Raw genomic sequence first — 140,867 nt, 5'->3', positions numbered from 1 at the left:
GTATGAGCTCAGGAGTTCAAGGCCAGTCTGGGCAACACAGTGAGACCCCATCTCAAATTAGACAAAAAATAGGGAGCAGACCAGAAGTGACTTGGGGGTTAGGATGAGAGTGGCAGGAAGAGGTGAGGAACTGATTTGAGCCAGGTTTGATAGTGAGCTTTGCCCACCCTCAGGACTTGGAGGTATCATGGTGCGGAGAGGGGAGGGTGGCCCGGGAGTCGGCTTGAACCTCCGTGCAGGAGGCTGATGAAGGCGACCTGGGACCCTGACCTGTTACCCTCCCGCGGCCTCAGTGGCACCAGCCGGCCCTGGCCGAGCCTGAGGCCGGTGCTGTCCTCCACTGAGCAATGACCGAGTGCCATGTGTGCCAGGCCCAGTTTGGAGCACTTCCTGTGTGTCTGTGTGCCCTGTCCTCTGCAGCCCTGGGTACAGGACTCGACTCTCGGAACCCACACGCTGGTCCCCCCAGGATCCTTGGAGGTTGATTAGACCCCAGGGCCTTTCATGTCTAGGGCCCACCTAGTACTTTTTTTTGGAGAGAGTTGCTCTGTAATCCAGGATGGCCTCAGATCCATGGTGATCCTGCTGCTTCAGCCTCCTGAGTGCTGGGATGGCAGGTGTGTGCCACTATACCCACCTAGTACATCCTTGTAACAGGAAAATGTAAACAAGGTGGAGAAGGCATGAATTCCACTTCAGGTGTTCTGTAGTCTCAAAAATTGGTCTGGTGAGGCAGCGGTGGTCTCAGGTGCAAGGCTCTGGAATTCCCAGTGCTACCTGCCACACTTGGAGACTAGACCCAGCTAGGACTGTGGAGGGGCCCAAGAGGGAGACCTCATTGTCGAGTTTTGCTGTGCAGGTGGTGGGGAGGACTGGAGGCCTGACCCCCGTGGGGTCTGTGCCCTGGGGTGCTAAGGAGGGGGCAGCTGTGGAGGGGACATGTTAGATGAGGTGGGCCAGGGTGAGATCTGTGGTCCTCACAGCTCTTGGACAGCTGGCTTGGCAGTCTCCACCCCATTGTGCAAGGAGTGGGCCAGCAGGGGGTGGTGCTGGCCCAGGACACTGAGCTTTTGAAGGCAGGGAGATGGCGACGGCCAGCTGGACTAAAGTCGGGGACAAGGGCACTGATGGGAGCGGGGCAGTTAGGGGTCTCGGCTTGTGGACACCTCTGAGCCACACAGCAGCGTCTGGGCTGTGGTCAGGGGTTTTCAGGGCCTGGCTCTGGATCTGCTGCTCCTAGGATCAGGAGTTAGGATCCAAGTGAGGCCATCAGGGGCTGTCAGGACCTTATGTTGAACCAGTGTCCAGTGAATCATCCAGGGAGTCCGAGGTGGCAGGTGACCCACACGTGGCCAGCTGCTCGCACACCCAGGCATCCAGCCAGTTGTGGCAGAAAGCATCGTTCCACTTCCCCGAGCTCAGCATCATCACGCAGTTCTCGCCCTGGTCCGCGTTGTTGGGCTCCCCCGGCTGCCAGTTGCTGCAGTGAAAGTTTTGAGTCACAGGAGCTCGGGGGCGGGGGTGGGGATAGGGGCAGGAGCCCATCCCCTGGAACTCGGACGCCCCGCCCCCAGCCTGGACCCTCCTTACTTGGCCCCCCTTCTCATTACGGGTTGCACCTCAGGGTCCTATGTGGCCCACTACAATTCCATGTCCCCTTGTTCGGGAGCAGCCTCACTTCCTGCCTGCAGCCCGCAGAGGGCTCCCGACCCATCTAGGGAGTGCCCCCCCCTTCCATGGTGCCCCAGCCTGCTGGCCAGTTTGGGCTGGCCCGCCAGCCTGTCTCCAGTAGCCTGGTCTCACGTGTAGTCCAGGGGTTTCCCGTCCATCCAGGTAAACTCCCCCTCTATGTCCAGGTCCCGGAGCCCGATCCAGGCCTTCTCTTTGTTGGCACGTTTGGTCAGAAAGTCCTGGGGGGCGAGACGGGGCTGGAGGACCCGGCAGATCCCACTCTTGGGGTCTCCTGATCCCTTAGTACCCGTGGCTTGTGCAGGGGCTCAGGCTACCTGCTCCTCCTGGCTGTGGATGCTGACCAGCCGACCGTGCAAGTCCTCGCAGGCGTACCGGGCCTGGAGCCAGCGCTTGGGACTCTCACCAAAGTAATAGCACTTCTGCTGGAAACTGACCCACTGCGCAGGGCATGTGTTGCACGTGGAGCCTGCGGTTGCACACGGAGGACAGAGAGGGCAGGGTATGTGGTGGTCTCTCTCCTGGAGTCACTTGGTCTGGGCTAGAAGCAGACTCACCCAGAGCCTAGCATGATGCCACAGACTGCTTCCCTGGAACTCTCACGCTGCCTCCCCCTAGGACCAGCTGCACAGTGGGGCCATGTCAGCCACCAGCACCACTGCCAGACATGTAGGGGTTAGCAGAGTCACTACCAACACCGTCATACTGACACCTCAGGGTTACAGTACCTCAGCCACCATTTCCACCAGAAACGTCTCCAACACTGTTGTCACAGACACCTCAGTCACGCCAGTGCTGCAGACACCTTAATCACCACTACCATCACCATCACCACAAACACCTCAACCACCTCCATCACCACAAAGAGCTCCTATCATTATCACAACTACCTCAGCTGCCAGCACCATTGCCACGGATGCCTCCATGGTGAGCTGAAGATCAACACCAACTCCAGCACCAGCGTGGTCACCGCCTCAGGGATAGCAGCCCCTTACCTGTCACCAACATCATCGCACCCCTTGACTGTCAGGGCCGTCCCGCACATCCCTCCCTGCCTAGCATCCACTGCCAGTGGTATCCCCAGGGCTGCATCCACGGTCAGAAGCTCCTCCACTGTTGACACCATCACTGTCAAAAGCCCTGGCACCTCCATCATGATAGCAGACACATCCCTCCCCAGCAACACGAAGGCCTGGCCACCACTGCCACCACAGACGCCTCCAGCTGCCAGGGCCCGAGGCACGACATGGCCAACGGAGGCACATTCCATGGTAACGACACTTCCAGCGTATGTGCCGATACCCAGCAGGGAGGGCATCAAGCTCCTCCACCACTGTCACAGCGCCTCCTGGTTTACAGCACTTCGCCGGGTGCCAGCTGCACCATGACATCACCTCCTAGCCGGAAGCCTCACCCACTGACCTTGTGCCATACATAAACCTATGCTCCGCAATGGCTCAGCCACCAGCACTGTCACCACAGACATCTCCAAGGTCAGCATCACTTCCTCACCCAATGTTGCCCCTCGGGCTCTGGCTGCTGCCAGCAGTGAGTCGCTGCCGCCCACACTATAACCTGTCCTGTCCCTACCACCCACTGCAGCTGCGTCCAGTCACCAGGGCCACCAGCGGAGCTGGGGAGGGTAAAGGAGGCAGCAGGGATGGGCCCCTAAGTCCCCCACCCAGGGTCCAGCTTCGTCTCTGTCTCGCCTTTTCTCATGGGGGAAGCTCTCAGACCCTATAGTCACCAAGACTCCAAAGGTGGGAGGCTACACCCGCTGTGGCTGGATCAGTTTCCTTTGGCCTTAAAATGTTTCCTTTTGGGGCTGGGGATTTAGCTCAGCGGCATAAGCGCCTGCCTTGCAAGCAGGCGGTCATGAGTTCGATCCCCGGTAAAAGTTTGATAAAAGTTAAAAAAAAGTTTCTTTTTGAGGTGCTGGGGAAGGAAGTCAGGTCTCCCAGCATATCTGAGGCTAAGCATGCTAAGCAATGTCCTAACCCTGAGCTCAACAGGTCCTCAGCTTTGGATAAGTTCTTCAAGGAGCTCTGGGGTCCATGGCAGCATGAGCCCATGCCATGCTAACCAGCCTGGTACAAACACCTCATTAGCCTGGTACAGATGCAGCATTAGAACAGGAAGAGCCTCTGAAGGAAACTCTGAGGGCTGGATGGTGGCACGTGTCTGTAGAACCAGCTACTCTGGAGGCTGAGGCAGGGGGACCTCTGGAGTCCAGGAATTTACAAACTTTGAGCAATATTGAGATGATGATGATGATGATGATGTCATGCAGTCACCTAGAGGCAGCCCCAGAGCTGGGCTCAGACCTCAGGCCATGGGGCCAGATTTGGGAAGGGGTAGGAATGGGGGCATCTGTCAGGGTGAGCATGACCCAGTGCCCCCTTCCTCTTGCCTCCCCAGGAAAGCCCAGCGGGGTTTCTTGCTGGGATCCCCAAAGCTATGCTGTGTCTCTGGGGATGGAACGCTTTCCCACCCAGCAAAGCTGCTTCCTCTTTTACCTAGTTGGGGCAGCTGGGGCTTCCCAGAGGTGGATCAAGACCAGGTCAGCTCTGGGGTGGGGTGGAGTGGGTGGCAGGGCCCTGAATCCCTGGGTCACACCCCGCATGGAAGGCACAGTGATTTCTGCTCCCTCTGCCGCCTGCTGACCCCTCCACCTCTGCCACCCCTGGGAAGGGTGCCGTCACCCTCTTGGTCACAGAGAGTCCCCTCCTGAGACCCCCTGAATCGGGGGTCTCCCTCGGCGGCTGCAGCTGCGGGGACTCTGCTGATGGTGAACGTACTCACCAGCACGTCCCAGCACGCTCCAGCACGTACTCACCCTCAGACATCTGTATCTCCATCAGCAGCTTCGCCACCTCTTCCTTCAGCTTTCCCAGCGCGTCTGAGGCCATGTGTCTCTCGTTCAAGTCTTGAGGAGCCGGTGTGTGTTAGAGGAAGCTTCGCGCTCAGACCCTAGCCGCCGCCTCCACCCCTTGCCTTTTCCCGCCCCGCTCCCGGGCTCACTTTGGGACTTGACGCTGCTCAGATGCTCTTGGAGTCTGTCCAGGTTCCAGGAGAGCTCGGACTCTGGCGGGTGTGAGAGGGCGGGGCTGGGCTCAGGGCGTGCGCGCGGGGTGGGGGGTAGATACAAAGGGGCCCGAGGGTCACCCCAGCCTCACTGTCCCTTGTGGCTCTGGGCCGCTGTTTCCCGCCATTCTCTCACCCCGAGATTTCATCTGCGTCTGTTCCACTCGCAGCTCTTGCACAGTCTGCGACATCAGTTCCGCTGGTCACAGAGGAGGAAGGCGTCAGCCAGGCCCGAGCCTCCCGTCTCCTCCACCCACTCTGGTCCTTAGCGCTGCCCGCTCACCCTGAGTTCCCCGGTGTGGAGGGACACAGCTGCCCCGCCAGGCGTATCCCAGGGTCCTCGAGTTCCTGTCTCCTCCCCTGCAGCCCCCTACAGAGACTCACCCTTTTGTTTCTGGGCCATCTGGTTACTGTGATGTCTTTGCAGTTCCTCGGAGATTCGAGATACTGGAATGGTGGGAGAGAAGAGGTCTCCCCAGGAACCACAGCGGCAGGGCTGTGAGCCCCACCCCAGCCCCGGGGCCAGGGCACCCCTTCACACGGCGCCCCGCTGTGCCTTTCTGTGTGGCATATTTTGGCGAGGGTGGGAGATGGGCACATCCAGGCCGGTGCAGACAGAAGAGAAAGGCCTTGTGGCCTTTTCTCACCCGGGGTGAAATATGAAAACAGTGCACATTGTCGCAAGAAGCGTTTCCTGCAGTTTAGCTCCTGACCCCAAAATCACACCCCTTCATCAGAGGGGGAAACTGAGGCACGAGCGGGTTCCAGCGGCAGTGTTCGCACCCTGTGAGGGGCGTTCTGTCTCCCTGAGGTTTCCCTGTCTCCCGCGGGCGGGGGGGGGGGGAGAGCCTAGGTTGCTGGGTGGACACTGAGGCTTAGGAAGGGGTCAGTGACAGAAGAGGGACAGAGGCGTGTCCCGTTCACCCCCCTCGGTGCCCCTCCGTACCATTCTGGGCAGCGGCGGTTTCCAGCTGTTTAACGTTCTTCAGGGTGTCCCAATCTGGGGAGGAGAGGGACAGGGAAGGGGAGATGGGGTGCAGTGGGTGTCCCCACCCTCCACCCCCCTACATCCCACCCACAGTCGGGGATGCGGGCTTTGGGGGTAATCCAAGATGGGGACCCGGATTGCGGGGATGGGGCCGGCAGTGTCAGTCAAGGTGCGGGGCAAGGGGGGCGGGGGTGGGGTCCTCACGCCATAGGAGCAGCAGGGCCAGCAGCCCGGCCCAGAGCGCTGAGGTCAGCAGCCCGAGCAGCGCCAGCTGCAGCCCCCGCCGGCAGCGCCTCTTCCTGGGAGACTCGAAGAACTCTTCGGGGACTGGCGGGAAGGATGACGGGTGTAGGCGGAGAGGCCGGGCCCCGTCTCTCCCGTCTCCCCAACGCTCGGGTCCCGGGGCGCGGCCGTCCGGAGAGGGACCCCGGCTCGGTCCGTCCCTGGCGCGGTGTCTGCGCGCAATGCAGCGGGCGGAGGAGCAGCTGGGTCCCGGTCCTTTCCGGAGACCCGCCCCGCCGGCCCTCAGCTAAATCGGAGCCTCGAGCGCCGGGCCCCGCCGCTTCACACCCTGGCACCCCGAAGCGCTCCCCGATGCCCGTGCGGGCCCTGGCGCGCCCCTCACCCGGGCCAGGAGCCGTCATCCTGCCCGCGCGCGCGCGCTCCGGGCTCCCGTTGCTCTTGGCCTCCGGCTCCATCACTCCCAGCTCCGGCCGGAGCCGGCGAGTTTTGTGCGGGGAGTTGAGTCACGAAAAGGAGGGGCCCCTGCTTCCCTCTCCCGCCAGGCCCCGGGCCAGGAGCTCCCTAGGTCCCGGTCACCTCCCCACTCAGCCCCCGGGGCTTTTTTTATTTTTCAGAAATTCATCCTGGCTAAGAGAAGGGCTGGGGAGCCCCCTCACTCATCTGTGTGTGCGCGCACAGAAGAGCCCTCTCACCTGAGTACTGGTTTTCATCCATGGCAGCCCTGCTTGGATTCTTCTGGGCACGGGGCGCTCACTACCTGTCCAAGTGGTATTTTCAGTCACACGTCTGGGCTCGGTGGGGACCTAGGTTTCAGCAAAACTTAAAATGAGGCAGCAAGCTCTGGGGGCCAGCCTCGGGGGCTCTGATGACTGTCTTCAGTTCCCAAGCCTGAGACCTAAGTAGGCCTCGCAGCAGCCCGGGGCAGGAACGTGAGCCTGGGAGGTCTGGGGCGAGCTGTAATCTCAGAGCATCCAGCCTCATCCGTAGATAGACAGCGATATTGGTAATTCTTATGCTGCTGGGAGGTCGGGGGATCAGGAGTGAAAAAGTGGACAGCAACCAAGCTACTGCCAGCTCCTTCTGGGACAGCCGGGCAGCCGCGGCTAGGGGGAGCCTCTCTCATTCTTATGGTTCCTTAGTGTTGATAGACCAGCACCGCATCCACCATGGTGCTGTGCGTGGTGCATCTGAATCGCTTCCTCCTCTGTCTCCCACTCTTTCATTTCCCTCGGTCCCCGGATCCTTTCCCTAGCTCCAAAATTTCTACCTCCCTGTTCCCTACCACCTCTCTTCTACTTCGCTCTTTAAACTTTTTGTACTTTAGGTTTCTCATAGAAGAGAAACCATGTAATATTTTTAAGCTCGTGTGCCTGATTTATTTCACGGAGCATTGTAGTCTCAAGGTACAGTTTTCCCATGAGCCACTCACTCTTCCTTCTTTATAGCAGGGTAGTACTCCGTGGTGTATGAACACTACATTTTCTTTATCCACCCATCTGTCGATGGGCATATAGGCTGCTTCCAAGATTTAGCTATTATGAATTTGTTTATAGTGGCTCAACCTTGTTGAACCTCTGTTTACTGCTCTGAAACATGGGTGAGAATGTAGCAGCTGACGCATAAGGTTGTGGCACAGTTGGATGACACACCAACACAGCTGAGGCTTTTGATGTTGTTATGGATTAAAAACTGGTGGTCAACTTAACACCAGTTGAATTAAATCAGCATGGTGCTGAGCGTAGATGTCCACCTGAGGAAAGTCGCCAGCATAAACAGAGACTTGGAGAAGGACAAGCTAGGCATTATGGGTTTCTTTAAGTGTTGCTGTTTGAGCCATTGGTTCTCCTGGAGGAGCTCGTCATGACTAGCTTCCCCAGTGTGAGTTCGACCACTGTTATCAGAGGAGCTTGGGACCTTGTTGGTGAGAGTGGCCGTGGTTCATTTTGGGGAAGCTCTGGTCTTTATATCAAGCATCGCTTCCTGGCTCCAGAGTGGAAGACATGTGCTGTTTAATCTCCAGGATGAGCTCGTCACGCTGGCTTCCTGGCATGAACTCAACTGTTCTGATTGCTAGAGGAGCCCAGGACCTCCGTGACTCTGAGGACGGCTCTGGTCTTTATTATGACTGTGACTTCTTGGCTCCAATGTAGAACACTCATCCCACCAGCACAGCTCCTTCTCCCTGCTGGCATGGACTTTTGGCTTTCACTGCTGACCTTTGGGCCTTCCCACCACGAATCCATAAAACGGACTGGCGTGAGTCCTTCTTGTGGGCTCTAGACCTCCATTGTCATGAGCTCTACATCTTCATCTGGACTCATGCGGGACATTGCTGTGGGATCCAGGCCCTTGGCTGAATATTCCAGGTCTTTAGTGTTGTGGACAGATTTCCTGCACTTTCTTGTGTTTAAGTCTAGGTGACCATCATAAAATAATATAAATTTTCTGTGTCCTGATTCTAATTGTTCCCCTCACAGCCCCTGACAGCAACAGATATTTATCAGGCCTCTACACCTGCTAAAAATGCAGAGACTGCTGCCTGCCCCTCAGTCTCCTCTACCTCCAGCGCACTCAGTGTCCTTTGGCATTAGAGCATTGTCTCAAAGGAGACCAGCCCGGGGTTGATCGCTGGCCGCCCCCCCGCCCCTTGCTGCATGACTGCGACAGGTGGCTCACCCTCTCTGAGCCCAGGGAAGTGGCAGGGTGAGGCAGCCAGGCTCTGATTGGTGGCAGCTCAAGCCCATTCTGCCATCCTTAGGGAGCACAGGGCTGTCACCGTCCCTTAGCCTGAGGTGGCCAGACCTGGGCTGGACTCCAGCTCCTCCCTGGGCAAGTGTCTGAGTTTATTCACTTGTAAGTGGAGCAAACAGCAGTGCTGATCCCACTGGCATGGAAAACACAAAGTAGGTACTCAAAAGTGGGGAGCTGGGGGGATACTCTAAGTCTGCACAGCCTCTCTTGGGGGAACTGAGGCACCCCGAAGGTAAATCATTCACCCACCTCACAGAATGAGGGGCACAGGGTTTGAACCTGGGATGTTTGAGCTGGAAGCCTGATCCCCCTCAGCCACCTGCAGCCGGAGCTGCTGTCAGGATCCTGGCCGCAGCTCCGCAGTGCACCTGTGACTCACGTTCTCTGCCTGGTCCTGCCAGATGGTTGGCTTTACTTTCTCTACTCTGGCACTGTGTGCCTGTCACTGCTGTCACTGTCACCCTACTCGCCCATCACCCACTTCTCTTGCTGAGCCCCCCTGGCCATCATCCTCCCAGGCTCAGCCGGGGCCATTTCTGCCAAGCTCCCCTCAATACCCAGAATCACACTCAACCCCATCCCTAGGCACACGCCGCATCCGTGGTCACCCAGGCCATGCACTCACGTGAGCTTGGAGCCTGTCCTGTCCTGCTGGTGGGCCAGTCACTGTGATCAGCAGGGCCAGAGGGATGCAAAGGCTTCAGCGGCAAAAAATACACTTCCTCCTGTACACCGGCAGCTTCTAGCTTTGCACACTTGATTGTGGGCCGCCTACCCGGAAAACCACAGTGCCCAGCTCTTCCTGAGGCTGCCACAGCTGGGGGAAGTCCGAGCTATTATTACCCCAGTTCTCAGGTAAGCCAGCTGAGTGGAACCCCGGCCGTGCTAACTATGTTCCTAAAGTGCTCCAGGAAGTGAGGGGTAAAGCCGAGATTAGAATCAGGGTCCCAACCAGTGCTAAATCACTGAGCCTCTGGGGAGGCGAGAAAGAGGGAGTGGGAGGAGGAGAAGGAGAGAGATGGACAGAAGGAGACTGGCTTAGCATTCAGGTCAGATATGACCATTGTGTGGTGTAGTGTAATTTAGAAGTGACTCAGGCTGGGAACAGTTAGTGTCCTGCGTGTACTGACAAGTCTGCTTTAAACGACCATTCTAGGAGCTTGACACTTTGCTTAGTAAAGCTGCCTATGAAGGAAGGAGTCAAACCCCAAAGAGGTAAATGAAGTTGCCCAGGACCACAGAGATGACAGAGCTGGGACCTGAACCCAGGCAGCACGGGCTGGGTGTCTGCAGCCCTAACCACTATGTTACCCAGCCTCCTACTGGGAACCTGCTCTTCTTCCCTTGGGGGACTGTTTCTGTAACCCCACTCCTGGGTGGGCCACCCCCTTGTCTGTTATTCTGAGAGGTGCTCACCTGTGTCCCCACGGCCCACTTCTCAACCAAGACTCAGCTGGGCTAGGCCATCCACTATCCACTCTGAGGTGGACAAGGACAGGTGGGATCATCCCTGGATGGTGCCCCTCCAAATAGCAGTGACCGGGCTATTCATTTGTTGCCTGGTGGTTGGCATGGGAGTGGGCAGAGGTGTGCTGCCCAGGGAGCAGTGGCTGAGGACTGCTGGTTGTGTTGGGTACCGTGGGGCTTTGGAGGAGCTCAGGGGAGCCGGGACCCACAGGAGACCATCCTCGGGGCCAGGATAGGTGGAGGCCAGAGAAGAGGCTGTTGAGGGACAAGGCTTCTAGGGCAGCCCCCAGGGGAGCTGTCATCTGGCCCGGGGAGGGGGACTGCAATTGAGGGGATGGAGGCCAGGGCGGCTTGGACAGTGATGAGCTCTTGTGGATGGGTGCAGGCGAGGGCGTGGGCAGTGCCGTGGCCAGATCTGGCCACCCTGAGTTTGTGGACAGTCAGCTCCCGCAGGGAGGAGGAAGAGGGATCTTGGGAGTGAGTTCCTGTCTGGGATGTGGTCAGGACACAGGATGGAGGGCCAATCCTGGTGGGTGGGAAGGAATCTGATCTTTTCCTCTCCCTATCCTTTCTTCCTCCTCCTCTCCCTCCTCCTTTTCTCCTTCCTCCCCTTCCTCCTCCCCCTCTTCCTCCTCCTCCTTTTTTCCCCTCACAGTAGTGGGGATTAAATCCAGGGTCATTGTCATTGTGCTAAGCTATATATATATATATATATATATATATATAGAGAGAGAGAGAGAGAGAGAGAGAGAGAGAGAGAGAGTTTTGCTAAGTCACTAAGTTGCCCATGCTGGGCTTTAACTTGTGACCCTCCTGCCTCAGCCTCCCAGAGCACTGAGATCACAGGTGTGCACCACCATGCCTGTCAGAGTGAGGTGCTTTTGAGCTTCTTGGGCTGCTGCAAGACCTGGTGTCCCAAATGCCCAGCTTCAGCCCACCCTGTGCTTAGCAGCCCCACGGGGTCCTTCCCAGATTGGACCACTGGGTCCCTGCTTGGACTTCATTCAGACTGGAGGATGCTTGTGGGGCCCCAGGAACTGAGCCACATGACCGGCCCCCTCACTTCCCCTCTGCACACTTGGGGAAAAACAGGATGTGGGCCCCGGACTCGAGACTGCTGGTTCTTCTTTCAGGTTTGGGATCGCCCAGGTAGAGCGGGGTCTTGTTCACCGATGTTCTGGATCTGAACCAGCAGGAGCTGGTGTGGGGGGGTCTGGACTGCAGGACCCTCAACAGTTCCCAGCTGGGATCCCAACCCGCCTCAGCCTTGACACCACCGATTTCAACAGCCCAGTTCAACACCCTGGACAGTCCATGGGACTCTGCAAAGGGACCCAGGAGTCCTGGGACCCTGATCCAGTCTCTGCTGGTGTTTCTTCTTCTTCTTCTTTTTTTATTTAAAGAGAAAAAAAGAGAAAGGAAATAAAATAAAAAAAAAACAAAGCAGTAAAAGGGTACAAATAATACAGAATTTCAAGGAAAAAATACTGTAAGATATCACTAGTTAATAGGTTACATATTGTCATCTTTGAAATAGTTGTCCAAATTATAAAATTAAAGCATATAAAGTGAACATTCATACAATGAGATTTCTGCTTGTGTTTCTAAGGGGAACAGAGAGGCATAGGAGGTGAAGGGCAGTAGACACCCCAAATCCAGGGGGGCTTTCAGGAGGAGGAGCTATTGTTTTTGTTTTGGTATTGAGACATTAGCCCAGGACCTTTGCATTAGCAACACCCTTAAATCCTCTCACTCCCTTCTGATTCCGAGAGAGGATTTCAAGAACCCACTACATTACCCACCCTGGGGTCATATTTGTGACCCCCTCCCCTCAGTCGCCCAGAGTGTTGACTTGTGGGGGTACACACCATACCAGGCTCAGGGGGAGTTGGCTTTTAGAGCTCACACTCTTGAGCTTAGGGATGATGAGTCCTTGTTTGGAGAACCCCTGTGCATTTGCAGGGTGTTGAGCACCATTGTTGGCATGTATCAATTAGAGCCCCGAAGGCTGAGGGTCAGTGCTCCCCACCCCCCGCTGACAACTGCTGCCCCTTCAAAGCATGGTTCATAGGCAGAGAGAAAGGTTTTCTCAGTTTGTTTGTTTTTTGAGACATGATCTTGCTAGGTAGTTCAGGCTGGCCTCAAACTCACTGTCATCCTCCGGCCTCAGCCTCCCAAGTGCTGGGATTATAGGTGTGTACCACCATGCTTGGCTCTTTGAGATTTTGTGTCAGTCATGGTGAAAGACACACAACATACCAACTATATCTAACTATACAATTTAGTGTATTCACTGTGATCACAGTGCTGCCCACAACGCTACACTGTTCTCCAGAACTTTCTCATCTCCCCAGGTGGAAATTCTGCCTGGGATCTCACTCCTAGAACCTCCCCAGCTCCATCTCCCACCTGCTTCCTGTCTCTGTGGATCTTGTGGATGGCTCCAGGGACCCCTGACAAGTGGAATCCTGACGCATGTGTCCTTCGGGGTCTGGTTTCTTTCACTGTCATGTCCTCAGTCCATCCGTGTTGTTGCATGAAGATAAAGATTTGCACTCATTTGTGTGCAAAATTGTGGGGCAGCTGTAGGGGCGGGGAGCAGGATGGGGGTTCTGGGGGAGGAGGTACAGACCTGGGTTGGGAGGTGATGTGCGTGAGTGGGTGGCGTGGGGAGAAGCAGACTATGACCCCAGTTCAGTCCAAATGCTTCCCTTCCTGAGGATCCATCCCTGGGCCCTAGCAGTGTCCCCTCCGCTGCCGGCCTGGGGAATTCATGCAAAATTCAGGGGCCCTGGGGATGCCCCAAGCTTGATGCCTCAAGCACAATGCGTGTCTTAAGTGATCCCTGTGTCCCTCATACCTCAATTTCCCCCAAAGAGGAAACCCCCTCCCCTAGACTCAGGTGTGCAGGGCAGCCCTGGAAGACTCGAAGCCCCCAAGGGACCCGAGGGCTATGGGGAAGTGGCGTTCTGAAGAATCAGAGTGGGGCCCGGATGAGGGCAGCTGGGATTCAGTGGGGCGAGAATCATGCAGTGTGGATCCCCCAATACACAGATGCACACACACCATCACCCACCCAGACACACACTCAACACATGCAGGCACCACACAGTACATACATGGCCACATACGGACACACACAGCACGTCCCAACCACAGCTTAGAAATGACATCTACACAGACACAGCCCACAGACATCCACACAACACACACACCAGGACAGGGACCACATAACATGATAGAACTGCAGATGTAACACCAGAGACATGCACAACACACACACACACACACACACACACACACACACACACACACAGAGTCATGGGGGTGGAGGCCAGCACAAAGAGCCACACACCCCACACGGAGCCACACACACCCCACATCCCACACCCCACACACTTGACAAAAATACATAGGTATAGGCTGCGGACGCCTACACAACCCACACAAAACACAATGCACAATGCAACCAAACCACAGGAACAGACCTACACACGGGCATCCACAGTGTCACCACAGACACGCATTAACACAAACACACAGGATACACAAACAGGTTAGTGCATAGAGACATACAGGACCATGGGATGCATGCATAGCACACGCTTAGAGGCAGATACCACATACACTTTGAATGCAGCACAGACACACTTAGTGTGTACACAAGATCACAGCAGTGTCCTTGCCCCATGGACCAGAGCCCTGAGTATCCTCCTGGCTCCTTTCTGATGCCACCTTCCATACCTCTCATCTCTGGATCTGTCTAATGTCTTCCTTCCTATGGCCCCTTCTCATCCTGGACCAGGAGACTCCTTCTCGGTCCCCTCCCTGCACCCATCTTCCCGCTGCACACAGCCTGCCATGGCTCCCTGGTGCTCACCTGAAGCTCACAGGGGGTGCCTGGAAGCCCCTCGCCTGTTGAGGCTGACCCAGGCCTCCTCGAGGAATCCCCTTCCCAGCCTCGAGCTGTGTCCCTCCCTGAAGGGGCTGGAGGATGGCCCTGATCTCCCCTTCATGCTCTTCCCTGGGGGTCCCCAGGCAGAGCAGGTCAAAAGGAAGAGGGAAGGGTGTGCAGATGAGAGGAGACTGGAGCTGCCTTCCTGGAGCCTTGGGGCAGAGCCCGGGGTTTCGTTTTGTCTCTGGGTCACTGGGGTGGGCTGGGGAGAGGCTGCAGGTGCTGCTCCTGGCCAGAGTCCTTGGGAGGGGACGAGGAAGTAAGCTGTTCACACCTGCCTCCTGCAGGCCCCAGGAAACCCACTCCTGGAGACTGGGTCAGCCCATCCGGGACTTTGAGGGCCACCCGGGGTGCGCCTGGGAGATCTGGGGATTTCTCAGGTCCTCTGAGAGGAGGGGATATTGTGTGGTGACTCCCAGCCCCCAGGGACCTAGAATTCCTAAAGCCGGGTTTTCCTCTCAGGGGCCCAGGTCCCTAACTTCCTAGAGATGCAGGAGGTGCCTCAAAGACCAGCCCTACCCCTCTAGTCAGGACCTCAGACTCCACCCTAGGGACCCTTAGGGGTTCAGCAACCAGGACCCAAATCCAACCTTAGAGACCCAGACCCCCAGGTCCTTAGGACCCAAAGACCCAGGCATACATCCTTGAGATCCAGGAAGCCAGAACCCAACCCCACTCAAAGGCACTCTAGGTCTAGCTCCTCCAATTTCAGTGTAGGAGAGTGAAAGGTTTTGTTGTTGTTGTTGATTGTTTCTTTTTTGAGACTGGATGTTTCACTATTCAGTTCAGGCTGGCCTTGAACTCGTTGTGTAGCCCAGGCAATCCTCCTGCCTCAGCCTCTTGAGTGCTAGGATCACAGCAGTGAGTGCCACTGTGCCTGGCTAGGGTTTTTTTTTTTTTTTCCTTTTTACATTTGTATTTGTATTAGTCCATGTTTGCAGTATACTGTGATTCATTTGTTTTAAGGAATCAGTGCCCACACCTAATGCTTCTTGATCCTGTTTAGGTCCCCATCCCTCCTCCCTCCCTCCTTTCCCTGATCTGGGCTCCCTGGACACCGATGGTGCTGCCCCTGCTGGACACATACAGTCACCACTCCCACTGAGCATCCTGCTGTGGATGTGTGCCGGCTGTGAGGTCCTAGCTCCACCATTTACCAGCAGAGCCTCAGTTTCCGGGTCTGTAAAGTGGGAATAAGCACAGCTCTCTCACATAGCTCTTGTGCCGTGAAATGCCCAGCCTAGTGCTGGAGGCCCTAACAGAGGGAGACATTTGCAGAGCTATTTCTGGAAGGATGGCTCTCTGGTAATTTTACTGAGAGCTCTTAGGGGGAAAAGCCCAACCTCCCTGAAGCCAGCAAGGACTGGTGCTTCTCTCCGGTGGCCTCACTGTGTGCTAGTTTATTAATCTGCTAAACTCCTACTCAGACAGGAGCTCTGGGGGCAGGGTGGTCTTTGTGGTCATCACTGTGTCCCCAGCCTGTGGCTCCATGTGTGACACACAGTGGTCACTTTCTAGACATCCAACCTGCATAGGTGGCTTGTACAAGCTGTGAGAAACTACCACCATTTTTTGTTTTGTTTTTCAAGGCAGGGTCTCACTATGTAGTCCAAACTGGCCTCAAACTCACTCTGTAGTCCAGGCTGGCCTTGAACTTGAGGTGATCCTCCTGCCTCAGCCTCCCAAGTGCTAGAACGACAGGAGTGCACCATCATGCCTGGCTACCACAATTTCAGTGGCTTAAAACAACACAGATTTGTGATCTGCTAAAATTTGTGACCCTCTACGGGCTTCCCTAGGCAAATGCAGGCACAGACTCCAGGGGAGAATCTGCCTGACTGTTTTAGCTCCTAGAGGCAAGCAACCAAACCCTCAGATCATGGCCCCGTCCTCCTCTTCAGGGTCAACAGGCAGCACGTCTGGTCTCTGCCTCTGACCCTCCCATCTCTCGCTTGTAAGGGCCCCGAGGTGATGTTGGATAGTCCAAGACCACCCTTTATCTCAAGGTCCTCCCCTCATCTCATCTGCAGAGTCCTTTTGCCACTGGCGCTCGTCCGTTAACAGATTTTGGGAAGCAGGAGGTGCCTGTGAGCTGCCTGCAGGCCTTGGGAGGCAGACACTGATGCCAAAACGGAGATATGATGGGCAGAGCCTGGGCCCAAGCTTACACAGTGAGCTGCTGGCAAGCACAGGCTTTCTCCTGCATCTGCAAGCCCGCCCAGTCAGGCCATCTGTGTCCAGCTCAGGGACATAGGAGACACAGTCGTCAGGGCCAGGAGGAGGGCACAGAGTACACTCCACAGGGAAGGAGCCACCCAGGGCTGGAGGGGAGCATGGCTGACTCTGCTTTGGAGAGGCCCCAGGGGCTTCCCCAGAGGCTCCAGCCTTCCCTCGAAGAAGATCTCGGGATCTGAGGGGGTTTCCTGGGATTAGGAGGAGGAAGGTGGAAGCCTGGCAAGGTCAGGCTGCTCTGTCTCAAGGCCATCTCCCTGGAAACCGGGGTGACAGCCAGGCTGGTGCATCCAGGAAACCCAGGCTGGGCTCCAAGTTCCCTGTGATTCGCTGACTCAGCCCAAGAGGGTGGTCATGGGGCCCCTTGGGGGCTGGTGGGGACACCCCTGCAAAAGATCAAGGGACAGCAGGAAAGAGGCTCTCTGGACCTCCAGCCCTTGTTCCCTAGCCTCTCTAAGGAAGACCTTACTTTCCCTTGCACCCCACTCTGAGGGAGTAGTGCAGGGGAGTTGAGCCCACCACATGGATGGGGGAGGGCAGCAGCCACAGCCTAAGCCCTAACATTTCATTAGCACAACTCTCAAGCATTCTGAAAAAGCCAGTTGTGGAATGAATAACCCATGCCCAGACACTTTAAAAATATGTTCTTATTAGCACCTATTAAATTCTACAGATGATTGGATTTTAGTGTGGTATTTTTATACATGCATACATTTTAATAATAGTGACTCCTCGGGCTGGGGATTTAGCTCAGTGGCTTAAGTACTTCCATGGTAAGCACAAGGTCATGGGTTCGATCCCTGGTACTTAAATAAATAATGTGATTTCTCCATTCCTTTTTTCTGGCCCACTAACAGTCTCTGATTCCACGTACTAAGGAAAATGTGTGGTGCTTACCTTTCTGAGTGTTTTACTTCGCTTCACACGATGACCTTTAGTTCGATCCACCTGCCTGCAAATGGCATAGCTTGGTTCTTTATGGTGGAATAATCCCATCGCACATGAATGCCCCATTTTCTTTTTTTAAAAAAAATTTTATTTAAGGAGAAAAAAGAAAAAAAAAACAGAAAAAGGGTACAAGTTATACAGAATTTCAGAAAAAATAAACAGTAGGAAATCACTAGTTAATTACGTATTGTCATCTTAGAAATAGTTGTTGAAGTTACAAAATTAAAGCATATAGAGGGGACTTTCAAACAGTAAGACTGCAACCAGTTTTGTTCAATGATCCAACAAAACAGTAATATGGTTATCTATCTTATACACTTAAATATATATATGCAGTTATATCTTTTAGAGAACTTTCTTTTCCTTTCTTTTGTACAATGACAATTACACATTTTGGGTTTTATTACTCCCACAGTTCTTATTACTTTTTTTTTGAAGAAAGTAAAACCAAATGTGACATACCAGGACAGAGTCAGTCAAATCAAAAGGATGGACATAATACATAATGTAAAACAAAATACAAGGTGATCAACAATGGTTACCATAATGCCTCTTGTTATCTTAAAAAGAATTGCCTATATCATCAGTTATAATAAAATTGAACAAAACAGTAAAGAACAATAAAACCAAAACATTGGAGACATTAGAGGACTTCAAAAGAAGATAATAGTCAACCAGAATGGGCATCACAATGAATCTTATTGTCTTCATAGTTGTTGCCTATACTTTCAAACTTGGTACTGTCTAGAATACAGGAAAATCAGTCAAAACAAGATGGTGAGGGCAATACAGAGTTTCAAATCAAGTTAATAGGAAATCAAAGTGGGTTACTATAATATATCCTGCTATTTTTTATTTATTTTTCCCTTAATTAAAAGGATAAAAATGAAAAAGTAGATAATAAAAAGGAGATTGAGATAAAAAAGAGGAATGCCCCATTGTCTTTAACCATTCCCCGCTGGATGGGCACACAGGCGGGACCTACATCTTGGCTATTGCAAATTGTGCCACAATAAAGAGGCATAAGCAGGTAACGCTAGAGAGCGATGGTGAAACCACTCTGGGAGAGCGTCTAGAAGCTTCTCTTAAAGTAAACATTCGTGTATTATATGACTCACTGCTATGTATTTACCAAAATGAAGTGAAAACTGATGAAATCCATGAGCTGTGGCTGGGTGGTGTTGCCTCAAAGTTCGCACAATGGAAACTTATTCTCCGAATCACATGGGGATGATGTTTGAAGGTGAGGACTTCCGTGGGAGGTGATGAGGATTCGATGCAGCCATGAGGAACCTTCCATGGTGGCTTTTTAACCAGAAGAAGGGAGGCTCCTGTTAGCATGCTTGTTCTGTCTCGTCATGCTGATACCTCCTGCATGTTACGACAGTGTTGTGGTCTGGATATGAGTTGAGCGTGTCCAGTGGAGATTCCTGTGCTAGAGGCTTGGTCCCTGGTGTGGAGACGGTAAGCAATGGAGGCCCTTTGAAGGGGTGGCCACCCAGTGGGAGTTTATTTCGGGTGCTGCCCTTGAAACAGGTTAAGCTGATTCACTTGAGACCCTGGTTAGATCCCAGTTCTCATAAGGGGGTTGCTATAAAAAAGCAAGATGGTGCACCCCCACCTTTTCTAGCTTCCTGTCTCATGTGATTCCCTCCTCTTCTAAACTCTTCCACCCTGATACGATGCAGCCAGGGAGCCTTGCAGGAGCCCCTGACATGCTATTTGGACTTTGAGCCTCCCAAACAGTAAACTAAATAAACCTCCTAATAAAGGACTCAGCCTCAGGCATTTTGTCTCAGCAATAAAAAGTTAACTAATTCCTACAGCGAGAAGTCCTTATCATAGTCCTTCACCATGTTCTTGGACTTCCCAGCCCCCAGAAACACAAGCAAACTAACCTTCTGTTCTTTATAAATTACCGACTTGTGGGTGTTTCGTTACAGCAACATAAACCTGACTAAGACATCATTACAAAGATTTGTATAGAAGCTCAACTCATAAGAGCTCACCTTAGGAACAATCCAAAGGGCATCAATAGGTTTTATGGTTTAGATCTAAAATGTCCCACAAATATCTCATCTGTTTGGAGGGTGATTAGCTCATGGGGGTGCAATAACTGGCTGGTTAGAAGGTTGATGCCTGGTTGGAAGTGGTCACAGGGGACATGGCACGGAAGGTGTATTCTTGTCCCCATTTCCTCTCTTCTCCTTCTGCTTCCTGGTTGCTGTGGGGTCAGCAGCTTTCTTCCGCTGTGCCCCTCTGCTGTCCTCTTTTCTACCTTGGACCACAGACTGAACTGTGAGCCAAAAACGAAGCTCTCCTTCGGTTGTGGATGTTTAGCACTGTGCTTCATGGCCAGGAAAGTGATCCAGAGAGCAGGGGAATGGACCAGTGAATTGTGGAATATGACTTGGTAATAAAAACGAGTAGATTACTGATTCATATGACATAGGGAAATGCTAAAAGTACCCTGTCCTGTATAATCCCATGTACATGGAACTCTGCAAAAGGCAAGTCCAGCTAACAGTGACTAGACACCACATTAGTGGGGTCTGGGGCAGGGACGGGGTTGGGGTTGGCTAGCATGGGCCCCACGTGTGGTTTTGAGGCAGGATGGACATGTTCTTTCTGCGTAGTGTTCTTTTTTCTTCCTGTTCTGTGCTGTCCTAGCCAGGTAGTCTGGGAGCTCAAGTAGCCTTTCATCCTGGAACTAAAATCTGCTGGCCTGGACCTTTCTCCTTGGAAATTCTCAGAGAGCCCCAGGCCCCCAGGATGCAAGCAGGAATCTTTGGGAGTGCAGGGTGAATTCAGATCAAAAGTCCCCAGTGTGAGAGCCAGGCTCCGTAAGACCTGAACCCCTATGTGAGTTCAGTCACATCATTCTCTGAGATGCATTCCCCATCTATGTTCCACCCAGTGGTCACCGGAAGTAGGTGGGTTGAAGGGCACTCCTCACCCAATCTGGGAAGCCCCCAGGGCTTTGTCTGGCTTCTCAAGACACGGGGCTAGTGCCACAGATCTCACCGGAGTCTCTTTCTAAAGACAAAGGTGGCTCCCACAAATGCCTGTGTGTCACTCCTTCATGCACTCCTTGTCAGATCTTTCTATGCCAGCTACTCATGAATGGAGGCGTCCCCAGTGTAAGGATTGGGTGGGGTCCATTCCTGTGTCCCCAGCCCACTTCGACTAAGCTGTGTTCTGGGATCCTGTCTTCAGACCCTCCTGGCCCAGTGGGCCTGGGCAGAGGGCATCATGGGACCACGTGGTTATCTACAGAGGTCATGAATCACTTCCGGGTAGTAAACCAGTCTCTAGCATAAAGCTAGCACATCTCTCCAGAGCCAGGAGCTTAATTTCTCAAACGTTTATTAATGGTTCAGAAATACAGGAATCAAACAGCCCATCCCTCAGTTTCCTGGCTGTGTCTAGGAAGAGAGGTGAGGTCGGACGACTCAGGTGTAGGAGCAGGCATTTTGGAACTTGTGAAAGTTAGGTTAAGATGGAATGTAGGGGGTATGGGTGAGGCTGGAGCAGGGGTCTGGGGGGCAGGCACTAGGCAGGGCTGGGTTGCACTGAGGGGTTCTCAGTAGCAGTGGATGGAAGTCTTGGCGAGCATTCTTGGAGCATGCGCAGATTCTAGGACTCCACCGGTGGTGGGTGTGGCCTGGAAGTGGGCGTGGCACGGAGGTGGGCGTGGCCGGCCTAGCAGCTGCTCCTCTTCTCACAGATCCAGCCATCTCGTTCGCTGCTACAAGGCGCGTCGTTCCACAGCCCTGAGTGAAGCATCATGACGCAGTCCTCCTTGCTCTGAGAGTCATTGGGCTCCCCCACGTTCCAGTGGCTGCGAGGATGGAACATGCAACGGGGGGGGGGGCTTGCTGGGTGTCTGGGCTGCGGTGGACCTGGGGTCCAGCCTTCCCTGCTAGGGTCTAGCCTGTTGATGGTTTGGCTCCACCCTGGACGCCCCGATGTCTAACGTGAGGGTGCATCTGGGAATGTATAATTTCCTTCCCATCAGCCCGTGTTTTCGGTGTGTTATGTTTATACTCCTCGAGGAGCTGGTGCGTCTCCATAACATGCCTGTCTCTCCCTGCCTCCCTTCCCCTCTGTCTCTTGATCTCCTTCCCTTTTGAGAAAGACTGATGCTCCTACGCCCAATTATTTCTTTTTATTTTGCTCTTTATTTGTATTTTGGGTTTCTCACAGAAGAGAAACTATGTGATATTTAAGTGTTTGTGTCTGATTCAATACATTTACTATTATGGTTTCAAGGTGCATCCGTTTTCCCACAAATGACTCGGGCTTACCCTCGCTTATGACAGAGTACTACTGCATTGTGTGTAACACATTTTCTTTATCCACTCATCTGTGGACAGGCATCAGGCTACTTCCCAGATTGAGCTATTGTGAATTGTGCTGCTATAAAACATGGGTGGGCGCAGATTACTGTACCTTTCTAAGGTTACCGCAAGACTTAGCTTTTCTAAGAATCTAGCCAGAGCCAAGGACTTTCCTGAAATGTGGCCCAAAGCGCTCCCACTGGGGTTTAACTTATCTACCTCCCACATCTCACCAGGAGCTCTTTCTTCACCTGAAGCTGATGGAAACTCCGTCCACCCACTGGTAGCCTTGGACCCGGCCTCCGCTGCGCACAGCCCTCAATCCCAGCCAGTATCCACGGCCACGCGTGTGTCGAGTCAGGAAGCCCTGAACCGGACAGAGACCTGAGTGAGCAGCAGAGGCAAGACCTCGCTGCGCCAGCTGGGCTGTGTTTGCGCAGGTGAGCCCTGCTGCCCTCCGCTCTGCCCCAGCGGCGCTCACCTGCTCATCCAGGTCACCGATGATCACCAGGTGCGCGGCGTTGCCCACGCAGTTGCGCTCCGCCTCTTGCCAAGTGGTTCGGGGCTCCGAGAAGTAATAGCAGGAGCCCCGGAAGGGCAGCCACGATGTGGGACACTGCCCGCAGGAACCTGCGGAGGAGGCGAGGATCCCACAGGTGTGCTTTCCCAGGGAGAATGGAGAAGAGAAGGGTTGGAGCCCCAGGTCAGGGGTGGGGGATCCCGGAGGCCTCCCCCAGGTAGGCCCCTCATGCTGCTCACCGTTCTGAAGCTTGGCGGCCTCCAGCGCCCGGAACAGCTCGTTGCGAATGTTCTCGCGGTCCCTGCCCGCTGTAGCCAAGTCTTGGGTCACTGCAGAGTCAGGGCAGGGGACACTTCAGCCACTTAGGATCAGAAGCAGAGTCACGCACGACTCGCTAAGGGTGAAATTCTAAGGCCTTGGTCAGCTCCCCTTTGATGTTTGGGGTCATGTAGGACACAAGGTCCGGACAGTTATAACCAGGTAGACTACTGCCATGACCGCGAATAGGAGTTGTGGACAAGATCAGAGTCCAGCGACCAGGAAGGGGTCACAGGGGTCAGGGGGCGGGGTCAGGCCTGGTTCGGTCCTCACCGCGCAGGCTCAGTTCTTCCAGGGCGCTTTTCTGCTGCATTAGTTTCACCTGCGCCTCCCGCATCTCCGCCAGAGCCGCCCGCACCTCTCTCTGCGTCGCGTTGCCTAAGAAGGGGTCGGGGATAGCGCGGCCTCAGGATGCATGCGTTTTCCTGCAGACGGCTCAACTTTCTCCTGTCTTAGGGCGGAAACCCAAAGCATAATTTACACAACAAAATAAAGGCTGGCGAATAGGAACTAGGAAGACAGAGCTTTTTTGCAAATTGAGAACGGGGATCGAGGGATGGGGGCAAATGAGGGGAAAAGGAGGGAAGGAAATGAATTAATGAATTAAATGAAAAAAGAATTAGCACACCAGCTCCCCATGAGACGCGTAATCCGTGTGTGCTGCAAACATAGACAAATACAAAGAGAAAGGAAGGAAGGGTGGGTGAGAAGGGGGGGACCCTGCCAGACCTCTGGCCGCGAGCCCCACCCACAAGCCACGCCCACGCCCAGCCGGGGTCTCACAGCAGCTCTGGCAGGCTCCGACCTCACCCTTCAAGGCGCCCAGCGCCGCCGTCTGCTTGGAAGCTGGAATGACAGCCCCGCGCGCAGCGCACAGGCTGGTCACGTAAGGGCCCTCAGGGGACGCCTTCCCCAGTTTGGGGTGGGGCGGCCCGGGGACTCAGCTGCGATCCCATGTGAGTCCCAAGCGCTCCTGCCCTACACGCCCCGGCGCCTCCCGTCCCCGCCCATCTCCCTGTCCCTTCTGCATTCACCGTTTGTTCTCAGCAGGTCCTGGTGAGCAAGCAGTGCCCCGCGCTCCGTGGAGGCTGCAGAGAGAAGGTCACGCGCCTCGGCCAGGGGAGGAGGGAGGTGGCTCGGGACCCCCCGCCCCCCGCCCAGGGGATGCTCCCGAGGCCACACCTCTCCCCAAGAAGGAGGCACTCACCCTTGGATGAGATGACGCTTAGAATGAGAGCCCACAGCACGGTGACTGCTAGGATGGCCAGGGCCAGGGAGAAAACCCATCGCCTGAGGTGTTCCCAGCGCCCCCAGTGCCCTAGAAGAACTCAGAGGGATCAGTGGCCTGTGTCTTGGGCTGAGGTCCAGAGAGGCTAAGTAACTTGCCTGCTACCACATAGCCTTCAACACCCCAGTCTACAAGGGTCCATCGCTGTGGCGTTTCTCCTGCCCGTATTTCTTGGGTGCTCTGCCTCTTCCTGTCCTCTTCCCTTTAAGACCCCAGACCCTTGGACCGAGGGACCCGAGGGGGTCAGAGAGGCAGCCCCATTGCTCACACCTCCGGGTACTTCCTCGGGGCTGCTGTCCCACTGGCTGTATCTGACAGTCTCCATGGTGCCTCAGGCACCCGGCTTGGGCAGGGCTGGACCTTTAGCTCTAGGGCCCACCCTGGCTCCACCCTCTTCCTTCCCTTTTCCTTCGCCTCCATGAATCCCAACAGGAACCTAGTCATTGACCAATCAGAGCGCTGGGCCCTTGCTGGGCTGAGAGTGCCAGGAGATGGGACAGTTCTAGTGTCCCCAGCCGGTGGGGCTTCCTCTTGGACTGAGGTGCTGGAATCTTCTCTTTGGAGCTCCATCCTGATCTCCCATGGGCTGAGAAGGATGCAAGGAGCCCAGCTGTTGTAGTCAGGGTACACCAGGTAATAGATTGAATGCAGGACACATAGGATTATTTTATACTGTTCATCCCAAAAGTCAAATGCAAAAGAGTGTGAGTGATCATCTGTCCATACACTAGAACTCAAAGAATCCAGCTGAGGGCCTGGATCCCATGACAATGTCTTGTACGAGTCCAGCTGAAGACCTAGAGTTCATAGCAATGTCTTGTGTAAACCTGTCAAGGATCTGCTCCGGGAATGCCGAAAGGTCAGTGGTGGAAGCTAGAAAGTCTGCACCAGAGGGTGAAGAACCTGTGCCAATAGGCTGAGGGGTCTGAACCAGAGCCAGGAAGTGATGTTCAAAGGATCAAAGCTCCCCCGAAGAGAACTGCAGGCATCCTTAGTGACAGTGAGGACCCGAGCTCCTCTGCCGACAACAGCTGAGTTCGTATTAGGAAAAGCAATGTGACAAGCTTCTCCTGGAGGATCAACAGTGCACTGTTTTCACCTGCAGCTTTATGCTGTGACAGCAATCTCAGCTGGGCCTTCCACACCCAGAACCACAATGATTCAGTTCAGCTGGGTTTTCCAACCACTAGTTAATCCACAGCACCAAGCAAATTAGGTGTGGCTTTTTCAGTTTCTCTGCAGGTGCTTTCCAGGAACGGTGTTTGGCTGTGACCTGAATTCAGTCATTGTTGGTCAGATGGGGGACAGGCAATTGTTAGGGTGGCCAACTTAGCTCCTGAATTCCGCTACAGGATGGTGGCTAGATGGGGCAGCATATGACTGCCAGAAGCTTCAGTCTTCTTCTATATATATACAGATAGGGCCTCCCTCAAAGAGACAGTGTAATAAAAAAAATGAGGTTATTTGCATCAAATCTAGCACCATCCGAGGCCCATACCCATCTCAGTTTCAGCTAGCCGGGAAGCTGAGGAAAGAAGATCACAAGAGCCCAGGAGTTTGGGGCCAGCCCAGGCAACGAAAGGAGATCCTATCTGAAAAGCAAAACTAACACACTGAGTGTTCATGCATTCTTTTTATTTTATTATTTATTTTGCATTGCTTCAGCAAATATTAGGCACAACATGCCAGGCATTGTTCTGGGATCTGGGGCTATATCACTGAGAAAAACACATTTCTTCCTCTTTGATACCAACATTATAGTGGGTGTGGTGGTGGACTAAATATAAACATAATAGATGTAATTTAAAAGACAAGTCTTCTTCTTTTTTATTTTTTTTTGAGACAGGGTCTCACTATGCAGTTCAGGCTGGCCTTGAGCTCATTTTGTAGCCCAGGCTGGTCTGGAACTCGCAACGATCCTCCTGCCTCAGCCTCCTGAGTGCTGGGATTGCAGGCATGAGCCACCATGCCCGGCAACAAGTCTTTTTTAAAATAGAATGGTTATCGACTGGAACAACTGTGATTCCCAGGGAATATTTGGCAATGCCTGAGGCTATGTTTAATATCCATCGTCAAAAGTTGGAAGGTGCTGTGCCACTGATCATTAGAGGGTAGAGGCATGGATGTTGCTCAACACCCTACAATACGTGGGCAGCCACCACAGCAGAGGATGGCCCAGTGTCAGCCTGCTCAGGAGGCCCAAGGGAGATTTTTGCAGGTGAGGTCCCAAGTTAAAGAACACATGTGTGCGAGACATCAGCAACAACACCAGGCAGCGTGGAGCAGAGCAGAGAGCCAGAGCATGAGCTGCCTGTGTCTTTACTGTATAATTCTTATACAGGTTGTTACTGTGTGTTTACATTCTTATATACTACTGTAACCAGCACATGCATGTTTACCTGTGCTAAGTCATGATTACATAACTATGTCCCATTGTGCACTTGCACTAGACAAATTAGGTTATGTCCACAGGTGTCCTTGGATGCCCCCGAGCTTTGAAGCAGTCTGAGTGGCTCCTCAAACCCAGCCCCAAATGTCCATCATGCTAACACATATAACTTTTTAACGCATTGAGTTGTATGAGCATAGGCTGAGTTGTATGAGCATACTACTCAATGCATTAAAAAGTTATATCTGTTAAGACCAAATTCAAAGGAATCTGAGAGTGAGACATGTAGAACCAAGTGCTTGTGTAATTCCCCAGAGAGAAAGCAGACTGATTATTTCTGCCACTGAGCTGAGGATAGCTGGTTTCATGGCCAGACGTCATTTTAGTAAAGTTAGGCTAGCCTCAGCTCTGAGCAAACAGCCATTCCCAGCAAACGCCATGCACAGTGCTGGGAAATTTGTAGCATGTCTTAAGTAGAAGTGGGTTTGAGTTTATGAAGAGAAGGAGCTCACAGTGGCCTTCAAGTGTTACCTGGGAGTCACGCCTCTCAGCCTCTTGATGTCTCTTCTCCTCCCTCCTCTCCCTCTCTGTTGCTCTGTCTCTGTCTTTCTGTCTGTCTCTCTCCATAGTAATCTCCAGTAACTGCGACATGCCTGGGGTTCGAAATAAACTTGCTCCTATAAACAGATGCACAGGCAACACAGAGTCAGCCATCTCAGACACACAGCTGTAACTATTTTTAGCCAGAAATGCTTCATGTATTTACTTTTATTCAGTTTTTATTTTTTAAAAGCAGCCTGCTTTGTTGAGTGATTATTCATGTACAAAAAGAACATATTTAAAGCATACAACTTAATTAGTTTACACATACACACATATAAACACACCCACACATGGTCCTGAAGTATCTCTAGACTCGGGCATATGCCTGTAGTCCCAGCACTTGGGAGGCTGAAGCAGGAGGATTGCCATGAATTTGAGGTCAGCCTGGGCTACACAGTAACACTCTTTTTGTAAAAAAAGGACAGAATATCTTCAGACTCCCTATTGTTTCATTAAACTAATAGCAGATCTCTGTGTGTGTGTGATGCAGATGTTGGAACCCAGCCTTACACATGCTAGGCAAGTACTCCATCTCTGAGCTGTACTTCAAGCCCTCAAAAATGTTTTTAAAAATGGTATTGTTACTGAGTAAGGACAGACTTTGGTCATTATTCCCTAAACAATGCAGTCTACTCACTGTGTGCACTGCATTTACATTGCATTAGGTGTTACAGGCACTCTACAAGGGATTCAAAATTATTTGGGAGATGCTGTGTAGGCTGTAGGCAGGCACTGCCTCAGTTTATGATACGGACCTGAGTCTCTGTAGAGTTTCCTCCTGGGGCCCATGCCCTGGAGCTCATCTCCCTTGGTTTCTGGGGATGACTGTAGGTATCCACGGAGCCACCCCCCCTTCATGACCCTCGCTCTCTTCCCTGATGTCCTTGCTACCTTACGTGGCAGCCACTAATCTTTCTGTTATTAAATCAACTTGCATTTTCTGGAAGTGACGGGCACAGTATCTTGCTTTTAGACTCTCGTCTTTCACTCAGTGCAATTATTTTACGATTCATTCATGTTACTCCCAGGATCAATAATTCATTCTTTTCAAATGCTGAGCAGTATTTTGTTATATGTCTGGACCACAGTTGCTTATACATTCACTTGTTGATAGATGTTTGGGTTGTTTCCATATTTTGGCTCTTAAAAATAAAGCTAAACTGGGCAGAGTGGTGCAATCCCAGCCTGTAATTCCAGCTCCTTAGAAGGCTGAGGAAGGAACATTGCAAGTTCCAGGCCAGCCTGGACAACTTAATGAGACTCTGACTCAAAATTTAAAAAGTGGAGGCTGTAGCTCAGTGATGAAGTGCCTGTGAGTTTGATCCCCAGTACCTCAAAAAAAGCAATTTTGAGCATTTTATTTATTTATTTATTTATTTATTTATTGGTACCATGAATTGAACTCATGACCTCACACTTGCCAGGCAGGTGCTGTTATGTACTTTTTAAAGGGTAAGTACCCACAAGTGTATAGATAGGTCCTATGAGTAGAGAAGTGTTCCATTGTTTAAGGAGCTGCCATGACTAATGTGGGACCCCCTAGGTTTGATCCTGAGTGCAAAAAAGTACAACAGAACTCCAGAACAAAACATCCAAAGGAATTCCTACTATTTTATTTTCTGCCTAACAAGGTCGAAGAGTTTCAGTGCTCCCACATCCTTGCCAATACTTGTTTGGGGTCAGAGCTGGACTTGAACATGCCTGTAATCCCAGCAGTCAGCTGAGGCAGGAAAGTCTCTGTGAGTGTAAGTGCAGCCTGGGCTATGAAATGAGTTCAAGGCTAGCTACACAGAGAGACCATGTAGTGAGACCCCGTCTAAGATAAACTCAAAAACCTTATTTGGGAGGAAATATAGCAAAATAGTACAGCAATTAGAATGACTGTAAGAAAATTGTAAGAATAATTGTGATATGTGTATTTCAATACCTTTTAAAGATCTGGAAGAAATAGAGAGTTTCCTAACAAAATGTAACCTAAGTTTGTAACGTAGAAGGTGTAGACAGCAGTGAGGAAGAGACTAGGAAGCGGGTTGATGAATTAGCTTGTGAAAGAGGTGCTGGGCCCAGGTGACAGTGTGGTCCCTCCTGACCCAGCAGTTCCTGGCTTTATACTGCTTTCTGTGGGAGTTAGGGTGGACTGTCGACTGTTTTAGCTTTTTGGTCTGTGCCAGAAGACTGGTGGAGCACACTCCCGGGTGTGGCTGGGTGCCCATGAGGCTGGGGCCTTGGGTCTGTGTCTGATCTCACTACTTCTCTGGCATTGTCCCTGCACTGTCCTTTCAGGCCACCATGAGCCAAGCAATCTGCTTCTTCACGTCCTTCTACCGTAATGTTTCTGCCTTGAATCCATCATGTACTGAATCCCCAGAAACCATGAGCTAAATTAAACCATTTCCTTCTTGAAGTTGTGGGTGTCAGATACTTGGTCCCAACATCAAGAAACCTGGCTCTTGAGTTTGAGTTAACATTTGCACTTTCTTGTTGGGTGTATCTTAATTTATTTCTCATCTTTTTCCTGTCTTTGTTTATGGCTCTGATTTCCCTGGACCTCACAAGTCTCCACCTCATGTGATGCTCAGTAGGCAAGCCCTGATTCTAACGATACTCACCCTTTGAGAGGGAGGCTGGATTCTCTCACTGTCTGCCTCCAGCCTGGATAATGAAATGAGATTTGAGTCAGAATCTGAGCTCTGGGGAGAAAAGAGGTAGACAAATACAAAAAGGAGAGGTAGAAAAGTACTAGAAAGGTAAGAAGGATCTATGAAGTCTACAGAGACACTGATGCCCTGAGGAAAACAGATTTTTAGGTAAAAATGGAAAAACTTCTCAATTGAGTGAAGGACCAAGTCAGAAAAGTGTCACTGTTGGTCATATCAAGGAGTTAATGAGTGACTCCACAATACCCTACTCAGAAGTTGGGGTTAATTCTAAGGAAGTAAAGACAAAGAAGTTCAGAAAACTGTCTTTCAGGATCAGAAACGTGATAGGACTTCTGTTACTGTGACTATTCATGGTTTATATCTAGATGGACCCCTAGAGCCATTCCCACCCCTCGACCTGCCCACACCTGGAAACTATCTCTGAGGCCCACGGGGACCAGGAGTCCATGTGCAACAACCTGCAGTCATCTGGGAGCCCTTAGTGAGGCCCATAGGGATTGCGAATCTGTACCCAGTGACCCACAGTCATCCAGGAACCCCTGATGAGGCCCACAGGGACTTGAAGTCTGTACTCAGTGACCTTTCCACACCCAGGAACCATAGGTGAGGTTCGTGGGGACTGGGAAGTTGCATCCAGTGAGCCCGCCCATGCTTAGGAACCATCTCTGAGGCCCTGGAGTCTGAACCCAGAGACCCACAGTCCATCAGCAACTCTCAGTTAGGCTAGAAAGTTTGCCAGTGCAGGAGGAAATGAGGACCTGACATCTGGCTGATTCTGAGGAGCACAAGAAAATGCAAAAATGAAAGAATAAAATTCAATCTCATACTTTCAGAACCATCCAGATAAAGTACAGGAGATAATCATATGGATAAAATTGGAGATCACACCCCTGATATTTATGAAATGATAGCAATGGAAGAAAGAAACAACTCCAGGAAGCTGTAAAGGAAATCAGATCAGAAATAATCTCTCAGGTAAAAACAGAAATGGTAAACACTGGGGAGTGCATGCAAAGTATATCCAGTATTGGTGAGTATATCCAAAGGAGATGTAGATTTAAAAAATAGAGGAGCATAAAAAAATGATGGAAACCTTGAATGAACAATATAGGAAACAATTAGAATACATGAAACAGATTCAAGGAGCTACCCAGGAAATAAAAATTCCATTGAAAGCTGGCAAAACTGCATAAATGAAATTATTATTATTATTATTGTTTTTTTGAGACAAGGTCTCACTATGCCGTTCAGGCTGGCCTGGAGCTCACTTTGTAGCCAAGGCTGGTCTCAAACTTGCAACGATCCTCCTGCCTCAGCCTCCCGAGTGCTGGGATTACAAGCATGAGCCATCACGCCTGGCTACATAAGTGAAATTAAAGACAGACTCTCAGACCTTGAAGACAGGATTGTGGCTAGTGATCATGAAAGATATTTCAGAAATAACAAGGAATCGGGAGATAACAATTCAACAACTGCAAGGTGATGCAAAGAGAAACAATATAAGACTGATAAGTATCAATAAAAATGGAGACAACATAAATGACATAAAAAGATTATTTGCAGAAGTAATATCAGAAAATTTCCCAAACATGGGAGCCTGACACACAGATAAGTAAGGTATATACAGTGCCAATTAGCCATAACCAAAATAAATCTACACCTCAATATATAATAATCAAGATCCCAAAACTTCAGCATAATAACAGAATATTAAAAGCTGCTAGAGAAAAGAAACAGATCACCTATAAAGGAAAGCCTATCAGAATATTAAAGACTTCTTAACACAAACCATCAAGTCAAGATCATGGAGTAAAGTATTTCATGTACTGAAAGAAAACAAATTCCAACCCAAACTGATGTATCATGCAAAACTTTCTTTCAAAATTAATGGAGACATAAGATACTTCCATGACAAAGAAAAACTGAAGGAATTCAACCAACCAACCCTACAAAGAATACTGAAAGACATTCTAGAAAGAGATAAAGATGACAATAATCCTAAGAACAACAGAAAGAAACCAATAAGTAGGACAAACAAACAGAGTAGAAAAGTAGACAACCAACAACAGAAAGATAACATGACAAAGATAAGTGTCTTAGTTACTTTTAATTCGTTGCTGAGGCAAAATTCCTGATGCCCAATGTTGGGAAAGGAAAAGTTTATTTCTTACAGTTTTTGGAGGTTTCAGTCCATACTTAGTTGGCTCCAAAGCAGGGTGGCATGGTGGGCCACAGTTCATGGCAGCTGCAAACAGCAAGGCAAAAACCGGCAGGAGCACAAGACACGCCTTCTTCCTGCCATTACACTGTATGCTGGTTCCACCCCTAAGTGTGTGTAGCACTGACACACCATCAATCCAAGCTAGACAATGAACCAATCTCAAATGCACAATGCAAACGTATGAGGCCTGGGGGACACCGACATAAACCAAGACAATAAGCCAGTGTATATCAGTTATAACCGTTAACACAAATGGCCTCAATTCACTAGTCAAAAGAAACAGACTGGCAGAGTGGATCAAAGAAACAAAATCTAATAATATGCTGTATACAGGGAACACTTTTCACTCAAAAGGAAATTCATAGACTGAAAGTCAAAGGACAGAAAACAATATTCCATGGGAAAGGAACCCAGAAAAAAAGCAAGGGTAGCTATTCTGTTTGCAGACAATGTGAACTTCACACCAAGAATTTTCAAAAGAGATAAGGTCACTATACAATTATTAGGGGAAAACTTCAGGAGGAAGAGATAACAATCATAAACATATATGCACCAAATATGGGAGCATGAACTATGTAAGACAAATATTAATAGACATGAAAAATCAAATAAGCAATAATATAATTATAAGGGCCCATAGCACCTCTTTGTCAAAGAGAAATATCAACTAGACAAAAAATCAGCAAAGAAATAACTGAATTAAACTTGTGAACAAAAGGACATAGTAGATGTGTACAGTGTTCCATCTAACAACATCAGAATACACATTCTTCTCAGCTGCACATGAGACATTATCTAAAACAGACCATACACTAGCCCATAGAACATTTCTAAGTAAATGCAGAGGCACTGAAATTATCCCACCTACATTACCTGAACATAATGCAGTGAAATTAGAAAGTAATGACAAAAGAAACTGCAAAAGCTCCACAAACACATGGAAATTAAATAGCACCCCACTGAACAACCAAAAGGTCACAGAGGAAATTAAAGAAGAAATTAAACTTTATATACAATAAAAATGCAAATACAACTTACCAGAACCTGTGGGATGCAATGAAAGCCATTCTCAGAGAGAAATTGATAGCAGCAAATTCTCATATCAGGAAAACAAAACAAGCATAAATAAATAATCTAATGCTGCACCTCAGATTTCTGGAAAAAGAGAACAAGTAAAGCCTGAAGAAGAGAGGAAATTATACAGAACAGAGCAGACATTAATGCAACTGAGACTAAGAAAACAATACAAAGAAATAATGAGTTGAAAAATTGGTTCTTGAAAGAATAAATAAAATTGATAAACCCCTAGCCAACTTTACCAAAAAAAGGAGATTAAAAACTCAAATTCATGCAATAAGGAGTGCAAAATGTAAAATCACTACAGATCCTGTAGAAATATGGAAGAGCATCAATACTTACTTTGAAAAGATTTACTCTCATAGACTAGAAAACACAGAAGAAGTGGACAGATTCCTAGAAACATATGAATTACCAAAGCAGGATCAAGAAGATATAAAACTTCTGAATAACCCAATATTAATTAATAAAATTGAAAATGTAATTAAAATCTTACCAACAAAAAAGAAAGCCCAGATCCTGGTGGATTTACAGCTGAACTCTACAAAATATTTAGAGATGATTTAATACCAATACTACTCAAGCTCTTTGATGAAATGGAAAGGGAAGAGATTCTTCCTAATTCATCCTGGGAGGCAAATAGTACCCTGATCCAAAACCAGAGAAAGACCCAACCCAAAAAGAAAATTATAGGTAAACTTCTGTAATGAACATAGATGCAAAAATCATTAATAAAATGCTAGCAAACAGAATGCAGCAAATCAAGTAGATTATGCACCATGACCAAGAGGGATTCATCCCAGGGATGCAGGAATGTTTTAACATCTGCAAATCAATAAATAAAATACACCACGTATTGTAGTCAGGGGTTGTGAGGAGAACAATTAGAATCAAGACACAGAATTTACAATATTATTTTATGATGGCCACCCAGAGTTGAACACAAGAAAGTGGAAGAAATCTGTCCACAACACTAAAGACACAGAATATTTAGCTAAGGGCCTAGATCCAACAGCAATGTCCTGCACAAGGCCAGATGAAGACACAGAGCTCATGACAATGCCTCCCACAAGTCCAGCTGGAGGTCTAGAGCCCACAAGAAGGACTCATGCCAGTCTGTTTTATGGATCTGTGCTGGGAAGGCCCAAAGGTCAGCAGTGAAAGCTAGAAAGTCTAGCCAGTGGGGTAAAGGAGCTGTGCTGGTTGGTTGTGCTGGTAAGCTGGGAAGTCACACTCATAATAAAGACCAGGGTGTCCTGAAAAGTCCTGCACCCATTCTCAGCTACACGGAGGTCCTAAGCTCCTCTGACGATGAGAACAGTCGAGTACATGCGGCAAGCCAGCGTGATGAGATTCTCCTGCAGATTAAGCAGCACACATCTTCCCCTCTGGCGCCAGGAAACGATGCACAAAGTAAGAAGCAGAGCTCCTCCAAAGTGAACCACAGCCACTCTCACCAACAAGGTCTGGAGCTCCTCTGATGACAGTGGCCGAACTCACACTGGGAAAGCTAATCATGACAAACTCCTCCACGAGAACCAACAGCTCAAGCAGCAACACTTAGAGAAACCCACAACGCCTAGCTTTTCCTTCTCCACATCTCTTTTCATGCTGGCAACTTTTCTTAGATGGAACATCTACACTCAGCACCATGCTGATTTAATTCAGCTGGTGTTAAGCCGACCACCAGTTTTTAATCTGTAACACCATGTTAACAGAGTGAAAGACAGAAATCACATCATCATCTCAACAGATGCAGAAACAGCTTCTGCTAAAGTTCAACACTCATTAATGGTAAAAACCATAGAAAAAATCATAATTAAGATCTTTATCTCAATCTGATAAAAGCCATCTTTGACATAACCAACAGCCGACCTCTTACTAAATGGACCAAAACTGAAAGCTTTCACTCCAAAATTAGGAACAAGACAAAGTTGTTTATTATCACCACTTCTATTCAGTATAGTGCTGGAAACATTAGCCAGAGCAATTAGACAAGAGAGAGAAATAAAAGGAAAGGAAGAAGTTAAATTATCATTATTCACAGATGACATGATACTCTATACAGACGACCCCAAAAACACCAACAGACTTCTAAATTTAAATAGCAAATTAATCAGCATAGCTGGGCACAAAGTCAATACTAAAAAGTCAATAGCAATCTTGTACACACACACACACACACACACAAATGCACATACACAACTCACTGAGAGAGAAATTAGGAAAACTACACCTTCACAATAACATAAAAAATGAAATACTTAGGAATCAATCTAACTAAGGTAGTAAAAGACATACATTGAAAAAAGAAATTGAAGAAGGAATTCAGGAAATGGAAAGACATCCCTTGTTCATGGATAAGAAGAACCAGCATTGTGAAAATGGCCATTCTTCCAAAACTGTTATACAGGTTTAATGCAATCCTAATCAAAATACCACTAGCATATCTCACAGATCTAGAGAAAACTTTCCTAAAATTCATGACACCATAAGCCACCTAGAATAGCAAAGGCAATCCTGGGTAACAAAGGCAAGGCAGGAGGCATCACAATCCCTGACTTGAAATTATACTACAAATCTACAGTGATAAAGTCAGCACAGTACTGGAATGAAAACAGACCTAAAGATCAATAGAATAGATTAGAAGATACAACCACAACTACAAACACAGTCACTTATCTTTGACAAAATGGCCAAACTTACGTTCACTGGAAGAAAGATAGCCTCTTTAAAAAGTGGTGCTGGAAAACTGGCTTTCCATATGCCGAAAGCTAAAACTACCCTCATGCCTATCGCTATGTACTAAACTAAAGTCAAAATGGATCAGAGATCTAAATATTAAGACAGAAACACTAAACCTACTGGAAGACAAAGTAGGCAGAAATCTTGAGGCCTTAGGGATAGGCTGAGTTCATAAACAAAACCAAAACTGCATAGGAATTATTTCCCACAATCAACAACTAGGATCTTGTCTCTTTTTTTGTCTTTTGTCTTTTTGAGTCAGGGTCTCGCTATGCAGTTCAGGCTTGCCTTGAGCTCACTTTGTAGCCCAGGCTGGTCTCAAACTTGCAAAGATGCTCCTGCCTCTGCCTCCCGAGTGCTGGGATTATAGGCGTGAGCTACCACGCCCTAGGATCTTGTCTTATTAAAAGTTTTTTGCACATAAAAAGAAATCACCAAAAGAGTGAAAAGAAAACCCAGATTATAAATAATTGAAAAAAATTAGGCCCCTCAAATTTAAAGACCAAATCCAAAAATGTGCATCTGAGATAAATACACAATTCTCAGATGAAAAAACACATATGACAAAAAAAATGAAAAAATGCTCAACTTCATTGATCATTCAAGAAATACAAGTTAAAACAACTCTGAGATATTATCTCACTCCAGAAAGAATAGCTAACATAAAGAAATTAACCAATAACAGATGCTGGCAGGGCTTTGGGGTAAAAAAGAATCCTTCTCCATTGTTGATGGGAGTGTAGACTAGTACATCCACTGTGGAAATCAGTGTGGAGATTCCTCAAAACATAGGACTAGAGGTTCCATTTAACCCAGCTATTCCCCTCCTGGGTATTTTTCCAGAAGAACCGAAAACATCATACTATAGCAATATATGTTCACCCATGGTTATAGCAGCACAATTTGTAATAGGTAAATCTTGGGAACAACTCAAATACCCATCAACTGAGGAATTGATATAAAACATGATAATTTTATTACTCAGCCATAAAAATTGACAAACTCAAGGATTTCATAGGCAAATAGATACAATTAGAAACCATGGGGCTGGGGATTTAGCTCAGCAACATAAGCACCTGCCTTGCAAGCAGGCGGTCGTGAGTTCGATCCCCGGTACCGATAAAAAAAAAAAGAAACCATACTCATAAGTGAAATAAATCAGACTTGCATATGTAAACACTGTATTGTCTCACTAGTGTAAAACACTGAAAGAGTAAATAAGAGCCAAACATTACAATAGACATAGTAAAAGGGAAAGAAACTGCTGAAAGGGAAATTTTATTGTTTGATCAATCTTGCATGCCTGTATGTGGTAGCCTGAGCAATTATTTTGAGGATAACCACATGCAGTCTAACAACAATTGTTAAATTCCTATCATCTTGTTTTGAAATCCTATATTGCCATTAATTTTTGTTGTTGTTATTGTCATTTTTCTGTTGTTGTTTTTAAATTGGTAGTCTATTTATTTAGAGGATAACAATATACAATATAGCACCTATGGGAGATTTTCTTCTGTCTTGTTCTTGAAATCTGATATTGTCCAAATTTATGTTGTGTTCCATTTTATTGTTTTGTTTTTTTCAATGTTCTGTTTTGGTTAGTTTCATCCTGTTTTGTTTTCTTAAAATTTAATTACATCTCACGGTGTGGAGAGCAATTTTTAAGATAATTACAGGCATTATGGTAACCATTGTTGATTCCTATTATCCTGTCCTGAAGTCCTGTATCACTTTCACTCTTTTGTTTTGGTTGGCTTTATTCTTGTTGGTTTGATTCTCTTTAAAACAAATTTCAAAAGTAAAGTCTCACCCTTCATAGATATGGCTTTTGTGAGGTGATCAGAGCAAAGAGGTGGAACAGACATCTTGCTTTAGGAAACGGGGTCTGGTGGGAAGAGGGAGGTCACTGGGGGCGTGATCTGCAAGCATCTTGCTCTTCCTTGCATCCTCTCTTTGCCCTTCATTTTCTGGCTGCCATGAGGTGAGCAGCTCTTCTCTGCCAGATCTTTCCTGCAGGACTCCCTGCCTTAGGGCCAGCTGACCACGAATGAGAGCCAAGATGAGTCTGTCTTGTAAGCTGAGGGTGTTGGGTGTTGTGTCCCAGCGATGAGGAAAGTGATCACAGCACTTTTAGCATCATATTTAAGGTCTTGTCAAAAAGCGTAAGACATGAAAAAGGCATAAAATCTTAGCCTATCTCCCTGGTCTTTGTAGTAATAGGAACTGAACCCAACGCCTTCACACTGAGCTACATCCCTGGCCATTTCTTCCTTTTTATTTTGAGACGGAGTCTCATCAAGTGTCTATTTTGTGTAGGCTGGCCCTGAATTCCTGCGTCAGCCTCTCTGAGTGCTGGAATTACTTCATTCTTTGTTGATAACAGCAAAATAACACAGACTGGGTAAGTGATAAAGGACAGAAGTTTATTTGGGTTCATGGCTCTGGTCCAAGATCAAGGAGCTACATCTGATGGAGTCCAGAGCTGGTACTCTATGTGCAGATGGGAGAAGCCTGAGAGACTTCACAAGACCCCATCTTGGGTTTCAGAGTGTGAGAGACATAAGAAAAAGGTATGAGAGTAAGTAAAGGTGATAAATACTGAAATCCAGGCAAAAGGAATGTATGATGGATTTTATTTTATCCAACCAAATCATGGGAATGAACAGCAAGGTTTAAACTGTGAGAACTCTTGGACAATGTATTTGACAGAAACAAACCATCTGCATACATGGAAAATTTTAAGTAGTGGAAGAAGGTATTGGTTTATTAAAAGACTTAAAAATATTTAAGCAATCTTATCATATAAAATTTATTCAGATTCTGATTCACTTTTAAAACTAAAGAGACTGAGATGATAAATATGTGAATGAGGGAGCACTCCTGACAGTCAAAAAAATAAGAAGAGCAACAGAATATCTGATATTATTATAGAATTTCTGTCAATTTGGGGACCATCATATGGTGCATCATAGCATGATATTATACTTCTATAACTATACCCTGAAATGTGTATATGTGATATCATATTAATGATATAAAATGTCTAGGATTTATTTAAAAATAATCAGGGATAAAGAGAATGAGAAGAATACTCAAAAATAAAATTGGTCATACACTAATTATTTGTGAAATTTAATGGTGGTTGCCTGGGGGCTCAATATATCATTTCTGTGCTTTTGAATATTTTGGAAATTTTTCTTAACAAATTTTGCAAGGATTAAGATTGCTGTATCTTATGTCCACTAGATTTTACTTTCTCCATGTTTCTTTAAAAATATGCACATATATTTTTGAGCTTAGTTTCTGTAGATATCTTTTTATAATCATCATCTATTAAAATCATCTACTAAAAAAAAACAAGACCCTGTGTCAAAACAATAAAAAAGTTCTGGGGATGTAGATCAGTGTGAAGGCCCTGGGTTCAATCTCCAGTAATGTACACAGGCACTACACGCAAAGGCATGTATACACATCTCTGTCAAGCCAAAGATATCATAGATAAAATGAGCAGATTGTTAACAGAATGGAGAGAGTTAATTAAATCTAAAGCTGAAAATCAATTCTGGGACATGCAAAAATTACTTCTGCAAATTAAAAAAAGACTTAAAAATCAGCAGAAAAGTGGGCCAAAAGCATGAAGATAGAATCTACTGAAGAAGAAGTGTGATTACCATGTGTTCGAGGAAAGCTTAAACTCATTAATAATTGTAGAAAATGCAATTTTGGTATTACTTTATATCAATTTGGGGGACACTGGAAATCAAACTTTGGGGGGTACTGGAAATCAAACCTCACACTTGCTAGGCAAACTTTATACCAATTAAAATGACAAACACTAAAAAGGTGGATAGCTTTATTTTTTGTACCAGGAATCGAACTCATGACCTCGCACTTGCCAGGCAGGTGCTTATGCTGCTAAGCTAAATCCCCAGCCCAAAAGGTGGATAGTTTTAAGGATTGATGGGGATGTGGGGAAATATAAAACCCTTAGATGCTGCCCATGGAAGTATAAAATTGGTGGCTTTGGAAAGCAATCTAGAAATATATAGTGAAATTAACATAACATATGGGCTCTGACATTGTGAAAATAGATACACTGTCAAGCTGGGTTGCTCCGGAGACACACTTATTTAGAAGGAGGCTCTTCTCAGGGTGGTTTATGGTGGCAGAGTTGAGGGTAAATCTCCTACCTCTAAATAGGCGATAAATAAGTAAAGCACTCTGGAAATCAGCACTACACCAATGTGCAGTCTTTCATCACTTTCCCATCGTCGAGACTCGGTGCCTGACATCCATAACTTAAAGAATGATTTATTTTGGCTCACGGTTTTAGTCCACGGACAGCTGGCTTCAAAGCAGCAACAGGACAGCAGAGAGATATGGTAGAGGCAATGTGCCAACCCATGGCAGCCAGGAGGCAGGGCAAGAAAGGAGGAATTCAGACAAGAACATACCCTGCAGGTCAAGCCTTCTGTGTTATGGCTCCACAGGGGAACAGAGTCAATATAAAACTTATGCATAATTGTGTAAGACAGTGATGGTGGACCTTTTAGAGCTTTCAGTCACAACAGATAGCCTGCTCTTGCAATGCTCCCTGAGCTCCCTACTGCTAATACTGATGATTTATGATGGAGCCTTACAGGATCAGAATTGGAAGGGTTCCAATGACTGTTTACCAAATCAAAGAAGCAAGAGACTGAGATATCTGCTGTTCACTGGGGAGCCGGAAGGCCGAGTAGCAGTTGAAGGTCAATGGCGTGGAAGCTCACTGCAGAGTCACCGATCCGAGCCTGTGTTAGGAAACTTAAGAGTCTGTGTTGGAAGACTGGCATCTGTTCTTGAAGATAGGAGAATAAGATCCGAAGGCAACATCAAAGGCCAGATGTCTCCTGAAAAAAATGGCAGACTTCTTTCTTCTTTCCCTTTATATTCCATTTAAGGCAGACATCTAATGATTGGTGCTGTGCACATTTGGGGTGGGTTTCTCCACCTACACGACAACCATCCACAAACACACCCAGAGACTTACTAATTTGCTAGGTGGTTCTCATTCAAGCCAAGTCAACACATCACAATTCATGGTCGAATCCTCCGTGACCCACCTCCACCCAAGCCCAGCCTCCTGACAGCATGTTAGATCTGAACTCATTAATGGATGAGTTGACTGAGGAGAGTAGCACCCCCATGATCCATTTACCTTGTAAAAAGAGGCTACTTTTGGAGTCATTCCAAATAGAAACCATAACATTCTGGTCCTGGTCCTCAAGTTCAATGTCATTATGCAAAATGCATTTAGTTTGTCTTTAAGAATCACCAAAGTCTTAACAGTTTCAGTATTGCTGAAATGTCCAAGTTCAAAGTCTCCTCTGAGACTCAAGGCAAACTCTTATCTGCAAGACCTTGCACAAATAAAAAGAAAGTTAAACACTTTGAATGTGTAATGACACAGGATAAACATTACCATTCCAAAGGAGAGAAACAGTGGGGTAAAAAGGAATCAAACCAAAGCAAGACCAAAACCCAGTAGATCAAACATTAAATCTCATAGCTGTGTCTGGCACTGGGCCGTGTTGTGGTGAGATGTGAACTCCAAAGGACTTGGACAGCCCTGCCCCTGCAGCATTGGCAGTTTCCGTCTATGTGACCTTTCTCTCAGGTTGGCTCTGCTGACTGCCTGCAGCGTTCGTAAGCAGACATTCCACATTTTGGCATTTTCACCTTCCTGGGGTCCCCACTGAACTTTTGGCATTATCCTCACTGGCTCATGCACTTTATTCTCAGAAACACACTGCCAAGTCTCCCAGTCCCAACCTAGGTGGAAGACTCCTTGACCCTATAGCTTACCTTCTGCATGCCTGTAAAATCTTTCTGCACCAGTGCTGTTAAGGTCTGCCACCAGTTTGCGCAGTAGCCTTGGACCATATCTGCAGAGGTAGACGAGTGCTTAGATGGCTGAGAACTGCAAAGGGAATTTCAGGGAGCCAACTCCCCAGGCAGAACTTCTGGAGCAGGAAACCCAGGGTTTCTTTCTCAAATGAAAACTTTACAGCTTTGTACCATTGAGCCTATGAAACGGGGGTCTTGCTAGTTCCTGAGATGCCTTCAAGCCATCTTTCTTTCTGTCCTGGTCCAAAGCACTTGACTTCTTTTTTAGTGCTAATCTTTTTAGCAACTGTGATGTTCTCTGCCTCAAGTTTGAACTTCTTTTTTACTGAAACTTCAAACTTTTCACATGGGAGTTTTGTTTCTGATTTTCACAGTAGCTCTGGATAAGAGCAGCTAGCAGTACCCATGCCTTAACCTAGTGTAGGGTTGCTTTGAAATTTCCCCTACCAGATTAGTTTCTTGTCTTGATCATAGTCTCCCGCAGTCTAAGGACACACGCAAAATGCGTGCAAATTTTCTGCCAAAGTAACACACGTGGCCTTGAGTCTAGCTGCTCATGAAGTTCCTGTTTCTGGCTGAAACCTCATTCCTGAACCTGGCCTTTGTCATCCATATTTCTATCAGCACCTAGGCTTTCTTATCCCTGACCAGAATCTCTCATTAATCTCTGCATGTAGTCATTTTGAATATCTCTAGCCTCCACCTCCAAATCTTTCCAGGTTCCTCCTGCCAACAAGTTCCAGATACTGTTAAACAACGTGGTCACATATAGTCACAGCATGAATCTGTCTTCTACTTCACACTTTTTAATTTCTTGTTCTGAATCACAATACCCAACACTTGCAATTTAAAGCAGAAGAGGTCTATTTTGTGGTAGAGGGGCATGGGAGAGGAAAAGGTACGCATCCTATGGTGACCAGAAAGCAGACAGAAAAGAGAGGAATGAAGGAAAAACAAGACACCTTTCCAAGTCACATCCTCAGAGACCTACCTCCAATCAGCTCCACCTCCCAGCATTGCATTCAGCTACTGAACTCATTAGTGCCTAAATTGACTGATGAGTACAGTGCTTCTATGATCCAATTACAGTCCGAACTTTTGGGGCCATTTAAGTCTAAGCCATAACATACAGATAGCAATATGCCCAGATCCCAGTAAGCTAGTGTTAGAGGGAAGAGAAATGCCTTAGCTTCGATTAAACACTCACAACAGTTATGTGAAGACTAATGTACATATATCAGACACAGAAGAGTGTTTGTCTTGGGTACAAAGTACTAATGGTCAGCAGTGCATGAAGAATATTGCAGAATGGATAAAAGTAATTTTCTAGGGAAGTGAGAGGCCCTTCCTCCTCTTCCTAGAAGTTTTCTTGTTCCAGGGTGCCAAACTCTTCTTGCTTTCATCAGAAAAGAAGCCCATATCCACAGGTGCTGATGGTTGACATCAGCAGAACATGACTGTGGGGGAGATCTTTCTGGCAGGGCATACCCCACATGATGCTTAGTAAGAGGAAATTTAAAAATACAGATTGCACAACTTCTGTCCAAGGCAACCATCAGAATACATTCTCAGGAAAAGATCTGGAGGGATTGATTTATCTGCTATTATGGGGCACAAACTATTCTTTTTGAGGGACTAGAGGTTTTCTGAAGAGGACAATACCAGAGCATTGTCTTCACGGACATGTGCATGGTGGATGGAAGAAGGAAAGGTCTATCAGGTACCGATCAAGGGCACAGGAAAGTGGGCCTATCTGGTATGTATCTGGAGCTGCAGCTGCCTCGAGGGGCCAGTATGGAGTTGTGAAGCTTACTAAGGAGGCCAGAATGCTGTCCCTGCCCCCTCCTGAGCCCTGCTGCAGGGGAATTGAAAGAGGAAGGGAGGTCCTAATTTTGAGGCTGCCCACAGACCACAAACTCTAGCCCTGGCCCAAAACTGGGATGGGAAACTTATTTCTGGTTGGTCATGGCAGGGGGAAGTATGTGATCAGGGAATTTCAAGGCAATGTGATGAATCTAGAAGGCTTCGGGGACTAGGAGGGCCGTTGGAGAAACCTGAGGACTAGGGACGGCCTCCTGGAGGACGCCTGGACCAGCAGCTGCAGTTGTTCTGGAAAAGACGGGTGGGTGAATGAATAGTCCCTGTACAGTGTTAGCAGATGCAGATCAGGAGGCCAAAAGAACAAGCTTCGGAGAAGCTGAAGCTAAGTTGCTAGTCTACGAATGATAGTCTGAGGTTGGAGGCGAGATAGGGCTGGGCACACAAGGACCTGAATAGCAAGGAGACGGGGTTGGGACTATCGTGAGAAGCGGGTGAAAGCCACAAGCTTCAGGCTCAAAGCCAGGACCTCTCTGTAGGTTCCCCCGTTCCTGGAGATGTGGGGCTCATCATGATGACCAGCGAATTGAGGCCAGTGCAGGGGTACATTATGGTTTGGTTGTTGCAGTTAATTTTGGCTTTGCTTTTTAAATAAAGGCATGCAAAGACATATATAGAAAAACAAATAAAAAGAAAACGTGCCTGGATTTCATTTAGCCTTATTAAGTTTTGACATCATGTATTTCAGATCATCTACAAGTAAGTAAATCATAGCACGCACAGCAGAAGTCTTGTAACAGTCCCTCCCTCTCTGAGCTCCTCTGCTTCAGTCTTCCTCCCTCCCAAATGTGGTGATTACTATACTAAAATACTTTAATTATGGGTGTCCTCTAGACAATATATTGGACTGTTTTGTTCATCTGGGAACTGCATAAACACGTTACCACATGGTCTGTGTCCTTCCGGATTTTGTTTTTGTCTCCTTCACATTACAATGATAAGACATATCTATTCAGGGTTCATGTTTCATTACAAAAGATAAACACAAGAAAATAAATGCTTAGCAAACAACAAGAGAAAGCTTCCTTAGTTTGATAAAGGGGTGAATTACAGTTGTTGGAGCCGTGGAAGCCGAATACACGTGCAGGGCTGTGGCGTGGCCCCGGGCATGACTGACCTGAGAATGAGGAGATGCCTCAGGGGACAAGACAGGCCACAGCTGAGGCCACCTGGAGACTTTCTGGATGGTTTTCCTTAATTAGCATCATCTGTTGCTCTGAGGAGTCCTTGAACCCCACCCAAGATCCTGTTCAGGTTTCCTGCATTTTTTACTCTCTACTCCATGCTGGTTCTGATTAAACATGGGCCACTCAGGGTCAGTCTGCTGGCCTGCCTATCAGTTACGAACTCTGCAGAGGATTTTAGCCCTGCTGGAGCCCTAATAGTCATGCCACCTGTCTCATTCCTTTGGGCCTTCACTATGCACCCTTTTGGGGGGTTTGGGATCTAGGCACAGACCCCAAGATACAGTGATCTACAGAAATGTTTTATTTAATGATGAAATATGAGTACTGTTTCGTTGTTTGTAAAATCAAGAGCAAAATAAAGATGTGCACTATGTAGGGGATTGGATTGTTTGTTCCCCAAAAGATCCTGAGGTTCTAACGTGAAGTGCATATGAATGGTCCCTTATTTGGAAGTAGGGTCTGAGAAGATGTAATTAAGCTATGGTGTGGTGTCTTTAGGATGGGCTCCAATCCAGTTATCTATGTTCTTATGAAATGAGGAGGGAGACACAGAGGGGAAGCTGGAGAGGTTAGGGTACAGGTGAAGGAAGCCACGTGGTAACAGAGAGGCTGACCGGACTCACACATCTACACGCCCAGGAAGTCAGGGTAGAACCCACCACCAGCAGCTAGGAAGACGTAGGAAAAGGTTCTCCCTGACTTGTTTCAGAGGCAACATGATTCTGCTGCCAGCTTGATTTCAAACTGCTGGGCTGTAGAGTGCGAGGCACTCAGTTCTTCTTTTTTTAAGGTCTCCAATTTGTGGCCTTGTCAAAATTATATTGGTTTGGTTAGGGTGATTTCCATGGACCTACACGATACCTTTAAATTTTAAAAATTTTGTTCTTTACTTTATGAATGCATTTTAATTATACAGAATAATGGGTTTTGTTTTAGTGTATTTGTACACATAAATAGCATACTTTGATTGTATTCACCCCTAATTTTCCCCTTTTCTCTTCCCTTCCCTCTTTCCTAATCTCTTTAGTCATGTCTAATAGTCTTACATCTGCTTTCTGTTTTCTCTCTCTCCCCCTCTTTCTCTCTCTGTCATCTACATTTTTAAGATTTTTGCAATAAAAAAACGTGTAGTGTTTAACTTTCAGAATCTGGCTCATTTTGCATAATAAGATTATCTCCTGTTCTACCCATTTTCCTGCCAATGGCATGATTTTATTCTTTTTATGGCTGAATAAAATTCCATTATGTATAAATACCATATTTTCTTTATCCATTCACTTATTGATGGGCTTCTGGGCTGTTTCAATAGCTTATCTAGTATAAATGCACTGAGATAAACATGAATAAACAGTTATTGCTACAGGAGGCTGACTCTGATTCTTTTGGGAACACACTGAGACTGGATCAATGGTAGCTCTATCATTAGTTTTTGAGGCATTTTCATACTGATTTCCATAGTGGTTGTACTAATGCATATTCCCACTGACAGTGTGGAATGGCTTCTCTTCACCTACACCCTTGCTGGCATTTATTGCTTCTTGTATTTTTGATGAAAGACATTCTCACTGGAGAGAAGAGGAGCTCAATCCTATAAAATACTGTGATACAGTCACGTGCCACATAATCATATTTTGGCCAATGACAGCACACATGTGACAATGGTCCCATGAGATTATATTGCCTAGTGATGTTGTAGCTGTCTTTGTGCAAGTGTGCTCCAGGATGTTCATGCCACAACAAAATTTCCTGATGATACATTCCTCAGAGCACAGCCCTGTTACAGACTTGGGAAGTATATTTGGTAACACTGAGAAAAACTTACAATGTTCCTCTTGTTAGTTTATCAATGCAATAAGGAAACAAAGAGAAAATTGATAGGTAGCCGTTGAAAGGAAAGACTCAAAGTTAGCAGTATTTTAAACTCATGATTATCTGGAAAGTGCTAATCTAAAAAGAACAGTTTTCTCATGTTGTTGCATGAGCATTTGTACTGGTGGAGGAAAAAAATGTCCTCTTCACAATACAGGAAATACTCCTGAGTGTGAAAGGGTGATCATAACAAGCATATGAAGCTGAGCTGTAGTTTACTGAGAGAGGGTTTGCCCAGCATCTGTGAGGCTCTGGCTTCCATCACAGCACTGTATATGAAATAAAACACAAGCATATGGATAAAACTGTTAGATTTTTTTCCAAATCCATTTTATTTCAAGGATTAAAAAAATAGAAGAAGAAAATAAATAAATAAAATACAATAAATAAAAAACAATAAAATTTCAAAACACATCAATCAGGAGAAAATTGTTAGATTTAACTAAAATTTGAAAAAGTAAAGATACAAAATGAGTTCACTAAAACAACACTTAAAGAAGTTAATTTTCAACATAATTTTTGCATCCAAGGTTATCCCAACAAAATTCCTACACAGATTTTGGTAGAGTTTTATTTTCTTTCAGGGAACTGGAGAATTAAGACCCAAGGCTTGTGCATGCTAGGCCATCACTCTACCACTGAGGCCCCTCCTGGCTCAGACACAGTGCTCTTATGCTGATAACATACAACACAATTTTATTATTTTAACCACTTTTCAGCATGCAATCCAGGGCACTAAGAAATTAAAGTTGTCAGGGTTTGAGATGGGGCTCAGGGGTGGAGGTTGTGCTTATGTGCTCTGAGGCCCTGGGTACCACCCCAGGCACGTGTGTGTGTGCGCGCACACACACACACACACACACACACACACACACAGAGGAAATTCTCATTGTCATCAAGCCACTACTCTCATTCTTCTCCAGAACTTTCTCACCCAAACTGAACTCTGTCCTTCCTGAAACCCTAACCACCCTCCCCTCCCAGCCCCTAGTCCCTGCCTCTGCTTCTGTCTCTAGGTAGCTCCTATAAGTGGAATTCTAAGAGTGGTGAGTTTTTCTTTCATTTTTCTTTTCTTTTCTTTTTTTACTTTAAAAATTTCCTAATAGTGATTTTTGAATACATTAGAAACTTTTAATTTTTGAAATACAGGAAGTGTCTGATGAGCAATTCTGTTCTGGGTGAACATTCATAAGCTGGATTTGTTTGTGAGTCGGACTACACCTTTTACACAAATATGCAGGATAAAGCATAAAAAACCCAACCACACACACAGATACCATAACTAAACTATTTTTACTTCTACAGTTGTAAGAGTAAGCTAACACCTACCGCCTTTTTGCCTTGGTCCAGTCTCTCAGTTATTTTCAGTTTTTGTTTTATAGAGAAAAACACATGTCTCCAAAAGACAACAAAGAATTTATAACAAATCATAGGTGGCACAACTATTAAATCACATTCCAAATACAAATGGTCAAACAACAGGGCCATCATTTTTAAAAAACACATGAAATGTGGCACAAAGGAGCTGTGTGATAGCTTTTTATCATCAACCGTGTTAGTAGTTTAGTGATTAGACTTGAGATATGATTGAAGCAATTACATCTTAATGTGTATACAGAAAACTCTACCCTCTGTGTATGCTTTATCTGAATTAACGTCATGCACTGCCATCACATATGTGTCCGAATGAAGGATTTAACATGGATAACATGGGAGAAATGGCAAGTAACTCTTCCCTGCAAGAGGAGGGTTTTGCTGGGAATTCCAATGCCTGATGGCTTTAACTGCTCTACAAGTGTTGATTTCTACCCTTTCTGTTCAGAAAAATCTTGCTACATTACCTGCTACTGCCACCTATGGTCCTGCAGCCCCATTTGCCTTGGATTTTATAAGGACAACAGATTACACGGCTATTATATGTTAATTGCTCAGATAAAATCGATAAATTGGGGACAATTGGGGAAGCGAGTCACATAGCAAGTGGACATGCAAACCAAGCAGTGACTCCTCCAATGGGGGTTGGGATGGTGACTCTGACTTTCTCAGGGTGATAGAGACCGATGTAGACTGTCAGTCCTTAGGATGTGGGTGTATTCGTTTGATCTTTTGTCTTGAGATGTGGCCCACAGCAGGAGGTGTCTGTCTCCCCCACAGTCTCAAGGTAACTAGGCTTCTGCACTGGCTCCTTCAAGGACCCAGCCCTGTCTCATTGCCTATAACATTTCTATCTAACTCAGTTGCCTGTAACAATATGTTTACATTGGTCATTGTCAAAAGAAATAATACAATAAGGTTTTTGATTTAAAGGTGCTTATACAAAGGTTTTCATATGGGTATGACAAATTACTGTTATTTCTTTTTAATTTTTAAAAAAATTTTATTTAAGGAGAAAAAAGAAAAAAAAAACAAAAAAGGATACAAGTTATACAGACTTTCAGAAAAAATAAACAGTAGGAAATCACTAGTTAATTACATATTGTCATCTTAGAAATAGTTGTTGAAGTTACAAAATTAAAGCATATAGAGGGGACTTTCAAACAGTGAAACTGCAACCAGTTTTGTTCAATGATCCAACAAAACTCAGTAATACGGTTATCTATCTTATACACTTAAATATATATGCAGTTATATCTTTTAGAGAACTTTCCTTTCCTTTCTTTTGTACAATGACAATTACACATTTTGGGTTTTATTACTCCCACAGTTCTTATTACTTTTTTTTTTTTGAAGAAAGTAAAACCAAATGTGACATACCAGGACACAGTCAGTCAAATCAAAAGGATGGACATAATACGTAATGTAAAAACAAAATACAAGGTGATCAACAATGGTTACCATACTGTCTCTTGCTATCTTAAGAAGAATTGCCTAAATCATCAGTTATAATAAAATTGAACAAAACAGTAAAGAATAAGACCAATAAAACCAAAACATTGGAGACATTACAGGTCTTCAAAAAAAAAGATAATAGTCAACCAGAATGGGCATTACAATGAATCTTATTGTCTTCATAGTTGTTGCCTATACTTTTAAACTTGGTACTATCAAGCATAACAGAATAGAGGAAAAATCAGTCAAAACAAGATGGTGAGAGCAATGCAGAGTTTCAAATCAAGTTAATAGGAAATCAAAGTGGGTTACTATAATATATCCTGCTTTTTTTATTTATTTTTCCCTTAACTAAAAGGATAAAAATGAAAAAGTAGATAATAAAAAGGAGCTTGAGATAAAAAAAGAGGGCATAATAACAAAACAGCGCAGGTCAAAACATAGTCAATTAAGCAAAATAGTGTTTCACCACAAGATAATCTCGACATAATAGTAGCTACCATAGTGTCTCTTTCCTTAAAATCTTTGGGTATAACTTTGTATACTATAGCATCAAACGTATCAAGACAATGTAAAACCGTTCAAGAGAATGACAGTATTACAGGGTATTTAGAATCAACTAACAGAAAATGAACAATGGTTTCTGTATAATCTCCTTGTCTATAAAAATTTTTGTTTATATTATCACATATAATAAAATCCAATAAGATACAACACATTAAAACCGATGGAGACAGAACAAAAGCTTGATGGGACTTCAAAACAAGAGGCTATTTTTTAAAAAATTTTATTTAAAAGGAAAAAGAGAAAAATACAAAACAAAACAAAGCGGTGTAAGGGTACAAGTAATACAGAACTACAAAAAAAAAAAAAAAAACAGTAAGAAATCACCAGTTAATAGATTACATATTATCATCTTAGAAATAGTTGGTCAAATCACAGTATCAAAGAATACAAAGTGGACATTCAAACAGTGAGACTGCAAACAGTTGTGTTCAATGATCCAACCAAAAACATTAATATGGTCAGCTATTTAACATCCCTAAACACACTTGCTGTTATATCCTTTAGAGTTCTTTTTTTCCCTCTCAACAAGAGGATATTAAATCAGCACTACCTATTATGATGTCTTGTTTTCTCCAAAATGGCTGTTCCTACCATCCAACCTTCTCTGTCTCATTTCTGTTGAGCTCTTTTTCTGTCATTAGTTGTCAGTTTGTCCTCTTCATTTCGTTTTCTACTCCATTCATTGTGGCCGCTCTGCCACTGTTTCTGGAATCTTGGTATTTTTCATTTTTAGAATATCCTGCAGTAATCTCTGTAGAGTTGAATTGGTGGTTGCAAATTCCCCTAGTTCCTCTTTATCCTGGAAGCACCTTGTTTTTCCATCAATTTCTAGGGACAGTTGTGCAGGATATATCAATCTTGGCTGGATGTTACTATCTTTCAAAGCTTGAATTATTTCCCCCCATGCTCTTCATGATTTGATGGTTTGTGCCGAGAAGTCTGCTGTAATTCTGATGGGTGTTCCCTTGTAAGTGATCTGTTTCTTGTCTTTGACAGCTTTTAGTATTCTGTTCTTGTATTGGATTTCTGGAATTTTGATTATTATATGCCTGGGTGTAGCTCTGTTTGGGTTGTAGGTGGCTGGGGTCCTGTAGGCCTCATACATCTGAGTATCTTTACCTTTTGCTAAATTAGGGAAATTCTCCTGGATTATTTCTGTGAATAGCTTTTGTAGTTCATTTGTTTGAGTCCCTACTTCTTCTTTTATGTTCCTAATTCTTAAGTTATAGATCCTCTTATCATCTTCTAGTCTTTGTATTATTGCTGTTTGTTTTCTTGTTATTTTTAAGAAGTTTTTCATTTCATGCTCCCACTTTACAAATCTGCCCTCCAGTTCAGATAGTCTATTGTTAGTTTCTTTCAAGCTGTTATGCCAGCTTTCAATAGAGTTTTTAGTTTCCTGGTAATCTATTTGTACCTACTTCACGTATTCTATCTTTTCTCTATTTTCTCCATCAAACAATTCTCCCCTTTTTTTCTGTTCTTCCATTCCACCATCTGTTTTTTCTTGGGTGGTGCTTAGCATTTCTCTAACTATTCTACTTATTTCTTGCTTTATTTCATTAAACACTTCACTTTTGAACTCGTCTATGAGGCTCTGGAGATACCGCTTTATGTCTATAGGTGCCGTGTTTGATATTGCATGTTTTCTGTCTTCATTCTCTTTTGCATTTACCTTTCCTGCATCAGTGTTCTCAGGATTGGGGACTGAGGACCCTTTCTTGTTGTTCCCTTTTCCCATACATTTTGTTCCTTTCCATACAAGCGTATGTAGGAGGCCCAGTTTTTTTTTCTCTTTGTCTGTTACAGTTTGTTTGCATCGCACCGGCTAGGTGTTCCCGCCCACTGCAGTGTAATAGGGAGACACAGACCTGGGCAGCCTCTGCTGGGCCCGCCCCTCCAGGTCAACCTACTGAATGTTTCACTGCTAGGGTGCACCACCAGGCGCAGGGACCTGATTTGGGCTAGCCTATTGGATCTTAGTTCGTGGTGTCACCAGGCCAAGTGCTCCCCACCACTCCCGCTTGAGAGGGGAATATGCAACTAAAGTCACTGCAGGGCTCTGTTCCGGCTAGTCTGCTCATTCCCAGAATGTCCTCTGTTGGAGCCTCCTAGTCTATGAAAGGGTCCCCATTTCTCCTACTCACTACAGGTCATGCAGGGCTCCCTGCCAGTCCCGCTCTCAACACCGTTTGGTTCGCCGATTCCAGCCCTCAGAGCTTTGGCCTGTCTCTCTCCCTGCCGTGTGGTTTGGGACACAGTATCAGCAGCAGGAAATTCAAGTCACGGCTTCCAATGGCGCAGGATCCAGCTTCCACACTGAGATTTTATCTGTTCCTGTTATAGCATCAGGATTGCATTTCCAGTTGGTTTCTCTCAGCTTAGTTCGTTCCTGGGTCGGCAGGGTGCATCCTCCACTCACGTAGGACTCCTCACATGGCACCGCTCCTGGATTCTAAGCTGGTAATCTCAGAGAGCCTCCATGGCTGCTGTTATTTGTCTGCCTTGTTCTCCCGGAAGTTTTCAAATTACTGTTATTAATCTCATGGTGTATTCATGCTTCCAAATGTACAAGTTTTTCAAAATGTGAAACAGGAACTGTTTATGGTGACAGAATTTTGTTTCAGATTCAGATCTCTGCCTTCAACAAATGCTTATGGGACAAGCCTCCCACTAAAGGTAATCAAGTTAGATCAAACCTTATTTTGTGTTAGATAGGGATGATTGACTAAAAAGGAGGTATCTTATGTCAAAAATGCAAATTCAAATGTGTTATAAAATTTCATCATGATTGTCATGCTATAATGTTGTATATGGTTTTGAGTTGTAATTTTCTATGTAAAATATGTAACTGTTGACATTCTACATGTATTCAAATGTTAAAACATCCATGGTTGTTAAAAAACAAAGGTTCCATTTTATGCTTTAGGATGCTTGATATTTAGAGAAGATAGTAATGTTAAGTTTACTGTCTCTACCACACTGTACTGTTATCAATCTTTTCTTCTGGATGTTCAACAACTGGGGTTTAGAGAAAATTAGACATATAGATGAGCTAAGAGGACAGCCAGTATTTTGACCCTTGTCCTCCAATGTCAATGAGGATCCAGGACATTAGAGAACCTCTGATGCATCATTGATACTCAGTGAGTCCCTGGTCTTCTGATCAAGAAGATTGTGAGACCACAGAGAAAAGTAATCATCATTGTATAGTGTGCCTAAGGAGAGTCACCAGGGGGAAAAAATCTGAGAAAAATCTCCCAAGCTTTCACAGAAATCAGCTTGGTTAAGCAATAGCATGACTCATCCAAACGGCTAACAATGACAGTAAAGAGATGCTATACATGGTTCCAAGGTAATTCCTGAGAATTCTTAACTGACTTTGATAGGTAGAAATAGACTAATTTTTTTTTTTTTTTTGCCTTTTTGAGACGGGATCTCATTATGCAGTTAAGGCTGGCTTTGAGTTCACTTTGTAGCCCAGGCTGGTCTCAAACTCGCAATGATCTTCCTGCCTCAGCCTCCCAAGTGCTGGGATTACAGGCGTGAGCCAGCACCCCTGGCTGAGGATAATACAGGTCTGAGCTTAACTTTGGTCTTGAACCTCCTGCAGAAAAGTATAACTTCAAGAGATATAATACAACTCCACAGTCATATGTTAGCTTTAGAAGAAGCTCAAATCACTGACACCTTCTGACAATTGTTGGCTACAATGGTAACTGTCTCCTGTTATGGATTAATGGACTGTTTAGGGTTTAAATTGTGGAAGTTCTCCTAACAGCTCCTCCAGCTTCCACGGACCACCCATCCTGTGCAACAACAAAATAAAAGAGGAGAATATATTGGGAACCATTGAAGCTGGAAATTGACCGCACATGCAGGGCTGGGGTATGGCCTTCTCAAGAACAAAGAGGGCTTGGGGCAAACCAGGTGAAGAAGCTGCTTCAGTCTAGAGAACACCTAGTCCCACAACAATCTGAGCAGTGGGTTGCTAGGACAACAGGGTGTCATGTGCCATTAAGTTGTTAAAAGGTATAAATAAACGCCCCTGCAGTGAGGGAGCATTTCCTGTCCTCCCATATGGAGACTCTTCTTTATTTTTCTCATCCTCTCACAGTCCTTCGCCCCAGGAACCTCAAGGGCCATGTGGATCATGACAGTTATGGGTTTGGGAGGAAGAGTACCACCAAAGTTGACATATCCTTCTGGTCACATCGTATTCGTGGGGCAGATGAGAAAGATACATGACACCCGTATAATCATGACTTATCACTGGCAACTAGTACCTTGTTTAAAAGTCTGTCAGGTTTTCAACAATTTCCTTATTGCTCCAAAAGGGACAAAACTTGACTTTCTGGAGGTTAAAAAAATCTCAGCTATTTCAATGCCTTGGACTTCTCCAAAGCTCAGCCGTCTCAAACAAAACCTTATTGCTTAATATTTTAATTAGGGGTGACAACTGGGGAAACGTCTTTAAAGATTATTGGGCACTTCTCTCTTCTTTCAAAGTGAGTCAGAATGTCCAGAATGTGCAAGGGGCAGAATATTAAGCTCTACTTCCAAGGAGAACTTAGTTTTTCAAATGTGTGAACACACATTCAGACCACCATGGCACTCAATAAACTTCTGGGGGATGAAGATCCATTGATGGTATACAAATACCCTGTTTCTTCCCTAATAGTCTCACGCATTCATAAGATCTTGACTGTGGCAATAATTGATAGGGGTATTCTAATGGTGACTTCCTATTTCTTTGTGCCTTTTGCATTTATTAAGTGAAATTTTCTAAGAGTGGCCAAATCGATCTTCCAATGCCCTTTGGTTTTTAGCTTCACAGGAAAATTTCAGGTTACAGCAAAATTAAGCGCAAGGTACAGAGTGTTCCATGTTTGCCGTGTCAAACTTTTTCACTGTCAATATCCTCCACGAGGGTGGAGAATTTGCCTCTGCTAATGGATCCACATGAACATAGATCACTGTTAATCAAAGAATGCAGTGTATGTTAATTTTCACTTTTGGTGTCGTGCATTCTGTAGGTGTGGACAAATGCATACTGACCTGTATCATCATTACAGTACCAAACAGACTAATGTCTCTTTTTAAAAAAAATTTATTTAAAAAAAAACAGTAAAAGGGTACAAGTAATACAGAATTTCAAAAAAATAAACAGTAAGAAATCACTAGTTAGTAGATTACATATTGTCATCTTAGAAATAGTTGTTCAAGTTACAAAATTAAAGCATACAAAGTGGACATTCAAACAGTGAGACTGCAAACAGTTGTGTTCAATGATCCAACAAAAACTTAGTAATATGAGACTAATGTCTCTTTATAGTTCTCTGTGTCCCATTTATTCACAACTATATTTAAAAATTCTGTAGAAGAATTGAAAATTGATTTTATTTTTAAAAATTTTAATTTTATGTATTTATTTTTTGAGACAAAGTCTTGATTCATAGTGCAAGCTGGCCTTGAACTCATTATGTAGCCCAGGCTGGCCTTAAACTTGAAGTGATCCTCCTGCCTCTGCCTCACAAGTGCTGGGATTATAGAAATATGCCATCATGACTGACTTGAAAATGGATTTAAAAACCAGCTTGACAAGTTGATTATTCAGGATATAATAAAGACTAAGGAAAAGAACTCAAGATGAGAACATAGAGTTTTAGTGTTCACTGGAGACACTGCTGTAGTTTGATTCGATGTACAGGTTAACTTAAAAGGTAAATTAAAATGTTTAAATCTGTAGTCACAGTTGGCATGGCAGCACACTCCTGTAATCCCAACACTTGGGAGACTGAGGCAGGAGGATTGCCACATATTGGAAGCGAGTGTGGGCTACATAGTGAGTTCAAGGCCAGCTTGAACTACATAAAACAACCCGTTCTCAAAAAATAGAAAAAATCCATAGTCATACACAAATCCTTTAAAAGAGAAATTTCAAAAGAACAAACAGGAATGTTTGGGAAGAGAAGAATCATGCCTAGCATATATAAAACACACTACATTGTTTAGGGTTTCCCTAGAAGCAGAGCCTGAAGCAGGTGTTTGGATATTGGTAGTTTGACTGGGAGGAAATTCATAAGTAGAGGAAGGAGAAACAGAAGAGGACAGGTGGGGTAAAGAAGAAAGGAAGCCAGTGCAGGATGCATTGATGGGCTTGTGGCTGATGAGGGCAACCGAGACTGACCCTTGAGAGCCTTTGACAGGAGGTCTAGAAGGTGTCTCTAAGTTATTGTGGCTGTTGAAGATTGATTTAAGTGAGATGGAATTCAGCATGAAAGTTGTTACGGAGGAGCATTCGTGGTGTCACCACCAGCAGAGAAAGTGGAGAAGTCTGAAGAGTTCTTTTTACATGAAGGAATTCTCTAATTCTGATTTCCAACTGCCCAAATTAGAGAGCTCAGCCTCGGGGTGGGGAGGCTAATCATACTTCTGCCAGAAGGACAACAAGCTGAGGATCTCCACCACCTCTTCTCAGGCTGGATACTATGCCAGATGGCTCACAGAAACTCAAAAATAATGTGCTCACATTTGCTTGTTTGTCATAACAGATATGGCTCTGGCAAATGTAAGGACAAGCGAAAGTTCAAGGAAGCTGCACGGACGTTCCCTGCTCTCTGAGACTTTCAGATCCTCCCTATGTTCACTGAAAGAGAATCAGATGGTAACAGAGTCGCCTTTGGGCATTGTCCTTAGCAAGGTGAATTTTTCCTGCCATTATGGTTGACACATTCTGTCAACTTGAGAAGTCTAGAAGTTTAACTGAGAGACTGAGCAGGAATCCAGCATTCTTACAGGGTAAATATCCTCATCCTGTGCAAGAGGAGGCACAGAGATTTTGTGAGTGCTACATCCTCCTTGGAGTTGGGGTGGGTGGAGATATAAAGGAGGAGAGGCTTGTTCTCCCTTTCGCTCTGGCTGCTGCCTCTAAGTGTTGTCCCAGGTCCATGCAACCTTGCCTTGGAGCGACCGATTTTGGACTGAAACCTCCACAAACAGTGAGCTAAATAAACCTTTCTTTCCTTCTGTTTAGATGTTGGGTGTTTTTTCCCAGCATAAGAGAAAACTAACCAAGACACCTACCTTAACTTCTCGATGGAACTTTGGGGTTGAGAGGCTGTTGGTCTACTCAAGATGCTGGCCATTGAATAAGTCTGATTCTTTCTATCTACCACCTTTTCCCAAATATTGGCCTTAATATTCCCACCCTAATAAGCCCATACCTTAATATGACAAGAAATTCTCTGTTCAAGAAATTTTATAGAGTTTAAAACCCAGCGACCACTTCCTGGATATTGATTAGTGGGGCTGAAGTTCAAACCCTCTAATCCCCCATTTGGTCTCCTCAATGAGTAGCTCCAGGTTGAGGCTTCCTACACTATAGCAAATCACCTCGTCAGTGCAAATGGATGTGTGGGCCAGGGGCTTCACTGTGAATAACAAAGATACTATCACCACTCAGGAATCCAGACAAAGACCAAGTGTGAACTTTTATTTTGCCAAGTGAGGGAGCTGAACCAGGCAGAGAAATAGGTTCTACACAGGAGGTCTGACAGCCTGGGGAGCCCTGGAACCTGAAGAGTTGTCTCACGTTGGTCCTACAGGACCAGGTCCTGATTGTCCTGTATGCATGTGAGCTGCGTCAGGAAGGAGTCCAGCCTGGAAGGGGCAGCTCCCTGTAATAGGCAAAGGGAAGGGACTGAGAGCTGACAGTTGCCAAAAACGGACTTCCAGAGAGAGCAACAGTTCTTTCTCGGTGGGAGACATGAGATAAACATCTCAGGGTTCACCAGGGTCCCAACCCAGGAAGTTCGGAGCCAAGGTATTTACATGTCAACTCTAGACAATCACTGATTTGAGGGGATTCATTCTCTGATGTTCTCGGTGTATAGAGAGGGTTACAGCAACCAGAGAAACTCCCCAGCTAGTGGAGCAGGAACAGTAGATAGAAGCTGAATAGATGGAAATAAAATACACGAAAATGGGCTAAAGCTGAGGAGACTTGGTAGGCGCTACACAGGGCAATGCAAATATAACCTCTGGTATCAGCAAGAGGAAGCAGGTTAATGGCACACACCAGCCTCTGGATGTATTCCATGCCTTGTGATTATATTACGCTGCAAAGATGGCCAGAAGCACAGCCACTAAGGCAGGGATTATCTGGAAGGGAGCGGGAGGGACAGCAAGGGCCAAACCCTGTAGAAGATGAGTGTTAAAGAGAGCCAGCTCTCTGTTAAGCACTCAGCACCAACAGACAAAGAAAAGGAGCTGTCGTGAAGGTGGGTAACATCCAGGATGTATGTTAGCAAGGTTGGAGCCGCAGGCGCTATGCGAGGGACTGACCATCAGCTGGAGCAGGAAGCTGCCGACTGCTCACAGATGAAGTATTTCTGGACCTCGCATCTGGCGTCATTCCAGCCATCGCCGGCAAATTCTGCGCAGTCTTCCTCCCCCAAGTTGTTGGGCTCATTTGGGTTCCAGTATTTCATTAAGCTGAAAAGTTCATCCACTGCATGAGCTTCTGTCCCAACCCCTCCTCTGCAAACTATATCTCAAGCTTTGGGAAACGACACATTTGCATCTACGCTGCGTGCCCAGGCGGACAAGCTGTGTGCAGGACACCCAGGGGCGTGCCTGAGTCACCCAGCCTTGTTGGGACCTTGGCTGTCCACCATGGCTGGGAGGAGTCTGTGCTAAAGGTGTGATTTTCAAACACAAAACCCACAGAGGACTCAACACTCCCAGCCACCTCCCTTACTGGTCATTTGCATGGTGGGCCCCTAGAACCAAGGACCAGACAGTTGGGGATGGCTCCCACACCCCAGGACCCCCTGACATCCTAAGCTACTTACTCTTCTCCAGTGATTCTTCCACACGGACACTGAAATACATTCTTTGTTTTTTGGTACTGGGAGTTGAACTCAGGACTTTGCGCTTGCCTGGCAGGCGCTTACGCTGCTGAGCTGTGTCTCTGGCCCTGAGATACAGTTTCTTCCCCGGCCTCCTACTCCCTCGACTTCTGGATTACCCTTGATCCCTCCCCTTGGGTTCTGCCATGGTGTGAGGTGTAATCCCTGCCATCAGATCTGCGAGTAGAACATTTTAAAATGAAATTACTACCATATTACTATCATATACATATGAAATTACTACCGTAATATATATACTATACATCTTGTATATACCTTATATATCCATATATATATATAGCTATCTGTATCTATATATAGACACACAAGATAGATAACTATACTACTAATCTGCTAGCTCATCAGAAAGAACAGATTTTGCTTTCATAGTTTGGTCATTTTTTTCATGCCTAGATTTTGTAACCTGAGCAACTACATCTAAGATAATATGTAATATATTAACCAGTGTTAATTTCCTAGTAGTTTTTAAATTCTGTATTATTTCTATGGTGTGTGTGTGTGTATCAAGAGTCAAACTCACAACCTCACGCTTGCCAGGCAGGTGCTTAAGCTGCTGAGCTAAATCACCAGTCCTGTTTTGCTTTGTTAAAAAAAAAAAAAAATGAAATCACCACCTGAGCGTTTGGGCTCACCACACCTCAGATTTCATGTTAATGAGCTATATTTAAATTGTTCCATCAGGCTGCAAGTTTCTCTTGCAGCTCTGATGGTGAAATTTCAGGAATGGGTCTGCCTGTGGGTATGAAGACCACCTTCCTCCACCCAGTAAATATCACGGACTCTCATGCTGAGGGGGCCACAGAGTGTATCCCTGTGTGTGGGGAGAACCCCAAGTGTAACTCAAGCCGGCGTTTCAGAACCCCACCCTGCTCCATAGGGTGCTCCTGTCTCCTTGGGTCTACCTGAGTGACAGAAGCGACCCATCCACCCAGTGCCACTTGGATTCCATGTTCAGGTCTGACAGTCCCATCCAGGTGCGGCCTTTGCTCTTAGAAGCCATCTGTAGGAAGCTCTGGAGGGGGGAAGGAAGAAGTCAGGAGAGAGCTGTTCCCCTGCCCCCCATTTCCAGCTAGAGTTCCTCCGTCTGTTGGCAGAAAGTCCTGCTTCCAGCCTGACCTGCGACCATCTACTGTGCCAAGGCCCAAGGCCCCCACATGAACGCCAGAGGTCTGAGCCCTCTCCCGTCCCTAGTCTGGGCAGATGTGCTCCGATTTATGCATGGAGAAGCTGTGTATTTGACTTCTCCTCACACACATCCGTCAACACTGCACGTTTGTCTGTCTGATGAGTTGCTGGCAGACCCATAAGGATATACTCAAGGCTGGGTTTAATGTACTGGAAACAGAGCATACCAGCTGAGGACTGCTGAGCATGCTCATCACCTCTTTTCAGCTTCTCACTGAGTGACGTCTCCCGGTAGCTTGAAATCAGCTGTGCTAAGTAGCCCCGCCCCTAGAAAGCCCTGATTGGACCAACCCTCTCCTCCCAGCCTGGCCAGGGGTCAGATCAGACGCGTGCTGCGGAGGAGAGGGGCACCAAGAGCACCTGCTCCTCATCACTGTCTACGATGACCAGCTGAGCCCCTTTTTCCTTGCAGGTGGTGCTCGAGTCATTCCAGTTCCGCTGTGACTTGGAGAAGAAGTAGCACTTTTCTTGGAAGAGCGTCCAGTCCCAAGGGCAGGGCCGGCACAGGCGGTCTGTTGGGAGAGGAAGTCGTGGTGGACCCATGTTTACACACTCATGATCCTGTGTTTACCAAGCCTTCAAGTTCCAGGGAGTCAATTGCTTAACATAGCACCCTGGGGGAACCGCTTCCCTCCACTTCCTGAGTCCCTTTCCTGCCCAGGAGAGCCCAGCCCTTTTCTCGGAGGAAGAGAAGCAGGATCTGGAAGTGAGAACAGAATCCAGAGGACTGATGGGTTTCATTCCCATCTACTGTGTACCTGGGACCCTGTGAAGACCAGGTGCTACCTTGGATGGTTCCCTGTGTTCCCAGTTTACAGATGAGGAAACTGAGTCTCAGAGAGTGACTCATGCAGAGTGACATCACACTGAGGCTGACTCAGGCCCTTGGGGACCCGGGTTCTAGTCACTCACCTACTCCAGCCTTCAGCTTGTTGAGTTCCTGGTAGATCTTCTCCTGCTTTGACTGCTCCTGCTCCAGTTCCCGGAAGCTAGGGCTTTTGGAGACTGTGCCATGAAAAACATGCAATTATGAAGAACTTATTTTTTTTCATGAAGTACGTATTGGCCTTCATAAGTGTAAGGCCTGCAGTAGACCTCCAGAGACGTCGTATCCCAGCGCTAATGTCTTGTTTCATCCCATTCAGAAAGGAGGAAACCTGACCACCAAAAATAGCCAACAGGCAAGGGGCAGTGGACCTGGGAGCCCAGTTGCTCCTTCTCACTCTCCTCCCTTACACCAGATGTCAGCGGGGTCCTGAGATGCCCCTGAAGGCCTGTGAAGGACATCTCAGTTTCAGCCCAACCTCCATCCTCCATCCCACAGTCCTTCCCTGACCTTGGACAAGGATGGCCACCAGGAGTCCAGCCAGTAATGTGAGGGCGAGCAGCTGTAGGGCCAGGGGGATGGAGTCATTGCCCAGATACCCTGTGGGAGAAGCATAGGGGTTCCAGCACGTTGGAGTCCCTTCCTTGGTCTGGCCCAGGGACAGTCTGCCCGGCACTTTTCCTTTCCAGGGTACAGGATTCCAGTTCCCACTTCACCCTTCCCTGGGACCCAGGAGAGCAGAATCCTGTGTTCCTTCTGAGTCTGGGAGGAGCTGTCCACTCCTCCTCAGTCCCCATCCCCGCTCTACCTGCAGAGCAGTTGAATCCAGAAATTCGTTGCCAGCCTAAGCCTCTCATGAAACTTCTGGGGCCGCTGGTTATCAGCTCTTCTTCATCTGGATGGGCAGGGAATCAGTTGGAGCCTGGTCTGTGCAGGCTGAGACCTGAAATCCTACCCTCCAGCCGTCCTCCCGGAGCTCGCAGAGCCCTGGCCCAGCCTCACCCAGGGGACCCAGCTGCTGCGCCTTAGATTCCTCGGAACTGCCCATGTTGACTGCTGTCCCTCTGTGCTCAGCACTAGCAGAAACCAGAGCTTTTATGTCTCAACCCGTTTCTCGCTCCTGAATCTATTGTCACACAGGAAGAGAAACAGGGAACTGGGTACTGGGCCGGAAGAGGTGAGAGGGAAGAGGGGTGAGCCATGGACACTCTATGGCAGTGGCCAGATGTTCCAGAAGGTTCAGGGAGGGTTTGGAGGTGGTCTGGGCTCCATAGCCAAAAAAAAAAAAAAAAAGCTGTTCATTTCTGGTATGGCCAAGCTGTGATATGCCTTTAAAGAAAGCAAAGAATTGTAAGAGAAAGCCCCCTGCTCTTCCTGGAAGCATCCTGCCCTCTGGCTCCAGGAATTGCGTCCTTGGTTTGCTGATATCTATATTTCTAGTGCTTCTGCTAACTAATGGGGGTTGAGGCTGAATCACAGATATTGGTATTTATTTAATGCCTGATGTAGTTAAGCATTTCGACTGTCTTATGTTCACATTCATTTAATCTTCCAAGACTGTGATTGATGATCTGACTTCTGCTTTACAGTTGAGTGAATTCAAATCACAGAGAAGTCAGGTAGCTGGCTCACGGTCACACACCAGGTGAATAGTAGGGCTGAAAATTGATCCTAGATAGTCTGTCTTCACGGTGTAGGCTATGTACCAAGGAGAGTTGTGTAGTCTCAGAGAGAAACAAAAAATGTTCATTGCAGATTTATTCATAATTGTCCGAACTGACAAAAAATCCAAGTGGTCATCAATATATACATAGGAAGAAATGGTGGCTCTCGGAGGTGGATGACCGTACAGCAAGGATAAAGCAAACCATGAAGGCCCGCGGCAAAATGACTGAGTCAGTCTTCTAGAAGAATGGAGATAGACACAGAACAACAGTCTAGGTTTGGTTCAGGAATGTTTTCTGAGGAAAGAAAGAACTGCTGGCAATGTAACTCAGTGACATAAGCACCAGTCTGGCAAGCGCAAGGTCCTGAGTTTGATTCCTGGTACAAAAAAAGAAAGAAGAAAGAAAGGAAGAAAGAAAAGGGAGAACTCATCTTGACTGGGACTCAGAGTAGAGATCTCACAGTGGGAAGAAACACTCACTACTATAAAATGAAGAGAAACTGAGTCTGTTATTGTCAGTAAAAACAGCTGTTTGGCGAGGGAATCATGTGTGAAGGAGTTAGGTGTCGAGGGGAACTTGTGGTCAGGCCACTGCAGGGCTTCCTGGTTTGCACAGATGTCAGAGAAAACACAGCAGTGGTTCTTAATTTCAGTTCTTATAACATGGACCCTTCGGTGCATGACCACAATGTTGGCCTTGGTGGTGACTAAGGCTTTTAGGGAGAAGAAATGCTCCCCTCCCCTGGGAAATGAATTATATACATGCATTTAGTATGTAGGAAACCACAAACAGCCAGAATGATCAGATTGACACACATATCCACACACATAAACTGCCAAAACGTACATTTTATACAGCTACAGAGCACTCAGTTTCCCAAACTCCCCATGGAACAGTCACCAAGGGAGCCCATATCTAGGGACCTGAAACAAACCTCAGTACACTTTGATGAGTTGGATGATACAAAATAAATTCTCTGGGAGCTATGGAGTCTAACTAGAAATCAGTACCAGGGTTAGAACTACGTCCAAACTGATTCCACGGAGTCAGCATCTCCAGGTACCAAAACTGGATAAGGACTCAGGCACAAAAAAACAAAAACCCCACAGGCCTAAATCTTATTGAATGTAGATGCAAAAACCTTCAATAAGGTATTTACGAACTGAATTAAACAATTCTTAAAAATACCACACACCATGATGGAGTGGAGTTCATCTCAGGGGTGTGCTGATGGTTTAACATATGTACATCAATAATTACTCTACATAAATAATATCAAAGATAAAAATCAAATGATCATATCAGTAGGTGCAAGAAAAGCCTTTGACAAAATCCAACATTCTTCATTATAAAAACCCTAATAAAAATAGGTATACAAGGATCTCACCCCAAACTTGATAACAACCACAGACAACACATCCACAAACAACATTGTACTAAAAGGGAAATTCTGAAATCATTCCCTCTAAAATCAGGGACGTAACGAAGACGTCCACTGCCACCACTGTTGCTCAGTATAGCACTCAAAACTTTAGCCAGGAATGAGATAAGAGAAGGAAATAAAATGTTGAAAATAGGAAAGGAATAAATTAGTCATCCTTATTTGCGAGGATAAGTTCCTGCATCTTGACAGCCCTAAAAACCCACCTGGAGACTCTTAGAGCTGATAAACAAATTCAACAATGGGGCAGGATACAAAATCATTACATGAAAATCAGTAGCATTCCTGAGTCAGGTGTGGTGGTGCACAGTCTGGGAGGCTGAGGCAGGAGGATCACAATTCAGCAACAACTTAGCAAGATTCTGTCTCAAAAAGCAAAAACAGGGAAGGATGGTACTTGGTGCTAAGGTCCTGCATTCAAACTCTGTGACACAAAACAAAACAAACTCTTCAATCCCCACGAGACAAAGCAGAAAACCCAAAAAATAATCCTGTGGGCCAAGAACGAACTCATTTGAGAAAGAAATCAGAGGGACAGTTTTATTCATGATAATGTAAAAATTCTTTTCACCAAGAATTAAAAATTTCTACCACAAAAACTACCGAACTCTAAAGAAAAAGACTGAAGAGGGTCTAAGGAAATGAAAAGACATTCCCAGCTAGGGATTTAGGTCAGTGGCTTGAGTGCCTGCCTGGCAAGTGCAAGGTCATGAGTTCGATCCTCAGTACCAAAAAACAAAACAAAACAAAAAAAGACATTCTCATTTCTGAGCAGGCAGAATCAACATTATTAAAATGGTCAGCCACTCAAAGTGACAGTGAAATTCTCATTACAATATCAAAAATATTCTGCCTGGAAATAGAAAAAAATTCCAAAATTCACAAGGAGCCAGGAGAGACCTAGAACAGTCAAAGCAATCCTGAGGCAAAAAGGAAAATCGAGAGACAGCACAATTCCAGATTTCAAATTATACTGTGAAGCTGCCGTCAGGAAACAGCATGGTAAGAAAGCAGTGTGTTGATGGATGGAATGAGACATTCGATACAGGAACCAATCCCAGGCAGCTTTACATCTGACTTTTGGCAAGGGGGTTAAAAATGTGTTAGAGAAAAGATAACTCTTTTTAACAAATGGTGCTGGGAAAACTGGTTATCCATGTGCAGAAGGCTGAAATGAAATTGATGTCTTTCACCCTATACTAAAATCAAATCAAAACAGATCAAAGCCTTAGATATAAAAACGAGATTGAGACTGCTGAAAGAGAGCAGGCAGACTAGTGGGAGCTGTAGGTCCAGGGAGGGATGCCTGGACAGAACTACTGTAGCTCAGGAAATGCTTCAAGAATTAATAAGTGGGATTATACCAAATTAAAAGGCTTCTGCACAGCAAAGGAAATAATCAACAGAGAGAAGAGATAATTTACACCATGGGGAAAAATGCCAACTAGTTTTCTGATAGAAGCCTATTATATAGAATACATAAAGAGCTCAAAAAATGAACTCCACTGCCTTGAGACTTAATCAGCAAATAGGCACATGACTGAATAGTTACTTCACAAAAGATAAAGTCCAGCTGGGAGTTAGCTCAGCAGCATAAGTGTCTGCCTGGCAAGCGTGAGGTTATGAATTTGATCCCCGGCACACACACACACACACACACACACACACACACACACACGTGCGCAAAGACAGAGTGCAAATAGCTAATAAATACATGAAAAAGATGTTTGTCATATTTAGTCATCCGTGAAATGCAGATTGAGATTCCACCCTACTTCTGGCAGAAGGGCTGTCATTACCAGTCTCTGTAGTTCATCAAAAAGAACTGTTTGTGTTTTCACTGTTTGTTTGATCATTTTTTCATGCTTAAATCTTGTAATCTGAACAGCTGTTTTTAAGATAACAATGTTCAATATATTAACCTGGTGTTAATTTCCTATTAGTTTTTGAAATTCTGTATCATTTTTATTCTTTTTTTGCAGAACTAGATTACATCTGGTAATCTAGGCAACCCTTTTGAAGATGACAATATGCAATATTACAAATATTATTAAATTCCTATCATTTGGTTTTGAAAGCCTGCGTTGTTATTGTCTTGGGTTTTTTGTTCTTGCAGTTGTTGTTTGTATGTCTCTTGTTTTTTATTTTTCTTTTCTGTGTTTTTTCCTCTTTAAAATTTAAAAAAAAAAAACCACCAAAAGCCAGTGTTGGTGAGGATGTGGGGAAAAATGAAATCTTCCGTATTGTTGGTGGGAATATAAACTAATAGAACCACTGTGGAAATCAGTATGGAGACTGCAGAAAATTGAAAACAGAAATCCATAGGGCGCTGAGCCACTTGCCTTCCTGGTAGGCAGCCATGGTGCGAGGAAGCAGCAGGTGAGCCAGGAAGAGAACCAGTCAGCTTCTCCCGTGAGCCTCAAATATTCCACCCTCCCCCCACCCCATTAGCAACTGGGAACTGGAGGTCTGAGCATCTCTTGGGAGGTGACCATATGCAGTACAGAAAATATGGGGGATTTCCTTCTATCTTCTTTTTGAAGGCAAATATTGTTTTCACAGTTTTGCTTTGTTCTGGTGAATTGTTTTGCTCTATTCAATATTCTGTTTTGATAGGTTTTGTAATGTTCTGTTTTTGATTTGATTTTGCTATACCTGATTGAATGGACAACTATTGTGAGGGTAACGAGATATACTCTGGTACCTATTACTGTTATCCCAGTATCCTGCTGTGAAGTTCTGTACTAATTTCACTGCATTGTCTCAGTTGGCTTTGTTCTGTCTTGTTCTGTTGTATTTTACTACCTTCAAAATAAAAAAAGAAATAAAAAAGAGAAATCCTACTTGGCTCAGCTATATCTATGCTACCTATATTCTTGAATGAGTTAAAGACACCATACTGTAGTGATACCTAGGTACCTATGTGTCTAGCAGCACAAATCAAAATAGCTGAGCTCTGCAAACAGCCTAAATGCCTCAACAAATGCATCCCTAAAGATAGTGCAGTGCACAGACACAGCGGAATACTATTTATTACCCACAGGGAAGGATGAAACTGTGTGATTGCATTAAGATGGATGCAACTTGAGACCATATGTGACACAATACAAGTTGGACAGAAAATTTAAATAGCACATGGATTTTCTTATATAAGAAACCTAAAACATGGGTTAAATAAAAGAGTGAAGTAAGGGAGACAGTAGAAAACAAAAGGTGGAATCCTTTGGATATGGGGAAAGAGAAGAAAGAGGAAGAAGGGAGAAAAAAGTTTCTAAAGTTTTGAAATTTGCTAAATGACTCACAAAAATTCAGAGACTAAAGGAATGGAAAATGACCAAAATGTGCTGTCTACATGGACCAGTTCTCCAGAATTAATGTAACTATTATGTGCTGTAAACATACACTAATAAAAATAAAATAAAATTTTAAGAGGTGCTAAATTAAAATCCCAGGAAGTCATTGTTTTTTATTTAAAAGAGAAAAAAGACACAGAAAAAAAATCAAAAAGCGAAAAACAACAGCAGTAACAAACCCAAAACAATAACAAAATTGACTTTCAAACCAAGATGATAGGAATTTAACAATATTTGTAACATTCAAATATTCAAATATTCAACCCTTCAAAAGGGTTGCTTAGATTACTACATATAGACACACAAAATTGATGCAACCATGTGCATATTAACTGTTCTTTTCCAAAAAGAGTAGTAATATAGTCGCCTTAACTATCTTATGAATATATAGTCACTATTTTTTTTATTTAAAGAAAAAAGACAGATAAAAAGGGTAGAAACAATACAGAATTTCAGAAAAATAAACAGTAAGAAATCACCAGTTGGGGCTGGGGATTTAGGTCAGCGACATAAGCGCCTGCTTTGTTGGCAGGCAGTCATGAGTTCGAGCCCCGGTACCGATAAAAAGGAAAAAGACAAAAAAAAAAAAAAAGAAATCACCAGTTGATAAGTTACATACTGTCATCTTAGAAATAGTTGCTCGAGTTACAAAATTAAAGCATAAGAAGTGATATTCAAACAATGACACTACAAACAGTACTGCTCAACCATCTAACACGAGCTTAGTAATATGGTTATCAGTCCTACACACTTGGTTTTCTTTTCTTAAAGAGAATAAGATTAAACAACAAAATAGAACAAAACAGCTTATAAGGAAACAATTTAAAGGAACATAGATTTTAAAGCAAGTCCACTGGAGATCTTCACTGTCTATCTTATTGTCTCTAGTTTTCTTCCAAATAGTTGTCCCCATCTTCACACACATTGAATATATACTGGACATTATAGAACTAATCAGATCATTACAGGATGATGAAGGAATTTTAGCTCTTCAAGATCTGATTTGGGGGAAGTCAATAATGTCTACCATAATGTTTCTCAGTCTCTTCGTAGTAGCTGTCTTTATCTTTACGTATGCTGAAATTGAACATAAGAGACTAGACTAATATCACTATGAACAGTGAATGATAGTATTGCTAGATTTCATATTGTAACACTACAGAATTAGCACTGGGTTTCTTAGTGTCTCTTCTTCTTCAGAGCATCTGTTCATTATATCATGTATTATATAATTTGTTCCCATAAATAGTTTAGAAATTCTTCCCATGTGTGACTCTCTACATGTATATCTATCCTTTCTGTATTATAAGGAAAGACAGATCAAAACAAGACAACAAAATAAATTCCTACAAAAACATGAAATGAAAAAGACATATAGGGCCATAATATTAGATGATCTACTGTAGTTACTATGCTTTCTCTTGTTATTTTCAATAGAATTGTCCACATCATCAGGCATAATATAATTGAACATAATATTACATAGCTATTTTATTAAAGACACTTTGAAGCTTTGAAGATATTGTAAGACTTGAAAGCACTTAATAATCGAAACCACAATGGATATCTTTTACATCTTGTCATCTTCAGAGTAGTTGTCTCCACTCCCAGACTTAATACTATCAAGGATACCATATTCGAATGAAATCAGTCAAGGCTAAATGGCGGTCTAACAAACCAGCTTCAAATAAGATCAGTCATAGTGAGACAATGTAAGTAATACAGGGATTAAGTTTAAGTTAATAGGATAGTTACATGGTATAACCTGCTATTTTTGGGTTAACTGTCTGTGCCCTCAAATCTGATATGGGTTGACAGGCCAGAACACAATATAATCATACTAAACGAGCAATAAGACTACTGTGACTTTTAAATACTGATACACTACTAACAATGTCCTCTGTCTTTCTTTTTAAGACAATTTCTCCCTTTTCCCTTTCTCAGGGTGCTTTGTATATTTTGGGTCCCACTAGCTCCTTTAGATTAGAGGGCAAACCTGTTATCTATCTGAGTGGTGCTAAACCTTTTTACCCCTGAGCTTGATCTTGAGCTGTACTCCTTTACTTACTAAAGTCACGAGGTTATCCTTCCTTCTAGCTGTGTAGTTCAACACTGCCCAAAAGTGTCATAGCTTTCTAGTCTACCTGTGGCTGCTGGACAAGTTGTCCCTATTTCTCTCTGGTTTTCTATCACATATAGCATTGTTTTCTCATCTTTGACTCTCAATTTATTAACTCTTTTTCAGGTTGAATGTATCTCCTATTCAGAGCATCTCGATGGATCCTGCCTCCTAATCTACTCTGCCTGTGTTTCTTTTTTGTTAGTGTATCAGGGCTATCTTACAGCTTACCATCGCTGCCTCATTTCTGCTATTTTATTCTTCTGTCATTATTGGTCTACTTACTCCTTCATTCAACTGTCTGCCCCATTCACTGAGGCCTCTCTGTCACTGTTGCTGGAATCCTGATATTTTTTCCTCTCTCTCTCTGGAGTGTCCTTCAGTATTTTTTGTAGAGTTGGGTTGGTGGCCATGAACTCCCCTAGTTCCTCCTTGTCTTATTTCTCCATTAATTTTGAGAGAGAGTTTTTCTGGATACATCAGTTTTGGTTGGAGGTTATTTTCTTTCAGGGCTTGGACTATTTCCCCCGAGGCTCTTCTCGATTTGAGAGTTTGTGTTGATAAGTCTGTCATTATTTTGATAGTTTTTTCCATTGTAGGTAATCTGATTCTTTTCTCTGGCTGCTTTTAATATTCTGTTCTTGTGGTGGATTTCTGGAATCTTGATTATTATATGTCTGGGTGTAGATATATTTTGGTTGTCTTGGTTGTAGGTGGCTGGAGTTCTGTATGCCTCTTTTATCTGGATATCATTTCTTTTTCCTATGCTTGGGAAGTTTTCCTTAATTATATCTGTGAATATTCTTTGTAGTTCATTTGTAGTTACTTCTGCTTCTTTGCTCACATTTTTTATTAAGCTATAAATCCTCTTATCATCTTCTAGCCTTTGTATTGTTTCTAACTAGTTCCTTGTTATTTTTGGGGGGGGTTGTTTTTTTTAATTTTATTTAAGGAGAAAAAAGAAAAAAAACAGAAGAAAGGGTACAAGTTATACAGAATTTCAGAAAAAATAAACAGTAGGAAATAACTAGTTAATTACATATTATCATCTTAGAAATAGTTGTTCAAGTTACAAAATTAAAGCATATAGAGGGGACTTTCAAACAGTGAGACTGCAAACAGTTTTGTTCAATGATCCAACAAAACTCAGTAATATGGTTATCTATCTTATACACTTAAATATATATGTAGTTATATCCTTTAGAGCACTTTCTTTTCCTTTCTTTTGTACAATGACAATTACACATTTTGGGTTTTATTACTCCCACAGTTCTTATTACTTTTTTTTGAAGAAAGTAAAACCAAATGTGACATAACAGGACAGAGTCAGTCAAATAAAAAGGATGGACATAATACATAATGTAAAAACAAAATACAAGGTGATCAACAATAGTTACCATAATGCCTCTTGTTATCTTAAAAAGAATTGCCTGTATCATCAGTTATAATAAAATTGAACAAAACAGTAAAAAATAAGACCAATAAAACCAAAACATTGGAGACATTAGAGGACTTCAAAAGAAGATAATAGTCAACCAGAATGGGCGTCATAATGAATCTTACTGTCTTCATAGTTGTTGCCTATACTTTCGAACTTGGTACTATCAAGCATAACGGAATAGAGGAAAATCAGTCAAAACAAGATGGTGAGATCAATACAGGGTTTCAAATCAAGTTAATAGGAAATCAAAGTGGGTTACTATAATATATCCTGCTATTTTAAATTTATTTTTCCCTTAATTAAAAGGATAAAAATGAAAAAGTAAATAATAAAAAAGGAGATTGAGATAAAAGAGGACATAACAAAATAGTGCAGGTCAAAACATAGCCATTTAAGCAAAATAGTGTTTCACCACAAGATAATCTCAACATAAAAGTAGATACTATAGTGTCTCTTCCTTTAAAATCTTTGGGTATGACTTCATATACTGTAGCATCAAACATATCAAGACAATGTAAAACCATTCAAGAGAATGACAGTATTACAGGGTATTTAGAATCAACTAATAGAAAATGAACAATGGAGAGGAGGAGCTGGGCGGATCCGGAGTCCCTGCAGAAGCCCGTTCCTTTGTCTGAAGGACTGAATACTTCTGCAAGCAGAGAGGCATCGCAGCTTCCTGAGGCACCTCAGCCTGTGGTGAGTGCCCAGCACAGTCTGCCCAAATCTCAGACTGTTCCGGACCCCCCAGGCTTCTGGGTGCAGAGAAGTGGAACAGTGGGTTAGAGGCCACTACAGCTGCCTCCCCATCCCCCCCGGCTACACTTGGAAGTCTGCTGAGCTCCTGACGGATGGGCGGGCCTACACTAACCCCGGAGCCCAGCCGCACCTAGCCATCTCCTGCAGAGGAGGAGCTGGGCGGATCCGGAGTCCCTGCAGAAGCCCGTTCCTTTGTCTGAAGGACTGAATACTTCTGCAAGCAGAGAGGCATCGCAGCTTCCTGAGGCACCTCAGCCTGTGGTGAGTGCCCAGCACAGTCTGCCCAAATCTCAGACTGTTCCGGACCCCCCAGGCTTCTGGGTGCAGTGAAGTGGAGCAGTGGGTTAGAGGCCACTACAGCTGCCTCCCCCCCCCCCCCCCCCCCCCGCTACACTTGGAAGTCTGCTGAGCTCCTGACGGATGGGCGGGCCTACACTAACCCCGGAGCCCAGCCGCACCTAGCCATCTCCTGCAGAGGAGGAGCTGGGCGGATCCGGAGTCCCTGCAGAAGCCCGTTCCTTTGTCTGAAGGACTGAATACTTCTGCAAGCAGAGAGGCATCGCAGCTTCCTGAGGCACCTCAGCCTGTGGTGAGTGCCCAGCACAGTCTGCCCAAATCTCAGACTGTTCCGGACCCCCCAGGCTTCTGGGTGCAGTGAAGTGGAGCAGTGGGTTAGAGGCCACTACAGCTGCCTCCCCCCCCCCCCCCCCCCCCCGCTACACTTGGAAGTCTGCTGAGCTCCTGACGGATGGGCGGGCCTACACTAAGCCCCGAGCCCAGCCGCGCCTAGCCATCTGCCTGCAGAGGAGGAGCTGGGCGGATCTGGAGTGCCTGCAGAAGTCCCTTCCTTTGCCTAGAGGACTGTGGATATCTCTGCAAGCAGGGAGGGATCACAGGCTCCTGAGGCACTGTGGCCTGTGGAGAGCACCCTAACCCGGCTGCAATTGAAGAGCTGTGGATCTTCCAAGGGGCAGGTGGGCGCACAGTGTCCCTGAGGCCCAGCTTGTCTGGAACTGCGGAGTTCTGAGCAGGCAGAGGAGGGACACTGGTTCTGCAGGCCCAATGGCTTGGGGTAGTGCGGTGTCAGAGGCTCAGTAGCTCCAAGCATAGAAGGGGATTTTCAACAGATCCTGAGGAAGCTTTCAAATAACACTTGAAACACAGAAATATACAAAATGACAAAACGAAAGACCAAATTACAACCTCAAACCTCCAGCCCATCTCAGGAAACCCTAGGAGCAATGTATATAGAAGAAAATATATCCCATCCACCTCATATATCGGACATAATAGCTACTGAAGTTGACAAACAACTCCAGGAAGCTTTAAAGAAATTCAAACTCGAAATAATCTCCCAGATAAAAGAAGAAATGATAAAAGAAATGAAAGAGATTCTAAATATATCTAAAGAAAACACAGATAAAAAATTGGAGGAACTAAACAAAAAGATAGAATCCCTAGACGAGCAATATAAGAAACAAACAGAATACATAATGCAGATGCACAGAGATATACAGGAAATAAAAAACTCCACTGAAAGTTGTAAAAACCGCCTTAATGAAAGTGAAGATAGAATTTCAGACCTTGAAGACATGATTGCAGCTAGTGAACAAGAAAGGAAAGATCTTTTGAAAATAACAAGGAATCAGGAAACAACAATTCAACAACTGCAAGACGATGCAAAGAAGAATAACATAAGAATGATAGGGATTAATGAAAGAGAGGGAGACAACATAAAGGATGTCAAGCGGATATTTAGAGAAGTAATAGCTGAAAATTTCCCAAGCATGAGATCAGAAACTGACATCAAGATCAGTGAAGCATATAGAACTCCAAACACTCATAACCAAAATAAAACTACACCCAGACATATAATAATCACCATCCCAGAAATCCAACACAAGAATAGATTACTAAAAGCTGTCAGAGAGAAAAGACAGATCACTTATAAAGGAAAACCTATCAGAATCACAGCAGACTTCTCAGCACAAACGATAAAGTCAAGAAGAGCATGGAGTGAAATATTCCAGATCCTAAAGCAAAATGATTTCCAACCAAGACTGATATATCCTGCAAAACTATCATTCAAAATAGATGGTGCAATACGATACTTCCATGACAAAGAACAGCTGAAGAACTTCATGAACACCAAACCGACCCTGCAAAAAATATTGAAAGACAGTTTAGATACACAAAGGAAAAAACCATAAGCAAAGCAAATAATTAAACAGAACAGAAAGATAAAGATGCAACAGCAGAGAGATAACATTCCTACAATTAACCAGCATTTAACAGTAATAACCATTAATGTAAATGGTCTCAATGCACCAATCAAAAGAAACAGACTAGCAGAATGGATCAAGAAGCAAAATCCAACCATATGCTGTTTACAGGAAACCCATCTAACCCAGAAGGATGCTCACAGACTGAAAGTCAAAGGATGGAAAACAATTCTTCATGCAGCAGGAATCCAGAAAAAGGCAGGAGTAGCCATTCTGTTTGCAGACAACGTGAACTTTAAACCAACAATGACCATAAAGGACAAAGAAGGTCACTACATACTTGTAAGGGGAAAACTCCAAGAGGAAGAGATAACTATCTTAAATATATACGCACCAAACTCCAGAGCACCAAGTTATATAAAACAATTATTAACAGAAATGAAAACTCAAATTATCAGTAACACAATTGTAACAGGAGACCTTAATACGCCATTGACACCAAGGGACAGATCAACCAGACAGAAAATGAGCAAAGAAATAACAGAACTGAATCATACCTGTGAACAAATGGGTTTGATAGACATATACAGGATGTTCCACCCAACAACATCAGAATACACATTCTTCTCAGCAGTACATGGATCATTTTCTAAAATAGACCATATATTAGCTCACAGAACATATTTAAACAAGTGCAAAAGAGCTGAAATCATCCCTTGCATGTTATCGGATCATAGCGCTCTGAAATTAGAAATTAATGATAAAAGATACTGCAAAAATCCCACAAACACATGGAAACTGAATAACACACTCTTGAGTAATCAGTGGGTCACAGAGGAAATTAAAGAAGAAATCAAACAATACCTAAAAGAAAATGAAAATACAGATACAACTTACCGGAACCTGTGGGATGCAATGAAAGCCGTCCTGAGAGGAAAATTTATTGCACTGAGTTCCCACATCAGGAAAACAGAACGAATACAAATAAATAACTTGATGCTACACCTCAAACAGCTAGAAAAAGAAGAGCAAGTCAAGCCCAAAGCCAAAAGAAGAGAGGAAATTATAAAAATCAGAGCAGAAATCAATGCAATAGAGACTAAGAAAACAATCCAAAGAATCAACAAATCAAAGAGTTGGTTCTTTGAAAGAATAAATAAAATCGATAAGCCCCTAGCCAACCTTATTAAAAAACGGAAGAAAAAGCTCAAATTCATGCAATAAGAAATGAAAAAGGAGAAATCACTACAGACCCAATAGAAATACAGAAGATCATCAACACCTACTTCGAAAACCTCTACTCTCAAAAGTTTGATAACACAGAAGAAATAGACAGATTCTTAGAAGCATATGAAGTGCCAAAGCTAGATCAAGAGGATGTAAAACTGTTGAATAACCCAATCTCTGTTACTGAAATTGAAAATGTAATTAAGTCCTTACCCACCAAGAAGAGCCCAGGCCCAGATGGATTCACTGCAGAATTCTACAAGAAATACAAAGAAGACCTAATGCCGACACTCCTCAAACTGTTCAATGAAATTGAAAGGGAAGCAATCCTTCCTAAGTCGTTCCTGGAAGCAAATATTACTCTAGTACCAAAACCTGAGAAAGACCCAACTAAAAAAGAGAACTATAGACCGATCTCCCTAATGAACACAGATGCAAAAATCCTCAATAAAATATTGGCAAATAGGATCCAGCAAATCATCAAGAAGATTATACACCATGACCAAGTGGGATTCATCCCAGGAATGCAAGGATGGTTCAACATACGCAAATCAATAAATGTAATCCACCATATCAATAAAGCCAAAAATAAGAATCACATGATCATTTCTATAGATGCAGAAAAAGCCTTCGATAAGGTCCAACATTTATTCATGATAAAAACTCTACAGAAAATTGTAATAGATGGTCTTTACCTCAATATAATAAAGGCCATTTATGACAAACCAACAGCCAGCATCATTCTAAATGGCCAAAAATTGAAAGCCTTTACTTTAAAATCAGGCACAAGACAAGGATGTCCTTTATCACCACTCCTATTTAATATAGTACTGGAAGTACTAGCCAGAGCAATTAGGCAAGAAAGAGAAATAAAAGGGGTAAAGATAGGAAAAGAAGAAGTTAAGTTATCATTGTTTGCAGATGACATGATACTCTACATAGAAGACCCCCTAAACTCCATTGAAATACTCTTAGATACAATAAATAAATTCAGTAACGTGGCTGGATACAAAATCAATACTCAGAAATCAATAGCATTCCTATACACGAACAACAAAATTACAGAGAGGGAAATAAGAGAAACTGGACTATTCACATTAGCAAGCAAAAAAATGAAATATTTAGGAATTACTCTTACGAAAGAAGTGAAAGACTTATACAGTGAAAACTATAATACACTGAAAAAGGAAATTGAAGATGATCTCAGAAAATGGAAAGACATCCCTTGCTCATGGATAGGAAGAACAAACATTGTGAAGATGGCCATTCTCCCAAAACTCCTATACAGATTCAATGCAATCCCAATAGAAATACCATCAACATACCTTATAGATCTAGAGAAATCACTCCTAAATTTCATCTGGAACCAGAAGAGACCTAGAATCGCAAAGGCAATTCTAAGCAGCAAAGGCAAAGCAGGAGGCATCACAATCCCTGACTTGAAATTATACTACAAAGCAACAGTAGTAAAATCAACATGGTATTGGAATCAAAACAGAGGCGAAGATCAATGGAATAGATTAGAAGATACAACCACAACTACAAACACACTCAACCACCTTATCTTTGATAAAGGAGCCAAGCAGGTTCACTGGAAGAACGACAGTCTCTTTAATAAATGGTGCTGGAAAAACTGGCTCTCCATTTGCCGAAAACTAAAGCTAGACCCATGTCTATCACCATGTACTAAATTAAAATCTAAATGGGTCAAAGATCTGAATATTAAAACAGAAACACTAAATCTATTGGAAGACAAAGTGGGTAGAAACCTTGGAGACATAGGAGTAGGTAGGGAATTCATGAACAGGACTCAAACCGCACGGGAAACACTTCCCAGAATCAATAACTGGGACCACATCTTATTAAAAAGTTTCTGCATGTCAAAAGAAATCTCCAGCATAGTGAAAAGAAAACCCACAAACTGGGAAAAGATTTTAGTGAACTCTCTCTCAGACAAGGGACTCTTGTCTAAAACATATAAAGAATTAAAAAAACTCAGACCTCCAAAATTCAAAGATCCAATCCAAAAATGGGCATCTGAGATGAATACGCAATTCTCAGATGAAGAAATGCAAATGGCAAATAAATATATGAAAACATGCTCATCATCATTGGTCATCAGAGAAATGCAAATTAAAACCACACTGAGATTCCATCTCACTCCTGAAAGAATGGCCAGGATCAAGAAAACCAACAACAACAAATGCTGGAGAGGATGTGGGGAAAAAGGAACTCTCCTGCACTGTTGGTGGGAGTGTAGACTGGTACAGCCTTTGTGGAGGTCTGTCTGGAGGTTTCTCAAAAAGTTGGGATTGGAAATCCCATTTATTCCAGCTATTCCACTTCTAGGCATATTCCCAGAAGAACTGAAAGCATCATACCACAGTGATTTATGTGCACCTATGTTTATAGCAGCACAATTTGTAATCGCCAGATCTTGGAAACAACCCAAGTGTCCATCAACTGAGGAATGGATAAAAAAGTTGTGGTATTTCTATACAATGGAATATTATTCAGCTATAAAGAAGGATCACATTGAGATATTTATCAATAAATGGGCGCAGCTTGAGACCATACTCATAAGTGAAATAAATCAATCTCGCATGTATGAATACCGAATAGTTTCCCTAATGTAAGTAATGATTCAAATATATGAAAATATGTGGCAATCATGATTCCCCATTATGTGGCCTTGAAGCCTTATAAAATTTTCACTTATTAATTAGAAAGGCTTTATTCCGGGCTTCTTGATATGGAAATATTTGAAGCTATAGTATATGAAGTTTTATCCAAATATCTCAAGGAAAAAGACAGACACTATGGTAACTATTATTCTTTAAAAAAATTATTTAGTTATTTCTTATGTTTATTTTAATTAAGGGAAAAATTTAAAAAATTAGGATATATAATAGTAACTCTTTTCGATTTCCTATTAACTTGTTTTGAAGTCCTGTAATGCTCCCACGATCTTGTTTTGACTGATTAGACTCTGTTCCATTCTGTGGGATAGTATCAGGTCCGAGGGTATAGGCAACTACTTTGAAGGCAGTAAGATTCACTAAGATGCCCATTCTGGTTTGACTATTGTCTCCGTTGGAAATCCTGTAATGTTTACAATGTCTAAGTTTTATTGGTCTTGTTCTCTACTGTTTTGTCCAACTTTATAATATCTAATGAGATAGACAAATCTTTTTAAGGAAACAAGAGACAACGTTGATAACTATTGTTAATAACTGTATACTCTGTTCTACATCATGTGCTAAGTCTATCCTTGGTTTTCACTGACAGCTTTGTTCTGCCATATTTGACTTTATTCTCCCCCCCCAAAAAAGTAATAAGAACTAAGGAGTAATAAAATCTAAAATGTGTAAATTTTGTTGTAAAAAGAGAGGAAGGGGAAAAAAGAGCTCTAACGGATATAACAGCAAGTGTGTATAGGGATGTTGAATAGCTGACTATATTAATGTTTTTGGATCATTGAACACAGCTGTTTGTAGTCTCTCTGTTTGAATGTCTACTTTGTATTCTTTGATACTGTGATTTGAGCAACTATTTCCAAGATGATAATATGTAATCTATTAACAGGTGATTTCTTACTGTTATGCTTTTTTTTGTAGTTCTGTATTATATGTAACCTTACACTGCTTTGTTTTGTTTTGTGTTTTTCTCTTTCTCCTCTTAAATAAAAAAAAAAAAACTTAAGACATTTTCCTCCAAAAACAAAAAAAAAGCAACTCTCTTCCTAAGATATAATTTTTGTATCAGCTACTAAGGGAATGACGGTTTGTTTCTTTGTTTGTTTGTTTTAATCTCATTGTATTTGGAACTGCAACTGAGTAAAGAATCTGTCACGAGAACATCTTGTGGCCTGGACCCCAGGTGCTCATGGCTGAGTTCCGCAATTAAAGAGCAGGTCCAATCTCAAAAAAAAAAAAAAAAAAAAAAAAAAAAAAAAAAAAAAGAACAATGGTTTCTGTATAATCTCCTTGTCTATGAAAGTTTTTGTTTATATTATCACATATAATAAAAATTCCAATAAGATACAACATGTTAAAACCGACGGAGACAGAAGAACAAAAGCTTGATGGGACTTCAAAACAAGAGGATACTAAATCAGCACTACCTATTATGATGTCTTGTTTTCTCCAAAATGGCTGTTCCTACCATCTAACCTTCTCTGCCTCATTTCTGTTGAGCTCTTTTTCTGTCATTAGTTGTCAGTTTGTCTTCTTCATTTCGCTTTCTGCTCCATTCATTGTGGCCTCTCTGCCACTGTTTCTGGAATCTTGGTATTCTTCATTTTTAGAATATCCTGCAGTAATCTCTTTAAAGTTGAGTTGGTGGTTACAAATTCCCCTAGTTCCTCTTTATCCTGGACACACCTTGTTTTTCCATCAATTTCTAGGGACAGTTGTGTAGAATATGTCAATCTTGGCTGGAGGTTATTGTCTTTCAAAGCTTGAATTATTTCCCCCCATGCTCTTCGTGATTTGATGGTTTGTGCCAAGAAGTCTGCTGTAATTCTGATGGGTGTTCCCTTGTAAGTGATCTGTTTCTTGTCTTTGACAGCTTTTAGTATTCTGTTCTTGTATTGGATTTCTGTGATTTTGATTATTATATGCCTGGGTGTAGCTCTGTTTGGGTTGTAGGTGGCTGGGGTCCCGTATGCCTCATACATCTGAGTATCTTTACCTTTTGCTAAATTAGGGAAATTCTCCTGGATTATTTCTGTGAATAGCTTTTGTAGTTCATTTGTTTGAGTCCCTACTTCTTCTTTTATGTTCCTAATTCTTAAGTTATAGATCCTCTTATCATCTTCTAGTCTTTGTATTTTTGCTGTTTGTTTTCTTGTTATTTTTAAGAAGTTTTTCATTTCATGCTCCCACTTTACAAATCTGCCCTCCAGTTCAGTTAGTTTCTTTCAAGCTGTTATGCCAGCTTTCAATAGAGTTTTTAGTTTCCTGGTAATCTATTTGTACCTGCTTCACGTATTCTATGTTTTCTCTATTTTCTCCATTAAACAATTCTCCCCTTTTTTTCTGTTCTTCCATTCCACCATCTGTTTTTTCTTGGGCAGTGCTTAGCATTTCTCTAACTATTCTACTTATTTCTGGCTTTATTTCATTAAATACTTCATTTTTGAACTCGTCTATGAGGCTCTGGAGATACCACTTTATGTGTACAGGTGCCATGTCTGATATTGCATGTTTTCTGTCTTTATTCTCTTTTGCATTTACCTTTCCTGGATCCGTGTTCTCAGGGTTGGGGACTGAGGACCCTTTCTTGTTGCTCCCTTTTCCCATACATTTTGTTCCTTTCCATACAAGCGTATGTAGGAGGCCCAGTTTTTTTTCTCTTTGTGTGTTACAGTTTGTTTGAATCCGCTGGCTAGGTGTTCCTGCCCACTGCGGTGTACTAGGGAAACACAGACCTGGGCAGCCTCTGCTGGGCCCGTCCTTCCAGATCAACCTAGTGAAGGCTTCACTGCTAGGGTGCACCGCCAGGCGCAGGGACCTGATTTGGGCTAACCTACTGGATCTTAGTCTGTGGCATCACCAGGCCAAGTGCTCCCCACCAATCCTGCTTGAGAGGGGAACATGTGACTAAAGTCACTGCAGGGCCCTGTTCCGGCTAGTCTGCCTGTTCCCAGAATGTCCTCTGTTGGAGCCTCTTAGTCTATGAAAGGGTCCCCATTTCTGTCACTCACCACAGGTTGATGCAGGGCTCCCTGCCAGTCCTGCTCTCAATGCCATTTGGTTTGCTGATTCCTGCCTCTCTCTCTGCCATGCTGATTGGGATGCAGTAGCAGCAGCAGGAAATTCAAATCGCGGCTTCCAGTGGTGTGGGATCTAGCTTCCATGCTGAGATTTTATCTGTTCCTGTTATAGCATCAGGATTGCATTTCCAGTTGGTTTCTCTCAGCTTAGTTTGTTCCTGGGTCGGCAGGGTACATCTCTCCTTGCTTAGGACTCCTCACATGGCACCGCTCCTGGATTCTAAGCTGGTAATCTCAGAGAGCCTCTGTGGCTGCTGTTATTTGTCCGCTGTGTTCTCCCGGCTCGTTCCTTGTTACTTTTAAGAGATCTTTTCTTCTGCGCTCACACACCATAAATCTCTCTTCAAGTTTCAAAAGGCTAATGTTAGATTCTGTCAAGGCATTTTGCCAGTTTTCAATGGGGTTTTTAGTTTCCCAGTAGTCTCTTTGGATCTGTTTCATGTATTCTAGATTTTGTTTATATTCTTCCTGAAAGGTTTTGTTTCCTTTTCCAATTTCCTCAGTTATTCCACCTGTGTTCTCTTGGGAGGGGCTTATCATTTCTTTAATTAATCTTTTTATATCTTGCCTCACTTGGATCAGAAGTACAGTTTTAAATTTGCCTATGAGGTCATGAAGGTATTTCTTTATGTGCACTGATGCTGTGTCTAATATTGCATGATTACTATACTGTTTCTCTTCTGTATTTATCTCTCTTGGGCTTATTTTTCCAAGATCAGTGGCTGGAGGTTTTTTTATTTCTATCTCTTGGCATATTTCTGGTTTCTTTCAGACAGGTGTGTCCGGGGGTCCTGGCCCTCTCCGTATTGCTTAGGGTGTTTCTGAAGCGTGCTGACTGGGGTTTTGCTGCCCTCCCCAAATTGCTATTACCTGCTGTTAAACTCTCTCCCAGGGGCTTGGGATGGTGAGGGGACACTCACCCCAGGCAGCCCAGTCCGAAGTTCAGGATGCAGGCAGGCAGGCCCAATTCCCCAAAGCTGGTCCAGCATGACAGGAAACCGAAAAGTTTCGGTTATGTATTTTCATTTATTGTCTGAAGAGGTGTGTTCAGAAGCAGCTTCTCTGGGCTCTGTTCATGGCAGTGGCTCTGTGGGGCTCTGTTTGCATGGGCCTGGCAGCAGCAAAGACACACTCATCCGTCTGGAGACCTTGGGGGTGCTCCAGCAGCAGGGACCTGCTCAGGGCCAGTTCTGTGGGCTTGGGTCCTTGAGGAAGCAGCATGTGCAAAGGTGGCAATGCGTCCCAGCAATGTGGTCCCAAGCCCATGGGGCCGCAACCCACCCTCTTCCTTGAGACCTCCTGGATGCGCCTGGATTCAGGGAGGCAGCCGTGGTGGTGGGGGTGGGGGCAGCTGGTGGGCGCCAAGTCGTTTCACTCCCTCAGCCTCTGTCGGGCTCCTGGCGACAGTCTGAGGTGGCAACTGGAGGTGGTGGTGCGGGGATGGCCTGTCTCACCGGCGGCCTGGAGGTTGTCAGGGCTGTATGGTGGCATAGACAGCCAGGACTGCATGTTTGATTCGTTTTTCTCACCTTAGTTTCTTCTTGGGATGAGAGAATTCCTTTCCCTCTGTTTGGGGCTCCCCATGTTGTATTATGTTGAGTTCTAAGTTGACTCTCTCAGGGAGCCTGTGTAGGCGGCTGTTATCTATCCGCCATCTTAGCTCTGCCCCTATAGTCGCTATTTTTGGCAAATCTCTTACAGGAGGCCCAAAGAAAACAATAAGCGAGGTGCTTTGGCCAAAGTGCTAGTCACCAAGCTGAAAGTAAGTGGTTTTTTCTGGGTTTCTTAGCAATCAGAATTAGAGAACAGAGCATGTTTCCAGTTTTAATAGGAAACTGGAAGTGAACTTGTGCAAACCACTCATTCCCTCTTGCTCTGCCTCCTTGCCTGGGTCTTACAAGGAAAGTAACTTGGAAATGACAAATCCATTTTGACTTTTTTTTTTGGTTTTCATCAGTAATTTCTATCTCTACAAGCAAGTTCAGTTCCTCTGACCACCAGAAACTTTATGCTTCTCTGCAGTGACTACCAAGCCAACTGAGATGAGCTGAGAATTTTAATTTTGTCCTTTGACAGAAGAAAGACATCACATCAGTAACCCCAAGAAGCTCGTACAAAAGGAACCAAATCCAGCCAAAGCCATCACAAGGAAATAAATAACAAAGAGAAGAGCAGAAAACAGTAAATTGGAAAAAAAGTAGAGCAAATGGAAGAAATGGCTTGGCTGAGTAGCAGGCTCCCAGTGAGATGGGATTGAACATGCGCTTTGTTCATGAAGGAACGTCACTGACCTCACAAAGGCAGAAGGGGAGAGGAAGCTGGGGATGGGTCCCCACCAGCCAGTCCTCCAATTCTGACCAGAGTTAGCACCAGAGTCTACTAGTTCAGGGCTCAGTTCCATACTTGATCCACTTCCAAACAATATTAACTGTGAAAAACAAACAAACAAAAACAACACCAAAAAGTGAGTGCCCAAGCTAATCATGCTACTGCCAGGAAACATACACCTGGGGTTTTCTCATGACCCCTCTATAAAGTTTTAGAATTTGCTAGATGACTCAGAGAAATTCAGGGACTCACAGAAACTCTGCTATTATAGAGTGGTTTACTAGCAAGGAAAGAATGGAATGGAAGGGTGAGGACGGGGTGTGTGGTTTCCATCCTCTCCGGACAGTGCAGCCCTTCAGCACCTCCACGCTTCGCCATCCTGGAAACTCAGTGAATCTCCTTATTCAGAGTTTTATAGCAGCCCATCTCCTGCCCTGTGGTTGGGGCTTGGATCTGGAATGTTCCATAAGAGCTTGGTGGCCAGCTGATGGACTTTTGGAAGGTGATTTGAGTCGTGAGGGCTCTAACTTATTTGGTTGGTTAGTCTGTGGGTAGATTCATAATTTGATGACATTATTGGGTGTTCTTTAGGAGATGGGGCCTAAGTGGATGAAACCGGTCATAGGGGCCACTGCTGGGGAGACTGTAGCTCCTCCCTGGCCCTTTTTCTTTCTGGCTGTTTCCCTTTCCCTCTGCTGCCTGGCTGTTTTCTAGCTTTTCTCTGCCACACACTTCTGCTGTGATGGTTCTGCTTCGCCATGGAACCAGCAGACTGTGAGTGAAATCCCTTAAACTTTAACCCCAAATAAATCTTCCTTTAAGTTGTTATTCTCAGATTTTTTTTCCCCACAGCGATAGAAATCTGACTAATGGAGCTTCCCCTACAGACAGGCATGGGAGAGTGAGAATTTCAGTTCCTCTTCCCAGGTCTTTTCTTCTCCTGGTGACCAATGCCTTGCTGACGTTATCTAAGAATCTCACCCCATGTCACCTCGTTATTACAAGTGCAAATCCATAGGGCTGATTATAATGAACAAAAGACGTGAATATCATTTAAGAGTTCAGACAAAGATTGCGTGTACATTTTTATTTTTCCACATAAGGGAGTAGGAATGGTTAGGGGACACATTCTGCAGCGCAGGTCTGACAACAGTGAGTGATGCCATATGCAGAGCTCTGGAATCTGAATGATCCTTCAAGGGTGTCCCATTGTGGTCCGACACGGCCCAATCTTTATCATCCCAAACTCATGTGACTTGCACAAGGGAGGAGCTTGTCCTTGGTGAAGGCTGCTCCCTGCAGCAGAGTCCAGGCAGGAAGGACTGGCAGGTGACAGCTTCTTCCCTCAGACAGTGGGGCAGCTGGAGAAATGTGTCTTTCCTTGAAAAGAGATCCAGGAGCCCACTTTGGAGTTCACCAGAGAATCACCAAGGGGGCAAGAGGCTGGGGTATTTGTACAGCAGTACACGTAGTCATTGGCTGACGAGAGGAAATCAGTTTCCTCGTGTTTTCAGCCTTCAGGATGAGGCACGGTCACCAGGGAAAGTCCCCAGGCCAAGGGTCTCAGGGGATGTGCATGGACGTTGAGCAGATGGAAGGAAAGCAGGCCGGGGTGGGATAAAGCCCCAGAGGATGCGCCAGCAGTTGCACTTGGCCATGCAAACCTTGTGACATCATCAAGGAAGACAAAGTAGATCAACAGAACACATGCAGCCTCTGCATGTCTCACAGCTGGCCACTGTATTAAACTACAAAGATCAATCAGAACCACAGCCACAGAACCAGGGGGGAACCCGGAGACATCAGAGAGGACCACGTGGTCCAGCCTCACTGGGGATGAGGAATGTGACAGAGAACAGTCCTGAAGCCATTGTTCAAACCTCAGTGTCCATAGTGTGGGTCAAAGACTGGAATAAACGTGGTACGGTTCTGCTACTGGGCAGCAGAGGCTGCAGAGGGGAACTTGTTGGAGCACGGAGTGACAGATTTTTTGCAGATCCAGAACTTCTTGATATCACACCTGGCATCATTCCAGCCATCGCCTCGAAATTCCACACAGTCTTGTTCATTATTGTTGTTGGGCTGCCCTTTATTCCAGTACTGCATGAGGCTGTGAAGTCCAGGAAGACATAAGTCCTGGTCTGAGCAGACCCTGCCCTGGGAACGCTGTTTCTAACTACTGGAAACTTGATGCCTTCACATCTGCCCTGCGTGCATATGGTGGACATGCCTCATCTGAACAGCTGATGGCATGCCTGAGGTACTCCAACTTGGCCCCTGACCCTCACTGTCCCCCATGCTTAGGAGATATCCTCTCCCTGAGGTTATGACTTTCAGACACAAACCAACCCACCTGGACCCCACCATTCCAATCACATCCCTTGTTGGAATTTGGGCCCCTATTTGCCCCCCAAGGGTTGCATACCTGGAAACTAGGACCAGCATCTATACCCCCGACCCACCACCATCACAAGGAATCGCTCCTTAGGCTGCTTGCCTTCCCCTGTCTTGCTTATTCCTTCCCCTGGACATGAAGAAAGGCTCTGTTCACAGTTCTCCCACCCTGTACCACTTTGCCAGCCCTGGTTCTTCCCACGTGGGTGCTTACAGCACAATGTATACCCGCTCTCGGAGTACATCTAGGAGTACAGCAAGCTATCTTTCCAAAGGAATGTCTCCTGAGCTGTTGATCTTCCTGTACCTCAGATTTCCTATTAGTACACTGGATTTCAGTCTCTCTCAAGCTGCACACTGCTTCTGCATCTTTCATGGTGGAAGTATAGACACCTGCCAGCTCATCCCCACCTGGGTATGAAGAACATCTTCCTCCGCTCAGTAAATATCTTATACTGAGGAGGGATAGAACCCCAAGTGTAGCTAAAGCTAGAGACTGAGGACTCATATCTGCTCTTTAAGGAGCTCCCTTTTCCGCAGACCTACCTGAATGCCAGAGGCGAGTCATCCACCCAGCGCCAGGTGGATTCCTTGTTGAGGTCTGAAAGTCCCATCCATGCAAAGCCCTTCTTCTTAGAAGTCTGTTGCAGGAAGCTCTGGAAGAGGAGAGAAGTCAGTAAAGGAAGTGTGTTTCCAGCTTTTAAGCTAAAGTCTCCTTAATCTCTTAGCAGGAAGTTCTGCTTGCAGTCTGATCTTCTACCTTTTCTACTCTACTGACCAAGAACCTGAAAGCATGCTCAAGAGGCCTGAGCCCTCCCACATCTGTATGCTGTAAGTGCTGACTTAGGCACAGAATGGGCGCCTCTTACCACACATACTTGATGGCAAGTTTATCAGTGTGACAAGCTCTAAGTGTGTCCACATGGGTTTACTCATGACTAGGCTCGCTGTATCCAAAACATATGAGTTCCTAACTGCTGGTCATGCACTTCACCTCTTTCCAGCTCTGCATTAGAGAGTTACAATAAACCACGATGGTAATATTTGCACTACAGAAACTGGTAAACATAGCCCATGGGGGGCTTTTCCCCGCTGGCCTTCCACTGACACTGACTCTCTGAGTGTTTCCCAAAGCATGCATAGAACTTGAGTGTCTCTTTCAAAGTGCTTGAGACCCATTCATCACCGTTTTTCACCTCATTTTCCAAGTGCAGAGAGTAGCCTTAGTCCAGAAAACCCCGATCTGACCAACCATCACCCCCAGAGCTTCCCAGTGGCGAGGCACATGTCCCACATCAGGACCCCTGGCCAAACCACGAATACCTGCTCTTCATCATTTTCCACAATGACCAGTTGAGCCCCTGCCTCCTGGCAGGCAGTGATAGATTCATGCCAGTTCCGTTTCGACTTGGAGAAGAAATAGCACTTCCCTTGGAAGAATGTCCAGTCCCAGGGGCAGGGCCGGCACAGACGATCTGGTGGGGGAGACAGGACAGGCTGGGCCCACATTGGATGTCAGGTTTCTATATGCCCTAGTCTTTATGTCCTGGACAGTTAGGGCCTCCTTTACCCTGCAGCCTGGGGAGACACTCTGCTGCCCACGTCCAGAGCCCCTTCCCAGTCCCAGGAGAACCCAGGAAACTGGCTTACTCGAGTACCTACTGTGTGCATTGTCCCTTGTGAACACCAAGTGCCTTCCTGGCATGCATCTTGTGTTCATAATTCACAGATGAGGAAACTGAGGCTCAGAGAGCTGTCGGTGACATGAGGAAGACCCTATCAGGTCCTTGGAGACTCCGTTTTCAGTCACTCACCAAATCCAGTCTTAAATTGGTTGAGTTCCTGGTAGATTTTCTCCTGGTTTGACTTTTCCTCCTCCTGCTCCTCGTTGCTGGGAACCTTGGAGACTGTGCCGAGGAAAAAAATAATAATTACTAATCCCTGGGCTTCACTGTCCTTCCATGGACATCGACTCTGAGAGCCAAAGTCTTGTTTCATCCCATTTTTTAGAGGAGGAAACCTGACCCTCAGAGAAGGCTCAAAGACAAGGGCCAGTGGGTCCAGTAGCCCACTTCTCCTTCCCTCTCCCTGTCCCTGCACCAGATGGAGGATAACATCTGAGAAGTCCCCATAAGGAAGTCCCTGGAGGACCCCATGCCTGCTTCAGCCCCACCTGCAGGAGCCCCATCCCTCAGTTCGTCCTGACCTTGGGCAAGGATGGCCACCAGAAGTCCAGTGAAGAGAACAAGAAAGAACAGCTGTACGATCAGGGAGATGAGCTCATTGCCCTGACACCCTGCCGGAGAGATGATCCATGAGGCTTCAGCACAACACAGTCCTAGCCTCTGCCTGGCCAGAGGCAGAACTGCTACCAGCCTCCTCCTCCCCAGGGCACAGGAATCCAGAATCTCAAACTCTACATCTTAGGGCCCAGAGACCTGGAAGCCCAGGATTTATCTCCCCAGCAACCAAGTATCTATGAGGATTTGTCCACTCTTCCTCACCTGCCACCCCTGCCCTACCTGCCAAGCAGCTGAATGTAGACATAAGTCGGTAGCTAAAGCTTTTTAGAGAATATCTGGTACCGCTGGTTATCAGCTCTTCCTCGTCTGAATGAACAGAGCATCAGTCAGGCTCTGGGCAGGCAGGGGCTCCAGCTGGTCCTCTGCATGCCCCCTCCCCCCCACAGTCCCGAGTCCCAGCCCAGTCTTACCCAATGACCCCAGCGGCTGCTTTCTGGCTTCCTTGGAGTCACACATGTCCACCACTGTCCCTTTGTGTCCCAGACCCCTGGGAGCCAGAGCTTTAATGTCCCACTGCCTGCTTCTTTTTCTTTAATTTATAGTCACACAGGAAGAGAAACAGGGAACTGACTATCCCGGAAGAGGTAAGGAGGAGGGCTGAGCTTCTTCCATTCCAGGAATTTCACAGAGGGCCTGGTGGTGGTCTGGGGTCTGCAGAAGAAAGAACAAATTCAGTCCTGGGATGGTCAGGCTGTGAGACACATTTAACAAAATGAATAACCTATAAAATACAGCTATCTTTTATTCCTTCAGCACCTGTAGGAAAGGAGGGCAGACAAGGTCCATAGTTTCCTCAGAAGCAGTTGCTGGGCCGGGCATTTAGTTCAGCAGCATAAGCATCTACCTGGCAAGTGCAAGGTTGTGAGTTCGATCCCTGGAACCAAAGAGCAATTGCTTGCGACACCAGGCCTTGCTTCTTTGGTTTGAAATATCCACACTTACGGTAATTTCTGCTAAATTGTAGCAATGAAGTTGAATCATCATTCCTGATATTTATTAATGGCTGCTACGGTGAGGCACTTTCCTGACTGCTTTATATTTATGATCATTTAATCTTCCCAGCCTTTGGTAGACGATCTGAAATCCATCTTACAGAGAGTCAATTTGAAGCGCCAAGAGGAAAGGTGACTGGTCCAAGGTCACACTGCTGGTAAATAGTGGAACTGGAAATCGATACTTGATAATCTGTTTCCACTGTGTGCACCTCTCATAAGCCTCAGAGAGTGCCATTGTCTCGAGGAGGAAACAAAACATTCCCCACAGGTATATTCAGAGCCATCCTGTACCAGAGGAGCCAAGTGACCACCAATGGGTGATGGAAATAAAACAGTGGAGGACTGACAGATGGAAGACTACAAAGCCAGGAAAATGGAAATAAAACTGCTCATATGTAGAAAAACATGTGAGGCTATCCCAGAAAAGCAGAAGCATTCAGGCACATACAACATACATGCTTTAAGGTTTGATTCTCTTTTCCCTTCCTTCTAGGTAGGATTAATCTTGACTGGGCTTCAAAATGAGGGTTCCCATGAATGGGGGCTGGTTAGGAACAGAAGCAAGGAAGCCTTCATAGTGCTCTCAGTTTCATCTGAGATGTGGCTGCAGGGTGTCTCTATCTATCAAGTGTTGTTATGGATTGTGTTTGGATGCCCCCACAAGCCTCATGCAATCATGGAGGCAGCTGAGTCTAACGTTTGTGATTGGTTTGTTGTCTAGCACTGGGATTGGTGGTGTGAGTGCTGTATCCACCCAGGGGCAAATAACCAGCATACTATATAAAGGAGAGAAGGAGGCATGCTTTTCCCTCTTTTGACCTTAAGCTCTTGTTGCTTGAAGCCACCATGAATGGCTGCCCCTCAGCCACGCCACCCTGTCTTAGAGCCAGCTGACTAAGGACTGAAACCTCCAAAAACTGTAAGATAAATAAACCTTTCCTGCTTCACTTTGAGTGTCAGGTATTTTGTCTCAACAAGGAGAGAAAAGTAACCAAGCCAAGTATCTTAAGGCATATGTTAAAGGCTTGTACTTTGCATGGCATGTGTTACACTATACATTAAAAATTGAAAATATATGCATGTGCTCAGATGAAATGTGAGGTTTTCCCTTTCAATGTATTATTTTTTGTATAAATATTTTATTTTAGACTAGTTTTGGGCAACTTTGCAAGTATAGAATTTCCAATATTCTTCTCACCCAGGTTCCTCTTCTGTTGACCTACATTTTAAGATGTAATAGCAATGAGAAATGGACCAATGTTAGTTTCTTACTTGTGGCAAACCCACACAATAAGCTACACACATGATTTAGATTTCCCCCCAATGTTTTTTTTTCTTTTTCCGAGTCCCATCTAGCCCATCACATTTTGTGTAGATATTCCATCTTCTTGGGCTCTTCTGGAGTGTGTGACATTTTCTTAACTAGTCCTCATTTTTAGTACCTTGAGCACTCAGGACAACAGACCAGGTGTTTTGTAGGAGGTCCCTAAAATTGGTGGTGTCTGGTATGTGTGTGGTGTGGGGAGTCGAACCAGAATCTTGTACATGGAAAGCAGGAGCTCTACCACTGAGCCATGTCTCAGACCCTGTCTACTGTGTTTTAGTATCTCCTTTTAAACTCAAAGGATGCAGATGCCTGAACACACAGCTCTTGACATGGAGCTAATGCTATCAACAATGTCCAACAGTCACTTACGTTCTATGTATGACAAGACGGGGTGAGAAGACATTGTTAGCCATGCAGGGTAACACGAAGGGTGTATTTAGAATGGAGTGAACAGTGCTGGGTGAAGGGAGGCAGACTTCATAGTAACAAGAGGGTGGGACCCTCAGTGGGTTCCACAGGAAGGCATGATTAGCTGGGCTGCATAACTGGTTGGCAGTGAATTTATGCTCGCTATTAACTGGGTTCCCTCCACAAAGACAGATGTATGGTTAAAGGACCTCGTGTGTAGGAGCTGGGTGGGGAGGGGAACTTGTGGTCAGGCCATCCCACAGCCTGCTGGCTTCCCAGATGTCCTGGCAGCTGTTCATACTGAGCCTCAGTTTCAGTTCTTACACTCCATGGACTTCTTGGTCAGGATAGCAATTTCAACTTTGGTGACTGATCGCCAAGAGTCTCAGAGAGTAGGAGAAATGCTCCCCTAGGAAAGGGATTAAGTACATGCATTTTATATGTCATAGGCTACTTAAAATCCAAGGCTTTGATACAGCTCACAGACACACACACTCCACCAACTATAGAATACAATTTCCTTGAGAGTCCAGGGAGCAGTCACAAAGGAGCCCACATCCAAGGATAAAAAATGAACCTCAGTACTCTTTTTTTTTTATTTAAGAGGAAAAAGAGAAAAACACAAAACAAACCAAAGCGGTGTAAGGGTACACGTAATACAGAACTACAAAAAAAACAAAACAAAACAAAAAAAAAACAAAGCAAACAAACAAAAAAAAAACCATAACAGTAAGAAATCGCCTGTTAGTATATTACATATTATCATCTTGAAAATAGTTCCTCAAATCACAGTATGAAAGAATACAAGGTGGACATTCAAACAGGTAGACTGCAAACAGCTGTGTGTACTCTTGAGTAAATCAAATGAGTGTATTCTCTGATTGCTGTAGGTTCCAATTAGAAATCAGTATCAGCATGAGGCACTCAGTGAGATTCTCCAATGTGTGGAAATTAAACAATATCCTTCAAGATAATCCATAACTCAAAGAATAAATGTTACCAGGGATAAAAATATTTAGAGCTGAGTAAAAGTGAAAAAGAAATATATCAAAATATGTGACTAAATCAGCACCAAGAGGGAACTTCATAGTACTAAATAGTTATATTTAAAGGAAGGTGTTAAACAAAAATCGGAGGAGGTGGTTATTGTGGGCTGAGCCCCTGGAAAAGCCCTAAGAGACCAAGCAAAAAAAGTGGAGTCACTTGTGCTAAAGTTTCTATTCACCACGCTAAAGCCAAGACACCTTTCTTTTTTGAGGGATCAGAATGAGATGAACAATAGCTTTCCAAAGAGGCTATTTTAAAGACGGAGACCACCATAGGGACAGGGGACCAAAAGCTCTGGTGGCCTGAATTTACTGCTCATTAAAACCACAATTGGAGTTTTCTTCTCAGGCAGTTAGGGACTTGAAAAATGCTTTTGCTGAAAAATTAAGCAAAAAAACCCTAAATAGTGACTCTTCATCTTGGTCACGTACATGCCCAATGGTCCATTGAGAGCTCTACAAAGCTTGATCTGCATCTGTTTCCGTTAATCAAGAGTTAAAACTTTTGGTCAGATCTTTCTTCAGCTCAGTATGTAAGCAGATGAAGCACATGGCCAGTGTCCATGTAACAAGTGGCAGTCCGAATTTGATTAGCCTGTCTCACCTCTCCTCAAGACTGAGCGTATCAAGGTAAGTTATTTACAGGAATATTCAGTAGTGCCCCGCAGATACCAGTCCTTTCCCCAAACCTGCAGGCACCTTGAATCTCAGCAGAGATTTAATAAGACAAATTGCCAAGTAACTCACAGAGACAGAATTGCCCTCTCAAGCAACAAAGACCCTCTCCAGAGCCACCTTGTAAAAACAGAGCTGAGACAATGATCAAACGGACCCCAGCTCACCTTAACACCTCTACAAAAACTGGCTTCTTTCCTCATAATGGGTCAGTAGGATCTGCTTATCAGAGCCGTGCCCTCTTTAGTTCTTCAAGCTGAAGTTCTTTCCCTTTCTCTCAGACTTTCTAAATGCACCAAGTAAACCTGCCTGTGCTTTCATGGAAGCAACCCTGAAATACTCTTCCACAACATGGTGCTGATAAGAAGTTAAGGACCTGCCTGGGGTGGCCTGCATGGGTTCTGTCCCATGAATGTCCAGTGGGCTTGAACAGGAGGCTCTCTCTGCCCTCATCCTTACACACAGCGGGTCACCTGAAGTAACTCCTGGAAATAAACCCATACTCATTGCTCTGCTCTCTGTTCCTGTTTCTGACTTTCAAGAAAAATAACTTGTGAAATGATCAACCCTCTTTCCATATTTTGTTTCTGCTTTTCTTGACTCTTCCTTTTTATTAAAGAAAAAAACAATAAAAATGGTATGAACCGTCAAAATGACAATAACAGTGGTTAGAACATTGCCTATTGTTATCGTCAAAGTCGTGGTTCATATTACAAGATATATGAACAACATGAAAAATTGTTCAAACAATAAAACACAAACCTTTCTTTTCACTGAATTTACAGCAGTTCGTAGTATGACTATCTTAACTATCTTGGGTATATATGTATTTTTTCCTTTTCCCTTCCTTCTTTGGTCCTTCTGCCCATCACAGTTTCTTTTCTTTTGAACAATTTCTTCCCATTCCACAAGATCTATTGTATATTTTGTATCTTATTTACTTTTTCAGCTCCTTACACTACGAATACAATGAATAAACACAACAGTGTTTACACATGTGAGTCTAAGTTATTTCACTTCTGAGTATGGTCTCAAATTGCATCTATTTCCCTATAAATGTCTCATTTATCTTTCTTTATAGCTGAGGAGTATTGCATTGTATAAAAATACCACATCTTTTTTATCTAGTCCTTGGTTGATGGGCATTTTGGTAACCCTTCCTATGCTATCAAGTTCCATTGTTTTGAGAATTGAAAATATCATCCTGTCTTATGGAATGTGGTGTTACGTTATTCTAGAATTGTCCATAAAGCCCCCTGAGATCAACTAAATTGTAATTTGTCCTCTAACAGAAGAAATATCTCACATCAATAATCCTAAGATATTCACAAAAAGAAGAGCTAAATCAATCCAAAAGAAACATTAGGAAGGAAATTAAGAAGGTAAGATCAGAATGCAGCAAAACAGAAAACAATAGAGAAGCCCAGAGAAACAAAATCTTGCTAAAGATTGGCTCTCAGCATGTGAGTTGCTTGCAAAGGAACATTCGTGGTATCACAAACCCAGGAAGCCTGAGAATCTGTTTTTCACCAAGCAGTCCTCCAACTCTGACTACAAAGAGTTAACATCAGATTCCACAGGTTAGAAAGCTCAGTCCCACAACTGAACCTTCTTCAGGCATTAGGTGCCTAAGGGGTTTCCAGACTAATCATGCTTTTGCCAAACCAGACACAAATTGGGTTTTCCCAGACCCCCCTCTAAACTTTCCAAGAACTCACAGCAACAGTCAGTTTATAGTTAGTGGTTTATCTTACAGACTCAGAGAGAGTCAAGTGGAAGAGATGCTTAGGACAGCAGAAGAGTGAGGACGCCTTGGGTCTCCATGCAATGCCAGATGTGTTCACTAGTGTGGTAACTCACTAAATCCCCTTGCCATCAATTTCAACACCCTCTCCCTTGAGTTAAGTGGCTGAGGTGGACACTTGCAGTCGTTCAGCCATGTATTTATTTTCTCTGATTACCAGTCCCATGCTGAGGTTATCTAAAGACCTTGCCTTGCGTCACCTCATTGGCATAAGTTCATGTATGATCCATAGGACTAACTGTGAATAACCAAAGACACCCCCATCCCTGAGGAATCCAGGCAAAGACCTAGTGTATATTTCAATTTTTGTCACAGAAGGAAAGCAGGAAAGGGCAGAAGGACACAGCCAGCAAAGGAAGTCTCACAGCAGCCACAGCTGGCACCATGGGAAGCTTTGGAACTGAAATGGTCCTTCAAAGATGCACCATGTTGGCCTGGCATGGTAGGAGCTTCACCATCCTGCACATGTGAAAGGACCTTGACTTCAGAGAAGGCGTCATGCTGTAGCAGAGTCTAGGTGAGTAGGGACAGATAGACAGGTGACAGCTGGATGCATCCATTCCCACCAGGTGGAACAGCAGGTCCTTTGTTGAAAAGGAATCTGGGAGACCCATGCTAGGGTCCACTGGTGTGTGAATAAGGGTAGAGTGAGCTGGGTACTTACATGCCAACTCCTGGCAGTCATTGATTGATCAGAGACTTCCAATCTGTGGGATGAGCTACAGAGAAGACCCAAATGAGAGAAGACCCAAACACAAGGGTGCAAGCAGATGGCAGGACTAGAGTAGAGCCTCAGGGGATCTGGTAGAGCCTATGAATGGCTCTGCAAACTGTGATCTCACCAAGGAGAGAGGGCAGAGATGAACGCAATACACCGAGCCTCTGAATTTATTCCACACATGGTCACTGTGTTAAATTGCAAAGATGGGTCCAAGCAACCACTGAGTCAAAAGGAATCCAGGAATGTCACAGAGGACCCCAGAGCTCAAGGGTTGAAGTCTGCTGTGCAGACCAGTCTCAGAGACATTGGTAAAGTTCACACCCTCCTCAATTGATGAGGTGAAGAAGCAGGAATCATGTGGGTAAAATACTGTTTCTCCAAAGGACTGCAGAGGGGAACTGACCCTCACTCCCCAGGGCAGGAATTTGCAGGCCTTTTGCAGATCCAGAATTTCTTGTGACTACATATGGAGTCGTTCCAGCCATCACCTTTGAATTCTGCACAGTCTTCCTCCCCGGAACTGTTGGGCTCTCCTTTGTTCCAGTACTTCTTGAAGCTGAAAAGGGCCATAAGCATGTGATTCTCTGCTCCAGACCTGCCTGCACTCTGTGTCTACAGGTGTCAAAAGATGAATACTTTCCATCTGCCTTCCATGCATATGGTAGACAGGTCTCATTCCAGACACCCAAGGACATGCCTGGGTCCCTTGGGCTTGTAGTGAGCTTCCTACCCACTATGCTTCAGAGGCTGTGATCCTCAGATACAAATCAACCAGTTGAGATTCCACACTACAAGAACTCTGATGGGACTCTGTCACTATGGGATACTCTGTGCCTCTCCAGGGCACAAAGTACCAGACCACAAGGGTTGGGTGGTTCTACATCACAGAAATCCCAGACCTCTTAAACCAACCAATACTAAGTCTGAGCACCCTGTCTCACCTGTTCCTTTCCATGGCACTGCCGTAAGGCTGCTGCCCAAGACTTCTCCACCCTCTGCTGTTTTCATAGCCCTGATCCTTCACCAAAAGGTCACAGGCATGGGATATGCACTCTCTGTCTTGGGATCTCTGAGTACAGCAATGCACCTTTCCAATGGGAATTGGCTCCTGATCTGTTTTCTTACTGTACATAACATTTTCCATGCCTGTGTGATATTTTCTATCATGTATACAAGCTACAAGCTTCTCCCACACCTCTGATGGTGGGATTTTAGTCATCAGCCATCCTATCTGCAGGTGGGTATGACCCGTATGAGGATGAACTCAAGAATGTCAAAGACCCTAAGGTCTGAGTGGCATGGACCAGGGAACCAAAGGTACACCTAAGCCAAGGTTCAGAACTCTACCCCACTCTACAAGGTGCTCTCATCTCCCCGGACCAACCTGTTTGACAGAGGAGAGCCATCCACCCAGTGCCACACCCCTTCCTTATTGAGGTCCGAGAGTCCTATCCAGGTGCGGCCTTTACTTTTTGAGATCTGTTGCAGAAAGCTCTGGAAAGGCAGAGGAAGAGTCAGGAAGGAGCACTGTGGCTCATTTTCAGTTAGAGTGTCCCAAAGCTCATGGCAAGAAGTTTCCCTTATGTTGGACTTCAGCCTTCTACTCTGCCAGGTGTGCTCAGGAGGTCTGAGCCCGCCAGCATCGGTGTGTTCTGACTTGCACGCAGAATGTCCACATCTGGTCTTTCATCATGCACCCTAGGTCATGCCACATGTTTACTGTCTTACAGTTGCTCTGAGCATTGCCATCAAATTTACCCATGATCGAGCTCAAGATTATCCTACTTCATGACCACTCATCATGCACTTTTCAGGTCTACATTTAATCACATCCCATTGATGGGTTGAATAAGCCCCTGTGGTAATATTTACACTGGAGAAATTGGCAAGCATGACTCATAGGGCCTTTTTTCCCCTGACAGAATAAGTTTTTAAACAATGGCCCACACATCAACATGAGCCACATTCCATGGATCAAAGCATTTACTAATGTTGAGAACTTGTATATGAATCCTTCAAGGTCTGTGGGACCCTCTCACCACACCCTTCTTCTCCATTTCCAAGAGCATGGAGCAAAGCCTACTCCAGAAAAGCCAGCTCTGATCAGTTATCTCCCCCAGAGCTGGCCAGCACCCCAGACTAAGACCCCCTGCCCAAACCACAAGTACCTGCTCCTCAGCACTCTCCACGATGACCAGTTCAGCCCCTTCTTCCTTGCAGGCAGTGATCGCATCGTGCCAGTTCCGCTGTGACTTGGAGAGGAAGTAGCACTTTCCTTGGAAGAATGTCCAGTCCCAGGAGCAGGGACGGCACAGGTTGTCTGTTGGGAGACGTGGTCAGGATGGACTCACATTTGGATGTCCTTGTTCAGGCTTCGTGTCTCAGGCCTCACCCCGGACTCAGCTTCCGAGGGCCATCACTTCTTTGTTTACTTCCTGAGCCCCTTCCCTACTCAGGAAACCCCAGGAATCTTGGCCCCATCTTCTCCAGGCTGGGAGAAGTAAGGACCTTGGATGTCAGAAAAAAGAACAGGAAACTGGCTTCATTGAGTTCCTACTGCTTGGGCTGTCCCCTGTGAAAAGCTAGCACCATCCTGTCTGTTGCCCTGTTTCCCCAATTCACAGGCAAGTAAACTGGGGCTCAGAAAAGATGGATGATGCAAGCAAAGTGACCTGAAGCCCAGGCCCTCTCAGGTCCCTGGAGGTCCAGTTTCCTGCCACTCACTTATTGTGTCCTTCATCTGAACCAGTTCCTGGTAGGCCTGCTTCTGCTGTGACTGGTCCTGCTCATAATCCTGCCTGCTGGGGACACTGGAGGCTGCACCAAGGGGAAAAAGAAACTGTGGTTATTAATCACCTACTGCATACCACAGCCTGCACAGCAGTTCGTTGAGGACATTTTGTTTCCTCCTCTGTGAAGACTAGGAAACGTGACTTGCAGAGAAAGCTGAACCCCAAGACAATGGAGCCAGGACCTCTTCTAGGTCTCCTCTTCCCCTTTGCTCCAGGAGAGGTGGAAGAGGCCCTGAGAAGCTCCTAGAACCTCTGGAGAACCCGATTCAGTTTGAGACCCACCTCTTTCCCAGACCTTCCCACCTCCACTGAAGGAACCCCAACCCTGAGCCCTGCTCTGACCTTGGACGAGGATGGCCACCAAGATCCCAGCAAAGACTGTGAGTAAGAGCAGCTTCAGGACCAGGGGAATGGGGTGGCGGAGGTGACAGCCTGCAGGAAAGAAGGAGGAGGGGAATCCAGTACCCCAGTGTCCCTGCCTCAGCCTGGCACAGGGGCAGTGTCACCACTAGCTCCCACTGTTCCCATATCCAAAGTCTAGGAGCTGCATTCCCGAGGACCCACACTGCAGAATCTGAGCCTCTTCTTTCCCACACTCCAATATCTAGGAGGGGCTGTGTACTCATCCTCAGCCCTGTCACTGCTCTACTTGCAAAGCTATTGAATACAGAGGTTGGTCAGTAACCAGGCTGGTTCACTCCCTATAAGCTGCCACCTCTTAGCAGCTGTTCCTCTTCTGAGTGAGCAGAGCATCAAGCCATGCTGAGGCCTGAGACCCCTCCTGACCTCTCCCCAAACTTCCAGAGTCCCAGGTCAGCCTCACCCAGGGGGTCCAGCAGCTGCGTCTGTGCTTCTTCGGGAGCAGTCATGGTCACCAGTGTCCCTCAGTGCCCCGAGCAGCTAGAGAACACAGTGTTTGTATCCCACTCTCTGTTCCTCACTCCCTGAATCGACTTTCGCAGGAAGAGAAACAGGGAACTGGACATCAACACAGGAAGCCATGAGAAGGTGGGGCCCAGGCTGTTGTGCACACGATGCAGCAAGGACCTTGTGTTCCAGTAACCTTAGGCAGGGACTGGAGTGGTCTGAGCCCAGTCAGTGAAAGAACTTGCCCACTCATGGCATTGCCAAGCCGTGAGATGTATTTACTGAAACAAATCTCTAAATTGAGAAATCAAGCTAAATCTTAATTTCTTCTCCAACACTGTTGAGGGTGGGCTAGCAACTAACCCAGTTTTTCCAGAAATACTGTCGCTTCTCACCCCAGGCTTGAATATCTTGGCTTCTTTACATCCTCATTGATGGTAATTTCTGCTGATTCATGGCAATGAGGCGGAAACATCCTTCTACGGTCAGATAGTTTCCTAACTGCTTTGTATGTGTGCTTGTCTAATCTTCCCAGCTGTGTACATGGTACATGATCTGACTTCCATTTTATAGCTGGCTGGATTTGAAGCTCAAAGAGGTCAGTTAATTGGCTCAAATGCACACAGCTAATAAACAGCATGAAGCTTGAATCTGAGCCTAGATTGTCAGCATCTACCGTGCACAGCTGAATCAGAGAGACAGTCACATAGGCTCAAAAAAAAAAAAAAAAAACAGCAAAAGATTTCTGAAGTTTTAAGCAGAATCTCCCAAGCTGAAAAGAAAAACTGAGGTGGTTACCATGAGGAGAGTGGAAAAAATTATTAATTTCATATAACAACACCAATGAACCAATCTCTCAAAAGAGTGGACATATTCAGACACAGAGGATGCCTAACCTAAGATTGGACAAAAATTTTTTCCACTTCGAGAGCCAGAAGTATGAATCTTGATACAAACTCCTTAAAAGCAGGTTACCAGGAACGAGAATTGATGAGGAGGATCCATAGGGAATCTTCCATGAGTTAAGAATGTTCTATGGCAAATATTTCTAAGATGACAATATGTAATCCATTAACTAGTGATTAATAACTACTGTTTATTTTTTTCTGAAATTCTGTAACTTATACCCTTTTTCTCTTCTCCTTAAATAAAATTAAAAAAAATATTAAAAGAATATTCTATGATTTGAGGAAAGGGTGTGTTTATACAGAAAAATGTGTTGAGATATATATTGAAGATTTTGTTCATTGTATAATCTGTGCATTATATCTCAATTTAATGATCCATGTACATACATGCATTCTGATGAAATTGTGAAAATGTCGCATTTATTATTATTATTTATATAAATATTCTAGATTGTTTCCTAATGGTACAAATTCTTTAAAAACGTTTTTTATTTTAAAGAGATTAAGACAAAATAGGACATCATAAAGCAGATCAGAACAGAGCAATGTAAGCAACACAGTATTTCACAAGACAACCTGTGATTAACAGTAGCTACAATGATGTCTCTTTCTTTGAAATAGGTGAGCATACCTTCACATACAGTAGTATCAAACATAACAAAGTGGTATAAAACTATTCAAGAGAATGAAAGTATTACAGAGCATTCAGAACCAAATAACTGAAAACGAGCAATGGCTACTATATTATCTAATTTTCCATAGAAATTTTGTTTATACTATCACTTATAATAAAATCCAATAAGATACAACATGATAGAACCAATGGAAACAGAAGAACAAAAGCATGGTAGGACTTCAAAGCAGATATTAAATGATATTAAATTCAAAGATGATACTAAATCAGCACTGGTTATTATAATGTCTTGTTTTCTTCAAAATAGCTATTCATACCATCACAGATAATAAAATCAAACAAACCAGGACAAAACCATTCCAACTAATGAATGAAAACATAAAGCTTCAAAGCAATGTAATGGGGAATCATGATTACCATAAAATCTTATGTATTGTTACCATTTCTTACACTAGAGAAACTATATGGTTTTTATACATGTGAGTTTGATTTATTTCGCTTATGAGTATGGTCTCAAGCTGCGCCCATTTATTTATAAATATCTCAATGTGATCCTTCTTTATAGCTGAGTAGTACTCCATTGTCTAAAAATACCACAACTTTTTTATCCATTCCTCAGTTGATGGACACTTAGGTTGTTTCCAAGATCTTGCTATTACAAATTGTGCTGCTATAAACATGGGTGCACATATGTTTTCATTTCTTCTGGAAATATGCCTAGAAGTGGAATAACTGGGTCAAATGGGATCTCTAATCCCAGCTTTTTGAGGAATCTCCAGACTGACCTCCACAGTGGTTTAATGGTGCAAATTTTGCCACAATAGTTTGGAGATTTCTCATATCCTCATTCTGTTTCCCCTAGTGCTGGCCTTCCACATACCAACAGGTGCCCTGATGGGGAATGCACCCATGTTGACACCTTAGATATGACAAACACACTCAAGAACCTCGACGAGTCATTTGAATTTTGCTGTTTTTCTCCTTGTGTGATGATTCTTTCCTGACTCTCATACATTATGTGTAGATGTCACATCTCCTCAGCCTTTTCTGGGCTCTATCAGTGTCTCTGACTTGCTTTCTTTTAATGATCTCGACCTTTCTGAGGATATCAGGTCAGTGTTTTTCTAGAATGTCCCTCAGTCAGGTAGTATCTGGTGACCAAAGTTTGGAATCTTTTGAAGGAAGCCTTCAGAGATGAAGAGGTATTCCAGCCACATCCTCTGACTCTGGGTACAGGCACAAGGGGATATGTCACCAAGGAGGCACCCCTTAACAATGGCTGAACTGGGGATTTCCATGTCTCTCCACCTATGTACACTAGGATGAAATAGTTTCTTCACCAACACATAAATTCGACCAGGACATCTATTATACTACTTCACAGTTTAAGGTTAGTCTTCCATGAGATGAATAAAAGTATTTATCAAAACCCGAAACTGAAGCATGATTTACCTTAAAAAATTTCTAGTAAAATAGAAATAAATTGATGTTTTAACATGATAGTGGAGCATGAACTCCTTACCATAATGCAAGCATCTATTTGTGAATAATTAAATTGAGAGGGAACACACGGAAGGCACAAGGACATATTTTTAATATACAGCTGGAGACCCTGGCATATGTATGAACACACCCATCAGCCAGTACTCTGATCAAACTATAAAGCATTTTAGCCTACAGATGATTTTCCTATTCCCCTCTCTATCAGTTTCCAGTCCCTCTTTCTGGTAAAATTCATCTTGAGTTTGGAATAAAAATCACAGAAAACTTCATTCTTACTGCAGAGTTGCTGGAAGCATTCCCTTCATGTGATCCTTAACTGTTATCTATCCACTGGATTTGAGTAAGAACTGTCTACCAGATCTGTGAGTGTTTTGCGTGTCTGCCAGACATGGAGGCCTCAAAATAAGGAAGAACCCACCAACTAATCAACCCACCAACCTGCCCACCAACTTGCCAACCAACTAACCAAAGAGCCAAGCAATCAGCCAAGGGACCAATTCAACCACACATTTGTATCACAGAAAATGGAATGGGGAGTCCCAGGGGGTGACTGGAGAGCCATGTGTGGTGGATGCAGAGTTTCGGTTGTGTGAAATGGAGAGTTTGGTGGGGTGGCTGCTAGTAATGGTTGTACATTGGCCGTGTGCCCCTATGAGACAGACCAGAGGCTCTGGGCTCTCCCAGAAGTGGGTTAGCTGGCAGCTGTCATGCACCTTCCCTTCGCTTTCCTTGTACCCTTTTGCCCCTACCAATGGTTCGGGACAAGTTGTTTGGAGTTCACCATGGCTACTTTCTCCCACTGCACGCCAACAGGAATAAGCTCAGCTGTCAGGGTGGTGCCCCTCCCCCAGTCCCATCACTTGAGCGCCTATGGTTGACCTTTTGAAGAGGGACATGGCCTTCTCCAGTGGTTAAGCTAGGGGAGGGAGAAGGTCTGGGCCTGTTGTGAGCATCTTTAACTCTCAGCAAACTATCCAGTTGATTCAACCTGGTTTCAACCTTGCCACATCATGATAGCCAAGGCTTACAACACTGCACCAATCACAAGCCTGTGCTGGGCTGCAGCTATTATCTAAGCCTGCAGCTATTATCTAAGAAGAATCTCCTGTATATTTTAAGGTCAGTCTAGAAGTGCTCCTTCCACTGTACTGACCTCCTGTGTTGCAGTCCAGGCCTATTAAAACAAAAAATCACTTTGGTGATCCTGAAAAACTGCCCATTATTTATTTCTTGGGTAGTGTGGGCTCCAAATGCCATGTAAATCTATTTGGGATTTTTATTCTGAGTTGTGTAGACAAAGTGATCAAAGAATGAGCAATAAACATGAGGAGTTGTTAGCACTGAAGAACTCCAGAGACCAGCAGCCAGTGAGTATCAGCAGCAGAGACCAGCTGAGCTGAGCTGTGGCATCCAGGACAGGTCAGCATGTTCTGGTCAGCATTGACAGTGAAGGACCGTGTCAACCTTTGGTATCTGGCATTACCTGACGTCATTTGGTGGCTTAAGGACTGTAGCAGAGATGTGCTTAGCTAGTTAATGGTTTCTGGCTGAATTGAACACAAGAAGCCTAGCCTGATAGGCAACATTAATTGTTACTCTTCTGGAATATTAAAATGTGTAAGATGCTATATTTATATTACTGCTGTTAAAATAGTAGTTTATAGATTAAAAGATCTGCAATACACTTCAGCAAAAGATTTTGTACACTTACTGACTGTGGAAAGTCAGTCATTGTTATCAAATAGATTCATGACATGTGTTTGCAACTATTCTGGGAAAATATCCAGAAGGGAAATAGCTGTGTTGAATGGGACTTCCAACCCTGTTTTTATTTTTGTTTGAGGAATCTCCACACTGATTTCCACAGTGGTTGCACCAGTCTACACTCCCACCAACACTGGAGCAGGGTACCTTTTTCCTCATAGCCTGCCAGCATCTGTTATTTCTTGATTCCTTGATGACAATCGTTCTTTCTGGAGTGAGATGGAATCTCAGTGTTCTTTTCATTTGCATTTCTTGAATGACCAGTGATACTGAAATTTATTCACATATTTATTTGCCATTTTGTATTTCTTCATCTGAGAAGTACACATTCATCTCAGATGCCCATTTTTGAATTGGGTCTTTAAATTTGGGGGATCTGATTTTTTCCAGTTCTTTATATGTTCTAGATATAAGTCCATGGTCTGAGGGACAGTTGGCTAAAACTTTTTTCCATTTTGTGAATTTTTTCACCCTGTTAGTGATTCCTTTTGATGTACAAAAAGTAGCAGCATAGTTTTTAATAGCTAAATCTTGGAAACCATGGAATGGATAAAGAAGATATAGTATTTTTATACAATGGAGTATTACTCAGCTATAAATAAGGGTAACCTTGAAGCTTTTCTAGGTAAATGGATGCAACTTGAGGCCATACCCAGAAGGGAAATAAATCAGGCTCATACGTGTAAATATTGTATGTCTCTCTAGTGTAAAAACACTGAAAGGGTATATAAGATCCAAAATGTACAACACATGTGCAAATGAAAGGGAAAATAAGTGTTCAAAAGGAAAGAATAACTGGGACTGGGGAAAGGAGAAAAGAAGGAAGGGAAAAAATATACAGACAGACAGATAGACAGATAACTCTACTACTTATCTCAGTTCATCAAAAAAGAATAGTTTATGCTTTCATTGTTTGACTTTTCAATATTTTCATGCCTATATCTTGTAATCTGAGCAACTACTTTGAAGATAACAATATGCAATATATTAACTAGTCTTACTTTCCTATTTTTATTTTGAAATTCTGTATAATTTTTATTCTTTTGTTGTTGTTGTCATGTTTTATTTTCAAAACAGAAAAAATTAGAATAAAAAAATGAAAGATCCCCATATAAAATATGTAGGATGCAGCTAAGTCAGTTGTACCAGTGAAGCTCCTTCACCTAAATGCTTTCATTAGAAGAGAGGCATCAACACCTAGCCACCTTACTACAATGACAACAACGACAAAATGCAAAAATAAACAAGAACATATGGACACACACACACACAAAAATAAAACAGACACAGACACACAAAAGTCATTATTCTAGTTTCTCTTCATGAGCCTGAAACAATGCTATTTCCTCAAATCTTGAAAATCAGCATTAGAGGGTTAACAGCTGAATTTTCAAAGCAGAGTGTTTTTTTTTTCTTTTTGAGACAAGATACCACTATGAGGTGCAGGCTGGTCTTGAACTCACTTTGCAGCCCAGGCTGGCCTCAAACTCACAGCGATCTTCCTGCCTCAGCCTGCCGGCTAGTTTTAACAAAAGTCCTGAAGTGATTGTTTACAAGTCAGTTATCCTTCTGTTGTTGGTCTCACTCGCTGACTGGCAAGGAAAGTGACTGGAAATAGCCAACCCGTTTTATGCCTTCCTTTTCTGCTTTCTTTAGCAATTCCTTTGTACACAAACAAGCTCTGCTGTCCTGAGGATTAGAAACTTTATGCTACTTAATCACACGGTGCAGAATTGCCCTCAGTCTAGAGTGACCACAAAGCCAAGTGAGGTCGACTATATTTTGTTCCATGACAGAGGACAGATCTCATGTCCATAATCCCTGGAAACTAACAAAAAATAAAAAGGAGCCAAATCAATAGAAAATTTACAGAAGGGAAAAAAATCCAAGCCATGGGCAGAAAGCAGTGAAAAAGAAAAGAAAACCATGGAGAAGCTCAGAACGACCAAGCCTTGCGGAAGACTGGATCTCAGAGAGATGGAATCTGCCTTGCAAGGTGTGCATGAAGGAGCATCTTTGGTGTCACAGTGGTGGGAGAGACAAGAAGCTAGGGGCTTGTTTTCTATCAAGCAGTCCTCCAATTCCCATCACAAAGACAGCGCTGGACTCTACTAGGTAAACAGCTCAGTCCCAAGCTGACTCTCTTCTGTGGTCAGCTGCATAAGGTGACTTAGACTGACCAAGCTTCGGTCCAGCCAGCTAGACCAGGGTTTCCAACAACCTGTTCCAAACCTGGTGATTTTCCAGTGAACTCACAGAATCTCTGACAACTCTGTTTATGTTAAGTGGTTTATTATAAAAGAAACAACTCGGGAGGAGCCAAGAGATGCTCATAACAAAGGAAGCCCAGAGATGTGTGTGTTCATCATCCATCTACAGGGATCCGGACCTTGGGTAGCAGCATCGTGGGACTCAGCAAATCTCCTGTTCAGAGTTCTCAGAGAGGTTACTCTTTACACTCCTTCCTGGAGGAAGGAGGTCGGGATTGGAAATTCTATCCCTCTACCTAGGGTTTTTTTTTTTTTTTTTTTTTTTTTTTTTTTTTTTGTCCATCTGGTGACACGTGTCACCTCCTTAGCATACATTCCTATGTTATCTGTAGGCCTGATTATGAATAACCAAAGACATCCCTATCACTCAGGAATGTAGACTAAAATCTAATATATTTTTAATTTCATTGCCGGGAAGAAAGCAGGAAGGGACAGGAGGACAAGCCCAGAACAGGAAGTGTGATAGTAGCCACAGCCGGCTCCATGGGGAGCTCTGAGATCGGAGCGATCCTTCAGAGGTGCCCTGTGTTGACCAGCACGGTCAGATCTTCATTATCCTAGACAAATGTGAGGTGTATCAGGGTCAAGGCCAGCACTGCAGAAACAGGTATCCATAGGTCGGAATGGGCTACCTTAGAGAGGACTCCTAGCAGCTGGGTAAGATGCCCTTCCTGGAAGAGAGATTTGGGAGACCCATTGCAGGGTCTGCCATAGAATCACCGAGGAAGGAGGGATGCAGGTACTTGTCCACCAATCCAGACAGTCATGGATGAACTGAAGGATTAATGCAATGATATTCATAACCTGCAGGATGCACTGGAGCAACCATAGAGAGTCCCCAGGCTAAGCGGTGCAGGGCAGGTGAAGGGAAGTGCAGCATACTGGGGGGCAGCAGGCAGGGGTCGGGTAAATCCATACAGAGACCCGTCAGCAGCTACCCCTTATCAAGACAGTGTAGACTAGAGGAAAGTACACCCCAGTTCTTAACATCTCCCATGCCATCTCAATGGGCCGGAATCATACCCACCAAGCCAGGGGGAATCTGGTGGCCTAGGATAAAGATGGCAATAACTGAGCCCCATGAAGATAAGAAGGATGGCAGAGAAGATTTACAGAGCCATTGCTGATGTCTCTGGTCCAACAGATAAGGAGAAGGAGCTAGGATCAATGGGGGTAAAATTCGGCTACCTGGCAGGTGTGGTGGAGCTGCTGGGATTGGACAGAGGTTCGGGGTGTCAGTTTTGGGAGCAAGATTTCGCAGTCTTCTTGCAGATCCAGAAATTGGCGTTTTCGCACCTGCTGTCATTCCAGCCGTCATCCTTGAATTCCGCACAGTCTTCCCCCCCAACATTGTTGGGCTCCCCTTTATTCCAGTAGTCTGCAAAGCTGCAAAGCCCATTCACAACATGAGTCTATGCGCAGCCCCTCTGTGGGAACCAGACTTCTAGTGCTGGTTACTCAGTACCCATCCTGTGTGCATGGGGCAGACATGCCTTGATCTGGATCCCCTTGCCTGAGTCCCCCCTGGCCTGTTGTGACCCTGAGCCTTGTCTCTCACGCCTCAGAGGAGCCCTTGCTCTGAGGATGTGATCTTCAGATCCAGCCCAAGCAAGCTGGAGCTCACAGTCTCACCCACCTTCCTTATTGGTCAGTTGCAGTCTGGGCCAATCTAAGTCTGTCCAGAGCCAGGAACCAGATGACTAGGAACAACCTCTCTCACCTAGAGCTCACTAGCGTTCAAAAGAAACTGATCCTGGATACACTTCCCCTGCCTCACCTTCTCCTTCCTGTGGACACCAGAAGGACAGCCCTTGTCCACCATTCCTCACTGTCTGCCTCCTAGCTGGTCCTCATGTGACTGCTTTGGTGTGATGATGTGCCCTGTGTTGGGATATATGTGCCTTAATCATCCATCTTTCTGACAGCAATAGTCCTCTAATCTTTTCCCCTATGATTCTTCAGATGTTCTGTTAATACATTGTATTTTAAATCATAGGCATCCAGCTCTTCCTGCAGCTTTGGTGGTGGAATTCTAGGCATTCATCACCCTATCTGTAGGTGGTATGACCTGCCAGCTGCTCAGTGCGGAAAATGTCCAAGATTCTTAAACCTAGGTGGGGCATGGACTGGGAAGGATCCTCCAGTGCTGAAGCTAGGGTTTCAGAAGCCCATCTCACCCTACAAGGCATCCTCATCTCCCTGTACCTACCTGCCTGACAGAGGCGAGCCATCCACCCAGTGCCATGTGCCTTCTTTATTCAAGTCTGAGAGCCCCATCCACATGATGCCTTTGCTTTTTGAGGTCTGCTGCAGGAAGCTCTGGAGGAGGGTAGGAGGAGTCAGGAGGGAGCACTGTACCCTATTTTCTAGTTTACAACTACTAAATTTCATGGTAGGAAGTTCTCCTTAACGCCTGTCCTGCCAACCTCTGCAGTATCAAGTCCACGAGCTGTTGTGTATGTTCTGCAGGTCTGAGTCCCTCTCACAGCTGCACAGTGTGGGCAGATGTTTCATCCCTTGCACACAGAATGCCCACAGCTGATCTTTAGCAAAGCCACTTGGTAATAAGAGGTGTTATTTGGCTGAGCTCATCTATATAAATTTTTTTTTCAAGAAATAGGTTAATGTTCAGCTAAAAGATCAGACCATTCCATAATGGCTGGTCATACACACCACTTCTTTTCAGGTCTGCATTTAATGTCCTTCCATGGTTTGAAATAAGCCTCTGTGGTAATATTTATACCAGGGAAATTGGCAAACAAGACACAGGGAGTTTTTCCTACGAGCAAGGAAATTCTCAAACACTGGCACACACACCCCACACACACAAGCAGGAATCATTTTGATTTTCCACAAACCCAGCATCCATGTTGAGAGCTTGTTTATGAATTCATACAAGGCCCATGGGACCTGCTCACGACACCCTTCTCCTCCTCTCTTTCTAAGGGCATGGAGCAAACCCTACTCCAGAAAAGTCAGCTCTGATCAGTCATCTCCCCCAGAGCTGGCCAGCACTCAGACTAAGACCCCCTGCCCAAACCACAAGTACCTGCTCCTCAGCACTCTCTACGATGACCAGTTCAGCCCCTTCTTCCTTGCAGGCAGTAATCGAGTCATGCCAGCTCTTCTGTGACTTGGAGAAGAAGTAGCATTTTCCTTGGAAGAATGTCCAGTCCCAGGAGCAGGGACGGCACAGGTTGTCTGTTGGGAGACGTGGTCAGGATGGACTCACATTTGGATGTCCTTGTTCAGGCTTCATGTCCCAGGACCCTCTTTGACTCAGCACTGCAGTGCAGCCACTTCCCTAACCACTTCCTGAGCCCCTTCCCTGCCCAGGAAACCCAAGAAATCTTGGCCCCACCTTCCCCAGGCTGAGAGAAGTAAGTACCCCGAGTGTCAGAAGAAAGACCAGAGAACTGGCTTAGTGAGTTCCTACTGTGTGTGTGTTTCCCTGTGAAAAACTAGCATCATCCTGTCTGTTGCCCTGTTTCCCCAATTCACAGACAAGCAAACTGGGCTCAAAAAGGATGGATGATGCAAGCAAAGTGACCTGAAGCCCAGGCCCTCTCAGGTCCCTGGAGGTCCAGTTTCCTGCCACTCACTTATTGTGTCCTTCATCTGAGCAATTTCCTTGTAGAACTGCTTCCGCTGTAACTGGTCCTGCTCATACTCCTGCCTGCTGGGGATACTGAAGACTGCACCAAGGGGAAAAAAAAACTGTGGTTATTAATCACCTACTGCGCATGACACCCTGCACAGTGGTTCAGCGAGGACATTTTGTTTCCTCCTCTGTGAAGACTAGGAAAAGTGACTCGCAGAGAAAGCTGAACCCCAAGACAATGGAGCCAGGACCTCTTCTAGGTCTCCTCTTCCCCTTTGCTCCAGGAGAGGTGGAAGAGGCCCTGAGAAGCTCCTAGGAACCTCTGGAGAACCCGATTCAGTTTGAGACCCACTTCTTTCCTGGACCTGCCCACCCCCACTGAAGGAACCCCGACCCTGAGCCCTGCTCTGACCTTGGGCAAGGATGGCCACCAAGATCCCAGAGAAGACTGTGAGTAAGAGCAGCTTCAGGACCAGGGGAATGGGGTGGTGGAGGTGACAGCCTGCAGGAAAGAAGGAGGAGGGGAATCCAGTACCCCAGTGTCCCTGCCTCAGGCTGGCACAGGAGATTGTTACTAGCTACCCCTTTCCCCAAATCCAAAGCCTAGGGACCACCCCACTAAGGACCCCGGGTCCAGAGTCTCAGCGTTCATTTCTCCCAGACTCTAATCTCTGGCAGGAGCTGTCCATCCCTCCTCGGCCCCTGACAGTGCACTACCTGCAAGGCTGTTGAGCACAGAAGCCAGTCGGTATCCAGATCCACTGATAGCATAGCTGGGTCTGCTACTTATCAGCTGTTCCTCATCTAAGTGAGCAGAGCATCAAGTCAGGCTGAGACCTGAGACACTTCCCGAGCCCTCCCTGAGCCCCAGGAGTCCCAGCCCAGCCTGACCCAGATAGCCAGGCTTCTGTGCCTGTGCCGTCTCAGGGACAGCCATGGTCACCACTGTCCTTTAGTTCCCTGAACTGCTGAGGACTATGGCTTTTATGTCCCACCCCGTTTCTTAATCCCTGTATCAATTCCTACTAAGGAAGAAAAACACGGAACTGGACACCAACACAGGAAGGAGGGAGAGGAGGGGCCCAGTGGGTGACACAGCACAATATGTCAGGGACCTAAAGTTCCAGTAATTGTAATATTTTGGATGGGTAGAACTCTGTAGCTGAAAGAACTCATCTACTCATGACATTGCCAAGCTGTGCGATGCATGCATTGAAGTAAATAATAAATAGGGAAATAGAGCTATTTTTAAAATTTCTCCTAAAATTCTGACACAACTGGCCTGTGATGCTTCATGTCTTCCTGGAAGCCCTGTCCCTTTGTTACCAGATTCTGGGATTGCGGAGGCTCATCGCTGGTCCTTGATATCTTGAGCAAAGAATTGGACAAACATGTGAACAGGTAATGAGGCTTTCCATTTAATACAGGTGGGGAAAGAGGTTCGCCACTCACAGTTATAGTGACTGCAAGGTTCATGGTGGAGGTCTTTGTCTTGGTTACATTTTTCTCATCACTGGAACAAAATATCCAAAGACATAGTTATCTCAATAGATGCAGAAAACACCTTTGAAAAGGTTCAACATTCATCCATGGTAAAAAAAAAATTCTAGAGGACATCTGAATAGATGGCCTTTACCTCAATCTGAGAAAAGCCATTTATGACAAGCCAACAGCCAACATCATGCTAAATGGACAAACTGAAAGCTTTCACTCTAAAAGCAGGAAAGAGACAAGGATGTCCACTGCCTCCACTCCAATTCAGTATAGTTCTGGAAACATTAACCAGAGCAATCAGATAAGAGAAAGAAATAAAAAGACTAAAGACAGGAAAGGAAGAAGTTAAATTATCATTATTCACAGATGACATGATGCTCTACATAGAAGACTTGCAAAACTCCACCAACAGCCTTCAGAATTAATAAGCTAATTCAGCAGCGTAGCCATCCACAAAGTCAATACTCAAAAGTTAATAGTACCAGCACTCAGGAGGCTGAGGCAGGAGGATTGCCATGAGTTTGAGACCAGCCTGTGCTATACAAGCAAATTCAAGGACAGCCTGAATTGCAAAATGAGACTGTCTCAAAAAAAGTCAATAGCATTCCTGTACAACAAACTCACTGTGAGAGAAATTAGAGAAAACACACCCTTCACAATAAGATAAAAAATGATGTATTTAGGGCTCAGTCTAATAAATGGGGCTGGGAATATAGCTCAGTGGCACAGCAGCTGCCTGGCAAGTACAAGGTCATGTGTTTGATTCCCAGTACTAAAAAAAAATCTAACAAAGGAAGTAAAACATTTATACATTGAAAATTACAGTACTTTGAAAGAAGATATTGAAGAGGAATTTAGAAAATGGAAAGATATTTCTTACTCATGGATAGGAAGAACCAACATTGTAAAAATGACCATACTCCCAAAATTGTTATACAGACTTAATGCAAACACAACTGAAATACCATTTTTCTCACAAATCTAGAGAAAATGTTGCTAGAATTCATATGGAACCACAAGGAACCTAGAATAACAAAATCAGACCTTGGAAACAAAAGCAAAGCAGGAGTCATCACAATCCCAGAGTTGAAATTATACTATAAAGCTGGTATAATAAAATCAGCATGGTACTGGCAAAAAAGAGACAATTAGTCATCTTCTTTTTGACAAAGGGACCAAACATGTTCACTGGAAGAAAGAAAGCCTCTTTACAAGCGGTGTTTGAAAAACTGGCTTTCTGCATGCTGAAGACTTAAACTCAACCCATGCTTATCACCATGCACTAAAGTCAAAATGGATCAGAGATCTAAATATTAAGACAGAAACACTAAATATTAAGATAGAAACACTACTGGAAGATAAAGTAGGTAGAAATCTCAAGGACATAGGAGTAGGCTAAGAGTTCATGAACAAACTGCATCAGAAGTACTTCAAAGATTCAACTACTGTAATCTGTTTTATTAAAAAGTTTTGCACATCAAAAGAAATCACCTACAGAGTGAAAAGAAAATCCACAAAAAAGGAAAAGATCTTTGCCAACTGTCCCTCAGACAAAGGACTTTTATCTAGAATGTATAAACAATTGAAAAAAATTGGCTCCCCCAAATTTAAAGACACAATCCATCTGAGATGAATATGTACTTTTCACATGAAGAATTACAAATGGAAAATAAATATACAAAAAAATGTTCAACATCATCGGTCATTCAAGAAGTGTAAATTAAAACAACACTGAGATATCATCTCACTCCAGAAGCAATGGCTAACATCAAGAAATCAACCAACAACAAATGATTGTGGGACTGTGGGGAAAAAGGAATCCTTCTCCACTGTTCATGGGAGCGTAGACTGATGCAACCACTGTGGAAACCAGCGTGGGGATTCCTCAAAACCTAGGATGAGAGGTTCCATTAGGTCCAGATACTCACCTTTTTGGTATTTTCCCAGAAGAATTGAAAATATCATAACAGTGATATACATGAACCCATGTTTATAGCTGCACAATTTGTAATAGCTAAATCTTGGAAATAACCCAAATGTCCATCAACTGAGGAACTGATAAAAATATGTGGTATTTTTAGACAATACTACTCAGCTATAAAGAATGATAAACTCAAGACTTTTATAGGTAAATGGATGCAACTAGAAACCATACTCATAAGTAAAACAAATCAGAGTTGCATGTATAAACATCATATTGTCTCACCAGTGTAAGAAACTGAAAGAGTAAATAAGATGTGAGAGTTATAATGGATATAATAAAAGGGAAAGAAACTGCTTAAAGGGAAATTATCATGTTTGATCAGTCAGTCTTGCACACCTGCATTGTTAACCTAAGCAACTAATTTGAAGATAACAATATGTAGTCTAATAACCATTGTTAAATTCTTATCATCATGTTTTGAAAAACTATATTGCTGTTGTTTTTGTTGTTGTTGTTGTCATTTTGCTTTTATTGTTGAGTTTTGAGATCTCAGGCAAACTCTTAGCTATGAGCCCCTGTACAAATGAAAAGCTAAACACTTCCAATAGTCAATGAAGTAAGGTAAGCATTTCCATTCCAAAGGTTACAACTAGGGGAAAACAATGCATTGGGACCAAAGCAAGTCCAGAATTCGCCAGGGAAAACATTAAGTGCTGTGGTTCCATGTGGAACATCCAAAGCAATCTGTGGCAAGTTGTGAGCTCCAGAATGCTTATGTGACTCTGTCCCATGGCACTGCTGATAGTTATGTCCATCATGGGTTCTCTTTTAGGCCCACTTTGCTCCTTCTTTGCAGGTTACCCACGATGATCCATGTTCCTGTTTTCTCCAAATTTCTGAGTCTCCAGTGCAACTTTGGTTTCACGCTCATGATTTCACGTATTGCCCTCTCGGAAGCACACTGCCTGGCCTCCTAGGTCTTCTGAAATCTAGGTGGAAGTCACTTTTTTTTCTCTTTAGGTGGAAGTCTTGTTAACCTCAGAACTCTTGCACTCTGCATGAACTTAAAACCAACACCATGTGTTGAGTTCTGCTACTAGCTGGAACAGCATCCAGATTTCTTTCTTTCTTGGTTGAAGGAGTTCAGTACTTGGACTGCTGAGCATCCTGAACCTGATTCTGAGTAATAAATTCTCTATGCTTCCACCATTCTGTTTTGTGGTGAGGCTGCCACCACTCTAGAACATGGTGCTCTGAAGCTTTCTCCTCAAAGCAAAGCTTTTCAATTTTTCAGTTTGGAGGCTGCAAAAGATAGAGTCCTATTGCTTCTTATGATGCCCTCAGATCATTTTTCTATTCACTTGTTTCTTCCTAGCAATTGCAGTCTCCTCAGATGTATCTTTGTGGTCCACAGCTTTCCTGGAGCTTCCTTTCTGATCAAACTCACAACATTTTAAATCATTCTGTTGGTTTCTTTGCTGTTGATTCTCAACACAGATCAAGCTAAAATCCCCCAAAATAGCCATGCCACCACCTAAACATTAGACTGCCTTGAAATTTTTCTGTCAGTTTAATTAGTCCACTACCCTTAATCTTAGTCTCAAGCAAAATCTTTGGACACAAGAAAAATGCAGACAAACTTTTTGCCAAGCCGTAACACACATCATTATGTAGCCAATCAGTCCTTCCTCCCAGCAGAAACCTCTTTAGTCTAGTCTTTATCAGAAGATTTTCTATTAGTCTTCTGGTCTTCTGAGCTCCAACCAGAACCTCCAATACAGAATATCCAAAGGCATTCCAGGTCTCCTCTTTCAGGGAACAACTCTGAACCTTTCCAAACTCTTCCCACAAGCCTTCCCAAAGGCTCTTGAACCCCATGGTCAGGAATAGTTATAGGAATGACCCCACTTCTCTGGTACCAAATTCTGTGTTGGTTACATTTTTTCTCTTGCTGGGAAAAACTATCTGACACTCAAAGTTAAAGGAATAAAAGGTTATTTAGCTCACAATTTTTGGGAGTTTCAGTTCATATTTGATTGACTCCAAGTCAGAGTAACACATGGCAGAGGGCAATAGTTCATGGAAGAGGAAAACAGCAAGTGCAACAAAAGCAAAAAGGGAAGAGCGCACAGAGGGGACAGAGTGTGTAGAATATCCCCCTGGGGAGGGTGTAGCACTCACACCCGTAATCCCAGCATTGGACCATGAATCAATCACAAATTCTAGAAGACGGCCCCCATGACTGCATGAGACTTTGGGGGCATCGGACACAAACCATGGCAGTACTGAATAAAGAAACTGACTTGATTTTGCACCAGAATTGAAGATAACACTTCCTGATTTATCCTTGTGCAGGACTTGAGAACTAGCTTTGTGCTAGTGAATGTGTCCTGGTCTCCGTGAATGACAGGTCCGTGTCCACTTGCTCAACCAGTGGGCCATTGTTGGAGACCACTATGAAGCAGCATTAAATTTTACTAATTGGCTTTCTATGTTTATCTGTGAGTCTGTCCTAGGTCTAGACTCCTTGCCTGGTGACAGGAGCTGATTCACAGTAAGTGAACCTCTATGAATCACTGGTCCTGGCTGAGGCCTGTTGTGGCCTGTGAGGCCAGAGATACCTCAAAAGGCAAGATAAGGCCACAGCTGTGGACACTCTGGCTCCAACCCAATTAATAAGATAGAGACTGCAGCTGCAAAGATTACTCCTACAGTATCACTCCTACCATGTCTTCATGATAAGACACTGCTACTAAATTGACTTGATTTATGACTTGGAGATGTCCTTGAAGTGACTCCAACAGGTCCTGGTCATTGCCTACGCTTTCCTCAGTTTCTCCACCTTTTGTCCTTTGGTCCTAATATAAGTGGACTGATCCAGAGAAACTTTTGTCTTAACCCTCAAAGTCTCGGGCTTAATTAAAGGGTTTTGACTCTCCTGGAGCCCTAAAGAATCATACAGTTTGTCTCTTTTTACTTAACCTCTACCATACACTCGTTTGAGAGATGGGGGATCTAGGTCAGAACTCAATAGGCCATGGCCCAATTTCTTGTTCACCTTCTCCTCCAGTGCATGACTGTCTTGGTACATCTTCTTCATCTTACATCTTCACATACGATAATTTCTCCCAGTTCATGGAAATGAGGCTGAATCATTATTGCTTATATTTTTAAACACTGCTGTAGTTATGTACTTTCCTAACTATTTTTTGGTACCAGTGATAGAACTCTGGACCTTGCATTTGCCAAGCGGGTGCTTACACTGCTGAGCTAAACTCCTGGTCCTTTGTTTGATACACACTCACCTAATCTTCCCAGCCTGTGGTAGATGATCTGACTTCCTTTTCATAACTGGCCAAATCTGAATTCCTGATGCATACAATAAGAGTGAATCAGTTTGCCTGTAGAATAGAATTATTCAGACCAAGAGAATACATATTCGAATTTTGGCCTGGATTTTCTATCCATTTTGAGAACTGGAAGAGCAAATCTTGACCCAAATTCATAATGAAAGTTACCAGGAATGGGAATTTACAAGAAAGGGGATGAGGAAAGTCTCCTGAGAGCTAAAAATGTTCTATGGTTTATTTGGACTGGTAGCCGTATAAGTGTGTTCAGATAGAAGTGACTTAAGCTATATATTAAAGATTTGTACATCAATTTATGTACATTGATTTATGGTTCAGGCACTATCTATGTGTTTGTCTAAAAATACAATCTTCCTTAGTTTCTCAAAATGACTTTAGGGGAAGTTCTGGCATCACTTGCCAATTGTGGATGAGGGTGATGACTTCCCACAGTCACCCAAGCCGAGAGTGATGGGGTAGGGACTCACACCAAGGCCAAGGCACTCCCCTGTCCTGTCTCTCAAAGTCCAGAATTCAGGAAACGGGAGATAGATCTTATGCAAAAGGGAAGGGAATCTCAGATTCAAAGGCTCAATGCGAAAATGGGCATCTGAGATGTATACACACTTCTCAGAAGAAGAAATACAAATGGCAAATACATGAAAAAAAGTTCAGCCTCACTGATCACTCAAGAGATGCAAATTAAAACAACACTGAGATTCTAGCTCACTCTGGAAAGAGTGGCTGTCATCAAGATATCAACCAGTAACAAGTGCTGGAGGGGCTGGAGGGAAAAAGAAATCCTCTCCACTGTTGGTGGGAGTGCAGACTGATGAAGCCACTGTGGAAAACAGTGTGGTGATTCCTTAAAAAACTAGAATTGGAGGTCCCATTTTACCCACCTATTTCTCTTCTGGGTATCTTCCTAGAAGAATTAAAAAACATCATACCACAGCAATATATGTGCACCTGTGTTCATAGCAGCACAATTTGTAATATCTCCATTTTGGAAAACAATTGAAAGGCTCATAGACTGAGGAATGGATTAAAAATATGTGGTATTTTTATATAATGGAGCACTACTCAGCCATAAAGATGGATAAGCTTGAGGATTTTATAAGTAAATGGGTGCAACCTGAGAGCATAATCATAAATGAAATAAATCAGACACACATGTGTAAACATTGGATAGTATATGTATATATACAATATGAAATGTATATACCATTGTTACCCCTAACTATTGTGTTTTGAAATTTTGGTTTATTTTCCCTTTAAAATAAAATAGATTTGAAAGAAAAACGGAGGGTATCAGGAAGTAGAGGAGAGAGGGAGGGTAGAGAAAGGAGTAAAAAAAGAATTAATCACCCTATGGTGAATGTTATTATGATTGCAAACATGTACTAATAAAAATAAAATTTAAAAAAACAGCAAAAAAGTCAAGAATTTTGACCAAAAGTTTTCAGAAAAGCAAAGGAAATTATCCCTAAATTGCTGTTATGGATTGAATTATGCTCCTCCAAAGATATCTAGAAATCATAGATCCTGGGAAATATGAATGGGCTTTTTGAGCATATTAAAAAAAAGATCTTTTGCATTTTTATCTGTTATATATCATTTTAATAATCCAGAATACATGTATGCATTATGACACAATCATGAAAAAATTTCACATTTTAAAAATTTTTATTATTTACAGAAATATTTTAGATTATTTTTCCAAGGGTGGCAATTTTGCAAGATAATATGGAGACTTGTCATATTCCTTTCTCAGCTTACCTTACTGCCACCTTCACATAATGACATGTGTGCCTGATGGGACATACATCATGTTGACAACTTATTTATGACAAATGCACAGAGGAACTTCCATGATTTATTTGGATTTTGCTATTTTTCTTTGGGTCTTGATTCTGTCTCCGAGTCTCATACATTATGTGTGGATGTCACATCTCCTCAGCCTCTGCTTGGCCCTGGCACTTTCTCTGACTTGCCTTGTTTTGATGACTCCTATGCTTCGGAGGATGACAGGTCACATGTTTACTGGCATATCCTTCAAGGTTGACCGGATGTTTGGCATCTTTTGGAAGAAGAGTTTCAGTCACATCCTCTGTGATGGATTGAAAACTGAAGATCAATTTAAACAACCGCTGAAATGAATCAGCGTGGTGCTGAGTGTAGATGATCCACCTGAGGACTTTTATCAGCATAAAAAGGAGAAACGTAGAAAAAGAGAGTAGGGTTGTGGTTTCTCCAAAGTGTTGTTGTTTGGTGCTATTGTTCTCCTATTGGTGTGAGTTCTCCTGGAGGAGCTTGTGGGGCTTCTTCCCTATGAACTTGGCTGTACTCATCATCAGAGAAGTTCAGTACCTTCTGTTGCTAAGAATGGCTGTGATTCACTTTCGGGGAGCTCTGGTCCTCACTTTGAGCATTGCTGTTCAATCTTCAGAAGTTTGTCATGCTGGTTTCTTGACATGAACTTGGTGTTCTCATTGTTGGAGGAGCTCAGAACCTCACTGTCACTGAGGATGGCTGTGGTATTTTGAGGGGGAGCCGTGGTCCTTATTTTGAGTGTCACTTCTTGGCTCCAGTGCAGAACCTGCAGCATTCTGGCACAGATCTTTCATCTCTCTGGCACAGACATTATGGCTTCCACCACTGACCCTTGGGCCTTCCCAGGGCAGATCCATGAAACAGACTTGAATGAGTCATTGTTGGGCTCATGGGAGGCATTGTTATGGGCTCTAGGTTTTCAGCTGAACTCGTGCAGGACATTGCTGAGGGATCCAGGCCCTCAGCTGAACTATCTAGATCTTTAGTTTTAGATAGATTTCTTGCACTTTTCTGTATTTGACTCATAAAATAATACTATAAATGAAGTGTCCTCTATTAAATAGTTTTCCTTGAAAACTCTGATTACAATGACCACAATTAAAATAATACTTTTATAAGGCAAGAGATCTAAAAAGATAGATACTTTGCAAAAGGAAAAAGCTTATGAAATATACTCATTAATCATGCTTTAGTACTGTCCACTCACCCATTGACAGTGTGTTCATCAATTTATCATCACTGTGACAAAATACTGAGGGTAACTGTACAAAGGAAGGCTCACAGTTAGGAGGTGTTAGAATGTAGCTACCTGACTTCACTGCTTTTTGGCCTGAGGGAAGATAGAAACATCACAGTGGCAGGACGTGGTGGAGGGAAATTGTTTACCTCATGATGCTCAAGTCAGAACAGCAGAGAGAACAAGAGAATCAGAGAGGAAAGGGCCAGAAATGAGGCATACCCTTCAAAGCCATGACCCCAGTGACCTGATTCCTCCAAATGTATTCCATCTCTGAATAGCCTATTCAGCTGTGACCTAATTAGCAGATTAATGTATCACACTGGGCCTCAGTTTCAGGTCTTATTAACTCTTGGGCACATGACAACAATTTCAACTTTGGTGATGATAAAGACTTTTAAGGAGTAGAAGAAATACCTCCCCAGGAGATGAATTACATGTGTGTATTTTATATAGAGAGAACTATATAGAATCTCTCTCTCTCTCTCTCTCTCTCTCTCTCTCTCTCTCCCTCCCTCCCTCCCTCTCTCCCATGCGCACGCGCGCGCGGGCACACACACACACACACACACACACACACACACACACACATATATTCAACTCAACTGTAGAATACACAATTTTCTCAAGTGCTCAGCATTCACCAGCATAGACCATGTTCAGGCACATAACATAATCTGTGCTACATCTAAATAAATATAAGCCATAGAGTATAATCTCTTATCAAAACAGAATTGTGGTAGTGAGCTCTCTGTCACTCTAACGAACACTTGAGATAAGGAAGAAGCATTTGTTTTTCTTTGGAGTGGTGGAGGTCCCAATGATCAGATGCACCTGTTACTTTTTGGGCCCCTGGTGGGTTGGCACCTGGTGACCACAGAGAGTACATAGTAGAATAGAACTACTCACTTCATGGCCAGGAAGGAAGAAAGAGAAGAAAGGGAAGGTCTGGTTCTACTGTCTACTTCTAGGGCATATCCCCAATTATCTGGGGTCCTGTCACTAGGCAACACATTGCAAGGGCTCTAACACCTTCCAGCAGCACAAAGCTTTTAACAGATGAACCTTTGTGAGACATTCTACATCAAGACTACTGTAATAGTCCAGTGAGGTGGTTTAATGCTAGATATTAAGCAGTCCTCCATAATGAAATAACCTAATATTCAGAGAAAAAGACTCAAGGGACAGAAAAATACCTGTAAGTCAATTAAAATGTAAAAGAAACATGTATATATATATATGTAGAATGCAGCTAAAGCAGTGCTGAGAGGGAAATTCATTGCACTAGAAATGCTCTTCTACTTGGCTTGAAGCAACTAGGCTACAAAGCAAAGTGGGGTTGCTCATGCTATTTCCCCACAAACCTGCAGCTAAGATGTTTACCTGATCTTCTAAGACATTGGGATCAGGGAAACAATAGCTAAATTTTCCAAACAAGCTAACTTTCAGTGAGGCTGATATTAAAGTTCTCCTTGCCTTAATCCTTAAAAAGAGAAAAATTTAAAGAACCATAGCATAAATGGTGTAGTTATGTGTCTACCATTCTGTCTCCTGATCCCACTTTATAAGGAAAGTAAGTTGGACATGACCAACCCACTTTTTAAATTATTGATTTCTTTTTTTTTGTCCTTTTCGTTTTTATTGGTGTCAAGGATTGAACTCACGACTGCCTGCTTGCAAGGCAGGCGCTTATGCCGCTGAGCTAAATCCCCAGCCCCTTATTATTGATTTCTTCTTCAAACTCTTTTCTGTCTGTGATCCCAGAACTTAGAGGCTGAGGTGGGCAACAACAGCAAGTTCAAGTCCAGCCTGAACTACCTGGAGTGACACCCTGTCTCTTAAAAACAGTCAACCTTCCTTGCTAATATCATGGAAACCTTTGCTCTACTTTAGGTAATGAAGAATTGCAGAATTCTAGAATTTCAAAGAAATCTCAACCTTAAAATTGTTCTTCCTTTATGGGTTGACAGAAGAAAGACTGAAAAATCAGCGATCGAAGTTCCTTCCTCAAGAAATGAGAACAAGAACAAAACCAACAAAAGGAAATCTGAAGAAAAAAAGAAGGTAAGAGCAGAATCAATGAAACTATAAAGAAGAAAATGAGAGAGAAAACCACTGAAACAAAAACCTCCCTGATGTTGATGATGAGATGGAATTTAGCTTGCAAATTGTCTCTGGAAGAATTCTGTTAGGTTTAATAGAGATAGAAGATACAGGAAACTTGAGGTACTTTTTTTTACATGAAGCAACCTCCAATTCTGACACGAACCACCTGAAGTTAGCATCACATTCTATAAGCTGGGGGACCCAGTTCTACAACTCTGTCATACTTCAGATGCCAGCAAAGGGCAGCCCAAGACTCACATTCCTTCCAGACTAACCACAAGTTGGAGGCTTGAACAATTTCTCCTTGGATTTGATAATTTTCTAAGTGAGCCACAGAATGGACAAAAGCACTTCATTTATATTGACTGGTTTATTGTAAAGGATATAACTCAGAAACACCCAAATGGAAAAAATACAAAGAATAGAAAAAGAGTGGCAAAGTTTCACAGTGCTTCCACGCCCTGCTCAGGTGTGCCACCCTCTGGAACTTCCTGTGTTTAACAACCTGGGAAGTCATTGAATCTCATCGCAAAAGAGTTTTGCAGAGCTCTCTCCAACTGCCATCCCCCCTGGAAATTGGTAGATGGGATAGAAGATTTCAACCTTTTATTAGGTCTTTCTAGTAGCCAATCCTATCCTGAGATGTCCCAGCCTCCACTCAAGTCACCTCCCTACCATAAGTTCAAGTGTGGTCAGAGGGGCTCATTAAGAGTAGCAAAAGACACTGTTATAGCCTAAGAAACCAGACAAACATCAAACATCCATGGGCTTGTTAAGTAGTAGCAGCAATGGGCTTGTCTAAGCCAGGTGGAGAGGGTGTGACAGCAGGCATCAGTGACCACACTGGGAGCTCTGGAGTGGTCAGTAGAGCCCCATGTTGACCCAACATATCCAGATCTTTATCATCCTGCATCTCATCCCACTTGAGCTCCTCTAGGAAGCACCCTGACTTTGGAGATGCAACTTCCTGTGCAGAGTATAGATGGGGAATGATTCACAGGTTCTACCTGCCTCCAATAGAACTCACAGCAGTGGGGCCAACATGTCCTTTCTTGAACAGAGATCTGGGAGGCCCACCTCAGGTCCAGAAGTTGGTTCACTAAAAAAGGAGATAGGATGTTTATACACCAACTTCCCAGAGTTATGATTGGCAAGGGGAATCAGTCTTCTATTGTTTCCGGTCTGTAGGAGGAGCCATAACTAGAGAAGGTCCCCAAGCAAAGGGTTCTAGGGGAGATGGTTGCAAGATCAGTTGATGAAAGGGAACAAAGTCTCAGGGATGTGGTCATGCAAACCCTCTGACCTCAGCAAAGAAGATAGGAGAGATAAATGGAACATGCCCAGCTCCTGAATGCGCCCACCAATATCAAAGCTGGACTAGAAGCATGACCTCAAAGCCAGGTGGGAGGAAGGCTGGAAGGATAGCAGCAACTCAGCTCCTCAGGGGGCGAGGAGCATGAAAGAGAAGAGTCCTAGAGCTATTGTTAAGAGCTTGATGCTCTCAGAGAGGGAAAAGGAACTCACATACATGTGGGTAAAGTTCTTTCACCTGGTGGGGACATTTGAGCTGCAGGGGCTGAAGAGAGAGACTGGACTTCACATGTTGGAGCAGGAGGCTGCCAGTTTCTTGCAGATCCAGAATTTCTCGAGTTCACAGTTGTCATCATTCCAGCCATCACCTCTAAATTCTGCACAGTGTTCCTGCCCCTCATTGTTGGGCTCCCCTGGCAGCCAGTACTTCAACAACCTGGAAAACTCACGAGAATGTGCTTCTGTGTCCTAGATTCTCCCGCCATGCGAACTGCATTTCAAGCTCCTGGAAACTTGATCTTTTCACATCCATCCTGAGGCATAGGGTGGACATATTCAGTTTTGGGCACCCAATGATAAGCATAAGTAATGGGCCCTTGGCTGCTGACCCTTGCTCTTGTGCTGGACATTTGTTGGACATCTGCACTCTAGGGCACTGTATACCTGCCAAGGACCAAGTACCAGACCACCTGGGATAGCACAACTATCCAGACCTGACTGTGTTTTAAATATCATTAAACTAAGCCTCACATGTCTCAGAGATTCCTCCTCATGGACACTACATGGAAGGCTCTTGTCCACAGTTTCACCAGCCTCTACTTCCTGACCATGCCTGGCCTTTCCCCATGTGATTTCTTGTGATGCGATAGATACTCTCTCTCCTGGGAAATGTGAGCACAAAAGCTACCCTTTATGTGAGAATTTCCCCCTGACATTTGGGATTACTATGCCTCAGATTTTCTGTCCACCTGCCTATATTTTCAGTTGATCACCAGGCTAGGGGCTCCCCATGGAGCTCTGATGGTGGAATTTTAGGAATCTGCTGCTTTATCAGTATTTGAGTAGGAAGACCATCTTCTTCAAGTCAATAAACATCACAGACTCCAATGGCTGGGGACCAGGGCACTCCCTGGCGAGGAACCCAAGGTGTAACTAAGCCTCAGTTCCAGAGCCCTAACCCATGGACACAGCATGTCCCCTTGTCCCCTGGTTTACCTGTACCACAGATGAGAACCATCCAACCATTTCCATATGCCTTCCTTTTTCAGGTCTGAGAGTCCCATCCAGGTGGGGCCTCTATTCTTAGAACTCAGCTGCAGAAAGTTCTGGAGACAAAGAGGAGTAGTCAGAAGATGGTTCTGCCCCCAAATTTTCACGTAGTATCTCCCCAACCTTTTGGGAGGAAACTCTGTTTGTGGTTTGACCATCAGCCTTCTATCACACTAGGTCCTGAACTCCCTCATGGACCCAGGAGTTCTGAGTCCTTTTCACATCTGTATGACACTGGCAGGTGTGTGCTGAATTGCACACGGAGTGCATTGTGATTCTCTCATCACATACACTTGAGTATATACCTGCTTATCTTTATAAACTTATCTTCATGAACTTAAACTTATCTTTATGTTTATCCTTATACTCTCAGAAACTTGATATTTTCACATCTACTCTGCACACTTGTGGCAGACAGACTTTGTTTTGGGTAACCAGTGACATGTGTGAGTCACTTTTCTTTGGCCTCTGTCTACACAGATTTGCTGGACTGAACCTGTTGGCGGTGGATCATACCAAGTTGGGACTGGCAATTATGTAAATCATCTCTTTTCAGCTCTGTATTGAATGACATCCCACTGGTAGCTTGAAGTTAGCCACAGTGGGAATCTTTACAACAGGAAACTGGCAAACAGTACACATAAAGAAGAAAGTTCTTTATGAAAAAAGAAAGTTAGTTGTTAAACTCTGACCCACATACCAACTGGGATCACTTATATGATAGGTGTCCCTCAAAGCCCACACTCACATTGAGGTCTTGTGTATGCCTTCTTGGAAGTCTCATGTTCGTATCCATTGTATCCTTCCTTTCCAAGTGGAGTCAGCAGCCTCTCATCTCACAACCTCACCTGACTAATCATCTCCTCCTCACTTGATCGGCAGTTAAATCCATGACCCAGAGCAGGAGGAGGACTCTCCAAGGTACCTGCTCCTCAGGATCTTTGATGACCACCAACTGGGCTCCCATTTTCTGGCAGGCAGTGACAGAGGCGCTCCAGTTCAGCTTGGAGTTGGAGAAGAAGTAACAGTTTCTCTGGAAGAATGTCCAGTCCCAGGAGCAAGGACGGCACAGGTGGCCTGTTGGGAGAGGTGGACCCATGTTTGATTGACATGTCCCTGTCTGCCTAGTCTTTGAGTCCCTGAGACTTAGAATCTCCCTCGGTACTATACTCCGTAGGGACCATTTTCCTCTCTGCTTCCTGGGCCCCTTCTTTACCCTTGGGAAACCCAGGAGTAATGGCCCCATTTCCCCTAAATGGGAGTGGTAGTCTGAGCTCAGAACAGGGGGCAGGAGATGGAGTGCCTACTGTACGCATAGCCCCTTGAGAATACAAAGTTCTATTTTTTTCCTGTTACCTTGTGTTCTTGTTTCACAGAGAAGGAATCTGAGACCCAAACTGGGTGGATGACCAGGACGCAGAGGCCCTAGGGACCCTACTGTCCAGTCACTCACCTATTTCAGTCTTTAGTTGCATCATTTCTTTATTGATCTTTTGTTTTGCCTGCCTCTGCTCCTGGTAGCTGGGGACCTTGGAGACTGTATTGAGTTAAAAAAAAAAAAACAACAACACAGAAGCTGCAATTATTAAATACTCATGGTATGTCCTGGCTTGTACTGGGTCCTAAGGACATCACATCTGACAATCACTGTTTTGTTCAATACCATCTGAAGAAGAAACCTGACCTCAGAGAAGGCTGAATGCAAGGGTAAGTGAACCAGGGCCTCCCTGCTCCTCCTCCCTCCCCTCCCCAGCAGCAGAGGCCAGAGGAGCCTTGAGAACTCCGAAGGATCCCATGCTAGCTCCAGCCCTGCCTCTTTCATGGACCTGGTTGCCCAGCTGAAGGAATCCCACCGGAAGGCTTTCCTAACCTTTCACAAGGACAGCCACCAGAACTGCAGAGAAGAAAAGGAGGAAGAGCAGCTTCAGCGCCAGGGCTATCGAACCATGGCCCAGGCTCCCTGTGGGAGAAGGACAGGGTGGGGGAGATCCAGCATGTCAGTGTCTCTCCCACAGCTCCTTTCTCCCTAGGCCACTGAGTCCTAGACCCTCCGTGTCCACCTGTCCAGGACCAAGGAGTCCAGTTCTCAGACTCCTCCCTAGGACCCAAGTATCCAGATCCTCAGCCTCTTCATCCATGAGGCCCAGAAATCTAGATGCCCAGCCTTGACTGCTCCACAACCTGGGTGTTCAGACCTTCTGCCTTCACTTCCCCAGGGCTCATGTCCAGCCCCCACTGTCCACTCCGCAGTGCCGATGAGTCCAGACCAAGTCTGTATCAGCCCAAATCTCAGGACACATTCTCTCAGTCTTATCCTCCCAAGACCATGAGTAGAGACCCCATGCTCACTCCCTAGCACCCAGAAGATCAGATTCCCATTCTCCACCTCCTCAGGATAGGAATTTGTGAGGACCCACCCCTGCCCACCCTGAACCCTGATCTACCTGCAATGTTCTTGGGGCCATAAGTTGGTTGGAATCCAGAGCCTTTTATGAAATATCTGGTGCCACCGGGTATCAGCTCTTCCTCATCTGAATGGGAGGAGCACCCATCAGTGCCTGGACAGGCTGAGACCGAGCTGACCTCCTTCTACCCGCTCTCCCCAAACTCCCAGAGTCCCAGTCCAACCTCACCCAGGGGGCCCAGCTGCTGAGCCTTGGATTCCTTGGGGTTGCTCATGTTAACCGCTGTCTCTCTGTGCTCAGGAGTGGTGGAAACCATGGCTTTTATGTCCCACTCCCCATCCCTCACTTCCTGAATCTACTCTCACACAGGAAGAAAAACAAGGAACTGGGTACCAGCATAGGAAGTAGTGAAATGGAGGATGCCTGCCATCTGACAGTGCAGCAAGGATTCCAAGAATTTCAGGCAAGGGCTGGAGGTGGTGTGAGCCCCATGGTAGAAAGAACTGGTCTGCTCCAATTATGGCCATGCCATGAGATACCTTTAATATTAGTACCTCACACAGTTAGGCTCCTTTGCTATGCCTCCTTCATCTCTAGCAAGGTTGGGTGTACGACACCCCCAGTCTTCTCAGAAACAATGTCCCCTCTGACTCCAGGCTCTGCTGCCTTGATTTGCTGATGTCCTCATTTATGGTGCCTTTTGCTCACTTGGGACTTGAAGATGAATCACCATTGCTTATATTTACTGAACACTTATATACAAAGGCACTTTTCCATTGCTTTGATATTTATTCATTTAACACCCCTCTCAACTTTGGTAGATGATATGACCTCCATGTTACATCTGAAGCAATTCGAAACACAGAGAGGTTAGGCGACTGGCCCAAGATCATACATATGGTAAAGAGCAGAGCTGGAAACTGATTCTACAGTCTGCCCTCACTGAGAACCACAGTGAGTCACAAATTCACAAACAAGAAACAAAAAGATTTCTAGAAACTTGTCTCAGAAATGTCACCTAATTGGAGAAATCTATGTGTCCACCAATAGGTGAATGTAACAAACAAATCCACTAACGAACAAAATCAAAACCTAGTTGTTCTTGATAGATGGAAGAAAATTAAGCAATGGAAAAAAAAGTACAGATGTGTGCAAAACTGTGCATAAATCTTCAAACTAGTGGAAGCATTCAGTCATGTAAAATACATACAAATATTCCTCATTTAATGATCTACCTGTTTAACAACTGTTCGGACTTGTGACCAAGGCATGCTGTTAGGACATGTGGCCCATCTTTTTCCTGTACAGTTCTGTACATCTTGTGTAGAGGGCTTCAGTGCCTGTTGTATGGTACACCTGGTTTGTATACTACTATAATTTTTGCTGATTGCCTTGTGCAGTACAGTACAGCAGTTTTATGCTATGTTGTACATTATATTGCTGCATGTAAGAGTCATGCAAAATCAAAGCCCAGTTGGAGTTTTCTTTGACCATGTCCTTGTTATGAATATTGTAATGTACACACTCTATATGGTTTTCATTTAGCAGCCAATTCAATTAATGACCTGGTTGCAGGAATGCAACTTGGTAGTTAAATGACGAATGTCTGTATGCTAGCATTTTATTTGGTTCTTTTCTTTTATTGGGAAACAATTAATTTTGGACAGAACTTAAAATGGGGTTACCCTGCAGGGTGAATGGAGATGGGTCAGAAGGGGTACTGTGGCTTTGCTGCCCCACCTCAAAGCCCCATGTGTTCAGAGGTTTGGGTTTTGGGAGGTGATTGGATCATGGGGTGCTGTACTCATCAGCTAATGTGCTGTCAGAAGGAAGGGCCTGGTCAGAAGAGATGGGTCACTGGGGACGCGACCTGGAAGGGTCTGTCTCCCTCCCCTCTTGCTTTCCCTCTCTGCTTCCTGGATGCCTTAGGATGGCAGCTTTCCTCCGTTCAGACCCGTCCACCATGCTAGCTCTGCCTTGGGGCCAGCTGATCATGGACTGAGCTATGAGACAAAATAAACTTCTCCTTTAGGTTGTGGGTACTGGGTGCCATGTTGCAGTAATGAGGGAAGTGACTATGACAGATTTTATATCAAGGGTGGGGTCACTGCTCTGACTGTACCTGACTATGTGGTTTACGAGCTTTTCTAAGTGGTTCACGGGAAGACTTTGGATAGATCTGGAGATGCAGGATAAAGAGGTCCTAGAATCCTGCAAGCAGAACTTCATGTGTGGTACTGGTCAGAACTCAGAATACCGAATGCCAAAAGAAATTCAGACAGTAAAGGCCAGGCTTAGGTTTCAGTTGGGAACATGGACCCCACTGGCAGTTGGACTAGAGCCATGCCTTACACTCTGGCAGGAAATTTGTGTACACTTTGCCCAGGTCTCGAGATTTTGTAGGAGATGGAGATTATGGACTGTAAACTAGTTGATCTAGTGGAGGATCCTGCAAGGCAATGCTTGGGCTGTGAGAGGGGCAGTGCAGGGGAATAAGGAAGATAGTTACAGAGGGAAACAAGAAAGTCTTGAAATGCAAAACTTCTTCTGTATTTTTATCTGAGATGCGGTGCCTGGATGCATTCATATAACCCATTAGCATTTTCCACTGAACTGGAAAGAATAACCCTAAAATTGGATGGGACCAGAGGAGATCCAGAGTAGCAAAAGCAATCCTGGGCAACAAGAAAAAAGCAGGAGGCATCACAATCCCAGACTTGAAGTTATATTACAAAGCTACAGTGATAAAACAGTATGCCACAGGCATACTATTAGATGTGAGAATCTGTGGAACAGGATATAGGATGTAGAAAAAACCTCATGTACATACAACTATATGGTCTTTGACAAAGGGGAAAAAACATGGGACAAACGATGGCCTCTTTAATAAGTGATGTTGGGAAAACTGGTTATGCACATGCAGAAGACTAAGTCTAATCTCATATCTCTCCCATGTGCTAAACCAAAATCAAAATGGATCAAGGAACCAAATGGTGAAACAGAACACTTAACGTGCTGGAAAACAAAATAGGTAAAATTATGGATGTCACGGGAATAGGAAAGAACTTTCAGAACAGAATCCTGGTTGCATGGAAAACAGAAATGAGAATCAATACACAGGATGGGAGGAGGAGGTTAGGGTGACAATGTGGCTGGAGTAGCTGGGCGTGACCTGCCCATTGAGGAGACTTACTAATCACAGGTACAGAATAGCAGCACCCAAGCCCAACACAGGAGCAAGCTGGGCCCAGCACCAGGTACCAATCTTCTGATACAAGAACACACTGAACCTGGCCCCTGATGTCAATCTCCCAGTGTGAGATCCAGGGGCCCCACCTGCATCAACCATCGAAGAAGCCATCAAATGGGGGAGCAGTCAACTTTATGCCGCTACTCTCTTGACTTGAAGTGGTCCACTCTGCTTGTAGGACATGTCTTCTCTCTTTCTTCAAAGTACCTTTTCTCTCTGAGCTCTTCTTTTGCATTTCCCCTTTTTCTTATTACTAAAATAAATGGTCGTCATTCACATCCAGCAATTGCCCTGACCAGCTCACTGATCAGGACAAATCAGGATGTGGGCGACACTTCTGGTCCCTGCCCCATCCCATGATAACAGGATCAGATTCAGTTAGAAAGCTTCTGCTCAGCAGAAAAAACAACCCAACAGAGCGGAAAGCCAGCCTATGGAACGGGAGTGACTCCATGTACACAGCACACTTTGTTTATCATTTAACCCCTGCCTCGCCCCTCCCCTTCTCACTCTATCCCCTTTCATACTTTTTGATATTATTTGTCTTAGCTCATGTCAGGGTGCGTAGTGTTTACATTAAGTGCAGTTATTAGGTGACTGCTCGTGGCATACCTTTATTCTCTCATTCCGCTTTCCCCTCTTCATCACTCCATCTTAGTGCCCTTGGACCACTTCCCTACTGCAAGGACACATCCTCTTGACCCCTCCATCCATCCTGTATCACTTTCTTTTTCTGTGCTAAGCTTCACTCAGATAAGAGACACCACACTGTATTTGAGTTTGTGTGTCTGATTTCTTTCACTCAACCTTATATTTTCCCAGTGCACCTGTTTTCCTACAAATGAGTAAAATGTGTCATTCTTTATAGCACAGTAGTATTCCATTGCTCATAGATCCATTTAGTCTATCGATGAGTATTAGGCTGCTTCCAGGATTTAGCTATTGCAAACTGTGCTGCTATAAACACTGATATGCGTGTATCACTGTAGTATGATACCTTGTCCTCTTTAGAGATGATAACTAGCAGGTTGATAGTTGGGTCACATAGAATTTCTAGTTTTGGCTCATTGACAAATCTCCTTACTGATTTCCATAATGGTTGTACTAGTTTGTTTACATTTTCACCAGCAATGCACGGTACCTTTTCACCACAATCACACCTTTGTTATTGTTTTATTTCCTAATGATTTCTATTCTTTCCAGAGTAAGATGGAATCTTAGGGTCATTTCAGCTTGCACTTCTCTAACAGCCAGAGATGGTGGACATTTTCTCATGTATCTGTTGACTAGTTGGATTCCTTCCTCTATGAATTTTTGTTCACTTCTCTGGTCTTGACTGGGTCTTTCATTTTAGGTGACTTACATTTTTCAAGCTCTTCATATATTCTAGAAATTAATCCTCTGCCTGAAGGGCATCTAGAAAACATGTATGTAGATTGTTTCTTCACACTGATGACCAAAGTCCCTCCTTCTTGTAGCACTGGGTTAGTTCTGAGAGATCAAGCTGTTGAAAAGGGAGACCACTCCTCCTGCACAAACCTGCTTAGACCTCCACTTTTCCCTCTCCTTGGAAGGCTTCAATAAGACAACCCAGAGGACCGTGTTCTAGAACGTTCCCCAGGTTCGGCTCTCAGCAGCCAGGCACAGTGCCCATAATACAGCCAAGAGAGGAGGAAGCCTGGATGTTGTTCCAGCTGGCAGTGTTGCAGAAAAGCCAATAGCAAACCGGATGTAAGAGTCTTTGTACTGAGGAATCTAGAAAGCCACGTTTACTGATCGCAATGCTGGCAGGCTGGGAGACAAGTGACAGTTGTGCAAATCACCAGCAGAGAGCTAGCTTTGAGTTCCATTTAAATATAGTTTACCAGCAGGTAGTCCAAAGCATTACCTGACTGGTTACATGGATTGAATGAAGTCATATATTGTTAGGGAAACTAACACCTGCTTAAAAGCTATTGTTTGTCACAACATAGGAACGTCCTGGGGATGAGGGGAGAGGGTTCAAGAGGAGCAAGCAGAGCTAAAAAGCATTCTTGGCTGGCCCACTTTGCCCCAGCCACAGTCCTTGAGGCCAGTTAGAAGCAATATATTTTTTTGATTAAGGGAAACCTAAGCCGAGAACAGTCAAATTGGCCCAGCACATTATCAGAAGAAAAGCAGCTGGCCCCAGACAGTCCAGGCTGCCTGAATTCAGCAGGGTGTTTATGTGACAGGCGGCAGGAGCATAGGCGGAGGTTACTATTTGTTTTTAACTTGGTATGTCTATAAATTGTTATTCTATAACTGTGCCTTTACAAATCATATAATTGTCCCCTTACATTGCCCCTGTTCTTACAGAGGAGAATTATCTTCCTTGGTTTCCCTGGTCTCTTCATACTAAGGAGCTGGGGAGGGGAAGTCTCTTGTAAAGGGAGTTGGTGGTGAAAGTCAAAGGAGAGAAAGCAGCGCTCTAATTGACAGGGAACCAGAAAAAGCAGGGGTAGCTTGCCATCAACTGCAGAATGGATAAGGAAGGTACGGCATTTTTATTCAAAGGAAAGCTACTCAGCTATAAAGAAAGATAATCTCGAGGCTCTTGTAGGTAACTGGATACAACTTGAGATCATGCTCATGGGTGAAATGGTTCAGACTCACATGGATGAACATTACGTTCTCCCTAGTATAAAAAAAGTGAAGGACTCAGTGGGATCCAAAATGTACTATAGATATAGTGAAAGTGAGAGGGGAGGAAATGTCTAAAAAGATAAGGTGGTAGCCACTGTTAATTTCCTATCATCTTATTTTGAAGTTGTATATAATTTTAATTGTTTTGTTAGATTTTATTCTGTTTTCGTTTTCATGTCTGATACCATGGGAACCTACTTTGAAGATAACAAGATATATTATGGTAGCCATTATTGATTTCCTATTATCTCATATTGAAGTTCTGTGTAATTTTCATTGTTTTGTTTTGACTGGTTTTACTCTGTTTTGATTTGCTTGATTTTATTATGACTGATGGAATGGACAGCTATTATGAAGATAATGAGGCATTATGATAGCCATTGTTGATTTCCTATTATCTTGTTTGGAAGATCTGTATTGCTCTCCATGTTATGTTTTGATTAGCTTTATTCTGTCTTATTTTGTTTGGTTTCATGCTCTTTATAATAAAATATAAAAATGAAAATGAGAAAGGGGGCTTACAATGTTTTTTTGTTTGTCACCATTCTGAACTGACATACTTGGTAGCACTCTCATTCCCAGTTTTCTCCTCCACCTCCTGAGGCATGGTGACAGTTTTCTCTATCTGGAAAATTCGCGTGAGTTGGACATGTATCGAAATATAAATATGCTTCAGGCTGTGAGTGATCTCATTTGACCCAACTAAATATAATCTTATGGTTTGTATCTTCAATTTGTGCCTGAAATTCCCAATGTCCTGAATTTCCATACACAGTTTTTGGTGGAATTTCACGTTTATTTCTTTTTTTTCCCTTTAGGTACCAGGGATCGAACTCATGACCTTGAGCTTGCCAGGCAGGCATCTGTGCTACTGAGCTCTGCCCCCAGCCCACCTCTACCCCCAGCCCATGTGCTGTCCATCTTTAACAAAGCTACTTCCCTCTGTAAACAAGATGTACTCAGCACCTGCCAAAGGCTCCATCTGGAGGTCAGGGTGGCTAGGAAGGAGTTCATCTGTCACTGGCTGGAAGGTGAGTCAGGGAGTCCTGACAGGCAGTCCTTGGTACTGGGTGACCAGCTGTTTGGCAGCCACCTAGGTCCCTGACTGTTGAGAAGCTTAAGAACTACATGCTTCATCTGGATAATCAGGGTTTGTGCCAAAGTTAATTTGTTTGCCTCTTTAATCAGATATGCAGTAGCTGTCAATGCTCGTAAGCAGGGAGGCCACCCTTTGGATAGTGAGTCTAAAGTCTTGGGCAGTAAGAGACCGGTCTTTCCCAGGATCCCACCAATTGGGTCAGGACCTCAAATCAAGATATTGTTTCTCATCCACAAACAAATCAAATGGATGAGTCACACCTGGAATCTCTAAAGCTGGAACTGAAGCCAGAACACATTTGATCTGTTTAAATACATCAGCCTCTTCTGAAATCCGATTTATTAATTTTCTCTCAGTTATGGGCTTTTTCAACATTTCACAAAGCATGCTGGGTTTTCTTTCCCCTGCATAATTAAGTATCCAAATTCAGAAGAAACCAGCTGCCCCTAAAAATTCTCTGAGTCCCTTTTTGTTGTCAGGCCATGGGATGGAGCAAATGACTTCTTCTTTTCTGGGTCCAAATGTCAGAGTCCCTTTTCCAAACCTAACCTCAAATATCTAACTTTCTGCTTGCATATTTGAGCCTTTTTCCAGGAAGCTTTGTACCCAGTGTCACACGGGTTATGGATGAGGGCTAGTGTCCCTTCCTAACAGTCCTCTTCCCTGGGGCCTCTGATCAGGGGATCATTGATGTTCTGAAGAAGAGTACAGTGGAACCTGTGTGGGGAACTTGACTAGATCAGCCACCAAGGCGCTCCCGAACAGCATGGGAGAGTTCCTGAACCCTTGAGGAAGGCACGTCCATGTGAGTTGCCCCTGTCGCCCTGTGTCAGGGTCCTCCCACTCAAAGGCCAAAAGAAACTGACTAACACGTGCTATTTGCAGGCAGAAGAGAGCAACCTTTAAATCCAGGCAGGTGAATCAGACAACATCAGGAGGAAGCAGACCCAGATGAGTGTACGAGTTCAAGACCATTGGATGTAATGTTACTGTAACTGCACGGAGACCTTGCACTGGCCAATAGCCCTATTAGGCTTTTAAACTGGCAGCGGTGGAGTGTTCCAAGGTGACTGGCATCTACTAAAAATCCTACCTTGGTTCAGCCTGGAGATGTGGGGCTGAATCCCAAGGCCAGCCTCTTGGAACATGGGATATTGTTTAAGTGCAATGGTCAGCTCCACTGTTAAGTCCAGTCATCAAAGGGGCATGGTTAAGAGCCAGTCCCAGGGCTTCTGTAAACACAGTTTTTAGAACCTCAGTATTACAGTCTTTGGGCATTTCTGTTTGACACAGTTGCCGCTCTTCTTCTTGGGGACACAGTTAGAGTCAGTATCAAACCTAGAGCCTGTGGCCCAAGGCTGAAGGTGGCAGGTTGCCTGGGACCAAAGGAGGCTGTGGCTATCAATTTTGACTGGAGATCTTGGCACAGCAAACAAACAGGACATTCATGCTTGATGAGATGTCCTCCAAGCTCACAAGATCTGCTTTGACAAAACATTTTTGCAGCAGATGCGCCAGTAGCCCCCATGACCTGGATTTGGCGAGAGGTCAAAGGAGCAACAGGTTGGTTGGGTGGCAGTTCTGCTGTCCCTGCTGTCAACCATAAAAGTCACTGACTTCTCCCCAACATTCATGGTGACTGTAGGCTATCTAGTATGATAGAGCTCGGTTTTCCATAATCAGTGCCAGCAAGGTGCAAGAACAGGGTTGCAGGTGGTGGCAAGTTTCATGCTGCCTCTGAGGCCTGCTGGTCTTTCAGGTGCTGTCTTTCCAGGCCTCAATTGCTTGCATCTGGTGCATGGGTTTGTGGCCAGAACATAAGAACGGCTGCCTGTTTGGACTTGGGAACCCCTGTGAGGCTTTGTTGCCTGGGCCTCAGTCTCACCCCTGACCAGTTCTCAGCCCTTCCAGGAGCAGCTTTGCCACAAGTGCAGCCAAGAAAGCAGTCTGATACCATTGATGCTCTCCCTCTTGGCTTATTAAAACCTTTTGAGCTATTTGGAGTAGTTGATATCATTCATGCCAGAGAAGCTTTCAATATTTTGGATTTCCTCCCAGATGTCACGTGCAGACTGCAAATGCAAAACCTGAATTCATCAACTGCTGATGCTCAGCAGCCTCAGGATAAATGGGTACAAATCTGGTAAGCTTTACCTTATCTCTCGTAGAATCTCACAGGGCTTTCATTTGGCTCCTGATTACACAGCCACCTTAGACAGGGTGATGACTTCTTCCCTTCTGATTTCATTCCCTGAAATGAAGTGCATTTCACTATCCAGTCAAAGCTGCACTGCCAGCTTCAGTGTTAAAGTCGCAATATCTGGCAGTTTAGCAGGGAAGGCAGCACTCACGCAAGGCTTCTGGGCCAGCAACATCTTCTGGATCTTTGGTTTTTAGCCAAGCTCATCTACCCTCCAAAATGTGAGCCCACTCCTCAGTACTAAAGAGGTTCAGATTTGCTGGCAGCCTTACCAAGTCAGCTGATGTGTCTGGAAGATCTGGACCGAGAGCCCAACTGTGGCTGGAGGCTTTTCTGAATATGGTCGGGTGTGATGTTTCAGCTGAGAAGATCATTGGAACTAAAAGGCTGTAGTACTATGCAAGCTGATTTGGTCGCCCCCTCCCATGCCAGGGCATCCCTGAACAGGCATCTGGAGATGCAATGGATGGAGCCGGTGACTGAGGGGACTCGGTTCAGACTGCTCCTCAGGACTGGGCAGCAACAGGGCAGTCAGTCGGGACCGAGCAGTAGAATCAGGCTGTGCAGGTGGCAGCTGGCCAGGAGGTGGGGACGGCGGTGGAGGGTCTGCCACATTTGCACGGCCACCCGCGTACGGAGGAGAGAAGTCATCACTGAAACCATCAGGCAGGATAGGAAAAATCCTTTTGATTTTAGTCTTTGGGGTCCTTTTTATTTTGCTGGACATCTTTAATCACCAGGAGAGCTCCCTTTGCCTGGCAAGCGCAAGTGCAGAGCCATGGCGGGGAGTTTTTACACAGTTCCAACCACCAATCACTATAAGGAAATTGATCAGGGTGGGACCGTTTTGCCCCAGACTCGAGAGACGATTTCCAAGTTTAGGGTTCCCTCTGGTGGCCAAGCAAGGCATAAGCGCGGCCAGTGGATCTCACAGAAAGTAGGAGCTGCTGTGGTTTCATTTGCACTCTGCAGTCTGCCAAAGAGCCTTCCTCGCAGTTTTCCGTCATGCAGCCTAACGCAGTGGGCTTTCTCTGACTCCCGCCCAGTCTGACTCCCTACGGTGTGTGTTCTCCGACCCTTGACCGGAGTTGGAGTCGCCAAAGAAGGAGGGGCCACTCCCAGAGGTGCCACGCCCACCCCAGGACTTAGGTCCTACTTAGCCAAAAAGAGTGCAAAGCCTCGTTATGCCGTATGTCGTCGCCATGACATCGCAGCCGAGAGCCCCATCAAGCAAAGCGACCAGTGCTTCTCAGTCTTGGTGCACTGGACCAGTCTATGGCTTACACTGACCGCTCTGAGTCCACACATGCGCCCACAGGTACCACATTCCCATCCCCAGTCCCCAGGGACAAGTCTAACTGGAGCAGCGGCTGCAACTGACCACTCTGACTAAAACAAGAATGTCCAGGTGGTCACTTCCTCCTTTGCCTGAAATGGGGGCGGTAACAAGCAGGTAAGCATTTTAACTGTGACACACAACCTGGGGCAGGTCTACCTGATCCCAGGGCCTGGTGCAGTCATGTTCTGATTCCTCCCAGGGTCCAAAGAGCTCTCTGCTGTTGTATGGGGTCTTCCTCACTCAACTGCTGAGGAGACTTCAAGAAAACTCCAGAAAGAGTGCTTTCTCCTCTGCAATCAGAGGATGGATGGGCCCCAGCAGTGCTCAGCAGGCCCGCACCAGTGGCCTAAGTGGCCAGCAAGGTGTCTTCCCAGCTGACACACCGGATGTTGCAGCAAAGCCAGTAGCAAACCAAATGGAAGACTCTTTGCACCAAGGAATCTAGAAAGCAATGTTATTGATCATAACACTGATGGGCTGGGGAACAATTGACAGTGTTTAAATCACCAGTAAAGAGCCAGCTTTGAGTCCAGCTTAAATATAGTTTACAGGCTGGAAGTGTGGGGCAATGCATGACTAGCTACATAGATTGAATGAAGTCATACATCGGAGGCAAACTAAATACATTTGCTTAAAAGGAATTGTTTATCACAATGTAGGAACACCCAGAGAAAGAAAGCAGGGGGTTCAAGCAGAGTTAAAAATTATCTTTGACTAGGTTACTTCAATCCAACCAAAGTCCTTGAAGCCAGTTGAAAGCAATATATGCTTTTAACTGAAGGAAATACAAGCTGAGAATAGTCAAACTGACCCAGTGCATTATCAGAAGAAAAGCAGCTGGCCCTAAAAAGTCAAGGCTCATTGAATTCAGGAGGGTGTTTATGTGACAGGCAGCAGGAGCATAGGCAGAGGGTACTATTTGATTTTAATTGCTGTAACATGTCTGTAAGTTTGTTGCTCTGTACTTGTGCTTTTATTAATCTTATAATTGAGTCCTTACAGCAATAGATTTTGATATCATTCACATGGTGCTGGTTTTAGGGTCATCCAGAACGCAAGAGTTGTGGGGTCAGGAAGGTCCCACGCAGATTTTATAAGAAGGCCTGAGAAAGCAGGCGGTGTTCCCCGCAGAGAGCAGCGTGTGAGGCTGTGAGTGTAAGACCAAAGGTGCAGGGAAGAGCCCAGGGGTTTGGGGAAGCCAGGAACATAGATCATCTGAGGAAAGCCGCAAGGTGGGAGCAAAGTCTACCCAACAGAGAAACCATGAGGGCAGCAACCATTGGCAGTGCCATCCAAGTCTTTTAGAGTTTACAGCTTGTTATGGATTGCCCAAGATATCAGCCATGGAACTACAGGACTTAATGCTTGCCCTGCTGGATTTTGGTCTTATTTGGTTGCATTCCTTTCTATCCCCCTATTTAAAATGAAAATGTTTATCTCATTCCACTGTGTGTTGGAATTGTTTAACTTTCTTTTCATTTTCATAGGAGCTCAAAGTTAAGAGTTTGCTTTAAATCTCAGAAGAGAATTTGAACTTGGATTTTTAGCAATACTGACACTGTTAGGACTACAGTAACTCTTAGAGATGGACTAAACACTTTTTGAATGAAAAGATTCACATGAATGTTGGGATTCAGGGTTAGAATGTGATTTTTATATCTAGATTACCCCCCCACTCCCTCCCAAAGCCCCATGTGCTCACAGGTGGGACTTTCCAAGGTGACTGTGTCTCAGGGGTGTGAATATAAATCAAGGGTGTATGATAACTAAATTAGTCCAACAATCAGTTTAGCATAGTTCTGGGTGTGATTAATGGAAAGGCCCACCCTGGGCCTGGATGACAGCAACCAATAGGCTTATAGTCTGGATGGAATAAAAGAGAAAAAAAAGGAAAACCAATTTATTGTTCACTGTAGCTGCTATTTCCTATCTGCCCTGCCATGGACTGTTTTCCTCTGTGATGCTCCTCTACCACGCCACTCTGCCTGAGAGCCAGCCAACTGTGGACTAAAACCTCTACAAACTGTGAGCCAAAATAAACATTTCCTCCTTTAACTGGTGTGTGTTGAATATTTTGTCTCAACAATGACAAAAGCAACTAAGACATTATTCTAAGCTTAACTCTGACACAATCAATAATCAACCTAATTTTAGGGTTTCATTGCTCATTACCTCGAATATAAAGACTAACATAACTTTATAATATCAAACTTTCCAATATGGCAATACACAAAAGATATTTCTAAAAATTACTACCATTCTAACCAAACACTGCTACAAGTGAGAAATTTTGTTCTCATTAAAAATTTGTTGAAAAAATACACAGCACTAGAGTACCATCCTGAACAAAATATTTTTATGACTAATGAAATGTTTTCAGCTGCAGAAGTGAAACACTTTTACACACTTTCAAATACCATTGAGAGTTTCTTTTTCAGTGCAGAATTAAGTGCCATTAAAAAGACCATTGTTCTCTCCTCCAGATTTCTTGATAATGAGGGAAACACTGTAAGGTAGGTGCTTTAGAATCATGTGCTGAACACTGTTGGCTCCTGGGAGAATCCTGCGATGTGTAGAATTGTAATCACTTCAGTGGGTCTCACTTAGCTCTTTTTAGAAATATTCGGTTGTTTTCCCTGGTCCCGCTAGAGGGCGCCCCAGGCATTCCGCACTTGAGTTGAATTCAATTCATTCTTCACCAGTGGAGGGTCCTCCAGCTCTTCCCCAGGTTTCTTCTCGTAGGTGTCCCTTCCTCCAGGGGTTGTGTGTCCCAGTCGTCGTCCTCCACATCTAAGCACTTTAGTTCATCTTGTATTTCTTCCTTTGTCATCAACACATCAGCAGCGTTAATCCCCCTGGCTGGTTTATTCCCATGTCTGTGATGGGACACCATCTTTCCGACTTTCTCCACTAGTGTTTCCATGCAGGCTCCTGTGGGCTCGGGAGAAACGTCGGGGCCCACAGTTTTGCTCCCATCTGTCCCGTCCGTGCCACTGCTGACCGTGATCTTTCTGATGCCATCCTTGGTGCTTGGAGAAGACTGCTCGAGAGGTGACTCAGGAGACGCCCAAGCCTGCATGAACCCGTCCTCACCCAGCTCCTCTTGTGAACCCAACACAGGCTTCAGAGCAGACGCAGACCTCCTGGGAAAATGGCCTATGCTATTTTTCTGAATTTTGGGGACAGCCGTCTTCTCAGGAAAAGCAGGTTTTTGCGTAACCGACTGTCTGTTTTGCGGAGGAAGCTGGGATGCTCTGAGGACTTCTGCAGCCTGATGGGTGTCCACCCGAGGCCCACTGCGCCTGTCTGAAGGCAGGAATGTTCGCTGTTTCAGTTTACAGTTCAGCTCATGATGAAGGGACTCTCGGATCTGCTGCCTGATCGCTGTTTGTCTTGCTTCCTTGTGTCTTGATTCCACCGCGCTCATCCCAATACTCAAGAGATCGTTTGGAATACTGCGTGTGTCTGCATTAATATCCCAGGTTTCTAGTTTCTCTACCAAGCTCTGTTCCAAGAGTGTTTTGATCTCCTTAGTGCGATCAGGCTTCGTCTGCAATGCTTTCCTTAAATTTCTCCGGTAATTGGATTTCTGTTCATTTTTCCTTCCTTTTGCTTCCTCTGGAAATTCTCCTGCTGGTCTCAGCACGTGCGACAAGAATACCGGTTCGGCTGGCCTCGTTAGATCTGGTTTGGCTTGCAGAGTCTGAGGGGTTGAGATACTCACAGGGAAGGCTGGGGTAGCTGACTTAGAGCGAACACCTCGCCTTGTTGAAGACTTCCCTTTGAGTTCCCTGACCCTGCTGAGAGGTGGCTTAGTGGCCAGCTCTTTAATCTGCTGCCTCTGGGTGAGAATCAGCTCATTCTGCTCCTGGACTTTCTGGTAAAGGTCTTCCATCCTTTTTTTGTAGAAATCATTGCTTGCAGTTACATCGTCTATCGCTGAGGCCTGCGGTTTCTCGGTAGGTGGCAGGAGCTGACCCTTGTCCTTCTTGTGCTCCTGAGGCACAGCTGGCAGTCGTGCTGTCCACTTGCTTCCCTGGCTGTCAACAAGCTTCATCATGCTTCGGAAATCCCGAGGATCGGAGGGGTCTTCTTTCGGCTCGGGTGCATCATTCAGCGAGCTCATGTTGGAGCTGATCTGCGTAATAGACCGCTGGATTTCTGATAATCGATAGTCTAATGCTGAATTCTTAGAAGCTAACTCTTTAAACTCTTTCATAAACATCTCTTTTACTTTTTCCACTTCACCAACTAGTTTCACTTTCTTTTCTTCTTTCCATGAATCCAGTAACCTCAGAAAGACGTGTTCCTTGGAGAACCTGACCTCGGGGGCCTGCCGGGCAGCGTCCAGCTGGAACCTGGTCAG

At 44.7% G+C, this 140,867-nt stretch overlaps 8 protein-coding genes across 15 annotated transcripts in view; all 8 read right to left on the bottom strand.

Annotated features, from left to right (window-relative positions):
• Fcer2 (Fc epsilon receptor II) overlaps positions 1 to 9,532 on the bottom strand; it is a 9,901-nt gene extending 369 nt beyond the window's left edge. Inside the window, exons 1-11 of one of the 2 annotated variants that reach the window (XM_063228379.1) lie at positions 9,381 to 9,532; positions 6,697 to 6,807; positions 5,966 to 6,088; positions 5,720 to 5,773; positions 5,158 to 5,220; positions 4,910 to 4,972; positions 4,711 to 4,773; positions 4,526 to 4,615; positions 2,007 to 2,158; positions 1,804 to 1,910; positions 1 to 1,480 (exon numbers count right to left, since the gene is read on the bottom strand). The exon at positions 1 to 1,480 is cut by the window's left edge and continues 369 nt beyond it. In XM_063228379.1, the coding sequence (XP_063084449.1) occupies positions 1,288 to 1,480; positions 1,804 to 1,910; positions 2,007 to 2,158; positions 4,526 to 4,615; positions 4,711 to 4,773; positions 4,910 to 4,972; positions 5,158 to 5,220; positions 5,720 to 5,773; positions 5,966 to 6,088; positions 6,697 to 6,718 (930 nt within the window). In that variant the 5' untranslated portion in view covers positions 6,719 to 6,807; positions 9,381 to 9,532 and the 3' untranslated portion in view covers positions 1 to 1,287. Of the gene's footprint in view, positions 1,481 to 1,803; positions 1,911 to 2,006; positions 2,159 to 4,525; positions 4,616 to 4,710; positions 4,774 to 4,909; positions 4,973 to 5,157; positions 5,221 to 5,719; positions 5,774 to 5,965; positions 6,089 to 6,386; positions 7,292 to 9,380 lie in introns of those variants that run through there. The other variant, XM_063228378.1, reaches the window with a different exon arrangement.
• Positions 9,533 to 20,706: 11,174 nt separating this feature from the next.
• Positions 20,707 to 24,224, bottom strand: Clec4g (C-type lectin domain family 4 member G). 3 transcript variants are annotated; one of them, XM_063228377.1, is made up of 9 exons: positions 24,094 to 24,224; positions 23,743 to 23,853; positions 23,570 to 23,623; positions 23,319 to 23,381; positions 22,809 to 22,913; positions 22,457 to 22,546; positions 22,179 to 22,327; positions 21,931 to 22,064; positions 20,707 to 21,198 (listed from the first exon to the last, which is right to left on the bottom strand). In XM_063228377.1, exons 1-8 carry the CDS (start codon positions 24,146 to 24,148, stop codon positions 21,945 to 21,947), a joined length of 747 nt encoding a protein of 248 aa, XP_063084447.1. In that variant the 5' UTR covers positions 24,149 to 24,224; the 3' UTR covers positions 20,707 to 21,198; positions 21,931 to 21,944. The 3 variants fall into 3 exon arrangements, with proteins under 3 accessions (XP_063084447.1, XP_063084444.1, XP_063084445.1); XM_063228374.1 differs by having other exon boundaries at positions 21,949 to 22,064; positions 24,094 to 24,223; XM_063228375.1 differs by having other exon boundaries at positions 21,949 to 22,064; positions 23,346 to 23,381; positions 24,094 to 24,223.
• Positions 24,225 to 57,202: 32,978 nt separating this feature from the next.
• Positions 57,203 to 61,828, bottom strand: Cd209 (CD209 molecule). Its single transcript, XM_013150946.2, has 8 exons — positions 61,681 to 61,828; positions 61,487 to 61,573; positions 61,189 to 61,278; positions 60,765 to 60,857; positions 60,213 to 60,364; positions 59,570 to 59,679; positions 58,081 to 58,230; positions 57,203 to 57,413 (listed from the first exon to the last, which is right to left on the bottom strand). Exons 1-7 carry the CDS (start codon positions 61,724 to 61,726, stop codon positions 58,083 to 58,085), a joined length of 726 nt encoding a protein of 241 aa, XP_013006400.1. The 5' UTR covers positions 61,727 to 61,828; the 3' UTR covers positions 57,203 to 57,413; positions 58,081 to 58,082.
• A 22,255-nt stretch (positions 61,829 to 84,083) lies between these two features.
• Positions 84,084 to 88,304, bottom strand: LOC100715591 (CD209 antigen-like protein E). 2 transcript variants are annotated; one of them, XM_063228372.1, is made up of 7 exons: positions 88,119 to 88,304; positions 87,928 to 88,014; positions 87,612 to 87,701; positions 87,220 to 87,312; positions 86,729 to 86,880; positions 85,952 to 86,061; positions 84,084 to 85,121 (listed from the first exon to the last, which is right to left on the bottom strand). In XM_063228372.1, the coding sequence occupies exons 1-7, from the start codon at positions 88,162 to 88,164 to the stop codon at positions 84,944 to 84,946; spliced, it is 756 nt and encodes a 251-aa protein (XP_063084442.1). In that variant the 5' UTR covers positions 88,165 to 88,304; the 3' UTR covers positions 84,084 to 84,943. The 2 variants fall into 2 exon arrangements, with proteins under 2 accessions (XP_063084442.1, XP_063084443.1); XM_063228373.1 differs by lacking the exon at positions 87,928 to 88,014 and having other exon boundaries at positions 88,119 to 88,302.
• Positions 88,305 to 94,824: 6,520 nt separating this feature from the next.
• Positions 94,825 to 98,449, bottom strand: LOC100715879 (CD209 antigen-like protein E). The gene is made up of 6 exons (XM_003468192.3): positions 98,300 to 98,449; positions 97,819 to 97,908; positions 97,409 to 97,501; positions 96,853 to 97,004; positions 96,069 to 96,178; positions 94,825 to 95,240 (listed from the first exon to the last, which is right to left on the bottom strand). The coding sequence occupies exons 1-6, from the start codon at positions 98,343 to 98,345 to the stop codon at positions 95,090 to 95,092; spliced, it is 642 nt and encodes a 213-aa protein (XP_003468240.1). The 5' UTR covers positions 98,346 to 98,449; the 3' UTR covers positions 94,825 to 95,089.
• Positions 98,450 to 99,722: 1,273 nt separating this feature from the next.
• Positions 99,723 to 110,092, bottom strand: LOC100716160 (CD209 antigen-like protein E). Of its 3 annotated transcripts, none has more exons than XM_013150948.3 (8): positions 109,915 to 110,075; positions 109,741 to 109,827; positions 109,436 to 109,525; positions 109,025 to 109,117; positions 108,472 to 108,623; positions 107,632 to 107,741; positions 106,611 to 106,808; positions 99,723 to 105,979 (listed from the first exon to the last, which is right to left on the bottom strand). In XM_013150948.3, exons 1-7 carry the CDS (start codon positions 109,958 to 109,960, stop codon positions 106,658 to 106,660), a joined length of 729 nt encoding a protein of 242 aa, XP_013006402.1. In that variant the 5' UTR covers positions 109,961 to 110,075; the 3' UTR covers positions 99,723 to 105,979; positions 106,611 to 106,657. The 3 variants fall into 3 exon arrangements, with proteins under 3 accessions (XP_013006402.1, XP_013006401.1, XP_063084441.1); XM_013150947.3 differs by having other exon boundaries at positions 99,723 to 106,093; positions 109,915 to 110,067; XM_063228371.1 differs by lacking the exon at positions 109,436 to 109,525 and having other exon boundaries at positions 99,723 to 106,808; positions 109,915 to 110,092.
• Positions 110,093 to 121,319: 11,227 nt separating this feature from the next.
• Positions 121,320 to 126,285, bottom strand: LOC100716447 (CD209 antigen-like protein C). Of its 2 annotated transcripts, XM_063228369.1 has the most exons (8): positions 126,178 to 126,285; positions 125,989 to 126,075; positions 125,415 to 125,504; positions 124,998 to 125,081; positions 124,470 to 124,621; positions 123,491 to 123,600; positions 122,514 to 122,711; positions 121,320 to 122,063 (listed from the first exon to the last, which is right to left on the bottom strand). In XM_063228369.1, exons 1-7 carry the CDS (start codon positions 126,263 to 126,265, stop codon positions 122,561 to 122,563), a joined length of 762 nt encoding a protein of 253 aa, XP_063084439.1. In that variant the 5' UTR covers positions 126,266 to 126,285; the 3' UTR covers positions 121,320 to 122,063; positions 122,514 to 122,560. The 2 variants fall into 2 exon arrangements, with proteins under 2 accessions (XP_063084439.1, XP_063084440.1); XM_063228370.1 differs by lacking the exon at positions 121,320 to 122,063 and having other exon boundaries at positions 122,571 to 122,808.
• A 12,911-nt stretch (positions 126,286 to 139,196) lies between these two features.
• The window catches only part of LOC100716720 (cilium assembly protein DZIP1-like), a 2,271-nt gene continuing 600 nt past the window's right edge, over positions 139,197 to 140,867 (bottom strand). The window contains exon 1 of the mRNA XM_063229119.1: positions 139,197 to 140,867. This exon is cut by the window's right edge and continues 600 nt beyond it. Within this exon, the coding sequence (XP_063085189.1) occupies positions 139,197 to 140,867 (1,671 nt within the window).

Source organism: Cavia porcellus, unplaced genomic scaffold, assembly GCF_034190915.1.
Source record: "Cavia porcellus strain 051 isolate PalLab524CR breed Dunkin Hartley unplaced genomic scaffold, mCavPor4.1 scaffold_17, whole genome shotgun sequence".
In the NCBI taxonomy this organism is placed as follows: Eukaryota; Metazoa; Chordata; class Mammalia; order Rodentia; family Caviidae; genus Cavia; species Cavia porcellus.
The sequence above is the reverse complement of the archived record's forward strand: the minus strand, read 5'-3'. Positions and strand labels throughout refer to the sequence as shown.

Bases quoted from the DNA above. Each gene is read 5' to 3' on its own strand.
- Clec4g (XM_063228374.1), bottom strand. From the start codon at position 24,148: ATGGAGACTGTCAGATACAGCCAGTGGGACAGCAGCCCCGAGGAAGTA. The intron at 23,854-24,093 runs GTGTGAGCAATG...GAGTTCTTCTAG, and splicing joins CCCCGAGGAAGTACCCGGAG to GGCACTGGGGGCGCTGGGAA. The intron at 22,328-22,456 runs GTGAGCAGCATG...CCTCCTCCGCAG, and splicing joins GGCCGCCAAGCTTCAGAACG to GTTCCTGCGGGCAGTGTCCC.
- Cd209 (XM_013150946.2), bottom strand. From the start codon at position 61,726: ATGGGCAGTTCCGAGGAATCTAAGGCGCAGCAGCTGGGTCCCCTGG. The intron at 59,680-60,212 runs GTGCTCTTGGTG...TCCCCCCTCCAG, and splicing joins TAGACAGTGATGAGGAGCAG to AGCTTCCTACAGATGGCTTC. The intron at 58,231-59,569 runs GTAGACCCAAGG...TGAACTTTTCAG, and splicing joins GGGTCGCTTCTGTCACTCAG to CTTAATGAAATACTGGAACC.
- LOC100715591 (XM_063228372.1), bottom strand. From the start codon at position 88,164: ATGTGTGACTCCAAGGAAGCCAGAAAGCAGCCGCTGGGGTCATTGG. The intron at 88,015-88,118 runs GTAAGACTGGGC...CTGTTCATTCAG, and splicing joins GCAGCCGCTGGGGTCATTGG to ACGAGGAAGAGCTGATAACC. The intron at 85,122-85,951 runs GTAGGTCTGCGG...TGGACTTCACAG, and splicing joins GACTCGCCTCTGGCATTCAG to CCTCATGCAGTACTGGAATA.
- LOC100715879 (XM_003468192.3), bottom strand. From the start codon at position 98,345: ATGACTGCTCCCGAAGAAGCACAGACGCAGCTGCTGGACCCCCTGG. The intron at 97,909-98,299 runs GTGAGGCTGACC...TCTTTCCTGCAG, and splicing joins GCAGCTGCTGGACCCCCTGG to GCTGTCACCTCCGCCACCCC. The intron at 97,005-97,408 runs GTGAGTGGCAGG...GTCTCCCAACAG, and splicing joins TCAGATGAAGGACACAATAA to ACAACCTGTGCCGTCCCTGC.
- LOC100716160 (XM_013150948.3), bottom strand. From the start codon at position 109,960: ATGGCTGTCCCTGAGACGGCACAGGCACAGAAGCCTGGCTATCTGG. The intron at 109,828-109,914 runs GTCAGGCTGGGC...CTGCTCACTTAG, and splicing joins ACAGAAGCCTGGCTATCTGG to ATGAGGAACAGCTGATAAGT. The intron at 109,118-109,435 runs GTCAGAGCAGGG...CCCTTGGTGCAG, and splicing joins GGTGGCCATCCTTGCCCAAG to TCTTCAGTATCCCCAGCAGG.
- LOC100716447 (XM_063228369.1), bottom strand. From the start codon at position 126,265: ATGGTTTCCACCACTCCTGAGCACAGAGAGACAGCGGTTAACATGAGC. The intron at 126,076-126,177 runs GTGAGGTTGGAC...CCTCCCATTCAG, and splicing joins TCAGCAGCTGGGCCCCCTGG to ATGAGGAAGAGCTGATACCC. The intron at 125,082-125,414 runs GTTAGGAAAGCC...AACTCAATACAG, and splicing joins GGTGGCTGTCCTTGTGAAAG to TCTCCAAGGTCCCCAGCTAC.